Source organism: Budorcas taxicolor, chromosome 5 (assembly GCF_023091745.1).
Source record: "Budorcas taxicolor isolate Tak-1 chromosome 5, Takin1.1, whole genome shotgun sequence".
NCBI classification, from domain to species: domain Eukaryota; kingdom Metazoa; phylum Chordata; class Mammalia; order Artiodactyla; family Bovidae; genus Budorcas; species Budorcas taxicolor.
The window spans coordinates 16,698,180-16,804,477 of record NC_068914.1 but is presented as its reverse complement, the minus strand read 5'-3'; the positions used below and the strand labels follow the sequence as shown (position 1 = coordinate 16,804,477).

Here is a 106,298-nt window from a genome sequence, read left to right as displayed (position 1 = left end):
ATCACAGTAATTCAAGTCTATGCCCCAACCACTAATGCCGAAGAAGATGAAGTTCAATGGTTCTGTGAAGACCTACAAGATCTTGTAGAACCAAAACCAAAAAAAAAAGATGTCCTTTTCATCATAGGGGACTGGAATGCAAAAGTAGGAAGTCAAGAGATACCTGGAGTAACAGGCAAGTTTGACCTTGGAGTACAAAATGAAGCCGGCCAAAGGCTAACAGAGTTTTGCCAAGAGAATGTACTGGTTATAGCAAACACCCTCTGCCAACAACACAAAAAACAACTCTACACGTGGACATGACCAGGTGGTCAATACCAAAATCAGACTGATTATATTCTTTGCAGCCAAAGATGGAGAAGCTCTATACAGTCAGCAAAAACAAGACCAGGAGCTGACTGTGGCTCAAATCATGAGCTCCGTATTGCCAAATTCAGACTTAAATAGAAGGAAGTAGGGAAAACCACTAGGCCATTCAGGTATGACCTAAATCAAATCCCTTATGATTATACAGTGGAAGTGAAAAATAGGTTCAATGGACTAGATCTGATAGAGTGTCTGAAGAACTACGGATGGTGGTTCGTAACACACAGGAGGCAGTGACCAAAACCATCCCCAAGAAAAAGAGAGGCAAAACGGCTGTCTGAGGAGGCCTTTCACATAGCTGAGAAAAGAAGCAAAGCGAGAGGCAAAGGAGAAGAGGAAAGATATACCCATCCGAATGCAGGGTTCAAAGAAAAGCAAGGAGAGATAAAGAAAGCCTTCCTCAGTGATCTGTGCAAAGAAATAGAGGAAAACAACAGAATGGGAAAGACTAGAGATCTCGTCAAGAAAATCAGAGATACCAAGGGAACATTTCATGCAAAGATGGGCTCAATAAAGGACAGAAATGGAATGGTATGGACCTCACAGAAGCAGAAGATATTAAGAAGAGGTGACAAGAATACACAGAATAACTATACAAAAAAATCTTAATGACCTGGGTAACAACGATGATGTGGTCACTCCCCTAGGCCAGACATCCTAGAGTATGAAGTGAAGTGGGCCTTAGAAAGCATTACTACAAACAAAGCTAGTGGAAGGGATGGATTTCCAACTGAGCTATTTCAAATCCTAAAAGAATGCTGTTAAAGTGCTACACTCAATATGCCAGCAAATTTGGAAAACTCAGCAGTGGCCAGAGGACTGGAAAAGGTCAGTTTTCATTCCAATCCCAAGAAGGGAAATGCCAAAGAATGTTCAAACTACTGCACAATTATGCTAATTTTACATGCTAGCATGATTATGCTCAAAATCCTTCAAGCTAGGCCTCAACAGTATGTGAACCGAGAGCTTCCACATATACAAGCTAGATTTAGAAAAGGGAGAAGAATCAGAGATTAAGCTGCCAATTAAGCTGCTGGATCATAGAAAAAGTAAGGGAATTCCAGAAAAACTTTTGCTTTATTTACTACACTAAACCCTTTGACTGTATGGATCACAACAAACTGTGGAAAATTCTTAAACAGTTGGGAATACCAGAGCCCCTTATCTGCCTCCTGAGAAACCTGTGTGGAGATCAAGAAGCAATGGTTAGAATCAGACATGGAACAACAGACTGGTTCCAAATTGGGAAAGGAGTACGTCAAGGCTATATTTGTCACCCTGCTTATTTAACTTATATGCAGAGTATATCATGTGAAATGCCAGGCTGGATGAAGCACGATCTGGAATCAAGATTGCTGGGAGAAATATCAATAACTTCAGATATGCAGATAACAACACCCTAATGGCAGAAAGCAAAGAAGAACTAAAGAGCCTCTTGATGAAAGTGAAAGAGGAGAGTGAAAAAGTTGGCTTAAAACTCAACATTCAGAAAACTATAATCATGGCCTCCAGTCCCATCACTTGATGGAAAATAGGGAAAAAGATGGAAGCAATGATAGACTTTATTTTCTTGGGCTCCAAAATCACTGCAGATGGTGACTGCAACCATGAAATTAAAAGATGCTTGCTCCTTGAAAGAAAAGCTATGACAAACCTAGACAGCGTAATAAAAAGCAGAGATATCACTTTGCCAATAAAGGTCCATATATCAAAGCAATAGTTTTTCCAGTAGTCATGTATGGATATGAGAGTTGGATCATAAAGAAAGCTGAACACCAAAGAAATGATGCTTTCAAACTGTGGTGCTGGAGAAGACTCTTGAGAGCCCCTTGAATAGCAAGGAGATCAAACCAAGCAATCCTAAAGGAAATCAACTCTGAATATTGATTGGAAGGATTGATGTTGAAGCTGAAGCTCCAACACTTTGGCCATCTGATGTGAAGAGCTGACGCATTGGAAAAGACCCTGATGCTGGGAAAGATTGAAGGCAGGAGGAGGAGATGACATAGGATAAGATAGTTGGATGGCATCACCAACTCGATGGACATGAGTTTGAGCAAACTCTGGGAGTTAGTGAAGGACAGGACGCCTGGCGTGCTGCAGTCCATGGGGTCACAAAGAGTCAGACAGGACTAAGCGACTGAACTACAACAACCCCTATCTTAGGGAGAATTAGTAAAAGAAATAACATTAAGCCATTTTAAATTCAGAGAGGAAAGGCTCTGTGAAAACATGAGATACTGCTCCTCAAACACAGCTTAAACTTTGTTTCTTTAGTAAGTTTTGATACTAAAGGCTATAATAAACCAGACTTGGCAGCCTGCTTTAAGAGAACGTTGTCCTCATTCCATACTGATCCCTACTGCTTTTTTGTGTGCTATTATCAACTCCTTGATCACCTGACAAAGACATTTTCTAAAGATCATTTTCCAGAATTAGACTTTATCGCATTCTCATTTAGTATGCTATGCTCTGGCTTCAATATCGTGAAATCAATTTCTTAAAGTCACAAAACAAGATTTTGACGTGAGGGGATGTCCCTCTTTTAGAGTTCCCTTCTGGATAAGATACTGGAGGCCTCATTGCAGGGAAGTCTTGGAAAAAAAAACAATAGGAGGATGAGGGATTGTGAGGGTTTTGTTTTTTTTTTCCCTAAAGAAAAATATCAATAAAATAACTTGACAATGTAAAACAGTGCCTTTATCTGGGGTCAAGGCCAGAGCAATGGACACCTTATCCCAGTCATCCTCTTCCTCTGATAAAGGCCCAACCAGTACTAAAAAGTCTTTTTCATAAGAGCCTAGAGGCCTTTTTTAAAGTGCTTGAAAAAGAAGTAGACAAAGGGAAACTGAAATCAAGAGGATTTTCCAGTCTGTCTCTGGTGGCTGGTCCAGAAGGATGCCTCAGTTCCTGCTTTTCGCCTGCCTCTTCATCATAGTAACACTAGTGTCACCAAGGGGTAAGTCTTGCAAGTACTTGGCACAATATTTTCTGTTTTTGGAGGAATTTGCTGTTATGTACAGGTTATTAAGAGCAAGATTCCACTATCTTAAATACTGTTTCTAGAATAGTATAAGAAAAGTCATTGATAACCTATGGAGATATGTTTTCAGAGAATTTCATTTCATGTTCCATTTAGCCTCTCACCTGGCATCCAAAATTTCCATGGATCTGCCAAATCCAAACAACTTTCCACGAGCTAAATATTTCTTGGAGTATGTGTAAAAGGAATTCTAAGCTCTTTATTTTCTAGGCACTTTTATAGTCCTAACTTTAAGAGCAAAAAAAAAAGATTTTCAGAGTGGAGGATAGAGTTTTTCCTTTAACAAATACAAGGGACTGACTGTGCCCATAAAGGTACAGATCTGGATAAATCAGACTTCCTAGGTTTGACATCTTAAAATATGACTTTTGCACTGACTCAGTGAATCTTAAACTCTCTCCCCACTCAGCTTTGTTATAAAACAGGCCAACAAAGCAAAGTTTTCATTACAGTTAGTAACAATTTTCTCTCTCCTTTTCCCATTAGAATTTAAGTTCTAACTAGAAGACAGAGTGAGAAGAGGCTGAGATGAAGAGAATCATACTTCTTGGCATTTGGGGGAAGCTCAGTGTTTAACTGCCCCTATTTCTTTGGGGTAACTAAGGCCTTGCTCTAGTACCTTTAAAAATAAACATTAAAACTAGGCTTGAGACAGTAAGGAGACATGGAAAATTAAATGTCATGTGGTATCCAGGATTGGATCCTGGGACCGAGAAAGGTATAGGCAAAAACTAAAGAAATCGAAATTGTGGACTTGAGTTAAGGTATCAACAGGGCTTCATTAATTGTGGCAAAGATCAGGAGGGGAAGCTGGGTGCCCGAAGATGTGAACTCTTTATACAGTCTTCTCAACTATTCTCTACATCTAAAACTGGTCTAAAAAATAGCCCTAAAGATAGGTTTGGGCCAAGTTTAATCACCCTGTACCTGCCAGTAGGTAACCAAGAGTCGCTTGAGCCAAAGCCGTCCTTCCCTCAACTTCCTCTCTGCTTTCTCCCCACTCTCTTCCCTGGCTTAACTGTCCATTACCTCCTGTACCCTGCCATCAGACGCGTTCTCCCTTTTTTTTTTAAATTTTGCTTTACAATACTGTATTGGTTTTGCCATACATTGACATGAATCCGCCACGGGTGTACATGAGTTCCCAATCCTGAACCCCCCTCCCACCTCCCACCCCATATCATCTCTCTGGATCGCTTCTTCGATATTTTTTATTTTATTAATTTTTTCCCCCCAGCACTTCTAGGACGTTTGACTCCAAGCCATGAAAAGGGAAAACTTTAGGGGCTGGGGACTTTCTGAGGTGGGGTGAGGTTGCCTGAGAGGAGAGGTGAAGTGAGTGAAAAGGAAAAGAAGAGCCAGAGAATAGGGGAGGTGGGAGGGAAGGAAGTGAAGGGGGAGAGAGAAAGAAAAGAGGGTGGGTTTCCGGCCTAAGAGAGAGAGCGGGGGCGCAGAATCGGGCGACCGCGACCACCCCAGGGGCGGGGCCGGGGGTGCGGACCGGGACCGTCAGGGACTCCTGGTCCCCGGGGATGAAAGGGCGGCGATGCTGACATTTGCTCTCTGCTTTGGGCCGCTGAGAGCTGCTGGCCCGGGTCGCACGGACATCCGCGCCGCTTCCCGGCTCGGGGGATACGGGAGGGGCAGCTGGCCAGGGGGCTGATGGGCGAGAATCCTGGTAAAGGCTGACCGGCTCTCTCCCAGCCAGGCCCCCTGGCTTGAACTTCGAGAGGAATCCACCCGGCTGTTTTCATTTGAGGAGTGTATATATGGATGTGTGTACATATATCAGCAATTCAGGACGCAGCATACAATACCGAATTCTGGCCTCCACACTGAGAGTCTGAAAACAGGAATTGACCCCAGTGGCCAGATTATTTAAGGATTGAAGTACTCCCCTAAAAGGGGGGTGAGTGGAATGGGTTTCTTTAATGTTAGAAAATATTGCATGAGTAACTTTTAATATATGTTTATTTTACAGAAGATAGTAAATTTCTATGTGTGCCATATATCCCTACAAGAGAAGAAATTAACTTTTAGCGAATGGCACAAGAAATGATAGTTATATTTAAGGAAAAACTTTATAAATCATGAAATAGTTATTGAGGGACATTTAGGAATTTCTGTAAAAGCCATTACCAGTTGAGTGCCTAACCATTTCTTGTAAAATTAGAGCCAAGGAGATGAACCAAATATTTCTATGAATATATAATCACCTGTGAATTTGCCCTGGAAACGTTTCTTCATAAGAGAACCACAGCTGGGAGAGCAGATGAGGGAACGTTTCCCTTTTCAGAGGGTAGAGAGTCCATATGTGGACATTTCTTCCCCTCGAGGGACATCAAACCATGGCCTAGGACACAGTTGGGGTACCTCAGGGACATTTTAAGGAGGCTTGTGCCTTCCATGTGTAACTCTGCAAAAGTTTTTTTTAGAATATGCAGTGTTCTACTCATTTCTTGTCCCTGTTGTATTCTTAGCGGGGCACTAGGCTACACCCTCCTCTACCTGTGACTGAAGTTTTGAGAGTAAACTTGAATTGGAAATGTAGACTGGGAAAATTCAAAATATTTTCTTGACAGCTTATCAACAAGGCCCATCACATTTAATTATTGTGCAGTATTTACTAAAGCTGAATTTCTTGTCCACAAAGTTTACTGGCCTTGCTATGAATTCCCCGCCTACAATGTCAATTAAATCAGCCTCACGTGCATTAAGAAGGATAGTATCCTCCGGCTAGGTCTCCTTTCTAGAATTTCTTGATTTTATTGTAAGATTCTTTATAAGCAAAATTTGCCTATGTTAATTCAGCATTTTTCTGAAATTGAGAGAAGCAGTGAGAAAACGAGATATTGGTGTCTTCAGTCATTAAAATGGTTTGGATAAGATACTTGTCTATGTTATTTATGCCTTAAAAATGCATGCTTGAAATGTTGCTGTATTCTAGACAGTGATGCCATGGCTAATTGTGAAGACACAAAGTTCATGATATTTTCAATAAGCTGGTGGAACATGTACCCACATTCACATGGAGACTAGTCTTGGCACTAGACTGTGTATTTCAAAGCATGTGCCAGAGGCCTTTTACTTCTCAGCAGAATAAGTTTACATATTTATTATCAAGCCAAACTACCTACTAGTACAAAATTCCACCCATAAGCTTGCTTATAAATGACCATCTAGTTGGACCATCCAGTCTTTTTCAGAATTTTCAAAGATGAAGAGCTTACCACACTGTGATACAGCTTCTCCATTACTGGGCTGCCCAGGTGGCACTCATGGTAAAGAACCCACCTGCCAACGCAGAAAACATAAGAAAAGCCTGTTCAGTCCCTGGGTTGGGAAGATCCCCTGGAGAAGGGCATGGAAATCTACTCCATGTATTCTTGCCTGGAGAATCCCATGGACAGAGGAGCCTTGCAGTCTACAGTCCACGGGGTCACAAGAGTCAGACACGACTTAGCGATCAAACCACCATTACTGGATAGCTGAACTGAAATGCACTTCCCCATAGCACTTTGTTTTGTCATTGTAACTGAATACCTAATTCTTCTTTCACAAGCCTTTTCCAGATTTTTTGGAAAGTAATACATAATATGCAGGGTTTTTTTCTCTCCAAATGATAGTTCTCAGCTTCTTCCCCAATAAATAATTGTTAGGCTCCCTTCTAAATCTGGTCACCATCCTCTGAACATCAGGTTTGTCCATTACTTTCATAAAGTATAGCCTCCAGGTATGAACACAGTACTCAAAATCCAGTCTGACCAGTGCAGTGTTCAGTAAGATTATAACTTCCTTTGGTCTAAACAACAATCCTATCAGAGGAATACTGTGGATAAAAGGTTTACTCCAGTGCAAACCCAGAGCCTTAAGTAGATTTGAAATAATTTTTCAAATGTAAAAGGCATTTATGAAATACGTTTACATCAACTTGAAGAATCTTAAACAACTGCTTTTAGGGACTTTAGATTATTTCTTTCTTGAAATCTAAGATCAAGAAAGTAAACTCAGGCTATTGCCACTGTGATCCAAACCATCAAGGTGCCTCTGAGGTGTCCTTTTCATTCCCAGCCCTAGACCCTTGCTCTGCTTACATCAGTCTGAACGAGCCGTGGAGGAACACTGAGCACCAATTCGACGAGTCTCGAGGTTCCCCTCTATGTGACAACAGTGTGGACGGGGAGTGGTACCGCTTCACAGGCATGGCGGGGGATGCTATGCCCACCTTCTGCATACCAGAAAACCACTGCGGAACCCATGCACCTGTCTGGCTCAATGGCAGCCACCCTCTGGAAGGTGATGGCATTGTGCAACGCCAGGCCTGTGCGAGCTTCAACGGCAACTGCTGCCTATGGAACACCACTGTGGAGGTCAAGTCTTGCTCTGGAGGCTACTATGTGTACCGTCTGACCAAGCCCAGCGTCTGCTTTCATGCCTACTGTGGCCGTGAGTACTTCCCTGGACTCTTTTCCTTCCCCTCAAAGGTCACAGGAATGGCATCAAAGAGAATAGTGCCATAGGAAATTCTGTTGTACTAGTATCTCAGCGCCTGAAGAACATTGATTTAGGAGCACAGTTATCTCTAGCTCATGATTTCTGGGGTCTGCTCTTAAGTTTCTGAAAAGTTCCTAAGAATAGAAAGGGAAGGGAGCTATGACTTTGACCAGTTTTGTCTTTTATGTAATTTAGTGTGGATTTCCAACCTTTCTGAGCACAGAAGACCCCTTCTTTAGATATATTGCAGACATCCACATGGTAGCATTGTGCTTACTATCCATTGATATTCTTTAGAAATGATGTATAACGGGAAGAAGCTACTTGAGATCAGTAATACTTTCAAATGAATTTTCATGTTATTAATCCCATCAAAGTCTGTATACATTTTTAAAATAGACTGCATAGAAGAGTAGAACATAATGCTATTTAATCTACAGCTCGTGTTTGGTGAGGTTTTGCAGAAAACACCAGGGTCACCCAGGGGTGTGTGGATCTGAAGTTAGGACTCATGGATCTCAATGACAAAACTTGCCCATGCCCCTGGGCAGTACCTCTTGCCAGTGGGTTATATAAACCCAGAACAGTGAGAATTCTCTTGATGTTGATTAGGAATTCATACCCCATGATTGAACTCGTGAGGCTTTTTCATGGATGAGAGTGTCCTCTGACCCTCGCCCCTCATGAAAGGTCATCTTTATCCTTCCATAGATTTTTATGACATCTGTGATGACGACTGCCATGGCAGCTGCCTGGGTACCACTGAGTGCACATGTGCTCCAGGAACCGTGCTAGGCCCCGACAGACAGACATGCTTTGGTAAGAAACTCATCTTGCAGTAGAAAAAGGCTATTAGGAGCAAAAGGACAAATCAAATCAAAAACTCTTCTTGACTCATAGCACCACCATTTTTCCACTTTGTGTCTCTGAACACTCAGAATGGGGTTTGCCTTTTTGGTTCATAACTAAAGCCTCAAGTCAAATTCATATCATGTACTGGGGCAGTCTAGGATTATGTTGTCCAATCTAGTAGCCACTAATAGTGAATAGTGAAGTCGCTCAGTTGTGTCCGACTCTTTGTGACCCCATGGACTGTAGCCTATCCAGGCTCCTCTGTCCATGGGATTTTCCAGGCAATAGTCCTGGAGTGGATTGCCATTTCCTTCTCCAGGGGATCTTCCCAACCCAGGGATCGAACCTGGGTCTCCCGCATTGTAGCCAGATGCTTTACCGTCTGAGCCACCAGGGAAAGGCAGCTAGTAGCCACTAGCCATATGTAACTATGAAGCTCTTGAAATGTGGCTTCTGTGACTGGAAAACTGAACTGTAATTTTACATAATTTTAATTTAAAAGCTAATATTTGATTGTCATTGGAAAACTAAAAATATGTGGAACAACTTGAGAGTACTGTAAACTTCATGAATCTAAAGTACAAATCACATATTTCTGATGAAGATTTATCATCCAAATTGAGACATGCTGTAAGTGTAAAATATACACTGGATTTTGAAGACTAGTTAAAAGAACATATCTCAATGATTTTAATACTGAGTATGTATTAAAATGAAACATTTTGGAAATACTAGAGTAAATGAAATATGTTATTAAAATTAATGTTACCAATGCCTTTTAACAAAATTTTTAATGTGACTAATAGGAAATTTTATATGTGTGGCTTGCTTTGTATTTCTGTTGGATAGCTTTGGTTTAGAATTACCTACAGGTATACTCCTATAGCTTCAGTGCTATAATTTTGGTTTGTCTGAGTGGCAAGAAAGGGGAGTCAGGTTATTCATTGGAAATGCAGAGTTGTCTAATTGTATATATGTTTTATTGTCCACAACTGGGAGAAAATAGAGTTGAAAAACCCAGGACTGAAGGTCATCTCTTTTCTGTTTAATGTTATGAAGCTTTTTGTATTCAGACTCAAAGAGATTTAAAACAAGTCTAGGGACAAAGGGAAGCGCTGCCCCACACCTGCCTTCTCCCGAAGAGTAGTAATAAGATCAGGGTGGGATAGGGATCAGGATGAAAGGGCTATCAAAGGGTTCTTATTTTAGAAAAGCTTTTGTTTCTCAGCTTCCCCCCACCCCCACCAACTGTTCATGGAGCAGGGTTAGGCCCTCTCATAACAGTTGTTATGGCTCTTGCATGGTCGATTTTGACTATGTGATTTATTGCAAACAGATTTGGGGTGTGGGAGATGATGGTTCCTACAGTCCCCCCAACCTCTCACACTGCCCAGGCACATGTGCACACACACACACACACACACACACACACACACACACACATCTGTTGGAAACTATTTGGCTTCCTTTTAAGGCAGGGGTTTTTCATTCATTTCTCTGCCTTTATTTTAATATAAATTTTGAACAGGTAATGTATTTAAATGGGCTTCCCTGGTGGCTCAGAGGTTAAAGCATCATGACAGGTATACAGTGAAACGTCTAGCTCTGTGTCCTCCATTTGTCTTATTTCCCCCTCCTCCAACTCCACCCCAAGTAAACTCCTACATTATTTACTTATGTATGCTTCCAGGATTTCTTCAGGCAGATATAAAAATAAAAATATACACATTTAATTATTGCTGTTGTTTAAATCAAAGGCCACCTGTTATTCACACCATACATCTCTCTTGCTTAGCAACTTACCTTGGATGTTTCTGCCTATCAGGACACAGGGAAAAGCTGCCAGTTTCTACCTGGGGTCTGTCTACTGGTTTCAGGGAGATCATGAATTCCCTGAAATTAAGAAGCAAAACTTGGTGTCAATGTTACTTTAGTTTTTAAAAATATATATAACAATTTTAATTATTTATTATTTATTATTATATTTATTTATTATAAATTATGTATTTCGGGGAGAGAGAGAGAAGAGTAAAGAAAAATAATATAACAGACCCTCAAGTACCCAGACTTATAGCTAAATTTTTCTTCTTTTTTTTTTTTAATAAAATTTTACAGACACAGATAAAGCTATCTCATGCCATCTCTTTTACTTCTCTCACCCTCCAGGGGAATTAGTATTTTGAAGTTAGTGTATGTCCTTCTGGTCCCTGTTTTTATGCTTTTATTATTTATGTAATAAATAGCAATCACAATATAACATATATAACTAACTATATAGCGCCTTTTTGTGTGTTCTTAAAATTAACATAGTTTTAAGAACTTTAACTCTTCTGTGAGATTTTCTCCACACTTTTTTCATTTTATACCTATAAAATTGGAATTGCTGGGGCATTGAGTATCTAAGTTAGGCTGTAACGGACAATTAACTCCCAAATAACAATGGCTTAAATAAATAGAAGTGTATTTCTCTCTCTGGTAAAAAGAATCAGTCTCAAGGTAAGCAGTCCAGGCTTTGGGCAGAGACTGGACCCAAGCACCAGTGTGGCTGTACCCAGGAAGGCTGCCAGCACCCCTGTTCATCCACTGTCCAGGCAGTAGGGCCTGATCTTATCAACTGTATTTTTCATTTCTACAGGTTCTGTGTATTTGGTTTCAATTCTGCTTTGTCTTCCTACACATTCTTTTATTTGGTTACTGGCCTCGTATCTGTTTAGTAATTTTAAAAATCCTTGTGTTACGTATTTTCTTGGGTTGTTCTGTTCTCTATAGTTCAGAGATTACCAGTTGTTACCTTATCAGCTTTCTCAGAGCGGGTCATCTCCGCCTGTGTAGTGTTTTATGGTAAACCGACTTCTATTGTGATTGTTTTTTCTGTGGAACTCTACTCTTATCACCTGGTTTGAAGAAGCTGGTTTTTGTTTTGTTTTGTTTTCACTACACAGCAGTGTTCCAGATGCTTTCGTCACCAAAGTTCCACCAATCCAGGTCAAAGTTTACATCAGTTTCTCAGTTTCAAGATCCCCACGAGATGTAGGAATTGTGACTTCATACTTCAACCATGGCAGAGCCAGACTTGGCTCTTATGAAGGCTTTTTTCTCTCTCTGAACCTCAGGCAGAGAGCTCCTTACTGCTTACCCTGGCCTCAGAGCAGAGCCCTTCTTCTCCCCCTTTCACTACGGGGAGGCCTTTTCCAAGGTCCCGGGCTTGAGCAGGGTTTCAGTTCCAGCTCATCTTCTCTCAGGGACCCGCGGCCGTGCCTTCTGTCATTTAGTGGGTATTTAAATCCCAGTCCCTAGTTTATATCTTATATCCAACCCATGACAAATTTAGCTTTTCAAGCCCCCCATTTTTTGTTTGTAGAAGGAAGTGGATTGACATTTGTTGCCAACTGTACATTTTTTATAACAAAAATCATTATCCTTTATCAGATTCTTAAAAAGGATAACAATCATTACTTAAGTACAATATGGGAATATTCCAATGTTTATTTTTTTAAAGGTGGTATTTTAGTATTTTGAAGTCTTTACTGAATTTGTTACAACATTGTGTTAGTTGCTCAGTTGTATCTGACTCTTTGCAACCCCATGAACTGCAGTTTGCCAGGCTCCTCCGTCCACAGAATTCTCCAGGGAAGAATATTGGAATGGGTTGCCATTGCCCTCTCCAGGGGCTCTTCCCAACCCAGGGATTGACCCCAGGCCTCCTGTATTGCAGGCAGATTCTTTACCATCTAAGTCACCAGGGAAGCCCTGTTACAACATTGTTTGTGTTTTATATTTTGTTTTTATGGCCAGGAGGCACATGAGATCTTAGTTCCCCGACCAGAGATGGAACCCTCACTGCCTCCAAAGTCTTAACCAGTGGACCACCAGGGAAGGCCCTTCCGATAGTTAAAACAGATTTTAAAGGCTGTTGTTGATAATGCTGGGTTGGTCAAAAAGTTAGTTCAATTAGTAAACAGAGTCAGTAGAGTTCTTCATGAAAACGAGAAATGTGTCTTTTTTTACTTAAACTGAACAAATTTTTTGGCCAACCCAATAGAAGACTGCCTCACTAATAGTATGCACAATACATATATTTTAGAAAACATGAATTTTGCATAGCTAAACAGTTCATAACATTTTGATTCCACTTGTTTGATTAAGTATGAATGGAATGCTCGATTTTTATTTTTTTTAAAAAACAGATATGCAACAATCAACAAAGTTTTACTGTATAGCACAGAGAACCATACTCTATATCTTGTAATAACCTCTAATGGAAAATAATCTCAAAACTAATATATGTGTAGATGTATGACTAAATCACCTTGTGCGCCTGAAACATTGTATGTCAACTATACTTGAATAAAATATATATATATATATAAAGGAAGACTGCTTCACAAAAAAGTTCATCAGACCTATCCTTTTGCAATGTAAATTTATTTAATGCATTTAAAACACAGTTTGATTTATAAGTTTCAGGAATTGGAGAAAATGAGACTCGCTAATACAAGCCAATAAGTGAAACCAGATAACAAAGGGAATTTCATTTCCCCAGCAGTTTTGCCCTGAGGAGGGAACTGGCAAACAACCAGCTGCCTTCCATGCCAGCAGAGGGCAGAGGGACAAATGACTTGGTTGAGGAGACCAGGTTAATATTATAGAAGTGATTATATTGGAGATGGTTTGTGGAAAGTCTATGAACAGGATCTGAAAAGATGTAGTGATTCTGCTAAGGGGCTTGGGAAAAGACTGCATGGCTCAGCACTGTGTAAATGGTGTGCTTTCTCTTCTACAGATGAAAATGAATGTGAGCAAAACAATGGTGGCTGCAGTGAGATATGTGTAAACCTCAAAAATTCCTATCGCTGTGAGTGTGGGGTTGGCCGTGTGCTCAGAAGTGATGGCAAGACATGTGAAGGTGAGATGGGCAAGAAGGGATTCACATCAAGAGTCCCCACTAAGCCACTGGCTTATTCTTTGGACATTTATGAAACTGTGCAGGGTTAGAAGAGAGTCACAATTTGGCTGTGTAAAGAAACCACAAACCATCATCCCTGAGTATCACGGCAGAATGCTTGTGTTGCAGACAGAATGCAGTGTTGATTTTATCTCCAAGCTTTGGCAGAAGAGAGCTGTTGCATGTTGCAAGAGGCAGAGAGCTGCATTTTTAGTTTGGGATATAAAAATTGGGTATTCCATGTTTCTCAAACTTTAATACACCCACGAATCACCTGGCATCTTGTTAAAATCCAGGTTCTGATTCAGTAGGTCCGGGGTCAGGTGAAGATCCTGCGTTTTTAAATAACTTAGGTGCTGGCTATGCTGCAGACCCAGGGAGCACATCTGAAGTAGCAAGATAATGGAGGCAGGTGGCAGAACAAATGGTTTATAGCAGTTTCTCAGACTTCCTTGCTGAGAATCACCTGCATGCTTTTAAAGCTGGCGCTTCCCAGGTCTCTCTCCTGGAGACTCTGGTTCAGTGAGGTGGGCGGGGCCTTACAGTTTGTGTTTTTACCAAGTTTCCTGCCTGAGTCTTACCATCTTGGAAGTTTGGGAAACTGGGTTTTATGAAGTCATTTATTTTACTCATATGCGTTGCATTTATTAGAGATTAACACATGTTTGGAGATAAGTAAACTTACCTGATTTGATAGTAGAAATGCTGTATGGCGGCAGTTTTAGTCACTACGTCATGTACGACTCTTGGACTGTAGAGCTGGACATGGACTGTAGCCCGCCAGGTTCCTCTGTCCATGGGATTTCCCAGGCAGGAGTGCTGGGGAGGGTTGCTATTTCCTTCTCCAGGGGATTTTCCCAACCCAGGGATGGAACCTGGGTCTCCTTCATTGCAGTGGTTTCCTGCATTTCAGGCAGATTCTTTACCAACAGAGTCACCAGGGAAGTCCAAAAATTCTGTATATATTTTGTATAATTAAGTAATAAAAAATTTGAAATGTATGTTGAATAACTGAAATGGAAATTGTCTACTATTATGACATGAAGCTTTGATAATATCCCTTCTCTCAGGCACATTTGCCCTTGCAAATTATCTGGGCTGAAATTTTATAATTTCTACTTTAATAAATCTGAATCTCATGACACTGAGAGTTGAGAGACCAAAAAAAGAAAAAAACTGTGCAGATTATATGAAGAAATAAATGCTGCTGCTGCTGCTTATCATTATTTACAGAGGACATATATGTCCCAGAGGGTAACTGAATGTGTGGCAAATACATTATAACACTGCTTGTGAGTTCACTTTATTCTATCTATATTCAAAATAATAAACTGCTACCCTAAAAGGAAAAATTATGGCTAGTGGTCACAATTTATTTCATGCCACAAAGTTTGCATTATTAACTCAGGGTCCTTAACCAGGATATCAAACTGCTGTCTCTCATAAAAACGCTAAATGTACTTTAAGTTTTATTGGATAAGGGTAATATCCTGAATCCTCCTTAAATCTTATTTTATACAACCATCTTTGCATATTTGTTTATTAATGAAATGTTCCATGAGGAACATTTGTAATTATCTATGAGTATTTTATTGGAAGTATTACAGTTAATCCTCATATCATTTTAAAACCTAATAATCATAACTGAAAAGTATTTTAGCAGAAGATAAAGTTTGAATATGAATTATACTTTAGGATTAAGGTTCATATTTGAAGCCCTTTCTGGAGATTTTTTTGGTTTTTTGTTTTTCTGGAAATCCTTACATTTTATTGATAGTCCAAACATATTTGTTTGTTTAGCTAGTCTGTTAGATTAGCATATTTTCTTTTTTAAATAAAAGGCTCTTTTTAATTTTTAAGTAATTTTTATTGTTTGTTTTATTATGAGAGAGTTATGTTCATAGAGGAAAATACAGAGAAGTAAAAGAAAGATATGGACCCAGAATCCCATTTGCTAGATATATCCATTCTAAACATTTTGGTATATATATCCTTGTAAGAGACTTAAAATTCTTCAATCCAAGTAAGAATTTCAGCTTATTTTGGGTATTGCAGTCTTAGATCTGGAAATATTCTTAATAAACATTTAATCCAACACTTTCATTTTACATTTATTGAAACTGACACCCAGGAAAATTAAATGACTTAAGGAACATCACTTTTAAGAAAAAAATTTCCTATTAATGTTGATTTTAACATTTTATAGCATATTTTATGCTTTCTCCTATATCATTATATATCATTTGCAGCTATTTAAAAAACCTGTAAGAATACTTTTATCTTTTTTAACTACAGATTTATAAACAGGTCATAACCTAATTTCTCTTAAATTTTGTGAAGATTAATTTGTTGCAAATTTATTCTCTCTCCTTATTTCACAAAAATTGATTCATTCCAACTGAATTAACTGATGTTCCAAAGAATTAATATTTTTATCATTATTGAACTGAGACTTATACCTATAACTGGAAACTGGCTAATATCTTTCCTTGAACATCTTAAATGAATTGAAAGCATTCTCTCCCACTTTTTTTTTTTTTTGACCATGCCATGAAGGATCTTAGTTCTGACCAGGGATCAAACCTGGACTGTTGGGATTGAGATCTCAGAGTCCTAACCATTAGACCACCAGAGGATTCCTGAAGGCATTCCGTTTTAAATGGGTTTCCCTTTGAAATCGCTCAGTCATGTCTGTCTCTTTGCAACCCCATGGACTGTAGCCTACCAGGCTCCTCTGTCCATGGGATTTTCCAGGCAATAGTACTGGAGTGGATTGCCATTTCCTTCTCCAGGGGATCTTCCCAACCCAGGGACTGAACCCAGGTCTCCCTCATTGTAGACAGACGCTTTACCATCTGAGCCACCAGGGAAGTCCTAAAAATATTACCTTACCCCTAAAACAGGGAGCAGCAAACTTTTTCTGCATAGCCCAAACAGTGGATATTTAATATGGAATTTGTTGAAACTACTCAACTCTACCCTTGTAGTGAGAAGGCAGCCCATAGATAAAAGGGAAATAAATGAGCATGACTGAGTGTGCTAATAAAACTTTATATACAACAGCATATAGCAGCCAGAGTTTGATGATCCATGATCTAGAAGATAGCATCCAGAACCCACAAAGGTCATTATTTTCCCTCTGCTAACTATGACATTATGTGGTAGTTTCTTCATTTTTCAACTGAATATTTTTCCTTTTTTGCCCATTTGATTGAGTATGCTTTTTGAAAATGCAAACCTTTTAAAAAGAAAACTTAAAGCTACCTCATAAGAGAAGAATGAAAGAGCTCAGTAGAGTGGAATCTCTCAGTGTGCTGTCCAGGTCTCATTTTTATAATGTGCTGTCAACCCAAGAAAAATATCTCCAATGCTGTTATTCCTAGAGATTCGAGGAGAGGGGCTGGTGATCCAACCATTGGCAATAACTCTGAGTAACTCTGATCCATTTAGCTGCTCTGCTTGAGTTTATATTCCGTGAGTTCCTTTTACATCAGTAATAAACATTTCAAAATTGGGTGGACTAAATGTTACAGCAATTAAGAAATGACTTTCTAGTCTTCCTCCCGAAATTATACTTTAATCATGAGAAAAACAGACAAATCCAGGCTGAAGGGGATTCTACAAAATGAGCAGCTTAAATGGTGAGAGCTGTGTTTGTGTTGTAAGATGGCTCTTTGTAGCTCTAACATTTAATCAAAACTTCTTTGTGGACATTCCTGCATGCCTCAGTGACTGAGCTGGGCCCCAGTGATACTATGGTAAGTCAAGTATAATGCCTGATGCAAACCATAAGTCCAAGAACCAGAATTCTTGGGGAAGAGGGCTACAAGATCCTTCCTTTTTCTTTCGGTTTTTATTGCAGACATTGAAGGATGCCACAATAACAATGGTGGCTGCAGCCATTCTTGCCTTACAACTGAGAGAGGCTATCAGTGTGAATGTCCCCGGGGCTTGGTGCTGTCTGAGGATAACCACACTTGCCAAGGTAGTACATGCTTAGCCTCTGCTCTGACCTCTTCTGCCCCAAATCTCCCTGTCTTCCTCACCCAAGTGTGTCAAGATTCTCATCTTTTACAATACCAGCTCTTTCAGCAGTGTGTGTTCACTCTGGAATCATTCAAAAATTGCAGTTAAAAAATGTAACATAAAATTTACCATCTAAACCAGTATTAAGTGCATAGTTCAGCAGTGTTAAGTATATTCACATTTTTGTGCAGCAAATCTTCAGAACTTTTTCATCTTGCACATCTAAAACTCTGTACCCGTTAAAAACAGCTACCCCTCCTTCCTTCCTCCCTGCAGCCCCTGGCAACCACCATCCTACTTTCAATTTCCATGAAGCCAACTATTTTAGGTACGTCATATATGTGGATTCCTACAATTTGTCATTTTGTGATTGACTTAACTTCACTTAGTAAATTATCCACAAGTTTCATGCAGGTAGCGTATGACAGGATTTCTTCCCTTTATAAAGCTATTCCACTGCGTGTGTGCACCACATTTTATTTATCCATTCATCCATTGATGCACATTTGGATTGCTTCCTCCTCCTGGCTATTGTCAATAATGCTTCTATGAATGCTGCTGCTGCTGCTGCTAAGTCACTTCAGTCGTGTCCGACTCTGTGCGACCCCATTAGATGGCACCCCACCAGGCTCCCCCATCCCTGGGATTCTCCAGGCAAGAACACTGGAGTGGGTTGCCATTTCCTTCTCCAATGCATGAAAGTAAAAGGTAAAGTGAAGTTGCTCAGTCGTGTCCGACTCTTCACGACCCCATGGACTGCAGCCTACCAGGCTCCTCCATCCATGGGATTTTCCAGGCAAGAGTACTGGAGTGGGGTGCCATTGCCTTCTCCTGCTGCTATGAATATGTGTATGCAAATATCTCTTTGAGATCCTGTTTTCAGTTCTTTGGGATCTATACTCAGAAATGGATTGCTGGAACATATGGTTTCCTTTGCTTTTTACTTCTGATTTTATTTACCCTGATTTCTATTATTAGTTGTATAACTAATATTCAATACTTAATTTAGGTGGAGTTCCTCTTTTCTAACAGATCATTGTTTTTCTGGAAATCTAGTTATTTATGTCCAGAATATTAATTTATCAATCCAGCAAATATTTAATAAGCACCTATCTGTGATTTCTTAATACTAAGTCATTGCTATTATGTGCCCTCATACACTGATACTGCCCTTGTGTTTTGTCTGACAGTACTCAGAAATACTCATTTTAGGATATTTGTACAGTCTTGAGACGAGAATCCTTAAGAAAAGCAATCTTTTTATATTAAATTAAAGTGGGATTTATAGTCACAGTTTATGGTTTACTGAGCCATGCAAGGATGATTTGGAACTTTTCCCCAAGTGCACTAATGCTGTTTTTATTACCACTGTTTTATGGGGCAGTAATTAATGGTGAAGTCAAAGCAGTAACATTATGTAATTTAAGCCCATATCAAAGCAGTACTTTTCCTGTATCGCCTATAAATTGTGTTTCCGCTAAAAGTTCATCTTTAGTGTTTTGATACATGGAGTTACGCTAGACACGCTTTGAAATGTTTGTTAAATTGAAACTTCAGAACAATATTTCTTCATTTGGGAAATAATACAGTATTTGGTGAGCATTATTTGACCACAAAAAAACTCACAGTGCGAGAGGGAGAAGCTGTTTCTCCTAGTGGTCTCCTCCCCCTTCTCCCAGCCCCGCTTTCCTGGCTCTAACAGCGCCCCCTGTCCCCGCAGTCCCTGTATTCTGCAAGTCGAACACCATCGAAGTGAGCATCCCCAGGGACCTGGTTGGCGGTCTGGAGCTCTTCCTGACCAACACCTCCTGCCGAGGCGTGTCCAATGGCACCCATGTCAACATCCTCTTCTCCCTCAAGACGTGTGGCACAGTGGTTGATGTAGGTTCTTCCTGGAGGACTCTTGGGGAATGACCAAATCTAGTTTTTTGGGAATTGGTTGATGAATGTGTGCGTTGTGGCTTGTGTCATAGATGACATATTTCCGCATGAAAGTCTGGTGCTCAAAAATTCATAGGCTGTTCATTTAACAGATGTGTTATTGAGCATCTGTGCTGTGCTGTGGTCCTGACACTGGCAAGACAGCAAGTTAAAAAGGATTCTGCTCTTTCAGTTCTCAAATAGTATTGAATACCATCTCTCCAATATGCACAGACATTTTCCTGAGTGTGTCAGCACCAGTACCAGGAGGCCTACTGTGTCTCCTCTGACCAATTATTTTACTTGAAGAAAACAATGATTAATTCATGAGATAACAAATGAGTCCAAGGATTGAACCAGACAGAGGTAAAAGATTTGTTCTTCCTTCCAGGAATCTGTGCACAGCCCTGTGCTGGGGAGGCTGAGCGATATGTGAAATATATCCAAAATAAGATTCCTGACTTTTAGGAACATACATGGTTCCTAAAACCAATACACATAAAATGTGAGTCAGGGATACAGTTGACAGGTGGTATAGGAGGCCAGAAAGGGACAAACCCGGGAGTAGTCAAGACAAGTGAGACTTGATTTGGGGTGGAAGCATATGCATGGTTTATACAGGCAGAGAGGTGGAGAAAGGGCATTTCAGATGAGAAACAAGTGATCAACTCTCAGAGATGGGAATTCTTGAGGCTTATGCTGAGCGAATGGGCAACACAACCTGACTGGCAAGGAATGAATAATGGAAAGGAAACTGGAAAAGTGGGTGGAGGGAGACTGTGCTTTCAAAGATCTGCTTTGTGTGCTGGGGTGAGACATTTGGCTTTTTCCCATAGGAATGGGATGAAGCAGGCACTGTTATGATGAAATCAGAAGTGGACAAAATGAATAGAAAAAAGAGGACCTAGACCCAGGAGATTGGTGTAGAGGCCATGCAATCAAATAAACAAGTATTTATTTATGGAAACAAACAGAAAAGTCAGAGAGCTAATTAGACTTGGGATGAGACATTGGGGAGATATTTGAGAAGGACCCACTTTAGGCAAATTGTGTTTTGTCATATCTGTGGATAATCAAATAGAAATGCTCTGCAATGACCCAGGGGTTCTTGGTACACAGGAGAGCAGACAAGGCTAGAGATGAAGAACTGGAAATCATCTGAGTAAATGCGACAGCTGAAGCCCATTGCAGATGAGCTCAGCCCAAGGTCCTGCTGCTGCACAGTCACCAAGTCTAGGATTCCAGAAAAATATAATATACAGAGGCTGTTCTTTTCTAAACTATCAGAGCTTTGAATTTGCTGATTCTGCATAGCTCAGGTTTTTATGACTAATACTCCAAAGGAATGTGTGGGTTGACCATGAAGTGGTATATAAAACTCTTAACAGTCAAAACATGTTAGTAAAAAGAAGAGAAGCAATTTTGTTTTTTTAATTTCAGGTTTTAGCAACTGAATCTCTCATGTGTTTTGATGTAAAGAGAAATTTGGAGAATGTTACGGTGGGCAGCGGGTAGGGTGCTCTGTAATAATAAACAGAGACTCTTTCCTCTCCTGGCTCTGGCCTCGCTCAGGTGGTGAACGACAAGATCGTGGCTAGCAACCTGGTGACAGGTCTACCCAAGCAGACCCCAGGGAGCAGCGGTGACATCATCATTCGAACCAGCAAACTGCTGATTCCTGTGACCTGTGAGTTTCCACGCCTGTACACCATTTCCGAAGGCTACGTTCCCAACCTTCGCAACACCCCGCTGGAAATCATGAGCCGCAGTCATGGAATCTTCCCATTCACTCTGGAGATCTTCAAGGACCGTGAGTTCGAAGAGCCTTACCGGGAAGCTCTGCCTACTCTCAAGCTGCGAGACTCCCTCTACTTTGGTATTGAGCCCCTGGTGCACGTGAATGGCTTAGAAAGCCTGGTGGAGAGCTGCTTTGCCACTCCCACATCCAAGATCGACGAGATCATGAAGTACTACCTCATCCAGGATGGGTAAGTAGGCTTCTTGAATGATGGATTAGCCTTAGTTCTCAGACGGGTCTTCCCTGGCGGCTCAGATGGTAAAGAATCTGCCTGCAGTGTAGGAGGCTCGGGTTCAGTTCCTGGGTCAGGAAGATCCCCTGCAGAAGGAAATGGCAACCCACTCCAGTGTTCTTGCCTGGAGAATTCCATGGACAGAGGAATCTGGTAGCCTACAGTCCATGACTGAAAAGAGTTGGACAGACTGAGGGACTAACACTTTCACATTTGATCTCTGGACACAATAGCAACTTCAATCATTTCATAAAACCAAGCAGCACTCTTGCCTGCTCTTAATTAGTTCAGAAACCACTTGTGCACATTTTGGTGGTAAAAACTGGTGAGAAGGGCAGAGTCCAGAATAACTCCAAGGGGTCTAACTTGTATGACTGACTAGATGTCCTTAACCAAGATGAAAGGACATAGGTTGAAAAGCAGATTTGCTGTAAAAATACTGAATATGATAATTACCCCGGTGGCGCAATGGTAAAGAGTCTGCCTGCCAATGCAGGGAACATGGATTGGATCCCTGGTCTGGGAAGATCCCCTGGAGAAGGAAATGGCAACCCACTCCAGTATTCTTGCCTGGGAAATCCCATGGAACCTGGCGGGCTACAGTCCATTGGGTCACACAGTTGGACACAACTGAAGCAACTTAATATACATACATAGGATTGATTAACCTGGTCAGAGAGACTGTAGAGCGTGGGTCGCATGGTTGTTGTTCAGGCTCTAAGCCATGTCTGATTCTTTGCGACCCCGTGAACTGCAGCACTCCAGGCTTCTCTGTTTGCTCAAACTCATGTCCATTGAGTCAACAATGCCATCCAACCATCTCATCCTCTGTCGCCCCCTTCTCTTGCCCTCAATCTTTCCCAGCATCAGGGTCTTTTCCAATGAGTAGGCTCTTCGCATAAGGGTGGCAGATGGGGAATGAGAAATGCAAAAGGATAAGGAAGTGGAAGCAGCAAATGCTTTAAGAAGTTTGGTCGTGAAGGAGAGAGATGAAATTATTGGTTGGTTTTAGGAGAGGAGAGATCAAGTGAACTTTGTTTCTGTTTGCTTGTTTTATACAAAGGAGAGTTCCATATCTGTTGAGGTTGTTGGATTGAGAACTTTGCATGTGTCCATGTGTCATTAAAAGCCTAACAGTTACCACATCTACTGCTTACATTCCCAGGAAAATTACACTCACATCCTAAACTCCTAGCTGTATCTCATCAGTTCCTCATCCTCAGTGTCAGATGGGACGTATCTCTAGCAGGTCAGGACCTGCCGCTTAAGGAAAGGCAAATGGCCTAGTGAAGAGCACCACAGATGTGCCCTGGTTCATGCCCTTTGCTAATTACCCTGATAGACTCTGAAATTTCTCCTTTGCTTTTAACCTCCTGGATCTCTCACCACAGGCGACCTTTCCCTGCTGGTATCAATTTCCTGCACAGTGATTTTAAACTTTTGATACACGTTAGGATCAACTGCAAAGCCTTTCTAAAAGTAGCAATATCCCAACTCCGTTCTCCACTCTTAACTGCCTTATTTCCAGCCCTCTTTATCTTTCACCTGAACAGATGAAAGCTTCCAAACACAGCCTCCTACATCCCAGCTCTCAAGTCTCATCTCCACAGAGCCCTGGGTATCCAGTCAAAAGAAAAACAAAGTATATATATAGTCAGATTCCTGTTGAAAATATACTGATGGCTCTTGACTTCTTTGGTTGGCAAATTTAGCTGTTTACTAGCAGGAGTACCTCTAGCTTCAGATTCCTGTACCCTCCTTAGCTTGTTTTCAGAATCTGGAAAAGGCATCTGAGTTCCTTTGGATGGCTAGAGGCAGGTTTCATGGGAGACAACAGGCCTTTGGGTTTCTTGCCATCTTAAAGTGATCTCCACAAAGTTTTAAAATGAAACATAGAAGCATCAATTTTTATTTCTTTTTTTTTCAGTCACATAATTAGTGCTAAGTGGACTTGGGGATGGATTTACTTTGTGGGGGGTGGGTTTTGGTTACTTTTAAATTTTTTACAGGTTTATTGCAGTGCTGTTTGTATACAATAAATATGCTATTCAAAGTATACAGCTTGGGGAATTCCCTTGAGGTCCAGTAGTTAGGACTCTATGCTTCCACTTCAGGGAGCTGGGTTCAATCCCTGGTCAGGAAACTAAGCCGCCCAGTGTGGCCAAAAGATGAAGTGTACGATTTGGTAAGTTCTGATGTCTACACACTGGTGAAGCTATCACTACAATCAAGGCAGTGAATATTTCTCTTGCCACAAGTTTCCTCCTGCCCCTTGCATTTCCTCTTGCAAACATATAGTCTTAACTCACTTACTGGGAAAACATGTAACCTACAGTCTCAATAAAGCTGGTGAAGTTTATTTATAAACTCTATTCAGACCCTCAGTTAGGATTATATACTTATATTTTATTCAGTTCTAAGAAGATGTGCTATTTAATTTTCCAGCCTTGAGCACACACAAAAACAATGCTATGGAAGATATTAAAATTGTTCAAAAGCATAAGCAGAACTCAAAAACACAGCTATGTGAACCTGTTTCCACTGTACATAGGCAAATAGTTTCATCTCTAGTGCAATACTGGATAGTACAGTATTAGCTAAGAGCAGTAATGGTGCATTTGAGATATTCGCTCAAGATAAAATCCAGCTCTCAGTTTGGCTCACTCTGCCTCACCCTCTGACCTCTACCTTCTCTGGTTTCTGCTCCTGCCATAGAGATCTATGGGCAATTCACAGCTTCTGTTGCTCCTTACACTTTCCTGATTCTGCAGCTGCCATTTCCACTGCCTGAAATCTTTCCTTTTTCTTCCTGTCTGATTCTTACTGGTCCTTTGAGACACACTGGGAATTTTTTCCCCTCCATGAAGCCTGCCCCGATTGTTCTAACCAGAACTAGAAATCTTCCTTTCATCGTCCTCAATGCCTTGCCTACGTACAGTAAAGGTCATTAACTATTTGTCTAATGAATTATTGAATGAGTGTTTCCATAATACTAATTTGGGGCTAGTTCAGAGTCCTGAAATAAACATAATGCTGTTTACTTATATTTGTAAATTGGTTGATTATTCATTGTCCTCAGCTTAAAATTTAAATCAGGCTGGTTTCCCCTGATATTTAACACATCTGATTTGCTTCCCTTTAGTTTTAGTTGGCATATGCTCTGAGAATGCAAAAAAATTAAATGCAAGCCTAAGCAAAGTAGAATTAGAAAGTTTATCTCCAGAAAAAGAAACACTGTATTCCAAAATCCAGTGTTGGACAACTTTTGGGTAATCAGTTATTTGGACTTATCCTGTACTGTTTGTTGTTATTTTCTTTTAGCACATGAACTTGGAGTTGATGAACTAGAATTGTCTAATCACAGCAAACACCCAATCAAGAGCCGGAATGTGTCTTGGGTTCTATTCTGTAATGTGCTACCCTACAACAACTCTTTCTGTCACACTTTTTCTTTTAAAAATAGTATTTCTTTTACTATTCAGCCACAGAAAAGAATGAAATAATGCCATTTGCAGCAACATGGATGGACCTAGAGATTATCACATTAAGTGAAGGAAGTCAGACAGAGAAAAACAAATACCATATGATATCACTTATATGTAAAATCTAAAATATGATACCAGTGAACTTATTTACCAAACAGAAACAGACTCACATAGAAAACAAACTAATGGTTACCAAAGGGTAAGTTGGGATTTGGGGAAGGGATAAAGCAGGAGTTTGGGATTAACAGATACACACTACTATATATAAAATAAACAAGGGCCTACTGTATAGCATAGGGCCTCCCAGGTGGCACTTGTGGTAAAGAATCCACCTGTCAATGCAGCAGTCTCAGGACACACCGACTTGATCCCTGGGTTGGGAAGATCCCTTGGAGGAGGAAATGGCAACCCACTCTAGTATTCTTGCCTGGAAAATTCATGGACAGAGGAGCCTGGTGGGCTACAGTTCATGGGGTTGCAAAGAGTCAGACACGACTGAGCATACCCACACACTATAGCACGGGGAATTATAGTCAATATCTTGTAATAACCTGTAATTGAAAAGAATATGAAAAAGAACATATATGTGTATACCTAAATCACTTTGCTGTACATCAGAAATTAACATCGTAAATCATAAAAATAGTATTTTAGGTAAAGATAAATTGAAAATGCTGAGGCCGTTACTGGACTTTTAAGTTCCTTGACATCACAGACCACATTGTTCATCTCTGACTCCTCTGCAGCACCCAGCAGAGTGTGTCACACAGATTAGATATGCAATTGGTGTTTGAGAACATAATCAGAAATGGCATAGATTCATTTACCCTCAGGAAAATGACAATGTGTACATAAATATAATAAATAACAGAAACTACATTATATTTCTAGATCCTCTTCAGTTTAGGGGAATAAGGTACCAGTGGTAATACAAGTCAAGGTGTCATATTTTTAAATAATTTCATTAGATGTTTTGACTGCCATGAAACAGCAATTAGCAATAAACTAGAAAGTGTTCTGTAAATATGTGGAGTAAGTATCCAGTTTTATAGGTGTTTATATCTGATCCCACTTTTTTACTGGCCTGGTAGACAGAAACTATGAAGCATCCACATCCACGAAAAGGAAAATAGATAAAAGTTCCTTTTGAATTCAGAACGGAAAAGACAATATATGTATGAGCCCTGGCCTTTAGGAAAAATGGTTCATCTATTCTAATCCTTGGGCTCAAAGTGGAGAATCAAGAACCCTTCTTTTCCCCCCAGCTAACCCTGAGGCGAGCCAAGGAGTTTCACTTCAAGTGGCAGACCTGAGATTAAAATCTCAAAGACTATAAAATTAAAATTTGGCATTAAATCTGTGAAAAGAGGTATTAAAACATTTTAGAAGTAAATTATTTTCCCCAAATAGGTCTAGTTATTATCTAAGAAACTGACATTTTTATGCAGCTCCTTGTTGTACAAATTGGGGTTTGCTCACCTTTGGATCCCCTTCAGGTGTGAGTATCTGTTAGGTGTCTGATAAATAAAGAAAAGCCTTCTCAAATCAGTAATAAAGTACATGAATGCAGAATTCCTACGATGTATTAAAAATGAAACTACAGCCTTAAAAAGATAACCCAATATCGAAAGATATCTTTATAATAAATGTTGTTGCTGTTACTAATACTTCAATATATTGACTTAACAGGAGGTCCTGGTGCACAGTTTGTGGGTACAGTGAATGAGAGATGGGACAGAGAGCGTTAATGAGCAGAGCTGTGTCTGAGATGCCTTCACAGGGAAGGGATTTCATTTTTCCTTCATTCTCAAAAATCTTGAGTGCAGCCCAACCTCCTCCACCCCGTTTGCCTCTCCTTGGACCAAACACGTTGGACTGGATTGTTTTTCCACCTCTGTTTAAGAAATCAAGTCTTAACTGCGAACATAGTGATGAAAATAAGTCCAATAAAATCTGCATTTTTCTAAAAAAAAAAAGAAAAAAAAGAAATCAAGTCTTACGTGCTATCCTGCCCTACTTCCAGCTGTGTTTCAGATGACTCAGTAAAGCAGTACACATCCCGGGATCACCTCGCAAAGCACTTTCAGGCCCCCGTCTTCAAGTTTGTGGGCAAAGACCACAAGGTGAGCTGAACACCTTTACCTTACAAAGCTGCCTGCCCTCTCCCCTCATGAACCTGAGCCTTCCTACTGTCCCAGTTTGTTCACATTCTAAAGCCTACCATTGGGACCTGTATGACCTTTATGAAAAATACTATAACACTGGGCATCTAGAATCTTAACACCTCCATGAATGTCAGAATCATCTGCCCCCTCCCAATAAATTAACCAGGCTTGTTCAAAGAAAATATGATGTGATTATAATCCAAAATCCTTGTGAGCAGGTGTGATTGAAAAAGCCTGTGTAGTGGTCACATGGCAAACTATATGGAGAGAATATTTGCAAAAAAGACAAATAATGAAATGTTCAGTGAAAACAGCATTTCACTGTTTTACATGCCAATTCAAATAATTATAAGACTATTTTATGCATATGAAACTTTTAAAAATTATAAATCCCAACTTTCAAGGCTATAGGGAGATGTGTATAGTAGCAATATAAGTTGATATATTTTCTGGAAAGTTGTGTAATAACCTGACAATTAATTAATAATCTGACAATGTGTAATAACCATAAAATTATCAGTCAAAAAATTTCAATTCTGACAGCTTCTCAGAAACAAAAATAGAAACATGGTTTGTTGAATGTGCTTATAGAGTACTGTTATGAGAGAGGCATTAAACCAGTGCATCAATTGATGCAATATTAAGCAGTTAATGTACAAAGAAATATAGAAAAAGGAGATATGAAAAAATTCTTGTCATAAAAAATTTAAATGCAAATTGAATATGAAACAGTTTTTTAATGTATATAAGTAAACAGAGGTTATAAGAGGCCATATATTGATATACTGTGTTAAGGTGGAAGGTTTTTTATTTTAGCAGAATTGCTGAAACACTTAAGCAAAGGAAAGTTTGAGGCCAACAGTTTTTTCTATAACGCATCTAAGTGTATTCATGTGCTGTCCAGCTTCATCATTGTTTCGAAATAACTGCTAACCATGATGGCTAACCCTGATCTTCCTCTTCAACTGGGCAGCATGCATTGGGAAGCTACTTATAGGAAGAAGCTTGCAGAAAGAACTTGTTACTTTACACAGAAGTGGGTGGGACCCCATGTTATGCCCAGACCTTGATGTGATGAATCAAGATGTTAATGTTATTAGACGTTGTCCTCACAAAATTGTCTTGTGTCCAGGCACGAGGCATAAGTTGTGGATGTCAGGTTTTAAATCACCCATGTGATTGAGTATGTTTGCCTCATTACTAAATGTGTGGATTTGGACAAGTTCCTTAACCTTCTTAGTTTCCTTATCTGTAAAATGGGGATCACATCTGTCTCAAAGGGTGGTTGTTTAGATGAAATGATAAAACATATGAAACATTTGGTAGTGTCTGGCTTCTAGTAGGCACCCCCACCTGGCAGCTGTCTTCACTGTTTTTATTCTTTATCATTGTCATCTTTCCAGGAAGTGTTCCTGCACTGCCGGGTCCTGGTCTGCGGGATGCTCGACGAGCGCTCTCGCTGTGCTCAGGGCTGCCACCGGCGAGTGCGTCGTGAGGCAGTAGAAGGAGAGGATGCCGCTGGTCCACAGAGCCAGATGCTGACAGGCGGGCCGATCAGCATCGACTGGGAGGACTAGGACAGCCCACCACCCAAGTCCTCCTGCAGGCGGCCTGTCTCTCTGGAATTCTCCCCTCGTCTTCTGAGAGCATCAGTTGACGCTCTAGAACACCATGCTGCTTTAAACCTTACACTTCGGGTTTAGACAAACCCCCAGAACCGACTCACTCTGACTCCAGCCCACTGGGTCAGGAAAAGTCACCTCGCTGCTGACCAGCCTGTTCCAGATGGAACTTCATCCTGCTAATGTGGAAAGCTGTGCCATGCACCCCCAAAACAGCTCACTCCCATGCTCCCCCATTTCTTTCCTGCAATAAAACACCTAGAGTAGGCTACAGTAGCACCACCACTGAAGTCAGAAGTTGGGTATATCATTTCAAATTAGGAATTAAAAAAGTGACATAGTGGCTTGAACTTATGACTTAAATACCCACGGACTCCTTAACTATGTAAACAATAATTATACCCTAAAATTTCCATTCAAATACAGAATAGTTATAGGGGATTTGGAAGTTTATCACTGTAAGTATGTACTAAAAATAAACTATTTGGATTTTCTCCTGCATAATATTTTCCTCTGGGGTTTTTATGTTGTCTTAAACTATTTTCAATTAATAAATGTTAATAAATTCATTAACATGGATTTAAGTGGTTCAGTGACTCAACAGTAGACAAAATTAAAATATGGTAACATATGCCCTGTTATTTGGCATTCTGCGCCCTCAGACTGACAATAGAAAAAGCTATAAAGCTACACCATACTCTATTTTGTAGGTGCTTAATACATTTTATTGAAGTAACTATCCTAAATCACAGAGATAAATGTTATCCGCAGTTAAATCCTCTTGCTAAATATGCCAGTTCGTTTTATGGCTTTACAGAAGATCAGAAAACAGTTTTTCTACTTTTCTTTTTAGAAAAGGCTGCAACCAACAGCTTGTATTGGAACCAGTAACATTAACAAAAGGAAGAAAAAGGAGAAAACAATCTAAATCAGGGGTTGGCAAACTTTTTCTGTAAAGGGCTGAAGGGTAACTAGTTTAGGCTTCCCGGGTCACACAGGCCCTGCTGCAACTACTCAGCTCGGCTATCCTAGCACAGGAACAGCAGGAACTTTACCCAAACAGGCGCTAAGCCTGATATGGCCCAGGCCTTTGTTTGTCGGTCCCTAACTTCAGTGGTCCTCAGGCCTCACAGTGCATCAGAATCATTGGGGAGTGTTTCTAAAATACCAAGATGTAGGCACCAGCCCCCGGAGAAGGCAATGGCACCCCACTCCAGTACTCTTGCCTGGAAAATCCCATGGATGGAGGAGCCTGGTGGGCTGCAGTCCATGGGGTCACGAAGTCGGACACGACTGAGCGACTTCACTTTCACTTTTTACTTTCCTGCATTGGAGAAGGAAATGGCAATCCACTCCAGTGTTCTTGCCTGGAGAGTCCCAGGGACGGGGGAGCCTGGTGGGCTGCCGTCTATGGGGTCGCACTTAGTCGGACACGGCTGAATCGACTTAGCAGCAGCAGCAGCAGCAGGCACCAGCCCCCAGAGGTTCTTTAGGGTTTTAATATTCCTCAGGTGATTCTAATCTACAATCAGTGCTGAGAACCAGTGTTTTTAATACTCATCAGGTGATTCTAATCAGCAATCAGGACTCAGTCTCATTCCCTTCAGTTTCCACGGGCTTTTCCTAGCTGTCTTCAGTAGCTGCTGCTGCTAAGTCGCTTCAGTTGTGTTCAACTCTGTGCGACCCCGTCCCTGGGACTCTCCAGGCAAGAACACTGGAGTGGGTTGCCATTTCCTTCTCCAAAGCATGAAAGTGAAAAGTGAAAGGGAAGTCGCTCAGTCATGTCTGACTCTTAGCGACCCCATGGACTGCAGCCCACCAGGCTCCTCCATCCATGGGATTTTCCAGGCATGAGTACTGGAGTGGGGTGCCATTGCCGGTCTTCAGCAGCAGTTTTTACCAAATGCTTCTCAGATCTTAACATGACATTAACACCGCTTAGTAATTGGGAATTTCAACAGGACTAGTTCAGTGAAGGAAAAAAATGGAACCCCAGAGACCTCACTCTGTCTGACCTGTACCTCCACAGGCTTTAATCAAGTAAGTCTCTGACCTTGTCTTGTTCTTAACTCTTCAGCACTAGTGGTTATAATTGTCATCATTGGAGGAACTTACCAGGTTGGGTTCTGTTCTCTTCTAAGTGAAATGGAAGCACATTGGTGATAGTGGAATTCATTCATCTCTTTTCACATTTTCTAAAAACTATATATGTGAGATGCTTATTAGCAACTGAAACATGGACCAGAGGAAAGTCATTGCCTCTCGAATGGTTGGACTCTCCAAAATTTCACTTATTAATATAATTATCAATTCCAAGAATTCCAGTATTTTAGTCTTTATTTTAGTCTTCAAAGTAAGCACTGAATTTCCAGGCAAATATGTCCTGGTTGGGGAGATTGGTGTTAAAGTGAAGAGGAGTTTTCAAATCACTTGGTGTCTTTTTTCCAGTCTTCTTTTTCCAAGGTCAAGACTCACTTTCAGCTATAAAATGGTGTTCCTTTCTGTGCTTTGTGGTATCCAAACTTTGGGAAAAAGGATGAGGTACATCCGCCATACTCCCAGACTGACAGCTTTGAGTGGTGTCACTCAAAATGGGGAAGGAATCACCTCTTCCTCACAACTCTTCTTTCTCCTCTTCTGCACAGATGCAAGCTGCCCGCTGACTGTTCATAAAGGGCCGGCAGCCCAAAGTCCATACAGTGTTGAACACAGTATCAGCCAGGGAATCACAGGCTACTTGAAAAAGATTAAGAGAAATATAAGGGTTAATATACAAGACTACCCCAAGTAGTAGTTTGAGTAATTTTGAAGAGGCAGCATATTTCCAAGGATAACATGATACCCAGAGGAAAGTTAGAAGCAGTGACCCAAATACAGAATTGAAAAAAAAAAAGATTTATGAGAAGCTTTTTCAGAGAAGCTTCTAGCCAAGCTAATAAAGCAGAACACACTTTGAGAGGCCCTCCTTTTATGGGGCCTCCAGGTCAAAACTATGACTAGCAATCAGAATCTCCCACATCACTATGCTCACTCCATAGAAAATTACATTTTTTTCCGGAGGACTCAAATAACATTGCTATGTTTCCTATAGCTTTCCCTATTCAAGTGTGGGATAAATAACTAGGTTACTAATATTTTGTGAAAGATTTGTGCGTCTGTATTCATCAGGGATATTGGCCTGTAAATTTGTGTGTGTGTGTGTGTGGTGTTCTTATCTGTTGGTATAGGTAAGGCTAGCCTCATAAGACTTGTTTGGAAGTTTTCCCTCCTCTTCAATTTTTTTTTTTTTTTTTCAGTCTGACTGTGCCCAGTCTTAGTTGCAGCTTGCAGAGTCCTCACTGCCACATGCAGGATCTTTAGTTGCAGCTTATGGGCTCTTAGTTGGAGCATGTGGAATCTAGTTCCCGGGCTCCCTGCCTTGGGAGCACAGAGTCTTAACCACGGAACCACCAGGGAAGTCCTGTCTTGAACTTTTTGAAAGGCTTCCCTGGTGGCTCAGGTGGTAAAGAATCTGCGTGCAATGAGAGAGACCCAGGTTCAGTCCTTGGGTTGAAAAGATTCCCTGGAGAAGGGAATGGCTACCCACTCTAGTATTCTTGCCTGGAGTATCCTGTAGACAGAGGAGAGAAGGATTGATATTAATTCTTCTTTAAATGTTGAAGCTGCTTAAATAGCTGATTTTCTTTAAATGTTGAAGCCAGCAACCTCACCTGAATCTAGAGTCCAGGGATTTTACTGGGCATTAGTTACATAAGCATATGGTACTTATGTGACTTATTTCAGTCACTGGTACTCCCAGACCCGCAGAAGGAAAGCAGGTATTCACCATAAAATACACTGATTGTATAAGCCATCTAGACCAACTGGTATAGTGTGCCTCAAGATCTTAGACATCCAAAACATCTCATCAGTCAGAATTTTCCAAGAGTTCACTTTCCCTGCGCTGATGAAGGGCTAGTCATCAGCTAGAATGGCTAGAAAATAGCCATTTCTTGGGAATGTGCAGAGTTTTAATAACCCACATCTTTTGGATTAGACACTTTCTGTATGACATGGAACAGATATAACAACAGAAATCAGAGATGAGAGAGGAAATGGTAGAGAATAGTGTTCTTGGCTAAATTTGAAACATCAATTTCAAAATAATGATGCAAGTTTTTTCATGTCTTTTAATAAATTTTTTTGTAAATTTCAATGACTTCTCTTAAGAAATAATGCTTATTAATATTTGTTTGAAATTTAATTTTTTTAACTTCATGTAAAATTTATCTCTAATTAAATTCACATATATAGAAAATTTCCACCTTTTTAAAAAAAGTGAAACCATCTGATCCTAAATTTTTTGTTTGTTGGGAGATTTTTGATTACTGATTCATTCTCCTTATTAGTAACAGTTCTGTTCAAATTTTTCTATTTCCTCATGATTCATTCTTGATAGATTGTTTTGAGGAATTCATCTGTTTCTTCTAAGTTGTCTAACTTGGTGTATAATTTTTCATGGTAGACTCTTATGGTCCTTTATATTTCTGTGATATTAGTTTTAATGTTTTCTCTCTTATTTCTGATTTTATTTTCATCCTCTTTTTTTTCTCTTGGCAAATGTAAAGTTTTGTCTATTTTGTCTTTTTAAAAAAAAACTAATTGATCTTTTCTAGTGTCCTTTTAGTCTTCATTTCATTTATTTCCACTCTGATCTTCCTTCCTTCCTTCCTTCTACAATCTTTGGACTACATTTGCTTTATTTTACTAGTTCTTTGGGGTGTAAAGTTAGGTTGTTGATGTGAGATCTTTCTTATTTCTTGATGTTGAGGTTTATTGCTATGAACTTTCCTCTTATTAATAGAACTGCTAGGAGGGATAGTTAAGGAATTTGGGATTGACATGTACACACTGCCATATTTAAAATGGATAACCAACAAGGACCTACTGTAACGCAGGTACCAACAGGGAACTCTGCTCAATATTTTGTAACAACCTGACTGGGAAAATAATTTGAAAAGAAAGATAAATGTATATGCATAACTGAATCACTTTTTTGTACACTTGGAACTAGCACAACATTGTTAATCAGCAATACTCCAATATAAAAAAAAGTTTTTTAAAAAATTAGAATAGACCCAAATAAGTAGAAATACATCCATGTTCAGTGGTCAGAAAACATAATTTTAAGATAGCACTATTCCTCGAATGGATCTGCAGAGCCAACAAAAGTCTTATCAAAATCTCACCTGCCATTTCTTGAAGAAATTGACAAACTGAACCTAAAATTCATGTGGAAATGAAAGAGATACAGAATATCTGAAAAAATCTTGAAAAAGAACAAAGTTGAAGGACACTTGATTTCAGATTTTACTACGAAATTACAGTAATGAAAACAGTGTGGTACTGGGATAGATCAATAGAATAGAATTGAATTGAAAGTCTTGAAATAAACACTGCAATTATGACAAACTGATTTTTTTGACAGGGGTACATAAATGATTTAATGTGGGAAAGAATAGTCTCTTTCAACAAATGGTGCAGGAACAAGTGGTGGGAAAGAATAGTCTTTTATTTAACAAATGGTGTATATCTATATGCAAAAGAATGAAGCTGGATCTCTTTCTTACACCATACAGAAAAATTAACTAAAATGGATCATAGATCTAAATATATGAGCTAACACAACACTTTTAGAAGAAAACATAGTGACTTTGAGTTCGGCAAAGCCCTTTTACATATGACATCAAAAGTACAAGAAATTTAAAAGATAAAAACGGACTTCAGCAAAATGTAAAACTTCTGCACTACAAATTATATCATCAGGAAAGTGAAAAATCAACCCATAAAATGAGAGAAAGCATTTGCAAGTCATACATCTGTTAAAAGATTTACATCCAGAATATATTTAAAAAGTCTTATGACTCAATAATAAAAAGAGAGCCCAATTTTAAGGAGGGCAAATGAATAGACATTTCTCCAAAGCAATTATTTAATGGCTAATAAGCACATGAAAAGATGCTCAATATCATTAGCCCATAGGGAAATGTAAATCAAAACCAAAATGAGAGATAACTTCACACCCAATAGGTTTATAATAAAATAGATAACAGGTGTTGGCAAGGATGTGGAGAAATTGGAGCCTTAATACATTGCTGGTGGGGATGTGAATTGGGGTAGCTATTTTGGAAATCAATTTGTCACAAACTTACCAAATAACCTAGAAATTCCCCTCCTAGATATATATCTAAGACAATTGAAAACATGTCACCACAAATACTTGAAATAAGTGTTCATACCAGAATTATTCATAATAGGCCAAATGTCCATCAATTGATGAAAGAAAACTTGTTTTATCCATATAATGGAATATTATTCAGCTATTAAAAAGGAATGAAATACTGATGGACACTACAATATGGATAACCCTTACCAAATGAAAGAATCCAGTCACAGAAGACCACATATTTGTAATTCCATTTATATGAATTGTCTAGAATAGCAAATTTATAGAGACAGAAGACTAACGGTTGCCTAGAACTAGACAGGGGAACATTGTGGTGAGACTGCTAATGGCTCTGGGATTTCTTTGTGGAGTGATGAAATTGTTCTAAAATTTATTGTGGGGAGTAACTTGACCTGACCCTAGATTAGCAGCAGGCATTTTTCACCTTTTATAGGTATAGATAGAAGGATACTCCCATTTACAGAGCCTCATTAATTATTAATATTTTCAAGTCTATGCACATTCACTTTAGAACAACACTCTAGACATTGATCTATAACAGGAGCCAAGATTCTTCCTGCAGCTGACTTTCCCAGTAGCATAAAGCCAGCTCTTCATAAGCCTGAATTTCAAACTTTACCATCTAAAAGTATGTAACAGTAATACCTGGATATACTGTTCGGGCTTCAGAAACGAAAGAATTACAATTTTCCTAAGATAAATTAGGAAAAAGAAGTTATAGAATCACTGCTAGAAGTTAGGCAGCTAAGCAGTCATTTTAAAATAATTATCCTCAAGGATATAGAGAACTTTACACAAAAAGAAGATAGGTTTTAAAAAATTCTTTCTCTTACTGGAAACAAAATAAGAAAAAAAAAAGCTTCAACCCAACCCCATGGACCTATACAGAATAATTCCTGATATGGAAAATTATTTAACAGTGGAATGGATAATGAAAGCCAGTTGGGCAAGTCTTGCTCTGGTCTTAGGGGATAGGTTTTTATCCTCTGGGAAGGCTTTGGTGTGGCCCTGTCCATCAGGAGTGGTGCCAGCAGCTCCTGGGCAGGACAGCAAGAACTTTAGTGAAGGATTGCCAAGAGTTTCCCTTCCCCCTTGCTTCATTGGTCACAGAGTTCTATAAAGAAAGATCAGTGAACTCTGATGGTCTCTTTGAGTAAAGGGGCTCTGATTACATTTCTGTGTGAAAATAGGTACCAAACTGTCTGCTCACAGGTCAGTGAACTTAAGATACCTACCTTCCACATTGGAGACAAAGCCCAAACTCCGTTTAAGGTCAGAGCAGATAGAGTGGAGGCACCATCGGAATTTTGCATCACAGCGATACTTGTTGGCACCACAAGTGTCGTAACAGACATCCAGCTGGTTGCAGCACTTGGTCATTGCTGGAATGCCCAAGTCCATCTGGAGAAAAGTGAAGGAAGAAAAGAGAAGGAAGAAAATGCCACGTTTAGACCAAGGACCTTAGGCAACCTTGCCTACCTTGTTCTCAAATTCCTGTTACAGATTCAGGTCAGTTCAGAAGCACCAGATGACTGGAAAGAATACATCAAGTTGACAATCACAGGATGCTAAGTTTTAATCATGATCTAGTCATTAGTTTAATAACTTTGAATGGCCCCTTTTTCTGCTTTTTCTTTTAGATTTTAGTAGTTTTCAAATTCACAGGCCACTATGGAGCTAAAAATAGAAAATCAGAAAGTGAGTGCAAGAGGGCAGAGTTTCAGTACTTTCAAATTCAACTAAAACCTTTACTTTGTGAGATTTTTTTTTTAATCAAAGATTCCAAGGCTCAGAAGTATGAAAAATTAAGCCTTAGTTCACAAAGAGGTCACCAGGATTTTGCAGGGACCCATTCCATGCAGCGCTGTTTTAAGTGCGTGTATCTGTTTGTAATGTGTTGGGGAACAGAGTACGGTATAGAACATAGTTCCTGACCACGAGGGGACTACGATCAAGCAACATCTAACATATATATACACACACACATTTATAAAGTGTCCGATAAACAATTATCAATCTGTCATAAACTAAGTTCATAGACTTCCATGCACAGAGACATCAAATGGGAACTTTTGTAGAGGATTATTAGATGATGGTATACTTAAGATATAACAAGTCAAAAAAGGAAGTAATAAGCAAATCATATAAAAGCAAGTCAACCAGTTTGTTTAGTCATTCTAGGGTCTTCTCAGTGTGATATATATTTTTTATTATACGTACTTTTTAATTAGGGAGAAAGACAAGTTGATAGCTGGCCTTGACTTTCAAAGTAACAAGTTAGATTTGACTGGGCTTCCCAGGTGGCATAATGGTAAAGAACCTGCCCGCCAATGCCAGAGACCTAAGAGATGTAGGTTCCATCCCTGGGTTGGGAAGATCCCCTGGAAGAGGTCATGGCAACCCACTCATGTATTCTTGCCTGGAGAATCCCATGAACAGAGAAGCCTGGTGGGCTACAGTCCATAGTGTCACAAAGAATCAGACATGACGGAAGCAACTTAGCTGGCATGCACTTGAAGAGGGAAGGGACATGGTAGAATAAGTGATAAAAGAGAAATAATCAAGAACAAGATGATGAAGGAGTAGGTGGACGTGGAGTACATCTCTCTCCACAGTGACATCAGGACCACACCTTCAGACACAGATACATGCCGAACACCAGCTGAGAGCTGACAGAAGTACCTGACCAGTAGAAAAGAATATATGCTGCTGCTGCTAAGGCGCTTCAGTCGTGTCCGACTCTGTGCGACCCCATAGACGGCCTCCCACCAGGCTCCCCCGTCCCTGGGACTCTCCAGGCAAGAACACTGGAGTGGGTTGCCATTTCCTTCTCCAATGCATGAAAGTGAAAAGTGCAAGTGAAGTCGCTCAGCCGTGTTTGACTCTTCGCGACCCCATGGACTGCAGCCTACCAGGCTCCTCCATCCATGGGATTTTCCAGGCAAGAGTACTGGAGTGGGGTGCCATTGACTTCTCCGAGGAAAAGAATATATATACCACGCAAACCTCCGTAGGATGAAGGAACTAGGGGGAAAAGTTAGTAGGACTGGACCTGCCCTTGGCCAATGGGGGAACTGAAGCAGGGATCCAATCCCCACATCAGGGCAATTGTCTGAGTCATAGGAGAAACATTTAATGCTGAGAGTGAAACAGCTGATCTGTGGCAGCCTAAAGGGGATGAGGATCAGATAGTCCTTGCTACAGCCATACATACCACGGACAGGGGCGCTGCTCCCCTGGAAGGCGTAGCAGCTGGGAGCTGGAGTTTAGGGATTGTGGAGCAATACCAGGGAGAGGGCTGCTGTTGACCGCGGAGAGACAGATGGGGGTAGCGGGTGGGGGGCAGATGTGAGGAAGGAGACTGTGGTGGGAAATGCCTGTGGAGGAAAGCCAAGCAGCCATGGAAGCAAGGCGATACTGCTGGAGGCGGTGGAGACATCACCATAGCCTCTCTCTCCCCACACGCCAGCATCGGCAGCTGAACATTAGAGGCTGACCCATCAAACACCTGATGCACTGAAGGACAGAGTAGGACCCACCCAGGGTGCTCCTTTAAGTGACTGATGCGCAGAACTACAGAGTAGGACCCCAGCCAGGGGGCCCCTCTATGTGCCTGATGCACCAGAACACAGAGAAAGACCCCAGGCAAGGGAGCCCTCTAAGTCCCTGAACGGGCAGGGCTATGGAGAAAGACTAGCCAAAGAGGCCTTCTGATCACCAGCAACAAGAGGCTCAACAAAAGACTCTGATAGGGCCGTAACTCCTGCAGCGGAGGCAGTCTGTGTCCCTACACAGTTGGCATCGCCAAGGTCCCCACAAGCCAAGCATTTGTGCCACCTTCATCCTCAACTCTCACTGGGGCAGAGCTGCCACAGGCAAAAAGAGTCTTGCATCTATGCACACAGGCTCACTTTGGTAGTGTCTGACTCTTTGCAACTCTGTAGACTGTGGCCTGCCAGGCTTCTCTGTCAGGAAGCAGGGTAGGGTCTCCAGGCAAGAATTTGCCTGGAGGTTTCCATATCCTTCTAGAGCACTATATTTCCTGCTGCCCTAGCCGCCAGCTCCCCTGAGTACCTGGAGCTGCCAGAACCCCTGTGACCCAAGCAGCTGCACCACCCCACACCTGGCCCTCACAGGGGCAAACCCAAGTCCTCCAGGGCAGCCTCGGGAGCAAACCCCAGTGGATGACCCATATCCTGAGGTGGAAGTAAAACCACAGTTGAAATCCAGGGGCAGTGTGGCTAAGGAAGAGCTGTACAAGCTGCAGATTAAATCCACATGATCAACCAGGCAGACTCTGTGTCTATGGAATATATAAAAGGTCATTGAGAGCTCCCACAAAGAAAAACACACTAGTTCTGATAGCTGTGAATACTGGGGGCAAGAACACACAAGAGTAGGACCAGCTTAGAATCCAAAACAAGATATGAAATCCTTCTACCAAATTTTCTACCACTTTAGCTTCTTTTCTAAAGTGAAAAAGGTAAAAGGGTTTCTGAGAGGTCTTTAAAAAATTAATTATTACTTGTTTTTAGAGGAAGCTGATAGTTTGAGAAATAGTCAGTGGCAAAATGAAAAATGTTTTAGGCGGCAGCTGGTTGGCAGGGGATGATATGTGTGTGTGTGTGTGTGTGTGTGTGTGTTTGCAGATTTCTATGATGCTAATACTCCAAACATAATTGATTTAACAGTTCAGACATGAAGTCGGTCACTTGCAAAAGTCCTGAGCATACAGCAATCAGCCCTCACTGGTCAGTAGCAGCTTGCTCCAGTACATCTCTAGAAAGTCTCACCAATTTGAAGAAGTCACACTTGTCTGATCTATTTCAAATTAAGTTATGGTTGGTTCGCTAAGGCTCAGCTGATGTTTGACTGGTGACTTCAAAGTTCACTACCCAGTGGCTAATCTGAGGGACAGCTGCATCTGAGAAAAGGAAATTAGATGCTTTCTTTGAAAATTATCTCCTTTTCTCTGTATCCAGTTTAAAATACTAATTATATTGCTCAACCATATTCCATAAGTGATGAGTTCCATTAGAGGGACCTCTTAGATTAGTCTTAGTCAAAACCAGTCAACTAAGAAGACAATGGAGGTGTACATACTCTTTCTGGTACCTTGAGACCCAGGAAATAGGAGCTGCAGCCATTGGGCTCCTGAGGCTTGTAGCCAGGTCTGGGCATTGGTGCCTTTCCTAGCAGGGGAAACAGGAAAGAAGCAGGAAGAAGAGTTTAGAAATGAAGCATTTGGAAACATTCATCAAATAAAAATTATCTAAAAGTATATTCAACTTTTCCTTTAAAAATAACTGCTCATCACTGACTTAAATTAGGTGGTGATGATGAGTGATGATATCATAAAAAAGTAATACTCTCCAGACCAGACTGGCATTTTTCTCCCAATCTTGAAGAGTTTTATGAGCATTTATTTACTAACAATTCTAACATTTCTTACATGGGTGACCTTGAAGATAAGGTCCATGGCAAAACCAAACTAAAACTTAAGATCTTTCATTCTTCTATCCACTGTAAGACCACATACTATACACAAAGACCACTGCCTGATCATACACTTAAGGGATCAGAATTAAAATAATACCACAAACATTTTTAGAATAACTTGAAGGAAATTTTGCAAGATTCCATAAATGTAGGCAAAGCATTATTTACCAAAATACAAAGAAAACATGCCTATACAATATTGTAGTTGTTGGTGTCATAGAACTAAGGCGAAACTATCTGAAAAGCTTTGGATTTCTTGGTTTCTCCTTCATGGCTTTTGGGTTATTTTGTAGTCTTGCAAATACATACAGAGAAGCCTTGTCGGTGTATCAAGGGTAGTCATTATAGATAAAGATAACCTTGACCTTAGATGACCTCAGAACAGTCATCTGCAGTGAGTATTTTTATGCCATTATCCAGATAAGAAATATGGGACTAAGAGATTTAGTGATTTGCCTGAGTCATTTAGAAAGTGGGAGGAATTGTGATATAAATCCAGCTTTCCTGTTTGTCTCCTAAACCCATGCTCTTTCCCCTCATTCCTCTTCATCTTATAGGAGATCCGAGACATAACAAAAGACTCAGGAAATAAGCCAAGAATTAATCCTCCAAGTGAGACACATGGCATTTCTTCTTTCTCTTCTGTAATTTTCTCCTATCAGGTATTTTATTCTTAATTATTTTGTATTATGAACTATTTCGAAACTAAAGTCAGAGAAACAAATACCTATGTACCCACTACACAGAGACAATGAATGTCAATGTTGCCAAACTTGCTATAAATATTTTTTATGCTTAATTAAATGTTATAAGAATAGTTGAAGTCTCTTTATACCCCATCTTTCTGTTTTAAGTTTTAGATGCTAAGTCTATGATTTAAAGCTCTCTCTCCTTTTATTCTTAAAAATTGTCTTGATTACTCTTGGACATTTACTCTTACATATGAATTTGTGAGTCCACTTATTACATTCTACAAGATATCATCAGGATTTTTATTGAAAATACATTGAATTTACAGATTAATTTGGAGACAACTGGATTTCTTAGAATATTCTAAATTTCCAGGCATGAGCCTAATATAGCTTTCTATTAGATCTTTCTTATGTCTTTCAATAAAGTGTTATAATTTACTCCATATGTTTATTATATCTCCTACAAACTATATTATTCAGATGCTTAAACAAGGTAGAATATCTTAAGAATATCAGGATCTAAAATTAAGGCTCAGAAGGCTGGAATGATGTCTGCCCTTTTCTGGAACCGAGGCTGCTTCTAACCCTCGGCTCTATCAGCCCTGAAATGTAGCCCTGGGTCTCATGATCCAAGATGGTGCTTCAGCCAACACATCCATATTACAAACAGCAGAATGGAAGAAGGAGGTAAAAAGGTCAGAGGCCCTCTCTTTAATAAACCCATTCCAGAATGCTACACACATCACTTCCTCTTACTTCCCTTTAGCCAGACTTTAATCATATGGCAACACCTACTTGCAAAAGTGGGCTAGGAAATGAAGTTTCTTTTTCAATGTAGGCAGCCATGAGCCCAGCTTGAAGTTGGAAGGAGGGCTTATGTATGTAGAAAAAATGGGGATAATGAGCAGTCTCTGCCATAGTCTGTTTGGGTATTTGTTACTGCGGTACAACATGTTTATAAGACAGTGGTTCAAGATAGCCCTCAGTGATCCTTGTCCTGGTGTATTTATACCCGTGTGTACTGTCCTATGGTTGGTCTGTGCGACCAACAGAATATGGCAGAAAAGGAGGTATGTTGCTTCCAAAATTACATTATAAAAGACTACAACTTCTATCATGGAAAGGTCCATGTGGCAAAGAACTAAAACCTCCTGCTAACAGCCACATGAATTTGGAAGGAATCTCCAGCTTCAGCCATATCTTCAGAGACTGTAGTATCAACAGGCAGTGTGACTAGAACCTTATTAGAAACTCAGAGCCAGAACCACCCAGAAGAGCATCTAGATCCCCCATCCTGTGTGATACAATAAAATGTTTGTTAAATGTTTGTTATTTTTAGCTGCTAAGTTTGGGGGTCACTTGTTTCTCAGCAATACTTAATTATTGCAGTTGCCATTATGATTTGAATCTTTTTTCATTACATCTTTTTCTACGAGAGCTTTATTGAGATAAAATTCACGTATTATACATTCACTCGTGTAATGTATTTCAGTGGGTTTTAGCTGTGAGACCATCACCATAATCTAATTTTAGAACATTTTTATTATCCCAGAAAGAAACCCAATACCCATTTTTACAAAAATCTCCATCTTTCATGTTCATCCATGTTGTAGCATGTACCAGTACTTATTCCTTTTTATGTATGAATAATATTCCATTCTCTGGATCTACTACAGTTTGTTTATTCATCCACATTAATAGACATGGTATTTGTTTCCATTTTGGGGGCTATTTGTGAATAGTGCTGCTATGATCAACTGTCTACAAGTGTTGGTTTGAATATCTGTTTTCAGTTCTTTCATTTTTCTATAGCTAAGGAGTGGAATTTCTGGGTCATATAGTAATTCTGTTTAACGTTGTGAGGAACTATCAGCCTGCTTTTTTCAGCAGCTGTACTATTTTGTATTTCCACCAGAAATATACAAAAGTTTCAATTTCTTTAATCCTCACAATTTCACTACAGTGTATCTATAAGTGGTCTATATATCTGGAACAATCTGAAGGCTTTGGGTCTTTCACCTCTGGAGAATTCATAGCCCTTGTCTGAATTTTTAAGTTTCCTCATTCTCTATAATTTCTCCTTCTGGGCCTCTTTCTACTGAATGGTGAATCTTTTTGATCCTGTCCTTCTTGTATCTTAATCTCTCTTTTATATTTTCCCTATTTTTCTCTCTGTACTGAATTTTTATTAGCTTCATCAAATTTATTTTCTACTTTATTAATTATCTCTAGGTTGACTAGCTGCTAGATTATCTGATGTGTAACCCATCCACTGAATTCTTTTGATGACTATAATTTTTATTTCTGTGAGTTCTATTTAAATCTTTCAAATCTACATATTCATTTTCATTGTTTTATTTTCTAATTACATTTTCTATCCTTTCTTTTATATTTTTAATAATTTCAAATGTTATGATTTTTTATCTCCAATCCTTGGGATGCCCTTTCATTTTTTAATGTCCACTGACTCTCTGTCATGGTGGATTATCTTTTCAAATGGTATGTAGTTGTTTTCAGAAGGGCTTGTTTTTCTAAAAGAATTCCTGTGCCCTGAGTCACATACTGCAGAGTAGTCCCTAGCTGCTTTTGCTGTGGCTCCAGTAGACTGTGGGTAATTGACACACACAGGTATTTGTTAATTTCTCAGCTTGGAATACTCACACCAGGCCAGCTGAAGACATTCAGATTCCTCATCTGTGCATAGAATATGCTTCAGGTAGTGATTTTTTAGTGGGTATCTATTCCTCCTGCAGGCCCCATCCCCAGGTGGATAGAAAGCTTCCTTGCTACTTCTAATCCCTTTTAAACAGACTAGACAGTTTCCCAGGCTCTAAACTTTCTGCAAACTGTTCAGTTCCAACTTCCCAAATCTTACAGTTCTTCTCCTCTCTGTATGACCATTAAAGCACATTCCTCAGCCCATGGAGTCTATATATCACGTTCCAGACTGAGACCTCCAAGGACCACAGCAGCATAAGCTCCTGCTACCACTTTGGTTTTGTGTTTCCTCTTCATTTCAGGAACTTCAAGGTTTCCCTTTATTTCATTCTAGCTTGAGTGTATATGTATTTGTTTTAATATTTAATTTCCACTCAGCCTTTTTATTATTTGTAATGGAAGTGTCCTGTACTCGTTGATGGAGTCTGCCAGCCCACCAGTGATTCCTCCATCACTTTTCAAAGGCCTTGAGAAATATAACTTAGTATTGATACTCTACTAACTTGTGTGTGTGTGTTGCACTGGGAGTAGGGGAATGGGTAAAGTGTATTAAATAATACTAGTAATCAAATAATACATATGGAAATAATCACACAATTAAATGTGTATTATCTCTCGGAAGTGAGACTATGGTGATTTTATTTCTTCTTTGAGTTGTTATTTTACAAATGTTCTACTCATACTAGGTTTATAGAAATCAGGGGGAACATTTCAGTAAACAAACAAATGTCTAAATTTGATGGTGAAATTTAACTCTTTTTCTGATCAAGGGTTTTTGCAGCAGACTCAGTCCAGTTTCCTGAGTTACCCTCTGCCTTTTTTGGACTTAATAACTCACAGAAGACAAAACTCCCAGTTTGAAAGATAATGGGTCACCAATTATAGACATGTCCTATCTGGCCTGCTGTTGATGACAGTTACTTTTATTGTATTTAATGTTTCATGATAGCTGCAGAAAGTCTGTTGAGGAATGAAGCTTGAAATAAAAATTCTAAGAAAAAAGGTGATGGTTTGAGTCCAGACGGAAATTATGTACCAGATCCTCATGTTACAGCTGGAGCAGATTTGAGTTGTGTTATGTCTTTTCAGTTTGATGTTTTTAGTCTAGGCCTCAGTTACACACAATGTCACAACCTAGTTTTATTTTGGGGTTTTGGCTACCTATAGGAGTGACAGGCTGACCACCTGATCTGGATCAGCTTGGCAAACACTGGGCCAAGTCCAGCCTGTTCTTGTATAACCTGCCAGATAAAAATAATTTTTATATTTTTAAATGGTTGGGGGAAAAGTCAAAAGAAGGATAATATTTTGTGACATATTAAACTTGAAATTAAAATTTTAGTGCTCATAAAAACTCTTCAGAACACAGCAACACTCCTTAAGTATATTAGCCACAGATGCTTTCACAGAAAAACAAGCCCAAAACTGTTTTGATCTTGAGGATGGTCCTTTAAGCAAGACAAAAAAATGCAGAAGATATAAAGGAAGTCCTGATAGACTTGTGGAGATTTAAAACATCTGACTAAAGTGAAACACCACAAAACACTTAAAAGACAAATAAGGGAGTTAGGCGTGAAATGAGAGTTCTACCAGCAGACAGGTCCACTACCTTCTGGGCCCAACCGGTTTTTCTCTCTGTCACAGTAAAAATGTCTGGGGTTTATCACCCAGGTCAAGGGTTAAGCCACACGGGAGGGTGTGTACTTTCTCCCCACCGGCTGGTTCCAGCGGAGGCAGCTCTGTGCTCCACTAGGGGTCAACCTGGTGGTCAGAGTGCCGAATTAAGCGCACATTTTGCTTCCTGCCAGAAACCCTCAAACACAGCATGAGGAACACAGCAAGGAGCAAAACAGAACTGTGGCAATTGAACTGAGGCAGTGAACTCTATTCCAGTCGCTAAAACAGATCCAGTTACTGTATGAGGTCAAGTGAGCGACTGGTCCCAGAGATTTGTCTGGGACCATCCCTGTTTCAGTATTTAAAGTCCTTCGTCCCAGGAACCACTGCCCCCCTCATCCTGGCAAACCTCGACAGTTCATCACCTTTCCTGAGAACAACCTTTGCCCTCCAGGTCAGTAGCTCTTTCCTTTTTTCGGGCTATACATCCTCTAAGAATCTGATGAAGGCTGTGAATTCTTTGCCTGGAAAAATACACAAACTCACAGGTTCATAAAATTCTGCTCTAAAATCTCAAACAGGTAAAAAGTTCTCTAGAAAATAAGAATGCTGATGTTTAAGGATACCTGCTTTCCTAGAACTTAACGCAAGAAGAAAATTATCCTTTTATCCAAGTGTGACAGTGTGCATGAATATCTTAAACCATGATATACAAGACACAGAAACTCTGCCCCAGAGACCTTCATAAAGACACCGAACATCTAAATCATCATTTGATACTTTCTTCCAGAAGCCGAGAGGGTGTTTTCCAGCCACCGGGATTTCTGTGTTTTTAAATTTTATATTGAAAAAGAATCAGAAGAATCTGATTGCATAGTTAACTTGTTGACTATCTTTCTCAAACATTTATAAAATTTGTTTGGTACCTGCCATGCTCCATTTGGTAGCTTGGTTCAGATGTAAAGAATCTGCCTGCAATGCAGGAGACGGGGGTACAATCCCTGAGTCGGGAAGATCCCCTGGTGAAGGGAATGGCTACCCACTCCAGTATTCTGGCCTGGAGAATCCCATGGACAGAGGAGCTTGGTGGGCTGTTACAGTCCATGGGGTCACAAAGAGTTGGACGCAACTGAGTGACTTTCACTTTCTAACAGCACTAATTCTTATATACAATGTCTTTAATTCTTATAACCATCTTGCAAGATAGATATTATTAACATTAGATAGAAACATGAGGAAACAAAGGTTGAGAAAGTTAGGTAACTTGTCCAAGGTCACTAGCAACGAGATGTCCTGCACCCCCACCCCCAGATCAAACCCTTGATTTTTCCATCAAAGCCCAGTTCAAGGACCATTTGTGCTGTCCCTAGCACAGCCCTATTGAGTCAGAATCCCTGAGGTGGGAGAGGGTGTTCACATTAGTGCAGACTCCTTAAACCAGGTGTATGTACCATGTATCACCCCACTCCAGCACTCTTGCCTGGAAAATCCCATGGACGGAAGAGCCTGGTAGGCTGCAGTCCATGGGGTCGCGAAGAGTCGGACACGACTGAGCGACTTCACTTTCACTTTTCACTTTCACGCATTGGAGAAGGAAATAGCAACCCACTCCAGTGTTCTTGCCTGGAGAATCCCAGGGATGGGGGAGCCTGGTGGGCTGCCGTCTCTGGGGTCGCACAGAGTCGAACACGATTGAAGCGACTTAGCAGCAGCAGCAGCAGTACCATGTATGCTCTTGATTCGTGTTGAATCTCTATGTTTTAGCCCAATCCTTTGGTAAATTCAGATTTTGTGTGTTAACAGGAAAACTAACTGTAGGTAAATGAAGTGTGGCAAACAGTGTTGACAGGCTAGCAGGATACAAGCACAAATTGCCGGTCTGAACAACTATGGGCTGAAGTTCTTTCAGAATGATCCCTTACATTGTGTTGTCTACTGTAGCTGCAATTTGTAATCACCTGGGAAACATTAAAAATAATGATGTCTGGGTCCAACCTAAGGAGATTCCCTTTTAATTGATTTGGGCAGCGAGTGTTTTTTAAAGCCGCCCAGGTGATTCTAAGTGCTGAGTGAGGTAGGAACCACTGTTTTAAGTGGTGATAAGCACCTATCAAATGGCAATTTTTCTTGTAGACTAACTGTTGCTAAATTGTTCCTTCTGGAAAAAAAAGAGAAAAAAATCAGTTTTTAAAGCAGCCTTTTTCCCCCTGGAAGTGTGATCCCAGGACTCGAGCAGCAGCAGAACCACCTGCGAACTCTTAGAACTACAGATTTTCTGGCCCCGCCCCAGACCTACCCAATCAGTATAGGAGGGGTCGAGGTGAAGCAGTCTTTTTAAACAAGCCCTTAAAGGGATTTGCAGCGCAGGCAAGTTTGGGAGCCAGTGCTTTGAAGAAAGTGTTTTGCACAAGAAATGTGTCACAAAGCAAACTGTAAACGAACAGTGAGTTATTAGATGCTATCTGTTCAAAAGCCTGCTTGGTTCTCAATCAACTTGAGAAGATAGTCTGTGCTATTTGGGTGCAGCCTTCAGGTTCTTGGCTCTCTGCATTCCAAAGGAAACAAGGCTTAACCCCCTCTTTCCTATATGGTTTTCAGGTCTTTCTTTGGACAGGTTCCGTTTTGCAGAGTGACTGGAGTTACTCGCGACCCTGTAATCTCTCTGTTGACTATTCCCATCCCCCACCAGTGATTGCTGCATCGACTGACCCAGGTGGAAACTTGCAACCAAACTGCTGAAATCTTTTAATGCCATTTTACTAGAAAAGAGGGTTTGGGTCTTGTTTCCCTAAAGAAAGAGAAAAGAAAAAAAAGTCCTGTGTTGTCTATTTGCTAAAACACAGACTTCATAAGTCTTGTGTTGCTTCTAGGAAGGAAAGGAGCACCTGTGTTTATCAAATACCTGGAGTTAACCCTTTCCTGCCCCATCCATGCAAACTCAGTGAGCATGGTTCCTGTGACAAGGCATCTCTGCATTTGTCCAACACACCCTGGATAAAGACGTGGCTAGCAGTTTTCCTCTAGCACAGGTTTACTCCATGGAATCTTCACAGATGCTGCAGCTTCCTTTTTTCACTATCTCCCTCTGAGGTTGAAGCTTCTATTCTGTAAAAATTTTGGTTCTGGAGTGCTAACCACAGTCTCTTAGTCACTTTCAGTTTGTAAGAAGAGATTCCCTCTGCTCAGGGGTAAGAAAGGAGTGCGAGACATTGGCCGAGTCCAGCAAGCGTGTGGCTTTTTTGAGTCTCTCTCCAAGCTGAGTTTTATCTGTTGTGTCTGGAGAGAAAATTTCTCAAGTGTTTTCCTGCTAGGCTCAATCACCATCTTCATCTCTTAATCCCATGCTGAAACATTTGATAAACTAAACATTGAAATCGATGCTGTTAGGAGATTGTGTCTGCTTTCAAAAACATTTTCTTTGGAAGTTACCCCTTGCCTCCTAGCTGTAAGGTCCAGGGCCCCTCTTTCTGCTCCCATTACACTGAATTCCAGTGTCAGGGAGAGCAAGAACGGGCCTCAGGGTCTGCTGCTTTGCAGCTAGGCCTTCACGCAGCTTCCCATGTACCCTCTTTACAACTCGGGTGAGGTAGGGCTCCTACCCATTCAGTTCCACATCCAAGACCAGGCCTGAGGGACAGTGTGGTCACTCAGGGCCTGATCCCTGGTGGGCAGAGGCGGCTGGCAGATGCCCATCCTACTCACGGAAGGCCTGCCATTGCTGACTGAGGCAGGGATAGCTCTCTCGGTTAGGGATGGGGTAGGGGGCGGGATATGTTAGGCAAAGTGATCAGAGACTGACATAGTTGGGAGGAAGGTTTGAACTGTATTACGGGGAGAGGAGAATCCATTTCTAAGCTAGGCACAAAGTGTCTGAGGAAGCTCAGAATTTTCTGGCAGAATTTTCCCTGAATGATCAGCTTCAGTTTTCAGCCCTAGGAACACCTCACAAAGACATCCCCTATTCATTTTCCTCCTTGCCACCTTTTCCTAAGTATCTATCTGCCTCAAAACAAACCCATTAAAATGGCCCCAGGGAACAAGTATTGCAAAACTCCTTGGAGTAGGTTTGCCAGATAAAACACAGGAAGTGCAGTGAAATATATATTTCAAATAAACAATCAGTAATTTGTCATTATAAGCATGTTTCAAACATCTCAAGTATTTTAACAAATACTGGTTGTTTATTTGAAATTCAGAGTTCACTGGGCATTCTACATTTTAATTTTCTAAATCTGGCAACTACCCTGTAAGAAGGGGATAACAGGGGAAAAGTGCATGACAGATTGTGGCCCCGCTCAGGCTGTTCACAGGTCCGCCAGCGATAGTTTCACAGGAAGAGAAGCTGTGCACTCACCGTATCGGCACCTGTACTGACAGACTCCATTTTTCCCTCCCAGCAGTTCCAGAAAGGAATCGAAGTAGCTGTTGACAGATTCAAAGCTGTCCCGGATGTGCCGAAGGCCCCAGTCTGAATAGGACTCCTCTGCGTCAGGGCTGCTGTCACTCTGAGCCAGGCCACCAGCCAGGCTGAGCCACAAAATCAAGAAGCTGATGGCCCGAGTCATCCTGTAGCCAGGTGGGTGCTGAGGTCCCTCCTCAAACTCCCCCAGCCAGTGTCCCAGGAAGTCCAGGTACACAGCCCACCGGCCAGATGCCAGGCAGGACTGGAAAAGGGATTACCTGGAACGCTCAATCTGTGTGCTCCCCAGAGGTGGACTTTAAACACAGCTATGGAGGTTAGGATGAGATCAGGGCAATTAGAAAGGGCAAAGGTTAGGCAGTAGGAGGGCCTTTCTGAGGGACGGCTAGTGAGAGAGCGAACTTCACAGTGGATTCCCCGGCCGTGGAGCAGGGAAGTTAGCCAGCTTCTGGAGGCGTAAGTTGTGGAGCCATTGGAATTCTACCCCAAACAAGCTGGTTAACCTACAGATCAGTTGCAAGTTTGGTCCCCCAGGACCAGCCTCTTGACACAAAGGACCTGGCCACACCCCTAAGCCAGTCGTCTACAGCTGATGTTTAGCGAGATGCAGGAAGATGTGTAAAAGACTCAGGAAATCCCCAATGATGGTGAGTCAACAGTGTCACCTGGACCAATGGTCTGGGTACTGTCAGAGTCTGCTCTAAGTGTCTGTGAATGGGGCGTTCAGATTTAGCACCCCACCTTCTGTGTCAGTGCCGCTTTACGCTCAGACTCTGTCCTCTAATCTGGCAGAGCTCCTCATGGGGCATTTTTGCCTCTTTATTTACAGCAGTATTTTTATTTATACTCAGCTGCATCTGGTGTTTACAGATTGAGATAGAACTTGGGGAACTCAGCACTCTTAGTGTTATTCTTCCATTGAGTTGCTTAAAAGAGAGTTTATCAGAAACACTATTTGAAATTTTAGGCTTTAAAAGTGTTGACTGAAGTCTAGTGTTTTGGTGTCATCTTCAGTTTATACTTTGCTTTTAGTCATGTGAAGAAATAAATTTTATCTGTGAAATCACTAGGCTAAAAAATAATAACTATGGATCAAATGAGTCATTTTGCTTCTCTGTCAAAAGTCTGGAAATATCCACAGAAAATAGTGAATTAAATTTCTTCATTTTAGATAAGAAATGTATTTGTCTAAAGACTCCAGTAATGGTACTCATTATAAAATATTTCATATGAACGGCAGCAATGCCACCAATATTTTAAAGTACCTATAATTTTTAAAAACCATTGTGTGCATGTGTGTGTGTTTTAATTTCACATCAATTCTACAAAGAAAGGTAAATACCATAACCATTTGAGAGGTGAGAAAACTGAGCTAGAAATGACTCAGTCAAAGACAAACAGGCTATCAAGGCTAAAAGCTGAGAGACAGAACCAGCTACATCACCAGTTAAAATGAAAAGTGGAGCTCCTTTTCAAAAAGCAGGGGGAAATTGTTATTAGAGGACCTAAAATAGAAAGCTTTTTCCTTTAAAAAAATGTTTTATTGTGTTATAAATATTGGGTAATAGTGATAGCTGAATAACAATATAAACTTATAAATTGCAAAAATATTTTTGGTGTCATAGTTTTATATAATATGTAATACTTTATTATTAATGTATGACACCTTGATTGATCATTTTTCTGACTTTTCTGCAAATTCATTAAGTCATTAAAATTTATACTTTTAGCGACTTCATTTTCAGTTCATACAATTGAAAACATTGCCAGTTGCTCTTGGCAAATGCAAGGTCTCAGATACTTTTTGATAATTTTTAATTTTGAGAAGGCTCTGCTGATCCAACTGTTACTGGAGTTATTAAAAGTATCTCTTCTCCATTTTTTGATACTTTAAAATTTATTATTATTATGGTAGATATTATTTATTCATATTTACCATTTTAACTATTTTTACATGGATAATGCAGTGTCCTTAAGTACATTAAAGACATTCACAATGTTGTTCAGCTGTCGTCAGTCTCCATCTCCAGAACTTTTTCATCATCCCCAACGGAAACTCTGTGTATGTTAAACAGTAATTAACCATTCTTTTCCTTCAACTTCTGGCAACCACTATTATCCTTTCCTTCCATATGAATTTGTCTATAGAAGGTATCTCACAGAAATGGACTGATACAATGTTTGTCCTTTTGTGTCTGGCTGGTTTCATGGAGCATAATGTTTTCAAGGTTTATCTGTGTTGAAGTGTGTGTCAGTACTTACTGTTGTGTATATGATGCTGCTGTGAAATTAGTATACATCACTGTTCAAGTACCTGCTTTCATTTCTTTTGAGTACCTAGCTAAAATGGGTTTTGCCAGATCAAGTGGTAATTCTACATTGAACTTTTGGAGAAATCATCGTACTGTTTTCTACCGTGGTTGCACCAGTTACACTGCCCCCAGCAACGCAGAAGGGTTCCGATTTCTCCATATCCTAACCAATGCTTGTTAATTTCCATTTTGTTTTTTGGCAATAGTCATCCTAAAGAACATGAAGTAGTATCTCATTGCAGTTTTGACTTGTATTCTCTAATGGTTAGTGATACTAAGTACCTTTTCTTGAGCTTTTTGGTCATTTATATGTCATCTTTGGAGAAGTGTCTATTCAAGTCCTCCTTTGCCTAATTTTTTCCCTCAGCTTCATTGGGATATAATTGGAATATAACATTATGTAAATTTAAGGTATACTTCATGATGATTTGATACCTATCTATATTGTACAAGGATTACCATACAGAGGTTAGTTAATACCTCTATCATTTTATACGCACACATATATATAATGTGTGTGTGTGTATATATACACACACTCACACACATGTATTCTTTTTCAGATTCTCTTCCCATATAGGTTATTACAGAATATTGAGTAGAGTTCCCTGTGCTATATGGGAGGTCCTTATTAGTAATCTATTTTATGTATAGTAGTGTATGTATGTTAACGCCACGCTCCTAATTTATCATTTCATCCAACATTTCCCATTTGGCAACTGTTAAGTTTCAAGATCTGTGAGTCTGTTTTGTAAATAAGTTTATTACACTTTTTTATTAGATTCCACATGTAAGTGATATCATATATTTGTCTTTCTCTGACTTACTTCACTTAGTGTGGTAATCTCTAGATCCATCCATGTCGCTGCAAATGGCATTATTTTGCCTTTTTCTAATGGCTTAGTAATGTTCTATTGTATATATGTATCATATTTTTATTCTTGTCATTGGACATTTAGTTTGTTTCCATGTCTTGGCTGTTGTAAATAGTGCTGCAGTGAACACTGGAGGGAGTGTATCTTTTCAAATTATGTTTTTTTCAGGATATAGGTCCAAGAATGGGATTGCTGGATCATTTGGCAGTTCTATTTTAGTTTTTTAAGGAAACTTCAAATTATTCTCCATAATGGTTGTACTAATTTACGTTCCCACCAATAGTGTAAGAGGATTCTCTCTTCTCCAAACCCTGTGCAGTATTTATTGTTTGTAGATTCTTTGATGATAGCCATTCTGACTGATGAGGGGATACCTCATTATAGTTAAAAACATTTTTTTAATTGGAGGATAATTGCTTTACAATATTGTATTAGTTTTTGCTGTACTATAATGCAAATCAGCTAAAAGTATATATATAGTCTCTCCTTTGAACCTCCCTCCCAGCCCACTCCCATCCTACTCCGCTAGGTCATCACAGAGCACCAAGCTGAGAGCCCCCTGTGTTACTCAGCAGCTTCCCACTAGCTATCTGTTTTACACATGGTAGTGTATACATGTCAATGCTGTTCTCTCAATTCATCACACCTTCTCTTTCCTCCATGCGTCCACAAGTCTGTTTTCTATATCTGTGTCTCTATTTCTGCCCTGCAAATAGTTACATCAGTACCATTTTTCTAGATTCCACATATATGTTACTATACAATACTTTTTCTGACTTAACTTCATTCTGTCTGACAGTGTCTAGGTCCATCCACATCACTACAAATGACCCAATTTTTTCCTTTTTATGGCTGAGTAATATTCCAGTGTTTGTATGTACCACAACTTTATCCATTCATTTATCGATGGACATCTAGGTTACTTCCATGTCCTGGCTATTGTAATAGAGCTGCAGTGAACCTTGGGGTATATGTGTCTTTCCAAATTATGGTTTTCTCAGGGTGCATGCCTGTTGGGTCATAAGGTAGTTTTATTCCTAGTTTCTTAAGGAATCTCCATTCTGTTCTCCATAGTGCTGCATCAACTTACCTTCACACCAACAGTGCAAGAGGGCTCCCTTTCTCCACATCCTCTCCAGGATTTATTGTTTGTAGAATTTTTGACTTTGACGGCCATTCTGACTGATGAGAGGTGATACCTCATTGTAATTTTGATTTGCATTTCACTAATGAGTGATGTTGAGTATCTTTTTATGTGTTTTTAGCCATCTATATGTCTTCTGTGAAAAAATGTCTGTTTAGGTTTTGTACCCACTTTTTGATTGGGTTGTTTTCCTGATACTGAGCTGCATGAGCTGCTTATGTATTTTTGAGATTAATCCTTTGTCAATTGTTTCTTTTGCTATTATTTTCCCCCATATTGAGAGTTGTCTTTCACTGCTTTGGTTAAATTTATTCCTAGATATTTTATTCTTTTTATGCAATTGTATATGAGTTTGTTATTTTAATTTCTCTGATAGTTCTTCATGTATAGAAAGGCAACATTTTTATATATTCATTTTTGTATCCTACAAATGTACTGAATTGCTCTATAATTCTAATTTGTGTGTGTGTGTGTGTGTGTGTGTGTGGAGTCTCTAGAAGTTTCTATATATAATATGCCATCTGCAAATAGTGACAGTTTTACTTCCTCCTTTCCAATTTGGATGCTGTTTACTTCATTTTCTTGCCTAATTGCTCCGCTAGGACTTCCAGTACTATGTTAATCAAAGTGGTATGCATAGGCGTCTTTGTCTTGTTCTTAATCTTAGAGGAAAGTTTCAGATTTTCTCCATTGAGTATGATGTAAGCTGTGGATTGTCATATGTGGCCTTTATTATGTTGAGGTACATTCCCTCTGTACCCACTTTTTTGAGAGTTTTTAACCATAAATGGATGTTGGATTTTGTCAACTACTTTTCTGTGTCTCTTGAGATGATAGCATGATATTCATCCTTCATTTTGTCAATGTGGTGTATCACATTGCTTGATTTGCAGATACTAAACCATCCTTGCATCTCCCAAATAAACCCCACTTGATCATGGTGTATGATCCTTCTTCTTTTCTTGGCTGTGCTCGGGTCTTTGTTGCAGCACGTGGGCCCAGCCATTGAGGTGTATAGGCTCTCTAGTTGGTGTGCATGGACTTAATTGCCCCATGACATGTGGGATCTTGGTTTCCTGGCCAGGGATCAAACCTATGTCCCTTGCATTGGAAGGTGGATTCTTAACCACTGGACTACTAGGGAAAGCCCCCCTTTTTTTGAGGTTTAGAAGGAAGCTAGATTCCACATTTGTTTCTGCTGAAATAAAGAAATAATGAAGGCAGCACCTTCATTATTTCAGTTACTGAAGGAGACTGCATTACCACATTACAAATCAATGTCAGATGTAAGATCTATCAACAGATAAAAGAAACATTTTTCTGATTAATCAAAATTCAGTTTTTATAAGCAAAAAAAGAGAAAAACCTCAGCAAATTCAAAGCATTTTTTTTTTACAATTCTTCATTTACACCTGATTAGCCACCTATTTCTCCTTACACATGAAATTTTTTCATTGTTTTATTTTAATTCACTTTTAAAAGGTTTTGTTTTTGTTGTTCAGTCACTAAGTCACGTCTGACTCTCTACGACCCCGTGGGCTAGAGCACTCCGGGGTTCCCTGTCCTTAAAGATGGTCTTGATGGCACTTTTCTCCACATCATCCTTTCTCAGTATTTCCAAGAGATATTTCAGGAACTTAAGAGAGAAGGTGTGAGAAATAGACATTTTACCATTTCTCCCAGAAAGACCCCAGTTCGTGGGTCCCTAGGAGAGGCCAAGCTGTTTAAGCCCCCAGCAAGGTGTGAGCAGTGCCTGCGCCTGCTCCCAGCCTTGTGAAAACTGCCACCTCTGAGGCTAGGACAGCACCCACAGGGTTTTGTCCGCTGCCTCAGGCACCTTCTCTGGCTTTGGGAGTGGCAGTTGCATCTAATTCCACGGCCATGTCGGAGTTGCCCTCTTAGCGTATCCCCACGGCCGCCAGCCCCAGCCTCTCCCTGGGACCTTTGCTGGAGCTTCAGCACCCCACCCTGACTGCAGGCCAAGGCTTGCTAGCCGCCTCTCTCAGCCCCTGCCCCCACCCTCTGCTCAGATGGTTTCGGAACCATACGCAAAACATTTCTCTACTACATAGGAAATTTTTAAATGGCATGGCTAGTGTTGTCATTAAATGATACCAGAGAATCAGTTTTTGTCAACAATTTAAAGATTTGATTACAGCTTCTGGGTGGTTTTTTAAATTGAAATATAATTGACTTGTAATATTAGTTTCAGATGTACAAAATAGTGATTTGATATTTTTATACGTTACAAAATGATGATAACTCTGGTTATCATCTGTCACTATACAAAGTTATTGCAGTATTACTGACTCTACTCCTCATGCTGTACATTTCATCCTTGTGAGTCATTTGTTTTTGTAACTGGATATTTGTGTCTCTTAATCTCCCTTACCTTTTTCACTCATCCCCACCCAACCCCCGCTTCTGCCCCCCAGAACCACCTCTTTGTTCTCTGTATCCATGACTGTTCCCTTTTTGTTGTTTGCTCATGTGTTTTTTAAGATTCTAAGTGAAATCATATAATATTTGTCTTTTTATGCCTGATTTAAATTTCACTTTGCATAAGTACCCTCTAGGTCTATCTATCTTCTTCCAAATGGCAAAGTTTCATTCTTTTTTATGACTAATATGCCATTGTGTGTGTGTGTGTGTGTGTGTGTGTGTATACATATATACACATATACTACCTTTTCTTTATCTGTTCATCTATTGATTGATATTTGGGTTGCTTCCACATCTTAGTTACTGCAAGTAATCCTGTGATGAATGTAAGGGTGCATATATCTTTTCAAAGTAGTATTTTTCTTTTCTTGAGAAAAACCCCCAAAAGTAGAATTGCTACTTATACAGTAGTACTACTTTTAATTTTTAGGAACTGTACTCTTTTTCTATAGTGATTGTACCAATTTACATTCCCACCAAGAGTGCACAAGAGTTCTCTTTTCTTCACATCCTTGCCAACACTTGTTATTTGTTGTCTTTTTGGTAATAGCCATTCTGACAAGTACGAGATGTCAATCTCCCTACGGTTTTGCTTTGCATTTCCCTGATGGGTAGTGATGCTGAGCATCTTTTCTGTGTCTGTTGGCCGTCTGTTATGTCGTCTTTGGAGAAGTGTCTATTCAGGTTCTCTGCCCATTTTTGAATCAGGTTGTTTATTTTTTGTTGTTGATTTATATGACATCTTTGTGTATTTTGTTTATTAACTGCTTATCAGATAAATCATTTGCACATATCTCCTCCCAGTTAGTAGGCTACCTTTTGGTTTCACTGATAGTTCCCTTTGCTATGCAAAAACTTTTTAGTTTTATATAATCCCATTTGTTTATTTTGCTTTTGTTTCCCATGCCTGAGGAGACATATAAAAAAAAAAATTGCTAAGACTATTGTCAAAGAGCATACAGTCTATGGTTTCTTCTAGGAAGTGGATGGTTTCAGGTCCTACATTTGAATCCAGTTCATTTTGAGTTTATTTTTGTATACAGTGTGATAAAGTAGTCCAATTTGATTCTTCACATGCAGCTGTCCAATTTTCCCAGCACCACTTATTAAAGAAGTTGTATTTGCCCCTTTGTATATTCTTGTCTCTTTTGTTGGGATTAACTGACCATGTAATGTGGGTTTATTTCTAGGCTTTCAATTTTGTTCCACTGATCCATGTGTCTATTTTTTTGTACCACATTTTTTTGGTTACTGTAGTAATGTGGCATAGTTTGAAATGAGGGACTGTAATGTTTCCAACTTGGTTCTTAAGATTGTTTTGCTTATTTAAGATCTTTTCTGTTTTCATAAAAGTTTTAGAATTACTTGCTCTAGTCCCATGAAAAATGCCGTTGGTATTTTGACAGGAACTGCATTGACCGTGTAGATTGCCTTGAGGAATATGGTTGTTTAACAATATTAATTCTTCCACTCCATGAGCATTCGCTTGTGTCATTTCCAATTTCTTTCATCTTTGTACAATAGTTTTCTAAATACAAGCCTTATACTTTCTTGGTTAGAGTTATTCCTTGGTATTTTATTGTTTTTTAAGCAATCGTAAATGGGATTGTTTCTTAGCTCCCGTGATAGTTATAGTTAGTGTATAGAAATGCAACAGATTTCTATATATGAATATTTTGCAACATTACTGAATTAATTTATTCTAATATTTTGGTGGTGTCTTTAAGATGTTTTTACCATGTCGTCTGCACATAGTGACAGCTTTACTTCTTCCTTTCCAGTTTGGATTTATTTTATTTCTTTTTCTGATTGCTATGGCTAGAATTTCCAATACTATGTTGAATAAAACGCTCATAGTGGGCATCCTTGTCTTGGTCCAGATCTTGGAGGAAATGCTTTCAGCTTTCCACCCTTGAGGATTATGTTGGTTATATGTTTGCTACATCTAGCCTTTACTGTGTTGAAGTATGTTCCCTCTACATTCACTGTAAGCTTTTTTAAAATCATAAATGAATGTTCAATTTTATCAGAAACTTTTAGTCACATCTATTGAGATGATCATGTGATTTCTATTACTCAATTTGTTAATATGGTCTTATCACACTGATTGATTTGTATGTATGTGGATATGGGACCATCCTTGTATTTTTGGAGTAAATGCCACTTGGCCGTGGTGTATGATATTTTTAGTGTGTTGTTGAATTTGGTTTTCTAATATATATATATTTTTAATCTAAAGTCTCTTTCTTTATTTATTTATTCATTTTTAAAAATTTTTTCATTTTTACTTTATTTTACTTTACAATACCGTATTGGTTTTGCCATACATTGACATGAATCCACCACGGGTGTACATGAGTTCCCAAACATGAACCCCCCTCCCACCTCCCACCCCATATCATCTCTCTGGATCATCCCCATGCACCAGCCCTGAGAATCCTGTATCCTGCATCGAACATAGACTGGCGATTCGTTTCTTACATGATAGTATACATGTTTCAATGCCATTCTCCCAAATCATCCCACCCTCTCCCTCTCCCTCAGAGTCCAAAAGTCCACTCTACACATCTGTGTCTCTTTTGCTGTCTCGCATACAGGGTCATCATTACCATCTTTCTAAATTCCATATATATGTGTTAGTATACTGTATTGATGTTTTTCTTTCTGGCTTACTTCACTCCGTATAATCGGCTCCAGTTTCATCCACCTCATTAGAACTGATTCAAATGTATTCTTTTGAATGGCTGAGTAATACTCCATTGTGTATATGTACCACAGCTTTCTTATCCATTCATCTGCTGATGGACATCTAGGTTGTTTCCATGTCCTGGCTATTGTAAACAGTGCTGCGATGAACATTGAGGTACACGTGTCTCTTTCTATTCTGGTTTCCTCGGTGTTCGACATCTATGTTCAGGAGTGATTGTTGTTGTTCAGTCATGTCTGGCTCTCTATGACCCCATGGATTGTGGGATGCCAGGCTTCCCATCCTTCACCATCTCCTGGGGCTTGCTCAAACTCATGTCCATTGAGTCAGTGATGTCATCCAACCATCTCACTGCTGTTGTTCCCTTCTCCTCCTGCCTTCAATCTTTCCCAGCATTCTGTCGACCTGGGGAGTTCATCTTTGAGTGTCAGAAGTGATACTAGCCAGTAATTTTCTCTTTGAGGGTTGTCTTTTTCTGGTTTTGGTATCAGTGTGCTGCTGACCTCATAGGATGAGTTTGGAAGTATTCTTTCCTCTTCCATTTTTTGAAATAGTTTGAAAAGGATAGATGTTAACTCTTCTTTAAATATTTGGCAGAATTTATCTGTGAAGCTGTCTGGTCTAGGACTTTTGTTAGGAGTTTTTTTTGTTTGTTTGCTTGTTTGTTTTTATTACTGGTGGAGAAGGAAATGGCAACCCCCTCCAGTATTCTTGTCTGGAAAATTCCATGGACAGAGGAGCCTGGCGGGCTACACTCCACAGGGTTGCAAAGAGTTGGACACAGCTGAATGATTAACACGTTATTACTGGCTCATTTTCACTATTGGTAGTCAGTATCTTCATATTTTGCTTCATCCTGACTCAGTCTTAGGATAGTGTGTGTTTCTAGGAATTGATCTATTTCTTCTAGATTGTCCATTTTGTTGGCATATAATTGTGGTACTCTCTTATGACACTCTGTATTTCTATGGTTTGGTTATAACTTCTCTTTAATTTCTGATTTTATTTGAGGCCTAGATTTTTTTTTTTTCTTGAGTTTGGCTAGAGGTTTACCAGTTTTGTTTACATTTTCAAATAAGCAGTTCTTAATTTCCTTAATCTTTATTATTATTATTTCTTAGTCTCTCTTTCATTTGTTTCTGCTCTGCTCTTTATTATTTCTTCCCTGGCTACTAACTTTCTATTTTTTTTTTCTTTTCCTAGTTCATTTAGGTGCAAGGTTAGATTGTTTATTAGAAATTTTTCTTGTTTCCTGCGGTAGGCTTGTACTGCTATAAACTGCCTTTTTAGAACTGTTTTTGCCGTTTCTCATAGATTTTTGGATCAATGCTTACATTTTCACTTGTTTCCGAGTATTTTTAAAATTTTCTCTTTGACTTCTTCAATGACACATTCATTGTTTAATGGGATATTTTTTTAGCCTCCACATGTTTGCTTTTTTGCAAATTTTTTCTTTTAGTTTATTTCTAGTCTCATAGTGTTGTGTTTGGAAAAGATGTAAGTGGGGTGTTAGAGTCTCGTATTTATTGTATTACTGTAGATTTTCTCCCTTTTATTTTGTTAATATTTGCTTTATGTATTTAGATGTTCTTATGTTGAATACATATAAATTTACATTTATTATTTCTTCTTATAGGAGTTATCCCTTTATCATTATGTAATATCCTCTGTCTCCTGTTACAGTCTTTGTTTTAAAGTCTATTTTGTCTCATTGATTCTCCAATTTTCTTATTTCGTTTTATATGGAGTACCTTTTTCCATCCCCTCACTTTCTGTGTGTGCCTTCAACTCTGAAGTGAGTCTCTAGGCAGCATATATATGGGTCTTATTTTTGTATCCATTCAGCCACTCTGATTTTGATCAGAGTTTTATTTCTGGGTATATACTTACTGCCATTTTGTTATTATTTTCTGGATCTTTTGTATTTCTCTTTTTTTTCTTTTGTTGCTCTTTGTAATTTGACTATCTTTGTGTTATGTTTAGATTCCTTTCTGTTTTTTTTTTCTGTATCTATTACAAGTTTATGGAGGGTGGTTACCATGAGGTTCAAATGTAGAAGTATAACTATATATGTAAATTTATATATATATGGTTATCTTAAGTTCACATTCTAATAACCCTGCGTTTTTACTCCTTCCCCCAACACACACACATTCAAAGTTTTTGGCATAGTATTTAATATCTAGTTGTTTTGTGTATCCCTTAACTACTAATTTGTGGATATAGAAGATTTTACTACTTTGGCTTTACTACTTTGGCTTTATAACTGGTTGATCCACTAACTTTACTGTTTGTGTTTATGAATGAGATTTTTCCTTCTATAATCACTGGCTTAATAGTGCTGAACTCTTAGCTTTAGCTTTTCTATAAAACTCTTTATTTCTCCTAAAAATCTGAATGATACCCATGTTGAGTAGAGTATTCTTATAGGTTGTAGGTTTTCCCCTTTTATCACTGTAAATATATAACGTCACTGTCTTCTGGCCTGCAAAATTTCTGCTAAAACATAAGCTCATAGTTTTGTGGGAATTCCCTTATATATAACTAGTTGCTTTTATGTTGCTCCTGTTAAGAGTCACTCTTTTTAAAAATGTATTTATTTATCCTTTTTTGGCTGCCCTGGATCCTCATTGCAACGCATGGGCTTTAACCTGCCTCTTGAGAAATCTGTATGCAGGTCAGGAAGCAGCAGTGAGAACTGGACATGGAACAACAGACTGGTTCCAAATAGGAAAAGGAGTACATCAAGGCTGTATATTGTCACCCTGCTTATTTAACTTCTATGCAGAGTACATCATGAGAAACGCTGGGCTGGAAGAAACACAAGCTGGAATCAAGATTGCCAGGAGAAATATCAATAACCTCAGATATGCAGATGAGACCACCCTTATGGCAGAAAGTGAAGAGGAACTAAAAAGCCTCTTGATGAAAGTGAAAGAGGAGAGTGAAAAAGTTGGCTTAAAGCTCAACATTCAGAAAATGAAGATCATGGCATCTGGTCCCATCATTTCATGGGAAATAGATGGGGAAACAGTGGAAACTGTCAGACTTTATCTTTTTGGGCTCCAAAATCACTGCAGATGGTGACTGCAGCCATGAAATTAAAAGACGCTTGCTCCTTGGAAGAAAAGTTATGACCAACCTAGATAGAATATTCAAAAGCAGAGACATTACTTTGCCGACTAAGGTCCATCTAGTCAAGGCTATGGTTTTTCCTGTGGTCATGTAGGGATGTGAGAGTTGGACTGTGAAGAAGGCTGAGCGCCAAAGAATTGATGCTTCTGAACTGTGGTGTTGGAGGAGACTGTTGAGAGTCCCTTGGACTGCAAGGAGATCCAACCAATCCATTCTGAAGGAGATCAGCCCTGGGATTTCTTTGGAAGGAATGACGCTAAAGCTGAAACTCCAGTATTTTGGCCACCTCATGCAAAGAGTTGACTCATTGGAAAAGACTCTGATTCTGGGAGGGATTGGGGGCAGGAGAAGAAGGGGACAACAGAGGATGAGATGGCTGGATAGCATTACTGGCTCGATGGACGTGAGTCTGAGTGAACTCTGGGAGATGGTGATGGACAGGGAGGCCTGACGTGCTGTGATTCATGGGGTTGCAAAGAGTCAGACACGACTGAGCGACTGAACTGAACTGAGAGGAGGATGGGGGCTACTCTTCATGGCAGTGTGCAGGCTTCTGATTGCAGTGGTGTCTCTTGTTGCAGAGCACAGCTCTAGGCACGTGGGCTTCAGTGGTTGCGGCTCACAGGCTCGGTAGTTGTGACCCATGGACTTAGTTGCTCTGTTGCATGTGGGATCTTCCAAGACCAGGGATCAAACCCACGTCCCCTGCATTGGCAGGCAGATTCTTAACTGGGCCACTAGGGAAGTCCCAAGATTTCTCTGTGTGTCTTCAATTTCTGTCATTTTAATTACACCGTATCTTGGTGTGGAACTCTTTGGGTTCACCTTGTTTGAGGCATTATGCTTCCTGAACCTGGATGTTTTGGATTCTGTCCCAGGTTAGGAAAGTTTTTATCTTCAGGTAAGTTCTCTGCCTCTTTTTTTCTCTCTTTTCCTTCATTATAGGGACCCCCTATAATGTGAATTTTAGTATGACTGATGTTGTCTCAGAGGTCTCTTAAACTATCCTCATTTAGAAAGTTTTTTTGTCTCTTCAGGAGACATTATTCTGTCTTCTAATTTGCTGATCTCTTCCTTCCGTCTAATCTATTGTTGGTGTCTTCTAGTGTATTTTTTATGACAGTTATTGTATCTTTCAGTTCTATTTATTCTTCATATTTTTATTTTTTTAATTTATTTAAATTGGAGGCTAATTACTTTACAATATTGTATTGGTTTTGCCATACATCAACATGAATCCGCCACAGGTGTACACGTGTTCCCCATCCTGAACCCCTCTCCCACCTCCCTCCCCATAGCATCCCTGTGGGTCATCCCAGTGCACCAGCCCCGAGCATCCTGTATCATGCATCAAACCTGGACTGGTGATTCGTTTCATATATGATAATATACATGTTTCAATGCCATTCTCCCAAATCATTCCACTCTCTTCCTTTCCCACAGAGCCCAAAAGACTGTTCTGTACATCTGTGTCTCTTTTGCTGTCTCGCATACAGGGTTATCGTTACCATCTTTCCAAATTCCATATATATGTGTTAGAATACTGTATTGGTGTTTTTCTTTCTGGCTTACTTCACTCTGTATAATTGGCTCCAGTTTCATCCATCTCATTAGAACTGATTCAAATGTATTCTTTTTAATGGCTGAGTAATACTCCATTGTGTATATGTACCACAGCTTTCTTATCCATTCATCTGCAGATGGACATCTAGGTTCCTTCCATGTCCTGGCTATTATAAACAGTGCTGCGATGAACATTGGGGTACATGTGTCTCTTTCAATTCTGGTTTCCTTGGTGTGTATGCCCACAAGTGGGATTGATGGGTCATAAGGCAGTTCTATTTCCAGTTTTTTAAGGAATCTCCACACTGTTCTCCATAGTGGCTGTACTAGTTTGCATTCCCATCAATAGTGTAAGAGGGTTCCCTTTTCTCCACACCCTCTCCAGCATTTATTGCTTGTAGACTTTTGTATCGCAGCCATTCTGACTGGCGTGAAATGGTACCTCATTGTGGGTTTAATTTGCATTTCTCTGATAATGAGTGATGTTGAGCATCTTTTCATGTGTTTGTTAGCCATCTGTATGTCTTCTTTGGAGAAATGTCTCTTTAGTTCTTTGGCCCTTTTTTGATTGGGTTGTTTATTTTTCTGGAATTGAGCTGCATAAGTTGCTTGTATATTTTTGAGATTAGTTGTTTGTCAGTTGCTTCATTTCCTATTATTTTCTCCCATTCTGAAAGCTGTCTTTTCACCTTGCTTATAGTTTCCTTTGTTGTGCAGAAGCTTTTAAGTTTAATTAGGTCCCATTTGTTTATTTTTGCTTTTATTTCCAATATTCTGGGAGGTGGGTCATAGAGGATCCTGCTGTGATTTATGTTGGAGAGTGTTTTGCCTATGTTCTCCTCTAGGAGTTTTATAGTTTCTGGTCTTACGTTTAGATCTTTAATCCATTTTGAGTTTATTTTTGTGTATGGTGTTAGAAAGTGTTCTAGTTTCATTCTTTTACAAGTGGTTGACCAGTTTTCCCAGCACCACTTGTTAAAGACATTGTCTTTTCTCTGTTGTATATGCTTGCCTCCTTTGTCAAAGATAAGGTGTCCATAGGTATGTGGATTTATCTCTGGGCTTTCTATTTTGTTCCATTGATCTATATTTCTGTCTTTGTGGCAGTACCATACTGTCTTGATGACTGTGGCTTTGTAGTAGAGCCTGACATCAGGCAGGTTGATTCCTCTAGTTCCATTCTTCTTTCTCAAGATTGCTTTGGCTATTCGAGGTTTTTTAAGCTCTTTGTTAAACTTCTCACTGTGTTCATTCTTCACCTGGGTTTATTGAATATCTTTATGATTATCATCTTGAACTCTTTATTGGATAGATTATTTCTACTTAATTCTTCTTCTGGGGTTTTGCCTTGTTCCTTCATGTAGAGAATATTCCTCTGTCTCATTTTGCTTAATTCTCTGTTTATTTCTATGTATTATATAGGTCAGGAACTTTTCCTGATCTTAGAGAAGTGACCTTATATAGGAGATGTCCTGTGGGGCCCAGCAGCACACTCCCCTCTTGTTTCCAGAGCTATACCCTCTAGGGTGCCCCCTATATGGACTGCTGCATGGGTCCTTCTATTGTGTTGGGGCCAGCTAATATGGGATGGCTGTTAGGCATGGCTGGCCCCAGGCTTAGTTGACGGCCAGGCCCTGACTCATGCAGTGACTGCCAGCTCCCTGGTGGGTGAGTCCTAGTTCAGCTGCTTGTGTAGCTTGGAGGGTCCTGGGGTGTCACGACCCTCTGGGGGGCATGTCTCACCATAGTGGCTTTGCAGTATGTATAGTCACAGCGCTGGTTTCAGCCTGTTGGCGGGTAGGCCCATGTCCCAGCTTGGCTAGTTGTGCAGGCCAAGGAGTCACAGTGCTGGTGCCAGTTTACTGGTGGATGTGTAAACCTCTGGCACTAATAGGCTAGAGGGAGAACTCCAAAATGGTGCTTGCCAGCATAAACATCCTCATAGTAGAATGGGCTCCCCACAGAAGAGTGCTGTCAGCATCTGTGTTCCCAAAGGGAGTTCCAGTTTTCTCTTGCTTTTCAAGGGTGCTAAGATCAGCAAATGGGTCTGACACAGGCTTCTTCCTACTGCGACTCAGAGTGTGTGAGATTTTATGCATGCCCTTTAAGAACAGTCTATGCTTTGTACAGCTTTCTGGCTTTCCTGTACACAGGCCCCATTGGCCTTCAAAGCCAAACATTCCTGGGGCTTGTCTTGAGGAACCCCAGGATAGGGAGCGTGGCATGAGGCTCAGTCTCCTTGATCACTGGGGAGAATTTCTGCAGTTGTGATTATCTTCTCATTTGTTGTCACCTACCCAGGTGATGTGTATCTTGACTGTACTGTATCATCTCATAATTCCTTCTTTATATCTTCAGTTATGGAAAATCTTTTCTTCTAGACCTCAGGTGATTCTTATAGTTGCTCTGTAGATGTGCTTTTCCTGTGCCTGTGGGAAGAGGTGTGATCAGGGGCTTCCTACTCTGCCATCTTGGCCACATCTCCCTGGTATATGATCTTCTTAATGTATTGGGATTTTTAAATATAATTTTATGTATTTGGCTATACTGAGTCTCTGTTGCTGTGTGGACTTTTCTCTAGTTGCGGGGAGCGGTGACTGCTGTCTTGTTGCAGTAAGCAGGCTTGTTGTGGCAGTGGCCCCTTCTGTTGCAGAGCACAGGCTCTAGAGCGTTCAGGCTTCAGCAGCTGCAGCTACACAGGCTCTGTAGTTGTGGTACACAGCCTTAGCTACCCTGTGGCATGAGGGATCTTTCTGGACCAGGAATCAAACTCATGTGTCCTGCACTGGCGGGCAGATTCTTTGCCACTGAGCCAGCAGGGAAGCCCGAATGTATGTTGAATTCTGTTTGTTGATATTTTGTTGAGGATTTCTGCTTCTATATTCATCAGGGATATTGACCAGAACTGTTACTTTCTGGTACTGGCCTTGACTGTTTTTGGTATCATGGTAATGCTGGCCTCATAAAATGAGTTTGAAAGTGTTTCCTCCTCTTTGATTTTTTGGAAGAGTTTGAGAAGGATTTGGTAGAATCCACCAATGAATTGTCTAGTCCTGGACTTTGGTTGTTGGGAGGTTTCCGATTAATTATTCAATTTCAAACTCATAAATTTTTTTCCCTTCATATTTTCTGTTTCTTTCTGACTCAGTTTTGGTAGAGTGTATGTTTAAGAATTTATCAGTTTCTTCTAGGTTGTCCAATTTGTTGGTTACTAATTGTTCATAGTAGTCTCTTGTAATCCTTTGCATTTCTATAGTATCAGTTATAACATCTCTTTCATTTCTTTCTGTTTTTTAATAATTTATTTTAAAAAGTAATTTAATTTTTATTGATCTCTTTTGGCTGTGCTGGGTCTTCATTGATGTGTGGGCTCTTCTCTAGTTGCAGCAAGCAGGGACTCCCCTCTAGCTGGGGGCTCGGGTGTCTCATTGTGGTGGTTTCTCTTACTGCAGAGCAGGGGCTGTAGGGCGTGTGGGCTCAGTAGCTGTGGTTCCCAGGCTCTAGAGCACAGGCTCAATAGTTGTGGCGGATCGGCTTAGATGCTTCAAAGCATATGGGATCATCTCAGACCAGGGATCGAACTTGTGTCTCCTGCCTTAGCAGGGGAATTCCTTACCACTGAGCCACCAGGGAAACCCCTCCCTTTTCATTTCTAATTTTATTTGAATTTTCTCTTTTTTCCTAGGTGAATTCAACAAAATATTTGCCAATTTTGTAATCTTAAAAAACGCCCTCAATTTTAGTGATCTTTTCTGTAGTCTTTCTAGTCTCTGTTTCATTCATTTTCATTTTGATCTTTATTTCCTTCCTTCTAGTGTACTAACTGTGGACTGTTTGCTCTTTTTCTAGTTTCTTAGAAGAAACTAAAATTAGGTTGTTTATTTGAGATCTTTCTTATTTCTTGGTGTAATCATTTACCATTATGAACTTCCCTCGTATTAATAGAACTGCTTTTACTGCATTACATGATTTTGGTATGTTATGTTTTCATTTGTCTCAACATATTTTTTAATTTCTCTTTTGACTTATTCCTTGACCCATTGGTTATTCAGTAGCATGTTTAATCCTCACATGGTTATGAATTTTTCAGTTTTGTTCTTATAATTGATTTCTAGTTATACCATTCATGTCAGCAAAGAGGCTTAATCTGTGATTTCCCTCGTGGTCCAGTGGTTAAAACTACTCACTTCCAAAGAAGGGGGCACAGATTCAATCCCTGGTTAGAGAACTAAGATCCCACCTGCTGCATGCTGTAGCCAATAAAAAAAAAATTAATTAAAAAATGCTTGATCCGATTTCAGTATTGTTAAAATTATTAAGATATATTTTGGCCATGTGCACTTTGAGGAAAAGTATGCATTGTTACTTTTGGATGGAATATTCTGTATGTATCTGTTAAGTTCCTTTAATATATCATTTAAAGGTACAAATCTGTTCATATGAAATAGTTTGGTGAACTGTGAGCTTCATTAACTTGGATATCCAAATCTCTCTTTAGATTTGGGAAGTTTTCAACTATTATTTCTTTAAATAAGCTTCCTTCCTACTTCTCTTGTCTTTTTCTAGGATTCCAATAATTAGCCAACTTTCTTTTAATGTTGTCCTATAGACAAGGTAGCTTTTTCTTTTCTTTTTATTCTTTTCTCTTCTCTTACTGGATAATTTCAAAGGTCCTATCTTCTAATTCATACATACTTTTCTTTTGCTTGACTCATCCTGCTGTTAGTGCTCTCTATTATATTTTTCTTTAACTTATTGAATTGTTCAGCTCCAGATTTTCTGTTTGGTTCTATTTTATGATTTCTGCCTCGGTGTTAAGCTTCTCACTTTGTTCATGTACTGTTTCCTGATTTCTTTGTTTTCTTGTGTGCGATTGTTTTCTTGTGGGCTTCCTTAAAATAATTCTTTGGAATTCTTTTATTTGATGAACTGGGGATCTCCCTCTCCTTGAGTTCAGTTACTAGAAAATTATTGTGATCCTTTAGCGTGGTTATGTTTCCTTGATTTTTTGATGTCCCTTAAAGTCTTGCATAGTTGTCTTGACATTTAAAGTAGTAGTTACCTCCTCTTGTCTTTTATAACTGACTTGAAGTCCATGGACTGTATAGTCCAGGGGTCACAAACAGTCTGACTCGACTGAGCGACTTTCACTTTTAGGAGAGAAATACCTTCCATCATCCAGCTAGAAATTCTCAGGGTTTATCAGATTCTTTGACTACATCTGCTCCAAGCTTCCTGCTCCCTCTTTTAGCTGAATTCTTAAGCTCATAGGCCTTCTCTCAATGCTGCAATATACTCACAGGTGCTGACAGCCACCTCTTTGCTTAACCTAGGACAGACTCCTGGTCTGCAGAGTCAGTCTGGTTTTCTGTGAGTCCCCACTAGCCATCTGCCAGAGCTCACGCTAGTCCCATCAGGAATGTGCACCAGGAGCCAGACACGGGCTGTGGTAGTACATGAGTAAAGCAAGCAGAGTGCTCAGGGGGATCAGCGGGTGAGGCATGGCCAGTGACTCCTGGGTGGGCTTCTTGATGCAGTTTCTGATGTGGTTAGGACTTGTGTCTCTTTAATGCTGTCCAGGAGTTCTATCTGCCACTCCCCCAGCCCCTACAGTGGTAGCTTATGACTCAGTACTTTGGATAAGATAAGTAAATGGGTCTCATTGGCTGTGTCCTGTACAGTTGGGGAAGCTACTTTGCCCAGGTTTTAATTGCAGTGGTGGTTGCTGAGTTTTAGGAGTTCTTTGTGTATTCTGGATATTAATCTCTGATAGGATTTGCAAATACTTGATCCCATTCTGTGGATTGCCTTTTCTCTCTTGTTAGTTTGGAATTTTACACAAAAACTTATATTTCGGTAGTGTCCAATTGACATATTTGTTTCTTTTGTTGCCTATGTTTTTTGTGTCGTATACAAGAAAGCATTGCCATATCCTTTTCCTCAGTACTTTTATAATTTATATTTAGGTTTTGGATCCATTTTGCATTAATTTTTAAATGTGGTATATGATAAAGGACCAATTTCATTCTTTTGCATGTAGACATCCAGTTTTTCCAGGACCATTTGTTGAAAAGAGTCCTTTCTACCACTCAATGGCTCTAGAACCTTTGTAAAAATCATTTAACTATATATGAAGGGGTTTATTGTGGGGTTTTTAGTCTAGTCACTGTTATTTATATTTCTTTCCATGAGCCAAGATATAATATTTTGATTGCTTCAGTTTTGTAGTAAACTTTGAAATCAGGAAGTATAAGTCTCTAGCTTTGCCCTTTAAAAATTATTTAAGCTATTTGGGGCCCCAATGGCACCCCACTCCAGTATTCTTGCCTGGAAAATCCCATGGATAGAGGAGCCTGGTAGGCTGCAGTCCACAGGGTCGCTAAGAGTCGGACACAACTGAGCAACTTCCCTTTCACGTTTCACTTTCATGCATTGGAGAAGGAAATGGCAACCCACTCTAGTGTTCTTGCCTGGAGAGTCCCAGGGATGGGGGATCCTGGTGGGCTGCCGTCTATGGGGTCGCACAGAGTCGGACACGACTGAAGGGACTTAGCAGCAGCAGGAACAACATTCCACATGAATTTTAGAATGGGTTTTTTATTTCTGCCAAAAAAAATGTTATTGGGGTTTTAGTGGAAATTGCATTGAATCTATGTATCATTTTATGTAATACTATCATCTCAATAATAATAAATCTTTCAGGCCATGATTAAAGAATGCCTTTCCATTCATTTGTCTTTACTATTGTTTTTTTAATTGAGGGGAGTTTAATCAACAACTTTTGATGGAGGTACCCCCTACAAAGTGAGAGAAAATGGAGATAGTGAAACACCCTGGGACAAGCAGAACTGAGAAGGCTCACCTTCAGCTTACATACAAAACACTATTTTCCAAAAATACTCATGCCAATCAGAGATCTTTTCTAGATGATTCCATGGCTACAAGTCAACATAAGCCAAACATTTGGGCAAAGATGGAAAGAGATCTGGAAGGTCAGGGGCTTCTTCTCAGGTCTTTTCTTCCTCTATCAGATGATTTTAGCTTTACAAATGCTCTCAGATATCCCCCATCTCTCTAATGCTTATATCATAATCACACTCTTTTCCTACACTTTCATTGTATTTCTGTCTCAAGGATAGCCTCACATCAATAATGATGAAAACAGTGACCACGATGCTATTTATTAAGTTCTAACTACGTGGCAAACACGGTGCTAAATGCTATACAAATATTATCATCTCTGTTTCTTAAAAAGTGTGAAGTGGGCAGTGTTAGTCCCATTTTATATAAGGCACATCTCGCTTCATTGTGCTTTACTGTGTTGTGTTATGCAGATACTGCATTTTTTTAAAAAAAAATTGAAAGTTTTTGGCAATCTTGCACTTCAGATGATGGTTAGCCTTTTTTTAGCAATAATATATTTTTTAAAGATTTTTTATTAATTTATTTATTTTTGGCTGTGCTGAGTCTTCGTTGCTGTGCATTGGCCTTCTCTAGTTGTGTTTCTTTACTTTAGCAATGTTTTATAATTTTTAGTTGACAGTCTTTTACCTCCTTGGGTAAATCTATTCCTAAAAATTTTATTCTCTTTGATGCTTTTGTTACTGACTAGGGTTCTTGGTGAACTTCCCTGGTGATTCAGACATTAAGAATCCCCTTGCCAGTGCAGGAGACAAGGGTTCGATCCCTGTGTCGGGAAGATCCCCTGGAGAAGGAAATGGCAACCCACTCCAGTATTCTTGCCTGGGAAATTCCATGGACAGAGGAGCCTGGAGGGCTACAGTAGTCCATGGGGTCACAAAAGAGTCGGACACAACTTAGCAACTAAACAACAATAACAGGGTTATTGGCATTCCCCAATCAATAGAATTGGCTAGAGACCAGACAGGAAATTCAGGCAAGGTTTTATTGGGGCCCCTGCTGCAGCAGAAGGGAGAGCCAGAACAAACAACACTTTCCCTTGCTTGCTTGCTCCCCAGGCAGGGGCAAACTTCTTCTTTACTTGCAGGGAGGGTGGTGGTGTGTCTGGGGGTCCGGCTGCAGGGATGGCTTGGGTGTTTTGCCTACCCCATAGGTGGTGGTGTGTGCAGGGGGCATGTGCAGTACCCGCTCCAGGCTCCTCGAAAGTGGCAGCTGGGTTGTTTGGTCTCTTTGTATATTTTGGGGTCCAGAATTTGCCCCAAGTACACGTGGGTGCAGTTATTTTTATCCCCATACAGTTTGTTTGTATTTTGTTCCTGGAGTAAAGCAGTGTCCAGGTGCAAGCATTATGCATTTCAGTAAAGGGTCCCAGATTCCAGCCTGTCTCATTCCTTGCTGAGAAACTCTACACCCTTATTCTTGAGGGGTAAGGACTGAAAGTCTCTTCTTCTGAAACTTGTTCCTGCTGGACAGGGGCCACAGACCCTAGCCTACTATAGAGCTGGGTACAAGTCCCTCACTGACTGTTGCAACGACCTGTAGGGACCTGGGCCACTTCTACTGAAAGGGGCTGAATTCTTTGAGCCATCATGAGCCTTACTTCAAGTTGCTGGAGCCTATAAAGACACAAACTTAACCAAAAACTTAAACAAGGGCTAAAAAGGAGAACAACAATAGCCATTAAAGGGCCTAGAAAGGGAAGGAATCAGGTTAACTTTGGGTTTCTTAGCTGTCAGCCAGACAAGGGAGGTGATATTGCCGCTACCCAAATTATGAAGCCACTTTGCCTGGGGCGTGTATTTCCTTAATGTTAACTTTTACATGTCCGGTTGCATTGGTCCAAGTGCAGCATGAAGTATTACAATAGTTAATGCACAAACTCTATTCTCCCAGAAGGGCCAGCCAATTGTCAAGGACCACACCAGCCAAGGAAATGAGAGAGATCCCAAGTCCTGCTAAGGCTTCAGATAGGAGCCCACCCACTCCATCATTTTCCTTATCTGTTATTGGTCTCTGTCTGTTTTTAAATTAATTATTTTTTGACTGTGCTGGGTCTCATGGAGACACACGGGCTCTTTGTTGCTGCAAGTAGGCTTTCTTCGGTTGCAATGCAAGGGCTTCTCATTGCAGTGGCTTCTCTTAATTGTGGAGCATGTCCTCTAGGGTGTATGGACTCATTTGTTATGGTGCATGGGCTTAGTTGCCTAGTGGCATGTGGAATGTGAGATCTTAATTCTTCCCAGACCGGGGATCGAACCTACGTCCCCTGCATTAGCAGGCTGATTCTTAACCACTGAACCATCAGGGAAGTCCTAGATGGTACCTGTCTTTTGACTAGGTATCTCAGATCTTCCACTGGCTCACAGGTGCATTGTTCTTCTGTTGTGACCTGTGGGGTTTCTGGTAGTAAAGCTTTAGTCTGGACAAATGTATACCCAACTAGATATCCCTTGCAATTTGACAGCAGTTCAGTTCAGTTCAGTCGCTCAGTCGTGTCCGACTCTTTGGGACCCCATGAATTGCAGCACGCCAGGCCTCCCTGTCCATCACCATCTCCCGGAGTTCACCCAGACTCACGTCTATCGAGTCTGTGATGCCATCCAACCATCTCATCCTGGGTCATCCCCTTCTCCTCCTGCCCCCAGTCTCTCCCAGCATCAGAGTCTTTTCCAATGAGTCAACTCTTTGCATGAGGTGGCCAAAGTACTGGAGCTTCAGCTTTAGCATCATTCCTTCCAAAGAAATCCCAGGGTTGATCTCCTTCAGAATGGACTGGTTGGATCTCCTTGCAGTCCAAGGGACCCTCAAGAGTCTTCTCCAACACCACAGTTCAAACGCATCAATTCTTCGGCGCTCAGCCTTCTTCACAGCCCAACTGTCACATCCACACATGACCACAGGAAAAACCATAGCCTTGACTAGGCGGACCTTAGTTGGCAAAGTAATGTCTCTGCTTTTGAATATACTATCTAGGTTGGTCATAACTTTTCTCCCAAAATTACTTTATAGTGACTCTTTCATTTTAGCAATAATTGTCTTCGGGAGAACCTCTTTCCAGGTTTTAAGAAGAACTTGGTCCCCAGGGTTTATTTATTTTTTGTTTTGTTTTGGTTTTTTTAGTTTTTTCTTTTTTGGCTGTGCTGAGTCTTTTTTGCTTTGCAAGAGCTTTCTCTAGTTGTGGCCAGCAGGGCCTCAGTAGTTGAGGCGATGAGCATAGAGCATGGTCTCAGTAGCTGTGACACATAAGCTTAGTTGTGGCACATGCCCTGTGGCATGTATGACCTCCCCAGATCAGGGATCAAGCCCATGTCCCCTGCACTAGCAGGCAGATTTTTTTTTTTTTTTTTTTTTTTTGGCTACACTGGGTCTTTATTACTGTACACGGGTCTCACTGTGGTGAGTGGCTGCTATTCTCGAGGTGCCCTGTGCAGGCTTCTCATTGCAATGTGTTCTCTTGTTGCAGAGCATGGGCTCTGGGGAATGTGGACTTCAAGAGTTGTGGCACATGGGCTTAGCTGCCCCCACGGCACGTGGAATCTTTTCAGACCAGGGATTGAACCTGTGTCCCGTGTATTAGCAGGTGGATTCTTAACCACTGGATCACAAGAGAAGTCCCTCCAGGGTTTGTTTGCAAAGAAAAGGCTCCTTTCTCTGTAGTTTTGGTGGGAGCGGGGAGTGCCTTGTGGGAAATGTCCTAAAGTACCTTCCGAATTTGTCCTAGATTAATAATATATTTCAGGGCCTGGTTCACTTTTTCATCAGTGAATGTCAGTTAGTAAGAAAAGGCCTCCCATAGGTCATTTCAATGTGCTAAGTCTCAGATCACTCCCAGGGGCTACAAGGACCCTGAGGACTGCAATATGAAGCAAGTTGGTCCAGAGTGCCTGAGTTTCTTGGCAGAGCTTTGCTAAGGTTCTCTTTAAAGTATGGTTCATTTTCTCTACCTTCCCGGAAGACTGGAGGTGTCAAGCAGTATGTAGCTTGCAGTCTATCCCTAGGGCCATTGGGAGCCCCTGTGTGATTCTGGCTATTGGAGAGGGCCCCTTATCACCCTGGAGGGATGTTGGAAGTCCAAACCACAGAATTGTTTCTTTCAAAAGGGACTTACAGACATCCATAGCCTTTTCAGATCAGGTGGGAAAGACTTCACCCCATCCTGTGAAAGGAGCAATAAACAGTAAAAGATATTTACATGTCCCAATCATGCAGACATTTGGGTGAAATCTAACTGCCAGTCTCCCCCTAGATATGTCTCTCAGCGTTGAATCGACCTGAAGAACAAAGTGGGTATTGGATGGATCTGTGGGTTGTTGCAGGTAGATAAATCAGACAAGCATTATTTGTTTTACTGTTCTTTTTACCGCATCCCTGAAAAAGCCTTTGGCACCAAGTCCCATAGTGCATCCCTCCCATAGTGGCTGCCATCATGTAAGCTCTTAGTGAGTTCCCACTGTTGGGCTTCAAGGATTAGAAACTTCGCCTCCTTCTTATACCAGTCTGTGCTTCAGTTCTCATAGCCCAATTTCTCAGCATTTATTCCCCTGGGGAGTACTGGGGGAGGCTAGGGAGTTCAGGGAGGCCCATCACTAGAGCCAAATTTGTTGAGGTTCCAGTTGCCTGTTTTGCAGTTTGATCAGCTTTACTGTTCCCTTGGCTCACAGAAGGTCCATCCCTCTGGTGGTCCCTACAGCGGATTACTGCCACCCAGGTAGGGAGCTGCACTGCTTCTAGAAGAGCCAGAACCAAATATTTATGTCTCATGGGGGTATTAATAGCAGTTAACAGTCCTCTTTCTTTCCAAATGGCAACAGAAGCATGTAACACCTGGAACCCAGTTTTAGAATCAGTAAAATATTTAGTTTCTTGTTGTTCATTCACCAAGTTGTGTCTGACTCTCTACGACCCCATGAACTGCAGCATGCCAGCCTTCCCTGTCCTTCACTGTCTCCCTGAGTTTGCTCAAACTCATGTCCATCGAGTCAGTGATGCCATCCAACCAACTCATCCTCTGTTGACCCCTTCTCCTCTTGCCCTCGATCTTTCCCAGCATAAGGGTCTTTTCCAGTGAACCGGCTCTTTGCATCATGTGGCCAAAGTACTGAAGCTTCAGCATCAGTCCTTCCAATGAATATTCAGGACTGATTTCCTTTAGGATTGACTGGTTTGATCTCCTTGCATTCCAAGGGACTCTCAAGAGTCTTCTCCAGCATCACAATTCAAAAACATCAGTTCTTCGGTGCTCAGCCTTTTTTATGGTCCACCTCTTTTTCACATGCATACATGAGTACTGGAAAAACTATAGCTTTGACTATAGGGAACTGTGTCAGTAAAGTGATGTCTCTGCTTTTTAATACACTGTCTAGGTTTGTCATAGCTGTACTTCCAAGAAACAAGCGTCTTTTAATTTCATGGCTGCAGTCACTGTTCTCAGTGATTTTGGAGCCCAAGAAAATAAAATCTGTCAGTTTCCACTTTTTCCCCATCTATTTACCCTGAAGTGATGGAACCAGATGCTATGATCTTAGTTTTTTGAATGTTGAATTTTAAGCAAGATTTTTCACTCTCCTCTTTCACATTCCTCAAGAGGTTCTTTAGTTCCTCTTCACTTTCTGCCGTTAAAGTAATATTATCTGTATATCTGAAGTTGCTGATATTTCTCCTGGCAATCTTGATTCCAGCTTGAGCTTCATCCAGCCTGGCATTTCTCATGAGGTACTCTGCATAGAAGGAGCCTACCAGGCTCCTCCATCCATGGGATTTTCCAGGCAAGAGTACTAGAGTGGGGTGCCATTGCCTTCTCCAGAAATTAAATAAACAGAGCTAATAATATACAGCCTTGACATACTTCTTTGACAATTCTGTTGTTTAATGTCCAGTACTAACTATTGCTTCTTGACCTGTATTCAGGTTTCTCAGGAGACAGGTAAGGTGGTCTTGTAGTCCCATCTCTTTAAGAATTTTCCACAGTTTGTTGTGATCTACACAGTCAAAGGCTTTATCATAGTCAATGAAGCAGACGTAGATGTGTTTTGGAATTCCCTTGCTTTCTCTATGATCCAATGGATATTAGCAATTTGATCTCTGGTTCCTCTCTTTTCTAAATCTAGTTTGTATATCTGGAAGTTCTCAATTCATGTACTTGTGAAGCCCAGCTTCAAGGATTTTGACCTTAATCTTGCTAACATGTGAAATGAGTACACATTCTTATCCTTCGCTAATTGCAAAGCTCTCAGTGATACAGTTAGTTCATCCTTTTGGGTGGCATGGCCTTGCTTCTGTTACTTCATCTTGCCTAACTATGACATACCCCACCTTTCAGGTTTCCATTTCTACAAAACTGCTCCCACCAGTAAATCTTTTGACCTCAGGGCTGTCTAAAGGCTCATCTAGAAGATCAGACCCACTGGAGTAAATCTGTTCTGTGGTCTCTACATCTGTGTGCTCAGTCGTGTCTGACTCTTTGCAACCCCATGGACTGTAGCCTGCCAGGCTCCTCTGTCGATGGAATTTTCCAAGCAAGAATACAGGAGTGGGTTGCCATTTCCTCCTCCCCAGCATCTTACACTGATGCAATAAGTCTCCACTCTCAACCACTGAAAACAGTTGCCAGGTTCAGGGTTTTGCACACTTTAAAGTGATGTCTGTGGTGTCCGCTAGAAGGAACTAATATCCTGTGAACCTTCCTCCAGTCAACCGCTGATGTCCTCTGATTTCCAGCACAGACTGCACCTGATGAGGGGTTCACCATCTAAGTTGTCCCAGGGTGAGCTTAGAAACCTCATTTATCAACAGGGCTGTGGCTGCTACTGCCCCAGGCAGCTTGGCTGTCCCAGGACCACTGAGTCCAGTTGCTTTGAAAGACAAGGTCCCAGCTTTGGGGTCAGGACTGCTAGTGCTATCCCTGGCCTCCCGTGAACACACAGGGTAAAGGGCTTGTCCCACTTTGGAAGCCCCAGTGCTGGTGCTCTACTCAACTCAGTCTTGAGAGTCTCAAAAGCCCACTGGTGGTCATAGTGTCATTAAAGAGGTTCCCTGTCTCCTCCCTTTAGAGCCTCATATAGGATTTTGCTCTAATTTGGAATCCAGATACAACAAAACCCAGTTATCCTGAGAAAGCTTCAAGCTTCTCTCTTTGTGGTTGGAGATGGTAATGCACTAATGGCTATTTCAATCTTTGGCCAGAGGTCATGCCTCTAGGGTAAAAAAAAAAAATCCCAAATATCAAAACCATTGCTGTGAGATCTGAACCTTGGTTGGAGAGGTTTATATCCCCTTTTTGCTAGAACATTTAGGGCCCTAAACAGTATTTTGATCTGAATCTTGTCTAGTCTCACTACTTATCAGTTATTATCAACATTGTAAGCAGAGCTCCTTCTCAAGGCTCAGGTCCCTCATTTCCCTTGCTAATGCATTCCCAAAAAGATGAGGGCTGTCCCCCCAAACCTGCAGAAGCACTGTCCTTGTATATTGGGTAGCCTCCAGGGTGTCAGGGCCCCTCCATTCAAAAGCAAAAAGGTATTGAGAGTTTGGATGGAGGGGAATAAAGAGAAGTGCATCTCTTTTATTTTGGTTTGAAACAGAGAAATACTAAGCACTCCCTGGCAGTTGACAGTCCATGGGGTTGCAAAGAGTAGGACACAACTAAGCAACTAAGCACAAGCACCCTGGCAGTTGGGTGAGGAGCATGCATGCTTTTGGACTGGTGGGTAAACAGGGATGACGGCCTCATTCACTGTTCCTGAGTCTTGCACAAACGAATACTCCCCACTAGGCTTCTGACTGGGGAGAATGGGGGTGTTGCAAGGGGATCGGCAGAGCCTGATGAGTCTGTGTTTTAGGAATTTGCTGAGTAATGATTGGATTCCCCCTCAGGGCCTCAGGCTTTAAAGGATATTGTCTCTTCCATGGGTATTTCTCCCCAGGCCTTAGCCTTATTTTTATTGGGGGAACATGTTTTTATATTTCCTGGCATCGAGGGAAGCCAAACTGCAAGATCCACTTGTTCTCAAATTTCTTGGGGGAGGTCTTGGAGAATATTTTGACACCCAACAGGTAGATCATCTGAGGCTACTGATAGATACATTCTCTGTTCAGATTCTTTACATTCTCGGACTTCACCCTGTCCTAAGAATATACTGTAGGCTTCCCTTGTGGCTCAGATGGTAAAGAGTTCGCTTGCAATGCAGGAGACCTGGGTTCAACCCCTGGGTCAGGAAGATCCCCTGGAGAAGGGCACGGCAATCCACTCCAGTATTCTTGCCTGGAGAATCCCATAGACAGAGAAGCCTGATGGGCTACAGTCCATGGGGCTACACAGATGACTGGTGAGCTACAGTCCATGGGGTCACATAGGACATGACTGAGCAACTAACACACACATGAGGATATACTAGCTCCTAACTTATTTAGCAAATCTCTCCCAAGGAGGGGAACAGAGGATGCTAGCATGTACAAAAAGAGTGAGTTAAATAATAAGGGACCCGACTCTGCAGGCAGGGGAGACATAAACCACCTGACCTTTGGCTGTCCATCAACCTCCATCACAATGCAGTCATGACTGGGTTGCCACATCAAGAGGGACCCAAGTCTCCACTGAAGTAATGAAGGTGAATCAAGCAGAATCTGGAGTCAGGCAGGCACTCGGGCCCCATCAGTTGGTGTGTGGGAATCTCTCATCCAAGAGATTCGCAAGATACTGGGGCCAGTCGGGGTTGTCCCCAGGTGTCCCACAGGAGAGTGCTCAGGACATTCCCCCTTGCAGTGCCCCTCTTTCTGACAAAAGGTGCATTGGTTCGGGCTCAGGATCATTTCTTAGTCATCTCTCCAGCCTCCTTGGCCTTCCAGAGTCCCCTCTGGTGGGTTAATCAGAGCAGCCAAAAGCTGTATTTTCTTCATTAGCCTTTTATCCTTACTGGCCTCCTTTGTTATATCTCTGTTGTTGCAGACCTTGAAGACTGCCTCTACCAAGGCTGACAGTGGGATTTGGGACCCAGTCTGAAGCTTTTGTAATTGTATCTGGATGTCAGGAGTAGCCTAAGTGATAAAATTCATGGCCAGTATGTTCTTCCCTTCTGTGGACTCTGGGTCTGTATTGGTGTCCTTCTTGAATGCTTCTCTCACCTGGTCCAGGAAGACTGGTTTTCATCTTTTTCCTGTTCAACCCCTCAGACTTGATCAGAATTTATGAGCTTCACCATACACCTTTTCATTCCTTCTGATAGACAAGTAATATATTGTATTATCCTAGCTTGGCTTAAATGATCTTCATAGTCCCCGTATGGGTCATGTTCTGGGATTGCATCCCCACCCACCTGGAAAATTTAGTTGTGTGAATTGGTGGCCGGTAGGCCATTTACATGTTCCCTGGCCTTTCTCAGTATATGCTTCATTTCATCCTGGGTGCAACAGTGGGCCAGAATAACCATGCTGTTCTGCCAGGTGAGAGAGATTGCCAACCCTAGACTGACAAATAATCTCTAAACTTGCCAGGGTTCTCTGAGATCCTGCCAAACCTCTTCTCACAGGTTAACCCAATTAGTTTAGGATCTCTCTTTGGGATCTTCCAGGGGCCCTTTGAAACACCCCAAAGTTAACTGGAAATCAAGAGAATTTTAATTAGAATTTGATATTTGGGAAGTTAGTCAAAAATTTTTAAGAGTTTTAAAATACCCAGTTAGATCGGATCATATGTTTCTGTGAAAAAATACTCCTTGGACTAAGGTGGGGGAAAAAATCCAAAATAAATATAGATCACTTAAAGTCATGGAAACTCACATAGTCCAACATCGAAAGTAGCATTCCAGGACAACTTTGTTCTCTTATGACAGAGAGAAACCAAATCCAAGCATGTATCAGCCTACTCTTTTTAAAAATTCTTTTACCTAATTAAATTTAATCCAACTTTAGAAGACTTGGACCACATACAAAATTCTTTTCTCAGTGTTCCTCTTCCACAAATCAAAACTTTCTGTACTTATATCTTGCCCCTTCTTTTCCTCATTCAGGAATAGCCAGCTGTAGGCCAAAGTCACCTTTTTGTTTTCTTTCAACAAAATGTATTTCCATTCCTCATACTTTCTTTTCTGAAAAGAAATTCTACTTTCCTTAGGTGATCATGAACTGTCTTCTGTATTACCATTCTATCGATTGGTAAAGAACTTCTCAAGTTGGCACCTAACACCTTCAGTTTTTCTCTCAGGAAACACAAGGATTCCCTGGTGGCTCAGATAGTAAAGAATCTGGCTGCAATGTCAGAGACCCAGGCTTGATCCCCGAGTTGGGAAGATCCCCTGGAGAAGGGAATGGCAATCCACTCCAGTATTCTGACCAGGAGAATTCATGGACAGAGAAGCCTGTTGGGCTACAGTCCACGGGGTTGCAAAGAGTCAGACATGACTGAGCGACTACATTCTCACTTCTTTCTTTTTCACTTTCATAAGAAGACAAAAGTAGGTAAATTTAGATCTGTCTTGTAATTAATGTTTCAATACTTTATCTTGTTTGAAATGGCCTGGATATTCAATGAATTCCTATCACTTAATTTGATTTCAGTTTACCAAAATTGGGAGAGACTGTATTAGATGGGCAGAATTATTCCTATCGAGCTTACCAAAAAGTTCCTATCCCAGTTACATTTACTTAAATTTTTAATTGTATCAGGTTGTCTTCCCTGTTGACAGATTTCATAACAAAAGCAATATGCACTTACTGACTCTCAGTAACCCTAAGAACAATGAAAGTATTGTACTTAATGTTTGGGTTTTTTTTTCCTTGGCTGCACTGAGTCTTCATTGCTACATGTGGGCTTTCTCTAGTTGTGGCAAGCAGGGGCTACTCTTCACTGACTGCAGTGTGTAGGCTTCTGGTTGCAATGACTTATTTTGTTGCAGAGCACAGGCTCTAGGCATGAAGGCTTCAGTAACTGCACCATGCCAGCTCAGTGGTTGTGGCACACAGGCTTCATTGCCCAGCAGCATGTGGGATCTTCCGGACCAGGGGTCAAAACCAGTGTCCCCTGCATTGGCCAGCGGATTCTTAACCGCTGGACCACTAGGGAATCCTGTACGTAACATTGATAGCTTTAAAGACAGATCTGTATTAATGGAACCCACAAGCTTAAGCTAGCTCTAATACCAGATACTGATTAAATATTGAATATCTCCCAGATCACATGAATATTAAATGTTATCTGATAGTGCTGTTCAGTCGGTAAGTCATGTCTTACTCCTTCTGACCCCATGAACTACAGCACATGGGGCTGCCCTGTCCTTCAGTGTCTCCTGGAGTTTGCTCAAACCCATGTCCACTGAGTTGGTGATGCCATCCAACCATCTCATCCTCTATCAACCCCTTCTCCTTTTGCCCTCAATCTTTCCCATCATCAGGGTCTTTTCCAATGAGTAGGCTGTTTGCATCAGGTGGCCAAAGTATTGGAGCTTCAGCTTCAGCACCTGTCTTTCCAGTAAACAGTCAGGGTTAATTTCCTTTAGGATTGACTGGCTTGATCTCTTTGCTATCCAAGGACCTCTCAAGAGTCTTCTCCAGCACCGGAGTTAAAAAAAAAATCTATTCTCTGACACTCAGCCTTCATTATGATCCAACTCTCACATCTATACATGACTACTGGAAAATCATACCTTTGACTATATGGACCTTTGTCATCAAAGTGATATCTTTGCTTTTTAATACAATGTCTAGGTTTGCCTTAGCTGTTCTTCCAAGGACCAAGCGTCCTTTAATTTTGTAGCTGCAGTCACCATCTGCAGTGATTTGGGACCCAAGAAAATAAAGTCTCTCACTGTTTCCACTTTTTCCGCATCTATTTGCCGTGAAATAATGGGACTAGATGCCATGACCTTAGTTTTCTGAATGTTGAGTTTCAAGCCAGCTTTTTCACTCTCTTCTTTCAGCTTCCTCACAAGGCTCTTTAGTTCCTTTCTGCCACTTTCTGCCATTAAAGTGGTTTCATCTGCATATCTCAAGTTATTTATATTTTCCCTGGCAATCTTGATTCCTGCTTGTGAGTGATCTAGCCCACATTTTCTCATGATGTACTCTGCATAGAAATTAAATAAACAGAACTGACAATATACAGCCTTTCTGTACTTCTTTCTCAATTTTGAACCAGTCAGCCAGTTGTACCATGTCCAGTTCTAACTGTTGCTTCTTGACCTGCATACAGGTTCTCAGGATTGGGTGGGAGGCCCACCTGTGGGTTGCTCTCCCACCCAGGACGGACAACTGTCTGTTTTCCAGGCTTGATCACCCTGGTGGGCAGTGGACAGGGTGCTCCGTCCTTCACTGGTCCTTTCTGGAAGCCTGCAGGTTGGGGCCTGAATAGACACCTGCAGGGGGTGGGTTGAAATGGCAGTCTCTCTGTCCCTGTCTCTTTCTCATTTCCAGTCTTTTCTGTGTCTCCTCCCTTTATCTCTCCCTCGGTCCTCACCCCTATACTCTTGTCCTCTTTATCCTGAAAACCCTTGTTTATGTTTTCAAGTTTTGTCATTGGTATTTTTGTGATGCAGTTTTGTCTGGCCAACTGCTCCTGCAAGTCTCTGCTGATATTGTGGACACAGTGGAGCACTTAAACCTTGAAATACAAACAAGCCCACATTGCCTGAGAGTTGAGCACTGGGTTACTTACTGGGAATTTAAAGAGCAAAAAGAGAAAACAAGAGCTTGCATCTCTCCTCTTCACGCTAGGCTTCAACGGTATATGAACCGAGAACTTCCATATGTACAAGTTGGATTTAGAAAAGGCAGAGGAACCAGAGATCAAATTGCCAACATACGTTAGATTACAGAGAAAGCAAGAGAATTCTAGAAAAATATCTACATCTGCTTCATTTACTATGAACAAGCCTTTGACTGTGTGGATCACAATAAACTGTGAAAAATTCTTTTATTTTAATATTAATTTATTTAAATTGGAGGCTAATTACTTTACAATATTGTATTGGTTTTGCCATACATCAACATGAATCCGCCACAGGTGTACACGTGTTCCCCATCCTGAACCCCTCTCCCACCTCCCTCCCCATATTATCCCTCTGGGGCATCCCAGTGCACCAGCCCTGAGCATCCTGTATCATGCATCGAACCTGGACTGGCAATTCATTTCACATATGATATTATACATGTTTCAGTGCCATTCTCCCAAATCATCCCACCTCTTCCTCTCCCACAGAGTCCAAAAGACTGTTCTATACATCTGTGTCTCTTTTATGTCTCGCATACAGGGTTATCGTTATCATCTTTCTAATTCCATATATATGCGTTAGTATACTGTATTGGTGTTTTTCTTTCTGGCTTACTTCACTCTGTATAATAGGCTCCAGTTTCATCCACTCCATTAGAATTGATTCAAATGTATTCTTTTTTTTTTTTTAATAGTTTTTTATTTTTTTAATTTTAAAATCTTTAATTCTTACATGTGTTCCCAAACATGAACCCCCCTCCCACCGCCCTCCCCATAACATCTCTGTGGGTCATCCCCATGCACCAGCCCCAAGCATGCTGTATCCTGCGTCAGACATAGACTAGCGATTCAATTCTTACATGATAGTATACATGATAGAATGCCATTCTCCCATATCATCCCACCCTCTCCCTCTCCCTCTGAGTCCAAAAGTCCGTTATACCCAGCTGCGTCTTTTTTCCTGTCTTGCATACAGGGTCATCATTGCCATCTTTCTAAATTCCATATATATGTGTTAGTATACTGTATTGGTGTTTTTCTTTCTGGCTTACTTCACTCTGTATAATCGGCTCCAGTTTCATCCATCTCATCAGAACTGATTCAAATGAATTCTTTTTAACGGCTGAGTAATACTCCATTGTGTATATGTACCACAGCTTTCTTATCCATTCATCTGCTGATGGACATCTAAGTTGTTTCCATGTCCTGGCTATTATAAACAGTGCTGCGATGAACATTGGGGTACATGTGTCTCTTTCAATTCTGGTTTCCTCGGTGTGTATGCCCAGCAGTGGGATTGCTGGGTCATAAGGGAGTTCTATTTGCAATTTTTTAAGGAATCTCCACACTGTTCTCCATAGTGGCTGTACTAGTTTGCATTCCCACCAACAGTGTAGGAGGGTTCCCTTTTCTCCACACCCTCCAGCATTTATTGCTTGCAGATTTTTGGATCGCAGCCATTCTGACTGGTGTGAAGTGGTACCTCATTGTGGTTTTGATTTGCATTTCTCTGATACTGAGTGATGTTGAGCATCTTTTCATGTGTTTGTTAGCCATCCGTATGTCTTCTTTGGAGAAATGTCTATTTAGTTCTTTGGCCCATTTTTTGATTGGGTCGTTTATCTTTCTGGAATTGAGCTGCATAAGTTGCTTGTATATTTTTGAGATTAGTTGTTTGTCAGTTGCTTCATTTGCTATTATTTTCTCCCATTCAGAAGGCTGTCTTTTCACCTTGCTGATATTTTCCTGGAAGTTTTGGCCACAGCAATCAGAGCAGAAAAAGAAATAAAAGGAATCCAAATTGGAAAAGAAGAAGTAAAACTCTCACTGTTTGCAGATGACATGATCCTCTACATGGAAAACCCTAAAGACTCCACCAGAAAATTACTAGAGCTCATCAATGAATATAGTAAAGTTGCAGGATATAAAATCAACACACAGAAATCCCTTGCATTCCTATACACCAATAATGAGAAAGTAGAAAAAGAAATTAAGGAAACAATTCCATTCACCATTGCAACGAAAAGAATAAAATACTTAGGAATATATCTACCCAAAGAAACTAAAGACCTATATATAGAAAACTATAAAACACTGATGAAAGAAATCAAAGAGGACACTAATAGATGGAGAAATATACCATGTTCATGGATCAGAAGACTCAATATAGTGAAAATGAGTATACTACCCAAAGCAATTTACAAATTCAATGCAATCCCTATCAAGCTACCAGCCATATTTTTCACAGAACTAGAACAAATAATTTCAAGATTTGTATGGAAATACAAAAAACCTCGAATTGCCAAAGCAATCTTGAGAAAGAAGAATGGAACTGGAGGAATCAACTTGCCTGACTTCAGGCTCTACTACAAAGCCACAGTCATCAAAACAGTATGGTACTGGCACAAAGACAGACATATAGATCAATGGAACAAAATAGAAAGCCCAGAGATAAATCCACACACATATGGACACCTTATCTTTGACAAAGGAGGCAAGAATATACAATGGAGTAAAGACAATCTCTTTAACAAGTGGTGCTGGGAAAACTGGTCAACCACTTGTAAAAGAATGAAACTAGATCACTTTCTAACACTGCACACAAAAATAAACTCAAAATGGATTAAAGATCTAAATGTAAGACCAGAAACTATAAAACTCCTAGAGGAGAACATAGGCAAAACACTCTCAGACATAAATCACAGCAGGATCCTCTATGATCCACCTCCCAGAATTCTGGAAATAAAAGCAAAAATAAACAAATGGGATCTAATTAAAATTAAAAGCTTCTGCACAAATGTATTCTTTTTAATGGCTGAGTAATACTCCATTGTGTATATGTACCACAGCTTTCTTATCCATTCATCTGCTGATGGACATCTAGGTTGCTTCCATGTCCTGGCTATTATAAACAGTGCTGCGATGAACATTGAAGTACATGTGTCTCTTTCAATTCTGGTTTCCTCAGTGTGTATGCCCACAAGTGGGATTGCTATTGCTCTTATTTCACAATTGTGCTGTAGTTTGAACATTCTTTGGCATTGCCCTTCTTTAGGATTGGAATGAAAACTGACTTCTCCAGTCCTGTGGCCACTGCTGAGTTTTCAGAGTTTGCTAGCATACTGAGTACAGCACTTTCACAGCATCATCTTTTAGGATTTTAAATAGAAAAGAGAAATGAAAGGCAAAGGAGACAGGGAAAGACAATTCAACTGAATGCAGAGTTCCAGAGAATAGTGAAGGGATTGCTGGGTCGTATGGAAGTTTCCCTTTTCTCAGTTCTTATATATTTCTGAGAATGTGCATAAGCACTCAATTTCCTTTAAGCCAATGAAATACAGCTCATTTAAAAGTTAATTTTTACACAAAGACAGAACCAGAAATCTCATAGTTTCCCTGCTTAAATTTAAAATGGCCTTTCCCCGCCTCAGTCTGGAAGACTACAGGTGAATCAGGTGGTTCCTGAGAGGCCAGCAGGCTAGTTACATTGCAAAGGCAGAGGAGAGATGCAAGCTCTTGTTTTCTCTTTTTGCTCTTTAAAATCCCAGTAAGTAACCCAGTGCTCAACTCTCAGGCAATGTGGGCTTGTTTGTATTTCAAGGTTTAAGTGCTCCACTGTGTCCACAATATCAGCAGAGACTTGCAGGAGCAGTTGGCCAGACAAAACTGCATCACAAAAATACCAATGACAAAACTTGAAAACATAAACAAGGGTTTTCAGGATAAAGAGGACAAGAGTATAGGGGTGAGGACCGAGGGAGAGATAAAGGGAGGAGACACAGAAAAGACTGGAAATGAGAAAGAGACAGGGACAGAGAGACTGCCATTTCAACCCACCCCCTGCAGGTGTCTATTCAGGGCCCAACCTGCAGGCTTCCAGAAAGGACCAGTGAAGGACGGAGCACCCTGTCCACTGCCCTCCAGGGTGATCAAGCCTGGAAAACAGACAGTTGTCCATTCTGGGTGGGACAGCATCCCACAGGTGGGCCTCCCACCCACTTGGACACCAGTGTACAGAAATCTGCGGCTTTAGCCCATCACCTCAGGGACTCCTCTTGGCAGCAGGAAATGAAGGTGAGAATATAGGGGTGATCAGACTTCCAGCCACCACACGTAATGAGCTTTGACCCCTATCACTCTCATAAATCTCTGGTCAGCTGGGAGTCCGCTGGGCCAAGGTCTACACGGTATGAGGAGAGCCTCTCCCACCTCTCTCGTCACCCGTCAAGGTGAGCCATTGCCGGCCAGAGGGAGCAGGTCTCACAAGCTCAGGTGTGGGCTCCCTGATGACCACACCCTCAGAATGACAGGACAGAAGTAAGAGAGGACAGAGAAGTAGAGAGATTTCAGGAGAGGAAAAGGGGAAATGGTGAGGGGGACAGCGTTGCCTGAATGAGGGAACTGAGGCCCACAGAGGCCAGGGAGGCAGAGGGAACAAACGTGGGTGACTCTGAACAAGAGGTTGAGATAGCCGCTTGTCACACACAAGGAAACCATGTTAGGTGTCCCAGAGGTGCCCCAATCTCTTCCTCAATAGGGAACATGCCCCATGTTGGGCACCACAAAATGTTACCAACCAGCGTTGTTGGCCTCCTTCATCAATAAAAACAGATCAGAGGCCTGACTGGAAATTCAGGAAAGGCCTTATTGGGGCCCCTGCTGCAGCAGAGGGGAGCAAGGACAAACAACAGTTTCCCTTGCTTGCTCCCTGAAAAAAGCCCACTTTAGTTACCTTGGTTTATGGTCTCTACCCCAGCCACAACTTGTAGGAGTGAGGGAAAGAGTACAAGGCTATTTGAAGTAGTGCTATGGCTCTGATTGGTCATTGGCTCTGGCCCAAATTCTATCATGCTGCCAACACATCTAGGGGTTCTGGGCATACATGTATTTTATGGAAGATTTGGTAAAACTATCACAGAACTATGAACCAAATGTCTAGGTAAGGGGGACTTACCTGCAGTGGACTCCACTATAATAGATATGGAAGCACAATGGAATAGCTTTGACAGAGTTGAAGCAGACAAAACAGCAGGAAAGAACCCAGCATTGCCAAGACACCCAATACATTTGATAAAATAAGAAAATACATGACATCGCCATGATTCTACACTCAGCCAAAACCAATGTGGAATAAATAATAGTGGAGTCTATTTTTTCTCTGCATGGGAGAATTAAACCTGCCACTGAAGCCACATTAGTTTCCTAAACTAAGTCTCAAAAACCGCTCTGTACCTTGCCCAACACAGAGCAGGCTAGGGAAGCAGTTCTTTTTTAATTGAAGTATTGTTGATTTACAATGTTATGTTAATTTCTGCTGTACTGAAAAGTGACTTAGTTATACACACAAATATATTCTTCTTCATATTTTTTCCATTATGGTTTATCCCAGGAGATTAGACATAGTTCCCTGTGCTGTACAGTAGGATCTTGTTGTTTATTCCTTCTGGATGTAATAGTTTGCACCTACTCACCCCAAACTCCCAGTCCCTCCCTCTCTCTCCCACAGTGGCAACCACAAGTCTGTTCTATTTGGGAGTCTATTTCTATTTTATAGGTAGGTTCATGTGCCATGTTTTAATTCTACATATAAGTGATATCATCTGGTATGTCTTTTTTTCTGACTTGTTTCTCTTAGTATGATGGTATCTAGTTGTTTCCATGGTATTGCTAATGGCATTGTTCCCCTCTTTTTATGGCTGAGTAGTATCCCATTGTATGTATGAGCCACACCTTCTGTACCCACTCTTCTGCTGATGGACATTTAGGTTGTTTCCATGTTCTGGCTATTGTGAACAGTGCTACTATGAGCATAGCAGTGCGTGTATCTTTTTAAATTATAATTTGTACAGATACATGCTTAGGAGTGGGATTGTTGGATCATATGACAATTCTATTTTTAGTTTTCTGAGTACCTTCCTACTATTCCCCATAGTGAAAGTGAAGTCACTCAGTCACGTCTGACTCTCTGCAACCCCATGGACTGTAGCCTACCAGGCTCTTCAGTCCATGGAATGTTCCAAGCAAGAGTACTGGAGTGGGTTGCCATTTCCTTCTCCAAGGGATCTTCCCAACCCATGAATTGAACCCAGGTCTCCCACATTGCACGTAGATGCTTTACCATCTGAGCCACCAGGGAAGCCCCTATTCCCCATAGTGACAACTTGTATTTATTCCCGCCTACAGTGTAAGAGGGTTCCCTTTCTCCATAAGCTCTTCAGCATTTGTTATTGTAGGTTTTTTAATGATGACCATTCTGACTGGTGTGAGGTTGTACATCATGGTAGTTTGATTTGCATTTCTCTAATAATTAATGACATTGAAGCATCTTTTCATGTGCCTGTGGTCAACTGTATGTCTTCTTTGAGAAATGTCTTTAGGTCTTCTGCCCATTTTTTGATTGGGTTGTTTTTTGTTGTGTTGAGTTGTATGAGTTGTTTGTATATTTTGGAGATGAAGTTCTTAGGGTGGGGTCCAGGGAACTTCAGACTGGGGCAGGAAATCCCATGAGACTATTTTCATAATAGTAAGACATTACTTTGTTCACTCACACTCTCACAAATGTGGAGTTTTTCAAAGTCTGCATGACATGTTGCATCACACCGATTACGAGACTCAGCCTGTTTCCTCTTACGTCAGGCATTAAAGATGTTTCAAAAATGTAAAGAATGTCACTTTTTCTGGAAGATAACTTTTTCATAAACTTGTTTAAATCCAAGGACTTCCCTGGTGGTCCAGTGATTAAGACTCTGTGCTTCCACCACAGAGGTTGTGGGTTCAACCTGTGGTCAGTGAACTGAGATCCTTACGCCACAAGGTGCAGCCAGGAAAAAATTCCAATGGGTTCATTAACATTAAATTATTAAACTTTCCAAAAATTGGATTTCAAATAGGGTAAACATAGAAAGATATACCTACATAAAGCAAAAGTTCTCTGGCATCCTCCATTTTCAGCACAAAGGGGCCTTGAGACGAAGAAGTTTGAGAACTTTACTAATCCAAAGTCCCAGAGAATAACTGTGCTCAGGGGAAAGTTTATGGAACAGATTCTGTGAACAGAGCGCAGGCCACGAAGCAAGCCACCAGTGAGATTTTCTGCCGATGACCAAAGACAAAGTCTTGAAATATGAAAAGTCATTGTAGATAGCAGATGGTAAATAGCAAAGGATGTTGATGGTTATGAGAATAAAGACTAGTTTTAAGACCAGAGCCTGTTACACTTGAATTGTTTCTTTTAAACTCAAGATGAATAACACAGTTGAGAAGAGGAAAAGCTATCAGAATTTAAGAGGCTTTGCCTTACGGATCATGTTCTAGAATTTAGCGCAGAGACTAGCACGCAGAAAGAGCTCAGTAAGCATATGTTAAGCAAACACGTGACTGATTATAAAATGAAGTTATGAGGTTCAATAAGGTGGAGAACAAATTGGCCATCTCAAGAAAGGCTTTTAACAGGGGAGACTTGTTCTAGAGTCAGTTCTCAAGAGGGTTGAAGAAATGAGAGGAGCTGAGATACAGAGCCATCTCACATCCCCAGTCAACCTCTCTTCCCCTCTTTGCCTCATCTTGATTCCTTCACTTTCCTTTAAAGTCTGAGTAGAGGAGGCTGTTAGCAATCATTCCATCTCAAGCATCTTCATATCCTAGACTCACTATGACCTAAACAGATGTTTTCATTCTAACCCCATGTCTTACTCATGGAAATGTGCTTCTGCACAGTTCATCTTAATATGGTTCTTGACTCCTATCCCCCTCAGGCCTTCCATCTAATTCTCTGGCATGTCCTGTGATTCTACTTCCAAAGCACATACTAAATTTATCCACTTTTCTCCATCACTACTTGATCACCTTGAAGTTTCTGGCTTAAAGAGTTTGATTGGGTTGTAGGGTGAGATTTTCTATGAGAGCTCTACTTTCTCTGGGATTTCTCCATGTCACAAGTTCCTGTTTGCTTTCTTGAAAATGTTTTCATATTTTAGGTTTTTTTCAAAGACCGCAAATGATAAGTAATAAAAACAATTTGAATGGATATTATGACCTCCATTTATTTTCCCTTGAGAGAGCACATCTCCTGAAGTGCAAACTGATGAAAGTCCCAGTTGTGTCCTGACAGTTCCCCTTTTAATGCATCTACATACACTGGTGGTTTAGATACTGCAAGAGTACCTAGCTACAAAATGGATAATTTTTACATCTTGTATCTATCTATCTATATAGGTATAGCTATAATTATAATTTGGACAATATATGATTTTAGGTTAATTTTCCTTATCATAGCATTGGCTTGATTTAATGCCTTGTCATCAATTTTATTTCAGGTGTACTGTCCCTTTAACATTTTTAAAATTGATGTATTGCTGATATATAATGTTAGTTTCAAGTGTACAAGATGATTTGACATTTATATATAATATCACTGATAAATCTAGTAATAATCTGCCAACATACAAATTTACTATATGATAATATTGATGAAAGTGAAAGAGGAGAGTGAAAAAGTTGGCTTAAAGCTCAACATTCAGAAAACGAAGATCATGGCATCTGGTCCCATCACTTCATGGGAAATAGATGGGGAAACAGTGGAAACAGTGTCAGACTTTATTTTTCTGTGATCCAAAATCACTGCAGATAGTGATTGCAGCCATGAAATCAAAAGATGCTTACTCCTTGGAAGAAAAGTTATGACCAACCTAGATAGCATATTAAAAAGCAGAGAAATTACTTTGCCAACAAAGGTCCATCTAGTCAAGGCTATGGTTTTTCCAGTAGTCATGTATGGATGTGAGAGTTGAACTGTGAAGAAGGCTGAGCACCAAAGAATTGATGCTTTTGAACTGTGGTGTTGGAGGAGACTCTTGAGAGTCCCTTGGACTGCAAGGAGATCCAACCAGTCCATTCTAAAGGAAATCAGACCTGGGTGTTCTTTGGAAGGAATGATGCTAAAGCTGAAATTCCAGTACTTTGGCCACCTCATGAGAAGAGTTGACTCATTGGAAAAGCCCCTGATACTGGGAAGGATTGAGGGCAGGAGAAGGGGACGACAGAGGATGAGATGGCTGGATGGCATCACCGACTCGATGGATGTGAGTTTATGTAAAGTCCAGGAGTTGGTGATGGACAGGGAGGCCTGGCATGCTGCGATTCATGGAGTCGCAAAGAGTCGGACACAACGGAGCAACTGAACTGAATATTAAGTCTATGAGTAATATTATTGACTATGTGTTACATCCATTGTTGACTATTCTGTGCATTATATCCCTGTGACTTAGTACGTCTGTACCTCCTGATCTCCTTTACCTATTTTGTCCAGCGTTTCACCCCATCCTCTCATCTGCCAACCCCAGTTTGTTCTCTGTAACCTTGAGTCTGTTTCCTTTTTGTGTATATGTTCATTTATTTTTTAGATTCCACATGTTAGTGAAATCATGGAGTATTGTCTTTCTCTATCTGACTTACTTCACTTAGCGTAATACCCTCTGGGTCCATCCATGTTGTTGCAAGTGCCAAGATGTCATCCTTTTCTTATGGCTGAGGAGTATTCTTTCGTGTATATATATACCACATCTTTATCCATTCATCAATGGATGGTTGTCTCTTCATTTAGTCCATTTAAACTAAAATTAATAGAACTAGTGGCTTGGTAACTTGGTAAAAGATATTCATATTGACCTTGGTTCAAATAATAGGTCTGCTACTTCCTATCTCTGTGAACTTGAGCACATCACTGAAGCTCTCTAAACCTCAGTTGCACATTCTGTAAAAGGAGGATGACAGTATCCATGTCAAAGTTTGAGACAATTACATGAAATAATGCATATAAAGTGCTTAGCAGAGTACCTGGAATATACTAGGGTTTACCAATTCTTGCTTTTACTGGTTTACTTTTGGAATTTCTTTATACCTTATATATAAACTATACCTATAAAAGCTAATGTTATTAAGCACTACCTAGTCTATTCCACAGAGAAGGCAATGGCACCCCACTCCAGTACTCTTGCCTGGAAAATCCCATGGATGGAGGAGCCTGGTAGGCTGCCGTCCATGGGGTCGCTAAGAGTCGGACACAACTGAACGACTTCACTTTCACTTTTCACTTTCATGCATTGGAGAAGGAAATGGCAACGCACTCCAGTGTTCTTGCCTGGAGAGTCCCAGGGACGAGGGAGCCTGGTGGGCTGCCGTCTACGGGTTCGCACAGAGTCAGACACGACTGAAGCGACTTAGCAGCAGCAGTCTATTCCAGGTACTCGGCTAAGCACTTTATATGTATTATTTGAGACAATTATATGAAAAGCAAGAGTTGGTAAACAGTGCCCCCCAGGCCAAATCCGGCCTGCTTCCTATTGTCACAAGTAAATTTTTATTGTAACACAACCGCATTCCTTCATTTATGTATTGTTTTTCACAGCGGTATTGAATAGCTGCAATAGACGGTACAGCCTGAAAAGTCTATGTTTTTACCATCTGGCCTTTTACACAGGTTTGCCGACCCCCAAATACAAGGAAAAGAAACTTAATTGGCCAAAACAAAATTTCAAACAGCATTTGAAATGTGGATGCGACTATTTTCTAGTCGAAGACGAAAATATAAGATCTATCAAGCCCTTCCTCTCACATGATTTGGGGAGAAACCAACAGCACTGGCTCAAACTGACTTGAAGAGCAGAGATGAGCAAGATGTAGATAACCCAGAAAACTCCACTGGACTACAGGCAACTGCAAGAACTTTCCCCAAGGCAATTTTAAGGGGAGAAGAAGTCTCCCCATCCTTGGCCCCTGAGGATAACAGCAAAGATGAGACTAACATGTAAACAAACCTTCCTTAATAACCAGTTTTCTCCCCCAAACATAGCCTGCACTATCTGAAAGACCCCAGAATTCACAGACAAATTTCGGTGTTTTTCTCAGGTAACTCCTCACAATTGACAGCTAAAATGCAGTCTCCTGATAGTAGGTTCATTTGATGAATAAGTGAATGAATGAAGGAATGTTGCCTTTAGCCACTTAGTTGTCTAAATCTAGCAAGGTTTTTGTTTTGTTTTTTTTTTTTGAGATATTTTTTCTTCCAATTTTATTGAGACTTAATTGATATATAGCACTGTATAAGTTTAAATTGTATAGCATACTGATTTGACTTCCATACATCATGAAATGACCACAGTAAATGTAGTGAACATCCATCATCTCATCCAGACACAAAATGAAAGCAAAAAGATCATTTCCCTTGTGATGAGAACTCTTGGATTTATTCTCAACAACTTTCCTATATCACAAACAGAAGTGTTATTATTCCACTGCTTTCTAATGCCTGTTCAGTTCCCATTAGTCAGAAGTTATGTGTGTGTTGTCATTTGTCTAGCAGTGAAAGCATTCAGCACACTGGATTATTTCTTACTCCTTATCCTGAATTGTTAGTTAAATGATATACTTTATTTTTCATAGACTTTTGCCTGTTCTCTATCTAAATTGTTCTCTTTTTTAAATTTAATTTTTATATTGGGATATAGTTGAAATATACTACTAAATTTGTTTCAGAGGTATAGTGAAGTGGTTCAGTTATATGGTTATGTATCTATTCTTGTTCGGTTTCTTTTCCCATATAAGTTATTTATCTTATTTTTAATTGGAGGATAATTAGTTTACAATATTGTGATGGTTTATGCCATATATCAACATGAATCAGCCGTAGGTTATACATATGTTCCCTGCATCTTAAACCTCCCTCCTACATCGCTCCCCACCCCACCCCTCTAGGTTGGTACAGAGCATCATTTTAGGTTCCCAGCTTCATACAGCAAATTCCCACTAATTAACTATTTTACATATGGTAATGAACTCATATAGGTTATTAATAGAGTTCCCAGTGCTATACAGTAGGTCCTTGTTGGTTATCTAGTTTATTTTATCTATTTATTTATTTATTTACTTATGACCACAAAGCATGTGGAGAAGGCAATGGCACCCCACTCCAGTACTCTTGCCTGGCAAATCCCATGGACGGAGGAGCCTGGTAGGCTGCAGTCCATGGGGTTGCTAAGAGTCGGACATGACTGAGCGACTTCACTTTCTCTTTTTACTTTCATGCATTGGAGAAGGAAATGGCAACACACTCCAGTGTTCTTGCCTGGAGAATCCCAGGGACGGGGGAGCCTGGTGGGCTGCCGTCTATGGGGTCGCACAGAGTCGGACACGACTGAAGCGATGCAGCAGCAGCAGCACAAAGCATAGCTTGCAGGATCTTAGTTACCAACCAGTGATTGTCCCAGGCCCTTGGCAGGGAGACCTCAGAGTCTTAAGCACCGGGCCACCAGGAATTTCCCTGATTATGTTTTATATATAGTAGTGCATATATGTTAATCCAGCTCCTAATTTATTCCTCCCCAAAAGGTTTCACCTCTGGCAACTGTAGCATTTGTTTTTGAAGTGTGCAGAATCTGTTTCTGTTTTACAAATAAATTCATTTGTATCTTTTTAGATTCCACATATAAGCGATAACATAGTTTTCTTGGTCTGCCTTCACTTAATATAGCCTCTAGTTCCATCCATATTGCTGCAGATGGAATTATTTCATTTTTCTTTATGGCTGAATACTATTCCACTGTTGATGGTGCCTGATTATTTTTTGCTGCACTGGGTCTTTCTGCGGCACGCGGGCTCGTCTCTAGTTGTGGCAGGCCTCTAGTTGCAGCGTGCAAGCTGCTTCTTGCGGTGGCTTCTCTTGTTGTGGAGCAGAGGCTCTAGGTTCACGGCTCAGTAGTTGTGGCTCATGGGCTTAGTTGTTCTGCAGCACGTGGGGTCTTCCCAGACCAGGGATGGAGCCAGCGTTCCCTTGCATTGAAAGGAGGATCCTTAACCGCTTGACCAGCAAGGAAGCCTGGTGCCCGTCTTTTGAATAGGTATCTCAGATCTTCCATTGCCTCGCAGGTGTACTGTCCCTCCTGTGTGACCTGACAGGTTCCTGGAGGTAAAAGCTTTAATCTGGACAGATGTACCCAACTCAATATCCCTTGCAGTTTGGCAGCAGTTGGGTGGTATAGGTATAGGTCGTATAGGTACCCTCCCATTTTGGCAGTAGTTGGTCTTTGGGGGACCCCTCTTTCCAGGTTTTAAGAAGGATTCAGTTTTTTTTGTGAAGGAGCTGCTCCATTACTGTAGTTTTCAGTGGGAGCTGGCAGTGCCTTGTGGGCATAATCCTGGATCGCCTTCTGAACTTGTCCTAGATGAGTAATGTATCTCAGAGCCTGGTTTACTTCCTCAACAGGAAAATGTCAGTAATAAGAAAAGGCCTCCGATATGTCATTTCAATGGGCTAAGTCTCAGACCACTCCTCGGGTCTCACGGACCCTCAGGACTGCAGTAGGAAGCAAGCTGGTTCAGGGTTCCTGAGTTTCTTGGCAGCGCTTTGCTTAGGTTTTCTTTCAAGTATGGTTCATTTTCTAGACCTTCTTTGAAGACTTTGGGTGCTGAGAGATGTGTAGCTGCTTATAGTCTATCTTATAGCTGCTTACAGTCTATCCCAAGGGCCATTGTGAGCCTCTGTGTGATTTTGGCTGTAAGAGAGGGCTTGCTAACGTTTTTGAGGGACTTAGATGTCCAAAGTGAGTGATTATTTCTTTTAAAAGGGACTAACAGACTTCCATAGCCTTTTTAGATTGGGTGTGGAAAATTTCAACCCATCCTGTAAAGGAAAAACAAACACCAGAGAATGTTTCTATCCTGATCCTGGGAGCATCTGGGTGAAATCTAACTTCCAGGCTTCCCCTGAATATCCCTCCATGTTGGATTGGTCTGACTAAGGGAGAGGGTGTTGGATGGGACTGCAGGTTATTATGGGCACAAAAATCACAGGCAAGCATTACTTGTTTTCCTGTTCTTTTAATCCCTCCCTGAACTGGCCTATGGCGTCAAGTCCCATACTGCATCCCTCCACACTGAGTGGCATCCTGTAAGCTCCTGTAAGCTATCAGTGAGTTTCCACTGTTGGGCATCAGGGATTAGATCTTTAGCCTCCTTTTCATACAAGTTTGTGCTTCCCTTCTAATAGCCCCATTTCTCCGTATTTTCTTGATCCTGTGGGGTGTACTGGGGAAGGCTAGGGAGTTCAGGTGGCCAATCACTAAAGCCATAACCTGTTCAGGTTGCTGCAGTTGAGCTCCTGTTTTGCAATTGGATCACCTTTGCTGTTCCCTTGGCTCACAGAAGGTCCATCCCTCAGCTGGCCCCTACAGTGGTTACTGTTACCCGGGTCAGGAGCTGCACCGTTTGTAAATGAGCCAGAACCAAATCTTTCTGTTTCATGGGGGAATTTCTAGCTGTTAGTATTTCTCTTTCTTTCTAAATGGCAGTATGAGAGTGTAGCACGTGGAACCTGTATTGAGTCAATAAAAATAGTTAATTTCCTTTCCTTCCTCAGTTGCAAAGCAGTTACAAAACTCATTAATGCAGTTAGTTCGGCCTTCTTGGCTGATATCTGGGGTGGCAGAGCCTCGGCTTCTATGACTCCGTCTAGACTAACTGGCATACTTTGCCTGTCAAGTTCTCACTTCTACAGGATTGCTCTCACCAGCAAATCATTCATCTCAGGGCTGTCAAGAGGCTCACCCAGGAGATCAGACCTGCTGGAGTAAACTTGTTCTATGGTCTCTGTGTGTGTGTGCTCAGTTGCGTCTGACTCTGCAGACTCTGCAGCCCCATGGACTGTAGCCCACCAGACTCCTCTGTCCGTGGGATTCTCCAGGCAAGAATACTGGAGTGGGTTGCCATTTCCTCCTCCACAGCCTCTCACACTGATGCAATAAGTCTCCACTCCTGGCCACTGGAAACAGAGTCAGTGGGTGTAGGGTCTGGCACACCTTTAAGGTAATGTCCAGGATGTCTACTAGGAGGGCCTGATATCTTGTGAACATTCCTCCAGTCAACCAATCATATCCTTGAGTTCAAGCACAGATGATACAGGACAAGAGGTCAATACAACTAAGTGTTGTCCCAGGGTGAGCTTGGAAGCCTCATTGACCAACAGGGCTGTGGCTGTTACTGCCCACAGGCAGGTTGGCCACCCCAGGGGCACTGGGTCCAGTTGTTTTGAAAAGTAACCTGCTGCCCTCTGAGCCAGGCCCAGCTTTTGGCTCAGGACTCCTAGTGCTATCCCTGACCTCCCACGAATGTATAAGGTAGAGGGCTTGTCCAACTTTGGAAGCTCAGTACTGGCTCTACTCAACTCAGTCTTAGAGTCTCAAAATCCTGCTGGTGGTTCTTATTAGACTGAAAGGGTTCCATTTCCCCTCCCGTTAGTGCCACATGTAAGGGTTTTGCTGTAAGGCCATAATTTGGATCCAGATCAGACAGAACCCAGCCATTCTGAGAAAGCCTCAGAGTTGCCTCTTTTAGCTGGAGATGGTAATGCAGTAATTATTGTTTTTTGATCCATGATGGGGCTTATGTCCCTGGAGTCAAAACAAATCCTAAATATTGAATCCGTTGCTATGAGATTTTTGCCTTGTTTAAAGAGGCTTTATATCCCCTTTTTGTCAGACAGTTTAGGACTTAACAGTATTTTGATCTGAATCTTGTTTGGTCTCACTACTTAATCAATGATCATCAAAATATTGAGGCAGAGATCCCTTCTCAAGGCTTAGTTCCCTTGCTAATGCATTTCCAAAAAGATGGAGGCTGTCCCAAAAACCCTGCAGAAATACTGTCGTGTGTACTGGGTATCCTTCAGGGTGTCAGGGTTCCTCCATTCAAAGGCAAAATGGTATTGAAAGTCTGGACGGAGGAGAATAAAGATAAGTGCGTCTTTCAGGTCCAAACCAGAGAAATACTGGGTGCTCCCTGGCACGAGGGTGAGGAGGGTGTATGGGTTTGGCACCAGTGGGTGAAAAGGGGTGACTGCCTCATTCACTGCTCCCCAGTCTGCACAAACCAACTCTCCCCATTAGACTTCTAAAAAGTGAAAGTGAAAGTGCCTCAGTCTGTCCAACTCTTTGCAACCCAGGATTCTCCAGGCCAGAATAGTGGAATGGGTAGCCTTTCCCTTCTCCAGGGGATCTTGCCAACCCAGGGATTGAACCCAGGTCTCCCACATTGCAGATGGATTCTTTACCAGCTGAGCCACAAGGAAAGGCCAAGAAGTCTGGAGTTGGTAGCCTATCCCTTCTCCAGGAGATCGTCCTGACCCAGGAATCGAACCAGGGTCTCCTGCATTGTTCGCAGATTCTTTACCTACTGAGCTATCAGGGAAACCCAGACTTATGAACTGTGAGAACAGGGCTCGTACAAGGGGATCAGCAGGGCCCAAATAATCCATGTTTTAGGAATTTTCTGACCAGTGGTTGGACCTCCTCAGGGCCTCAGGCTTTAAAATATATTATCTTTTCACTGGCATCTTTCCCCAGGTTTTAATCTTCTTCTTTTTAACTCTATCAGAAAAAATTTGGCACTATTTGATATTTTTCTTCTTGTTTCATGTATTGATTTTTTAAATTGAAATGTAGCTCTTTTACAGTGTGTCAATCTCTGCTGTACAGCAAAGCAACTCAGTTTTACACATACATACATTCTTTTTTTTTTTTTTAATATCCTTTTCCATTATAGTTTATCCCAGGAGATTGGATGTAGTTCCTTGTGGCACACAGCAGAATAATGTTGCCTATGCATTCTAAACATAATAGTTTGCATCTATCCCCTCCAAACTCCTAGTCTATCCCTCTGCTGTCCACCCCAACCTTGTGAACCACGTCTGTTCTGTAGTCTGTGAGTCTGTTTCTATTTCGTAGACATGTTCATTTGTGTCATATTTTGAATTCCACATATAAGGGATATCACATGGTATTTTTCTTTCTCTTTTTGTACTTCACTTAGTATGATAATCTCCAGTTGCATCCATATTCTGCAAATAGCATTATTTCGTTCTTTTTTATGGCTGAGCAGAATGCCATTTATATATGTACTACGCCTTCTTTATCCAGTCATCTGTTGATGGACATTTAGGCTGTTTCCATGTTTCGGCTATTGTGAATAGTGCTGCTCCGAACATAGGTGTGCATGCATCTTTTTTATTTTTATTTGTTTATTTTTGGCTGTGCTTGGTCTTCCTTGCTGCACACGTGCTTTCTCTAGTCTTGGCTCCTGGGGGCTACTCTTCATCGCAATGCTCAGGCTTCTCATTGCAGCGGTGTCTCCTGTTGTGGAGCCTGGGCTTTAGAGAAGAGGCTCCAGAGTTGTGGCACGAGAATTGAGTTTCTCACAGCATGTGGACTCTTCCTGGACCAGGGATCGAACCCGTGTCCCCTGCATTGGCAAGCGGATTCTTAACCACTAGACCACCAAGGAAATCTACATGTATCTTTTTGAATTATAGTTTTGTCCCAGTGTATGCCCTAGGCCTTAGTTTTATTCTTTAATTTGTTTAGCTTTTGGCCATGCTGAATGGCATGTAAGATCTTAGTTCCCCAACCAGGGATCAAATTCTTGGCCCATGCATTGGTAGAGCGAAGTCCTAACCGCTGGACTGCCAGGGAAGCCCCCTGAATACGTAACTTCTAACTCATATATGGTATGCATAGACACTGAAGTTAGGCCCTCTGCAGGATGAAGTAGGAAGGAGGGAAATGAAACAAGGGTTAATCAGTGTTCTCGTATGTGGGTGCTCATATGTGGGTGTCTGACTCTTTTGAGACCCCATGGACTATACAGTCCATGGAATTCTCCAGGCCAGAATACTGGAGTGGGTAGCCTTTTCCTTCTCCAGGGGATCTTCCCAATCCAGGGATTGAACCCAGGTCTCCTGCATTGCAGGTGGATTCTTTACCAGCTGAGCCACAAGGGAAGCCACCTTTATTCTTTATATATTTGTTAATACACAATATTTGTTTCTCTTTTTCAGAGGCACTTCACTCCGTGTGACAGACTCTAGGTCCATCCATTTCACTACAAATGACCCATTTTTTTAATGCCTGAGTAATATTCCATTATATAAATGTACCACGTCTTCTTTATCCATTCATCTGTCAGTGGCCATTTAGGTTCTTTCCATGTCCTGGCTATTGTTAATAGTGCTGCAATGAACATTGGGGTCCATGTGTCTTTTTGAATTATGGTCTTCTTGGGGTATGTGGCCAGTTGTGGGATTGCTATGCCCCAGGTCTTAACCTTATTTTTATCAGGAGAAGGAATTTTATTCTTCCTGGCACCAAGTTATCCCAAACTACAGGATCCACCTCTCCTCTAATTTTTTAGAGGATGTCCTGGAATATATGTTGATGACCAGCAGGAAGGTCATTACTACCAATAGATGCATTTTCTGTTTGAATTCTTTGCCTTTTAGATTTCACCTATCCTGAGATTACTTAGGGCTTCCCTGGTGGCGCAGATGGTAAAGCGTCTGCCTGCAATGCGGGAGACCCAGGTTCAATTCCTGGGTCGGGAAGATCCTCTGGAGAAGGAAATCGCAATCCACTCCAGCACTCTTGCCTGGAAAATCCCATGGACGGAGGAGCCTGATAGGCTACAGCCTATGGGGTCGCTCCTAATTTATTTAGCAAATCTCTTCAGAGGAGGGGGACAGGGCATCCTGGAATATACAGAAAGGAGTGAGTGGTGATCACGGACCCGAGTCCATAGGCAAAGGAAGACATAAGCCACCTTCCCTTTGGCTGTCCGTCAACCCCCATCACAGTGCAGTCATGGATGGAGAGGGGGCCGGCTGGTCAAGTCAGAACAGAGCAGGTGGCTCAGGTGTCGAAAGTAATTCTGTTTTCCTACCTGCCGCATCTAGGGTGACCTGAGGCTGTGCTGGAGCTGCGAGGATGGATCGAGTGGGATCTGGAGCCAGGCAGGCCCTTGGCCCCATCACCCAGTGAGCAGGAGTCCCATTGGAGAGGTTATCCAGAAACTGGGGCGGATCAGGGTTGCCGTTCAGGTACCCCACAGTAGTATGCTCAGGACATTCCCCTTTCCAGTGTCCCTCCTTCAGGCAAAAGTCACTGGTTTCAACCCAGGTGGCTTCCTGGCTATCTGTTGGATCTTCTCACCCCTCCAGGGTCTCCTCTATATAGCAGATGAATCACAGCAGATAAAAGGTGCATTTTCTTTATTAGCCTCTTATCCTTATTGGCCTCCTCTGATAAGTCTTAGTTGTTACAGACGTTGAAGGCCTCCTCTATCAAGGCTGACGATAGGATTTGGACCCAGGCTCAAAATGTAGTTTTCTCTTGATATTGGGTGTAGCCTGGATGGTAAAATGCATGGCCGATATCAACCTCCTTTCTGTGGACTCAGGGTCTATATTTGTGTACATCCTAAACGTCTCTCTCCCCAGGCTCAGGAAGACCACCGAGTTTTCATTTTTTTCCTATGTAACCTCTTAGACCTTATCATAATTTATAAGTTTCACCATACATGTTTTCATTCCTTTTGATGGATAAGTTATATAATGTCTTAGCCTAGCCTACGCAGTTTTCAGTACCTCTGTGGGTCATGTTCTGGGACTGCATGCCCACCTTCCTGATACATATTGTGTGGATGGGTGGCCAGGAGGCCATCTGTGTATTGCCCAACTTTCTCAGCATACTCTCCTTTTTCATCCCGGGTGCAACAGGGGGCCAGAATAAAGATGACGTCTTGCCAGGTGAGACTGCCAACCCCAGCCTGACAAATTAATCCCTAAACTTGTCAGGGATCTCTGAGAATCTGCCAAATCTCTCCTTACAGGTTAACTCAGTTAGTTTAGAATCTCTCTTTGGGATGCTCCAGGGGCACCTTGAGGCACCCCAAAGTTAACTGAAAGTCAAGAGAATTTCAATTGTGATTTAGGAGTTGGTGAGTGTACCAAATTTTAAAAGTTTTTAAACCCCCAGTCAGATGGGAATCATAGATTTCTGTGAAACAATACTTCCCTTGAGATAAATGGGGGAAAAAAATCAAATATAGATCACACAGTTCAGTTCACTTCAGTCGCTCAGTCATGTCTGACTCTTTGTGACCCCATGAACCGCAGCACACCAGGCCTCCCTGTCCATCACCAACTCCCGGAGTCCACCCAAACCCATGTCCATTGAGTTGGTGATGCCATCCAACCATCTCATCCTCTGTCAATCCCTTCTCCTCCTGCCCTCAGTCTTCCCCAGCATCAGGGTCTTTTCAAATGAGTCAGCTCTTCACATCAGGTGGCCAAAGTATTGGAGTTTCAGCTTTAACATCAGTCCTTCCAATGAACACCTAGGACTGATTTCCTTTAGGATGGACTGGTTGGATCTCCTTGCAGTCCAAGGGACTCTCAAGAGTCTTCTCCAACACCACAGTTCAAAAGCATCAATTCTTCAGCACTCAGCTTTCCTTATAGTCCAAATCTCACATCCATACACGACCACTGGAAAAACCATAGCCTTGACTAGATGGACGTTTGTTGACAAAGTAATGTCTCTGCTTTTTAATATGCTATCTAGGTTGGTCATAACTTTTCTTCCAAGGAGTAAGCGTCTTTTAATTTCATGGCTGCAGTCACCATCTGCAGTGATTTTAGAGCCCAAAAAATAAAGTCTGACACTGTTTCCACTATTTCCTCATCTATTTGCCATGAAGTGATGGGACCAGATGCCATGATCTTAGTTTTCTGAATGTTGAGCTTTAAGCCAACTTTTTCACTCTCCTCTTTCACTTTCATCAAGAGGCTCTTTAGTTCCTCTTCACTTTCTGCCATACGGGTGGTGTCATCTGCATATCTGAGGTTATTGATATTTCTCCCGGCAAAAATATATTCACATTGACCTTGGTTCAACTCTCATGTCCCACTTGTGTGACCTTGAGCAAGTCACTGAAGCTCTCTAAGCCTCAGATGCACATTCCGTAAAAGACAGGATGTCAGGATCCATGTCAAAGTTTGAAACAATTACATGAAATGATGCATATAAAGTGCCTAACAGAGTATAGACTGGAATAGACTAAGTAGTGCTCAATAACATTAGTTTTTATGAGTACATTTTATACCTAATGTATAAAGGAATTCCAAAAGTCAACCAGTAAAAGCAAGAGTTGGTAAACCATGTACCCAGGCCAAATCCAGCCTGCCACCTACTGTCACAAGTAAATTTTTGTTGTAACACAGCCACATCCCTTCATTTATGTATTGCTTTTCACAGCAGAATTGAATACCTGCAATAGACTGCATGGCCTGAAAGTCTAAAATTTTTATCACTGGGCCTTTACAAAGAATTTGCTGACCCCCAATACAAGGAGAAGAAATGTAATTGGTCAAAACAAAAATAAGATTTGAAGTGTGGATGTAACTATTTTCTAGTCAAAAATGAGAAAGGAAAATACACGATCTATCAAGCCCTTCCCCTCACATGATTTGGGGAGAAACTAATAGCACTGGCTCAAACGGATCAGAGGAAGAGAGAGGAACAAGATGGAGACAGCCCAGAAGACTGCACTGAGCTGCAGGCAACTGCAAAAACTTTCCCCAAGGAGCTGTGAGGGGAGAAGAAAAGTCTACACCCAGTGTAGGCCCCTGAGAATAACAGCAAAAGAGTGAGAATAGCATGTGAACAGACCTGCCTTTATTTGAGGGTGCGTGTTCTCACTTTTTAGAACAATTTTAAATGGAGGCTAATTACTTTACAATACTGTGGTGGTTTTTGCCATACATTCACATGACTCATCCATGGGTGTACGCGTGTTCCCCATCCTGACCCTCCCTCCCCATCCCACCCCTCAGGGCCATCCCGGTGCACCAGCCCTGAGCACCCTGTCTCGTGCATCGAACCTGGACTGGCGTCCTGTCTTTAATAGCCAGTTTTCTCCCCCCAAAGATAGTGTACACCATCTGAAAGATGCTAAAATTCATAGTCAAATTTCAAAGTTTTCCTCAGATAACTCCTCAGAATTGACAGGTAAAATGCAGTCTTCTGATAGTAGGTTCCCTTAATGAATAAGTGAACAAAAAAAGGAACATTGCCTTTAGCCTTTTAGTTGCCAAAATCTAGCAAGATTTTTCTGAGATCTTTTTCCTTCCAGTTTTACTGAGACATAACCGACATACAGCATTACATAAATTTAAATTGTGCAGCACAATGATTTGACTTACATATGTCATGAAATGACCGCAGTAAGTTTAATAAACATCTATCATCTCATACAGATACAAAAGAAAACCAAAACATTCATTTTCCTTGTGAGGAGAACTCTTGGATTTACTCTCAACAACTTTCATATTTCACAAACATCAGTGTTATTAATTCCACTGCTTTCTAATGCCTATTCAGTTCCCATTAGTCAGAAGTTATATGCGTGTTGCCATTTGTCATTCCGTATAGTGGGGTATTTCTTACTCCTTATCCTAACCTGTTACTTAAATTATAACTTTAATTTTCACAGACTTTTGCCTG

At 40.9% G+C, this 106,298-nt stretch overlaps 2 protein-coding genes across 2 annotated transcripts; one reads left to right on the top strand and one right to left on the bottom strand.

Annotated features, from left to right (window-relative positions):
* Positions 1-3,264: 3,264 nt before the first annotated feature.
* On the top strand, positions 3,265-28,903 carry OIT3 (oncoprotein induced transcript 3). Its single transcript, XM_052641210.1, has 9 exons — positions 3,265-3,325; positions 7,481-7,855; positions 8,615-8,722; positions 13,539-13,661; positions 17,563-17,685; positions 19,447-19,607; positions 21,219-21,634; positions 27,185-27,284; positions 28,730-28,903. Exons 1-9 carry the CDS (start codon positions 3,265-3,267, stop codon positions 28,901-28,903), a joined length of 1,641 nt encoding a protein of 546 aa, XP_052497170.1.
* A 2,659-nt stretch (positions 28,904-31,562) lies between these two features.
* Positions 31,563-50,265, bottom strand: PLA2G12B (phospholipase A2 group XIIB). Its single transcript, XM_052641183.1, has 4 exons — positions 50,055-50,265; positions 40,278-40,366; positions 36,410-36,575; positions 31,563-31,684 (listed from the first exon to the last, which is right to left on the bottom strand). Exons 1-4 carry the CDS (start codon positions 50,263-50,265, stop codon positions 31,563-31,565), a joined length of 588 nt encoding a protein of 195 aa, XP_052497143.1.
* Positions 50,266-106,298: the final 56,033 nt, after the last annotated feature.

Bases quoted from the DNA above. Each gene is read 5' to 3' on its own strand.
- OIT3 (XM_052641210.1), top strand. From the start codon at position 3,265: ATGCCTCAGTTCCTGCTTTTCGCCTGCCTCTTCATCATAGTAACACTA. The intron at 7,856-8,614 runs GTGAGTACTTCC...ATCCTTCCATAG, and splicing joins CTTTCATGCCTACTGTGGCC to ATTTTTATGACATCTGTGAT. The intron at 27,285-28,729 runs GTGAGCTGAACA...TCATCTTTCCAG, and splicing joins TTGTGGGCAAAGACCACAAG to GAAGTGTTCCTGCACTGCCG.
- PLA2G12B (XM_052641183.1), bottom strand. From the start codon at position 50,265: ATGACTCGGGCCATCAGCTTCTTGATTTTGTGGCTCAGCCTGGCTGGT. The intron at 40,367-50,054 runs GTGAGTGCACAG...TTCCCCTGCTAG, and splicing joins TCAGTACAGGTGCCGATACG to GAAAGGCACCAATGCCCAGA. The intron at 31,685-36,409 runs GTAGGTATCTTA...ATCTTTTTCAAG, and splicing joins CTTTGTCTCCAATGTGGAAG to TAGCCTGTGATTCCCTGGCT.